At 39.2% G+C, this 128,621-nt stretch overlaps 1 protein-coding gene across 1 annotated transcript; it reads left to right on the top strand.

The window, feature by feature from the left end:
* The first annotated feature begins 13,502 nt into the window (after positions 1-13,502).
* Positions 13,503-84,445, top strand: SLC26A7 (solute carrier family 26 member 7). The gene is made up of 18 exons (XM_054191970.1): positions 13,503-13,695; positions 29,535-29,645; positions 33,912-34,084; positions 42,617-42,781; positions 50,072-50,224; positions 51,594-51,676; positions 54,411-54,558; positions 56,697-56,810; positions 59,851-59,928; positions 61,407-61,502; positions 68,498-68,604; positions 70,826-70,892; positions 75,523-75,639; positions 77,355-77,403; positions 80,043-80,143; positions 81,969-82,023; positions 82,113-82,216; positions 84,410-84,445. The coding sequence occupies exons 1-18, from the start codon at positions 13,503-13,505 to the stop codon at positions 84,443-84,445; spliced, it is 1,950 nt and encodes a 649-aa protein (XP_054047945.1).
* The last annotated feature ends 44,176 nt before the right edge of the window (positions 84,446-128,621 follow it).

Genomic DNA, 128,621 nt, shown 5'->3' with positions numbered 1-128,621 from the left:
CTCCAGCAACAGATAGATCAAGCAGATGTCATTGCTTAAACATTATTCAGGGTTTTATTGGGTAAACCGTAAACAATTGATATATGATTGCTTTTTGAACTGGCTTCTTCCATGTGTAGTAATGTGATATTGTGATTAACATTTTTTCGTTTAGGGACTTTGAGTTCAAATTTTAAAGTTGCAGAGAATGCTTGGATGTGCACAAAGTGTTACTTCTAATATGTTTCAGCATTTTCACTACCAGTCTTACTCCTAAATTTTGAAATTGGCTTTTAAAATTTGGTGTATAGATATCTTGATATAGAAACAGATACATTCTTCACAATGAAGAAAAAATACCAAGTTTTACACAATTGGAGGTTTTTGTATTTTTTTTCTGGAACAACTTTAAACTTAAAGACATTCTTATACCTCATTGAAAACACTGAGAAAGCATGAATTACTTTATCTTTAGAAATTTGTTTTTATTCCTATGGATGATTTCATGTGAAAGCAAGATTATTGTTACTTTCTTTTATGCTAAGAATCTGATTATTTGTGTAATTCTCTCTCCCCTGAAATTAGTTGTTTGTTATTTCTCACCCTTTTGAAATGATCATGATGTTACAAAGACAAAGCTGATTCAGGAAACATATTCCTAAACGTAACTACATGATTAGTCAGTAATTTCAGTGGGATTCTCAGAGTGCTTGAATTTAAAGATGTGCTTAGCAAGCTTCTTCCAGTGCTCCAAAGATACTTCTGAAATAATTCTACTAAATCTACTACTCCTATAGTGGATACTTGTAAGGCTTAAGAATAAGTAAATAAAAGTTGTGTAAAGAGGTGCAGATTTTTTTCTGCGGGTTTTTTGTTTAGGTGCTGTCACAGAGCAAATGCACAAACTTTGTCTACTTGTAGGAAGACATCCACACATACAGGTTTATCGTTTGGAAACCTTGAGAAAATATATATACATAGAGAATTTTGTAGAACTTTTCAATTTCTCTGTAATTTGTATACAAAAAATAATTCCTGTCTGGCACAGGTTGTATTGTTAAATGTAGATATTCTAATTCGCACTGAAACATTTGTCCCATTTTCTTTTTCAAAATCAGCTTCCTTACAGCATCAAGTTTCACAGTGTTTCCTGTATGATGCTATATTGTCATTGTTTTAAGTTGTTGTCTCTAAAAAACACACTTAACAAACAAACATACAAATGCAATCATCAGAATGGTAGATATTAATTATACATGCAGCTATAGTAAGTGTTTGATGGCAGACAGGGCCCTCATTTATCAGACACCGGGGTCTAAGATGGCTCAAGGCAGCAGGAGGTAAAAGAATATTTGGAAAACGAAGTCGTGGTGTGGTGAAGTGGGTACTGGCCCTAACTGCTGCCCAAACCTTCGGTCTCTGAGCGTAGATTCCCTTTGCTTCTTTTTAGTTCCTTCCAGGCTGTGTAAAGGAAGGTCATCAGCCTTCTCGCTGTTTTCCCCTTCTCATAAACTTCTCTGTAACTTTTCCTCCTCCCCTCCATGGGTGGCCAGAGGGCATCGGAAATGTAAGAGAGGAGCATGCACAGAGCTCTTCTGTCCGTGGACACCGAAATGGTAGTTGAATGTGACAAATTGGTGTCAGTACATGTAGGTGAAATTAGTCTTGTTTCTCATTCAAAAAGTATAAGTAAGCACACCAGGTTTCTTTGAAGTTTGAAAAGAGTGCCCGGGTGGCCAAGAAGGCCAACAGCATTCTGGCTTATATCAGCAATAGCGTCGCCAGCAGGAGTAGGGAAGTGATCATGCCTCTGTACTCGGCACTGGTGAGGCCTCACCTCGAGTGCTGTGTTCAGTTCTGGGTCCCTCTGTACAAGAGGGACACTGAAGTGCTGGAACGTGTCCAGAGGAGAGCTACCAGGCTGGTGAGGGGTCTGGAGACCAGGTCATATGAGGAGAGGCTGAGGGAGCTGGGCATGTTTAGCTTGGAGAAGAGGAGGCTGAGGGGAGACCTCATTGCCCTCTACAACTACCTGAAAGGAGGTTGTAGAGAGGTGGGTGTTGGCCTCTTCTCCCAGGTGAATAATGACAGGACCAGAGGAAATGGTCTGAAGTTGCGGCAGGGGAGGTTTAGATTGGATATTAGGAAGAATTACTTTACTGAAAGAGTGGTCGGGCACTGGAACAGCCTGCCCAGGGAGGTGGTGGAGTCACCATCCCTGGAGGTACTTAAGAAACATCTAGATTTGGCACTTTAGGGCATGGTCTAGTGGCAGAGATTGTAGGGGGTTTTTTTGTGTGTGTATGGTTGGACTCGATGATCTCAAAGGTCCTTTCCAACCACAAAGATTCTATGATTTTATGATTCTGGTAGCTAGGTTTTCTGTAGAAATTGTCCCAAGATGTGTTTTAAAGCAAGGTATTTTTTTAAAATTATTGTATCTTGGAGAAAGCTTCCTCTCTCTCTCTAGTGAAATCCTGTTAGAATTTCATCTTTGGCAAAATTAACTCAAAGTAATTACAGTTTGGAACAACAAATCTGTGCTATATATGCCTTATTTTATGCACTGTTCTGCCTAATGTCTAATTTACAAATACTGCAAGTTTATGAATGAGAGATTCATTTGAGGGAAATAATTCTAAACTGGTAAAGTGCAAAACTGATCTGTGATAGAAAAAAACGCAGTTAATAATTGCATCACACATTTGAGCACACGGGACTGGTTTTAACAGAGTGGAAGGGAAATGCCTGTATGGACTATGAAAGTCAGAATGTGGAAATCTTGCATAGGAGGAGGAAAATGAATTGTATATCAGTGGAAGAGAAGGCAAAATCAACACTAGAGCTAAAAAGTCTGCATTTCAAAAGTAGCAATAGAAAAGGAACTATGAGGGGAAAAGGCAAAAAAAAATGGCGTGTCATCTGTGAAAATAAGGAACTACACAAAATCACCAGCTAAGTACCTCAATCAGCAAACTATCCGGCCATATGCTCAAGTGCATTTTTATTTCACAAAGCACTCCACAGGCAATTAACCAGTCACTGGCATCCAGAGACATCTTTCCATAGCTGCTATGAGAGTTAGTTTAATCTCTTAGACATTTATTTTCTTTTTAATATTCAATAAGACATAGGCGTTGTGTTCCCATTGTTATGGGATTACAGAAAATGAGGTGGAGGAAGTGAATAAAAAGAGATTTTTAAAGTTTATATGAAAAATTTTAAATACATATACAATGAAAAGCAGTCTTCCTGATTACAACTGAAGTTCTGCAGCAGTTGTCCAGTAGCAGCAGTGTGTTTCTCTTGCCCTGATGAGCACATTTCAAACAAACTTTTCAAACATCTTACAAGCCTGATTTAATTAAAGTTTGCACAATTCAGTCATGGTAGCAAATTTACCATTTCTCTTTAGTGGACCATGGCCTAAGGTCTTCTCCTTGCTCCCCGTTCCCTCAAGCAGGACAGAACGCTGTACACCACCGCCATGCCAAGGACATCGTGCCATTTTATCAGCTGCTCTCCAATGTCTAGTTGGTGCCATTTTCATATTCCTAGGAAAAATGAGACATACTGTGTTATGCGATATAGCCCATTTCCCTGGAACCCCAGGAAAGGGATCAAGTTTCAAAGCCATAAGGCATTTACAGAGACTACCTAATTTACTACTGATTCTAAATTGTCTAATCTGAGTAACAGATGATACTTAAGAAAGCAGCAAAATGACAGCCTTTTCTTCATCAATGAGGTCTTTAGCAATCACATAAGAAGAGAACAGGAGTATATCTTAATTAGCATGTGAAGCAGAGGTATAAAGACAGAATGCATTGCTCAAGATCACCTAGAACAGATTTTTCTGCAGTAACTATAGACCAGTAACAACTGGGGCAAAAATGTCCAAATGACAGAGTCCAGGCCATGCAAGTCTCATCGTACATGGAATTACCTTTTTACATAATCAGTTGTATAAAATGTACATAGTTGCATAAAATGTGCAAGTAACTGCATTTGGTTGGGTTGTCATCTCAATTATTATGCATTTTTTATGTGGCTTGGGAACGGGGGAATATGCATCTATGCAGTGGGAACTTTGAATAAAATATATGGACATGTCCGGATGGTGTCTTTGACTAAGCAATCTCTTTTTTTATATATATTTTTTCATGGCTTCTTGAGGACCAGGCATGCAGAGTCACTGTGTTCTGAGCTACTGTGCACAGATTGGGCTGTTTTTGTTCCTGACGCTTTGGAAGAAAGCGCTGGAGAAGTAACAACAAGGTTCCTGATTTCAGAGCAGTTGGCAAGTATACCAGGGGATTTAGTCTGACTTTTTTCTAAACTGTTGGACTTTGGAATTATTTAAAAAAAAAAAAAAAGTCTATGCACGTATGGCGTAGTTTAAAATACTTCTTGTGTGTGTCCAGTCCATTCATTTCCAAGCAAGGCTGAGACTTTTTATTGAAGTAAGCAAGATAGTTCAGTACAACTGTTGATTTTGTGACTTTTCTGAGGTTACTATCCTTTATAGTACTAAAGTTGTTTAGAAAAATAATGTTCTTATGCCTCTAAATATCTTTCAGGCTTATTTCTGGAACCAGTAAAAGTTGATGTTACAATTCAGATTATTATTAGCACAGAATTTTTTGTCTTCTCTCTAACGTCTTAGCCACCAGGGTAATATTGTGTACAATACACTGGATTTTCACGCGTACTTGCTGATGATAATTAAGTCAGTTTGGCAAGCAACAATTTTGGGGAGGGAAATCATTTAGGTCTTTTTGGGCTCATGTTTGAAAAGTACCCCTTTTTTTATTTAGTATGCACTGGCCATTCTTCATGTGGAACTTTCTGTGAAGTATGCAGACTACAAGGTAGTAGTCTCATAAAATACTTTTTTCAGATATTTTAAATTAAAATGAGGAAAGAAATCTCTATGTGAATTTGTTAATGCTTTTAGATCAGGTTTTTCAAGAACTGTTTCAGCTGTCCCACAGGCTCCATGGGATTCACTTGGCTGTGGCCATGGGATTCCATTAGTTTGCCGTCTCTGAGAGCAGCAAGATACTAGCTATTTAAATACTAAATTTTAATTATTGCATTTCATAGACCTTTCTTTTTGCATGGCCGTATTTTCTGTCATATGTTGTAAAATCTGTTACCGCTGTGATTTATCCTATGACAGCCTACAGATCTGGATTAATATGCTGCATTATAAATACACTGTTAATTTAGTTTCCTTAGTGAAGTGATTAAGTATCTATTTCAGCTGGCTGAAATTAAGCCAAAGAGTAAAATATAAGGACACTCTAAATTTGCAGGTTATTCTAACACTAGCACTGAATTATATGTCTCTAAAATAGCCAGCAGCAGCACAGTGCATAGTAAGAGTGGGTAGAAACAAGGCATTTAGAGGCTTTCACAGGGGAAAAGGGGTGTGATAAGATTATCATGGGATGCAAAAGAAGGAATTTTATCTGCTGAAGGGTATGGAGGCAAGATGAGGTGTTGCTGATTTTTCTGATAGTGGCATCTTCTCTCTGTAAGTGCAAGGACAAAAACTTACTATTGAAGGAAGGCTACATAAATTGGGATAATCTTCAATTTAGTATCCGCTCCTCTGCCATAAGATAATGTAACACTCGAGAGAGAATGTGAAAAACTTTCTACATTGCCAACAGTGTTTAACGTAGTGTATGCTTTTGGGAAGAAATGGTAACCCAGGAGATGCTACAGGAAAGTGATTCCACATTTCAGCATTCTTTTCTTAGTACTTGAAATTTGTTTTATTGATCTATTATATGACTATTAAACCTATTCTTATTCATGATCCTGATGGTAGCGAAGGTCTTCCCGTTTTCAACATACTCACAGGCAATAGTTACTGTGGCACAGGGGTGCCTTTCTATTTCATCACACATTGCTACTGCTCTACTAAAGTGAAGCTTGTTGCACTTACCTTTAATATACTTTTGTTTCTGAAGGCTTGGAATCAACTTAAGTTGTCTTTTGATAAAAAAGACCGTTATCATTTTGATTAGCTTCGTGTGTGGTCATTTTTCTAGCAAGACTGACTTATTTTTTGAGTCCACTTGAAAATGAAGTGAACCGAAGCAAAGGACTCTTGTGTCTCAGGAAGAAGTAAAGGCAGGTAACAGAGAAAAAAGAACCAGCCTGTTGTCAGAGCCGTATAGCGCAAGGCCGAGAGGCAACGCTCACAAGCAGCAGCAAGGGAAATTCTGATTGAATACATGGGGTGTGGGGGGAAATGCAGCAAGGGGAGGTAAGCACAAGAACAGTTTGTCCCCAGGGTTAGTGGAATCTCCATCCTTGCAGATTTGCAAAATGCTCCTGCGCAAGGTCCTGAGCAACCTCATCTGGCTTTGAAGTTACTGCTTCTTTGAGGAAGTGTTTGGATGACAGGACCTTCAGAGGTCCCTCCCCTCTTAAATTATTCTATGATTCTAATGGTATCTGGAGATAAAATTCTTCAGGAATGCTTGTTTCGTGGTAGCTGTTCCCAAATAATTATCTCATTAGACAAACTGTAATCAGTGAGCACCTGAATGTTCTGTGGTTAACAAGAACATTGTGTTAATTCAGGTAAAAAGTAACTAGATGTATAAATCCTTTGGTGGCTTGGGAACAGGAGGTTGCAGTTTCTGAACAGTTACATTTTAGACCTATCTGCTATTTGTCTGACTTGCAAGGCAGTAGTACCTGAATTCCAGGAAAAACGGAGCCCTGTCATGGGAGTTCAGGTGTGGTCCGCCCAGGTGCATCAGCGCCTCAGTGTCCCACAGCCTTTGGTGGGCCAGATCTCAGCACCATCGGTTACAGATTAGGTCTCAGACGCGATGATGGATACTTCTCCAAGGCGTGTTTAAATGCTCGGTACCCACCGATTTGAAGTGGTGGAGATTTGGAGCCTGAACCTTGTTGTCCAGTGGTCGAGGCTGTAAGTGGAGATATATATATATATAGATAGATATATATATATATATATGTATTTTGGCTATGAAGATCCGTTCTCAAATGTATGAGTTCATATATCTCAGTATCCAGCCCATTCTGTGACACTTATCACTAGTTTAAAGTGAAAAAAATTAACCTTTTCTTTTTTTTTCTGATTTAAAGGTGAGATGACCTTCAAACAGCTGCTAAAAACAACCTTAAAAGAGAATGAAAAATGAGATTTTCTTTACAGAGGTTTTCCCTAAGAGACAGAAAACTGCTACGTTTCTCGTGCTCATTTTAGGTGTGCTAAAATGATTTAATATAATTTCCCAATAATTTTAATTTATTTTTTTTTATTCTTTAGCAACTCTGTGTCTAATTATTGGCAGTCGGCAGCTGTGAGTATCACAAAAAGAATGGACTGTAAGAGGATGGTTGCATTATCAGATTTATTTTTTTTGGCCGTTCTGCACTTGAATTTCTCATTCCTTAGATGAGCCCAGAGCAGACTGTACCTGAGCATTAGGAGCTCCCATGGCTCAGTACCTTGCTAATCTATCAGTCCACCTCCTGTCTTGAATTTCTAACCAGTAAATACATTTGAAATACGGTGAACAAGCATTTTATTGGTGGTACAGGTCATTGATTTTTTAAATACTGTGTTATTAAACTATGTAGTTAACATTATCCGGTTCAAAAAATCCTCATGTCGTAGGGCACCAGCAGATCCAGACAGTGCTCTTGGACCCTGCAATAACCGAAGGAAAATACCAAGCGAAGCCACTGGATGTCAGTGTCGCTTCACACAGTTTTGCGCAGCGCAGCATCATCAAAAGCGCTAAAACCCCCATTTACGGAGATGTTAAAGTCGAGCCCAAGCCATTTGAGTCAGAGTCTGACTTCTGTGTTGCCTGGATTTTCACCTTTATCTGGTGATAATTCTGATCACTCCATGGCAAAGGAGCTGCAAGTGTCAAGCCATAACGGCTCCTAAACGTCCTGTACGATGACGGGATGGAGATTTTGGCTTTGTGAAGGGCAAAAATCATATCTTGTTCAATTAAGGTCCACACTTAAGTATCTGATGATTGAAGTCAGGAGTACTTTTAAAGTTAGGTATTCCTGAAAATAAATGCATTGCATCCAACTTTGTAAGATGTATTGGGAAGCTTCGGAGTTTGAGAGTTATGTTTGGTTTTGATGCACCAGAATTTCAGATGGGGAAGTTCCTTCAGTTTTGGTAGTAAATAATTTGCACACTTAAACATATGCAGTTTATGTGGTCTAGTTTAATATTTTATGTAATATATATGAACAACTTATTTTTTTACAAATTCTTGAAATTCAGGAATGCTTTGTTGAAGATGTGGGGTTTTGTCACTGTTTTGGTGTTGTTCCATTTTTTTTGTCATCCTCTTATCATTCTAGTAGCTTATATAATATTCTCATGTGCTGTGTTCTGTGATGAGCGGACTGCACAGATTGGTCCGATTGTAGTAGTACCTAGTTCAGTCTGACTTTCATTCCCATCCAGCTGTGTTTTGTCAAACATACTTGGAATTTTTCATATGATTTCTCTTGGAATTTTAGACATCTTTCCTGAGAGACACAACCTTTGTGTAACCAAGGTTTTTGCCTGTTTTTTTCTTTTTTTCTCAAGTCTTTAATCTAGTATCCTCTGAATCCTTTAGCCGATTTTATCTGCATCTGGCCGAAAGACAGCAGTACCAAAACTGAGTTCATAGAAATTGTTGGTCAGGATAAAGGACAAGGAAGAATGAAAATTTGTTACACCACTGAAGAAAAGTTGAGGAGAGCTCAATCGTTATATATTCAGTTGGGCAGCGGCCAGACAGCCAGAAAGATGCACGTACCTAATGATAGCATGTACTTTCCCTTGCCCAGTGAGGGTAGATGAGAGAACACGGGCAAGTGACTTGGATGAACTGGATGTTTTTGGGGAACAAATGGTGTGAATCAACCGGAATACAGCAGGATGACACCAAGCTGAGTGGTGTGGTTGATACTCTAGAGGGAAGGGATGCCATCCAGAGGGACCTTGACAGGCTAGAGAGTTGGGCCTGTGAGAACCTCAAGAAGTTCAACGAGGACAAGTGCAAGGTCCTAAACTTGGGTCAGAGGAACAGCCTGTACCAATACAGACTGCAGCATGAAGGGATTGAGAGCAGCCCTGCTGAGAAGGACCTGGGGGTACTGGTGGATGAAAAACTCATGTGAGCTGGCAATGTGTGCTTGCAGCCCAGAAGGCCAACTATATCCTGGTCTGCATCAAAAGAAGTGTGGGGAGCAGGTCAAGGGAGGTGATTCTGCCCCTCTACTCTGCTCTGGTGAGACCCCACCCAGAGTACTGTGTCCAGCTCTGGAGTCCCCAACATAAGAAAGATATGGACCCATTGGAGCAAGTCCAAAGGAGGGCCACAAAGATGATCAGGGGTCTGGAGCACCTCTCGTATGAAGACAGGCTGAGAGAGTTGGAGTTGTTCAGCCTGGAGAAGAGAAGGCTCCAGGGAGACCTTATAGCAGCCTTCCAGTACCTAAAGGGGGCCTACAGGAGAGATGGGGAGGGACTGTTTATGAGGCAGTGTAGAGACAAGATGAGTGGTAACAGTTTTAAACTGAAAGAGGGGAGATTTAGGTTAGATATTAGGAAGAAATTCTTTACTTTGAGGAGGGTGAGGCACTGGAACAGGTTGCCCAGAGAAGTTGTGGATGCCCCATCCCTGGAAGTGTTCAAGGCCAGGCTGGATGGGGCTTTGAGCAGCCTGGTCTAGTGGGAGGTGTCCCTGCCCATGGCAGGGGGGTTGGAACTACGTGATTTTTAGAGGTCTCTTCCAACACGAACTATTCTGTGATTCTGTGATTCTATGAATACACATTTAGTTAGTCCAAATTGGTTTAATATTGTATGTTTGCAGATATTAAATAAATGATCTGTCTTCCTAAGAAAAATTACAAAGAGCAAGTCACATTATTTCCATCATGGCATCTATGTCTGCCTAAGGTATGAATAACTTCATTTAACTGCATCCGAACATATGTAAACTTGATTATTGTTCTTGAACTTTCTGGTCAATTTATGCGAAGATTAAAAGGGGTTCTCATGCAAGGGTCCAGTGATTTTCTGCAAAAGCTGCTTCTATCTGAAGTGGGGATTAGGACTTTTACCTCAGAGTTTCAGAGTTTGACAGAAGCTTTTCTTTTTGAGGTCTAGGTTGGAGTAAAGTGTTGGATTTATTTTTTTTTTTTATCCTTTGCGGCCAGAGCCAGAGAATCAAACCTCCTAACTCCATGTATCTACCATGTGTACAAATATCCAATGTAAGTAAATATTAGAGGAGCTGATGAAAATAGACTGTCCCCGCAGAGGTTACCTCATTTTTCACTGAACCTATTATAAAGCAAGTTTGAAAAGCCCACCAGATCTGATCTATGATGCGATCATTCTTTCCTTTCATGTACTATCTGTGTTCTGAATTTTGACTTACGGTAGATATCTTTTTAGCATTTTACATATGTACACTACTAGAGTCATAGTATTGGATATTTTCCAGAAAAAAATCAAATAGGCTTCACTTATATAAGCTCGTCAAAAGAGCTAATTGTAAATGATCTAACTTTACAGCTCTGTGTATGTGAATACTCTGACTTAAATGCATAAAAGCAGAGGGTCCTCACACTTATCCTTTGTTTTTCCAGAAAGCTAAGTCTTATACACCTGTTTCGGGAAAGCAGAGGTCTGACAGTCCTGGTAGCTCATGTACATCGTGATACAGTTTGAAGTATGACAAACCTGCATGGTTTGGGGGGTTTATAGATTGTAGTTTTATAGGTTAATGAAAGCCACCTGATGGGAAACATTTTAAAAGTCATGTGCATGATAGAGTATGTGTTTCAGTTAGGATACTAATCTGTTTTAGGAAAGTGTTTTCTCACGTTTCTTTAAGATTCAAATGTTAGACTACTGTGTAGTGAGATGTATGTTTGCTGTTGTGCATACCTGTACATCTGTTTTCTTTCAAAAATTTTGATTTCTTCATCTGGGGGGTTGTAAATAATATGTTGCTCTGTGTCACCGTTAACTAAGAGTACTTTATTAATTCCAAAGTTACAACAAGGAACAGTGTTTTTCAAGACTAATGACGTTTATCAACTCCAGATTTAATGATGATGCAGTTTTTTCACCCATCAAAGCAATTGTTGGAGTAAACCAAGATTTCCACACAAATTCCACGTCAGCACGGACATCCCAAAGACTTTGCATGTGCAGCTCTGTCTGTGTCTAACTTGCAGGGCTTATTTTCAAGTATTAGTTGTAAGATACTTGCACTCATGCATGCACACACCCATAGAGAGAAATCATTCCTTGTTATTGGTGATGGACAAAAGTCTGTTGATGTGGCTAATCCTGGGGGATCAGATACTAATCTGGGACTGATGAAAACTGTCCAAATTTACTGACTCTGCAAATATGAGATGGGAAAATCTCAATTACAGACTTTTTCAAACAGCTTCAGCATTTTGATGCTTGAAGTTTGAAGAACAGAGAGTATGTTCTTGTGTGTTTAGTGACAGTTCTTTTGTTTCGTAATGTCTTTTTTTTGACTGTTTCAGAACAGTCGGAGCTTCTAGTGAACAAAGATATTTTTTTAAAACAAATATGAATTAGTCTCTGTTACACAAGTACCCAGATTTGGGTACATTTATATATACATATCTATGTGTAGAAATGTATTTTGATTTTTTCCCCTCCAGTAATTGCTATTAAAGCTAGAGGTACTGAACACTTTATCGAAACTAAGCAGCCCCTGCAGCTGAGTAACTCTCACTGTAGCTCAAAGGATTCCTGTCCACTTCTGATCATCGAAAGTAGGGAAAGGTCTGTGTCATGAAACACTTGGCAGACATAAAAGCCTTGATTATGAAGTCCTTGAACAGCACTTTCAAGCTATAAACAAAGACACACACACACACCACACAAATAAAAAACCCAAACAAAAACAAACTAAAAAAAAAGAAAAAGAAAAGAAAAAAAGAATCAATTCTTAAAGGTTTATTCCAGTGAACAGAAGTAAGGTAAATATCTCTTGTGTGTTTCTTCCATTCTTTAAAAGGTGTAGATGGATAAAGGATGGGCAGGGCAAAGAATAACTATGCCTGGAATAGTTAAAAGTGAAGGTCTGTCTGAAGCAATCTTTTCCTGCTATTTCTTTTATTATTTTTTTTCCCTTTGCACTTCTAAAGGACACAACAGTGGGCATAACCTGAGCGTCACTCACTAGAATGATCAGTGGTCTGTTTGCTCTTGGGCTTTTCTCCCTATTGCATTTGCAAACAAAGTCTTATTTTTCTAAAGTTGTTTTGAGTGGACAATGCTTCAGTTTTGTTCATCTTAATCTAAACAATAATATGTAAATTAATTTATATAAATGAAATTGAATTATTAAAAAAATATAATTTTTACTGCCTACTGCAGAATAGCGACCGGGAAGACACTTTGCCCATGTGATGGATCTTACACTTTAACTTAAATTTCTTTGCCATCCAGAGATACACAAATCTTAGAGGAATGCCACTGTGTCCTTGCTGCGTATCAGACAAGGCGTTTAGATGTCTTGACATTTAAACCTCTTCCATGCTCTTATCACTTTGTATCTGAGCACTTTGTATCATGCACAAAGTGCAAGAAGTTATTACAAGGTCAAAAGTTACTTGGTGAACTGTCTTCATGGAGGCAGCCTTTGCTGGGTGAGCGACTAAGAAAGGGGTAGCTTTGGAAAAGAATGATCGTCACGAGCGTTTTTGGCATTTCCCACGTGGAGCTTATAGCTTGCAGTCCTTCACTGCACTTTGAGCTTGGTACAATTTAGTCTGAGACTTCTGCCTCTGGAGAAAATCTGTATATGTTTTCAGCAGGATTTATTGCTACCTGATGTTCGGAATTTTCTACATAAATAAGCTTTTAACTGTCATTTAGAAGACAAAACAGTGACGGAGTAAAACAAGTTTGCAAGCACCAGGGTTACTGAGGACTTCATGCCCTCCTACCGCGGCCAGACAAGCTCCCCCCAGCAGATCGAAGGCTGCTCTCCTGGGCTTGGCAGGGGCATGCCTGCTCGGCTGGGCACTTCCCGCTCCTATTAGCATAGCCCAGCCTATATCCTACACACACCCAGTAATACCTCATTTTGCCACTGGACTGAGGCCAAAAGCACGAGCATTACAGGGAATATAAAGCAGGAGGTTACTGGGAAGGATCACAAACTAACGTGGGACTCGACCAAATTTTTGCAAAGAGCAGAAAATCTGATCTTTGCTATAAGTCGTTCTTGCATTTCACGTAGCTGTTTATATGACTGAAGTGTTTAATAAGAGTTTTTATTGAGTGTAGTTAGAGAGCAGCTGCAGAAATCTTAAGTGCTTCTGTTAATTTTTTTTTCTCTGTAGTTTTGAAACTGCAAAAATCTCAGAAGAAAACTGGAGACTGACACAGATCAGGGTGATTCCTCAACTGTTCACTCTTCTGGAAGAACTGCTTTTGCGGGGTGGGAATGATGACAGGGGCAAAAAGAAAAAGAAGTGTAGTCTGGAGGAAGATCCAGGCTATTCGCTTTGAAGATATCAAACTCTGGTGCATGAGAAGGCTGCCCATCTTGAGATGGATGCCTGCCTACAATTGGAAGGAAAACTTGATTCCTGATACGGTTTCTGGGGTGATGCTAGCCATCCAGCAGGTGACTCAAGGTACAGTTAACACATTTCAGATTCATATTTTGAAATCTGGTCATGCTGAATTGGTCTCGTCTTCTTTTCTTTTTTTTTTTTTTACTTTAATTTTCTTTCTTTTTAATATTATCTTAAAGCTTCAGTTAAAACAAAAGATGTGCTTATATATCTACTGTTGATTTAATCTGAATAAAAGTATAAGGAAAAACATTATAGTCTTAACTCTTATGTGTGTATAATGGATGTGCAAATGTGGATAGAATTGCCTTGTGTTATTGAAGCTGATTTCTGTGAGCTGAAACTTTACTACATATCCAGTCCCTTTGACAATTTTTTGAAGACTTAGTATAGAAAATCAGAGAGCAATAACTCTGTATTCATACAGTGTATGGTTATATACAATATTTTATCAGTTAAATGACCAGTTGTCCATATTTCAAAAGGTAAGAAAAGTATGTCTATATGATAATTGCATTGTACGACACAGTGTTCTGGAGTAAACATTGGCATTAAACTGTTACCTGTGAAAGCCTGGGGCACAGCAGGAAAACTTAAGAACTTTCTGTGCCTAAAGGGTGCTTCTGTCAGGTATATTCATTACCCACGGAGAGGATCTGCCTGCATCTGCGGCTTGCGTACTTCAGCTCCTGTGTTGATTTAATGCTGTATTACACCTACCACGTCTCTTTTCAAGCAGCAATACAAAGTAGGGGTGGAGCTAGGCTCCATTTGGCAGCTTAAAAAAAAGAAAAAAAAAAAAAAAGGAAAAACTCACCAACCCCAAAGCCTGCACAATGACAAAACCTAAAATCCCAGTAATTTGGGTTTGTAAAGTGATTGCTACTGGGAAATAAATGATTTTGTTGGGTTTTGGTGTGTCTTTGGTAACATCACCTTCTTTTGGCAATATTTTGTATTTGTCTCAAGCAAATCACAGCTGCTTACCTGTCTCAGATGGACTTTAACTCCTTCCCTTGTGTGAACTACATATATTATTTCTTAACAATTTCCTATATTAGCTATACTTAAGTACCATTCATGTTGTTAAATTATAAGCATTCATTTAATTCAATTATGCTGGAGCTGGAACCAACCAGTTTGTGTGAGTATTTGTGCTTTTAAAGTAATTAGGAACATCTGCATTGGCATGATTTAACTTTAGGAACCTTCATACTGTAACACTGTAAAGTATCTAATTTCACTGGTATGTGCGTATACAACAATCATAATTAAAATGCTGCTAATAACAGTATGTTGAAATTCATCAAAAATATTAAGTTAAACAGCAGTGCTGCACTGCTGGTAGTTTTAGCCAGGATTTTCTTGTTTGAGTCTTGTACCAAGAAGTAATTTAATGTAACAGATAAATTGAAGAAGATCCAGTGAAGACAGAAAATATTTATTTTGTGTTTCTAGATTATCTTTATGTGATCTAGAAACCATTTTATGCTTTATTTTATGCTATTTAAAAACAAATGCACTGCAACCCTTCTCTCCTGCTGACCTGTTTTTCCTTTCTCTCTCCTCACTGCTTCTCAAGATTTCAGAATGATTTTAGGGGATGGAAAAGGAGGAGAGTTAGATACCAAAGCATTTTATCATGTTTGTGGTGCTTTAACTCGAACAAACCATATTTTTTTTAGACCCTGCTTGCATTAGCTCTTTTCCTAGTGTTGTAAGCCTTCCAGTTACCTGGACTATCCTTTAATGCTTTTGCAGAGAGTCATGCAAGAAAATTAAATGTCCCATTTGTTATATAGCATGAAGGGAGGAGACCCCAAATTTTTCTGTCTTTTGTGTTTCCTTCCACCCACAAAATAAACCAAGAAGTTTTGTAATAAAATGAAAGGTAGAAATTCTAACAATGGTAGGAAAAAGTTGGTAACCAGTGATAATTGACAGGCAGAGCACAGTGTAATTTGGTGTTCTGGCAACATGTTTAAGTAAATTCAAGTATATGTAAATAAGCTTGAGTTATGGAAGTTATGGAAAAATCTGCAGTTGTATTCATATGCAACAGTTTTCTGAGTGATGAAAGCTGCATACTCCAGGGTACAGAGCAGTCCAGTAGCTTAAGAATAATTAAGAAAGACCTTCCGAGCTGCGTTTTTCACAATTTCCTACTGTGACATTTCTTACTTATCTGGTATTGGCCATGTTCAGATTATTCAGGTTGGCAGCTGGTCTCATCTGGTGGAATGTGTCTGTTTTCCAATATCTAATCTAAATTTTAGATGGCATAGCTGGATTCCCTTTGTAAAGGAAGGAAGGAAAGAGGGAAGTCACTATCCTTAGTGTGTCGTAGTGAATGCAACAAAGATAATGCTCATAACTGCTCCTTACAGAATTTTCAGAAATTGTTTCTGAAGAATTCCTATCTAATAGCAGATTTTGGTGTCTGCCTTATAAGGGAGAAAAACAAAAGAGAAAATTAATAGGAATCCCAGCGATTGATGTATGCGGATAATGTTTGCTCCCAAAAAGTCTTTTATAAAGATATAGGATGGTTCGGAACACCTTTTATTTTGGACAAAGTTTTAAAGAGTTACTACCGTTAATCATCTGATTTTCAGGGTCAAAATTATTAATTTCTAAATGTGACTTGAGCCTTCAAATTCTTGTAAGGTGCCTTCAAGTCAACTACTTGAAAATTAAAACACTTGAGCTCATATGTAAGTTAAGGTTTAAATATCTTCCATCATGACACACGTAAACTAGAAACTTGTCTTGTGGTGACAGTCTAGGAATGGTGTACAAGAAAGTCGTGCTACCTGAGTATTTAATTGTCTTTACTTCCATGAGCGGTGTGGAAGAAATGGATCTTTAGAAGGTAAGGTGTTGCCTTGCCCAACACTGAGCTAAGCTAAAACCGTATGTCTCTGTGCCTAAAGGCATTATCCTTATTCTCTCACAATGTTGTCCAATAAGGAATATAATAATTATCAAAGAATCCATAAGAAATTATGTAATAATTTCTCCAGAGTGAATCTTCTGGCGCTGCTTTTCAAATGCTTTCGAAACTTATTTAAAACATGCCCAAGTCATATTTGACCATTCAGAGGGAATCTAATGATCGACAGCATTCAGTGCAACTAATAGACTCAGTACTGGAGTCGGGGAGAGGAGACTGAGGGGTGCAGGGAGGTGGGAAGGTAAGGCATGGGATTATCCTGTTGCGCTGCTCGCTATTTGTGATGAAAGAGTCATTGCTGAAACCAAGCAGTCATTCTCCCAGTGTTCCTGTAGTTCTTTCATTGTCTGCTAAATATACCAAGTTAATCCTAATTCGTGAGTCTGAAAATTCACTGCTGAATTCTTCTGTCCTATTTACCTAATGAAACAACACTTGCATGGTCTCTGTGTATGTCCTCTAATTTTAGAGTCTTTTAGCTAATTCCACAGAAGATGGACAAAGAAGTGTCAAAGATAATTATGTTTCTACAAATTGCATGAAAATGGCCAGTGGAAACAGATCCTACAAGCTCTAAAAAGGGATAATAGAAACTCGTACCTTCTTAGGCATTAGCTAACCTGTGGAGTGGGGGGAAGTGCCCTTTCAAATGCACCAATTGCTGGAAAGATTCAGTTGTAGCTTGCACTGTCTCAGACTACAAAGTCAGTCCACTGTGAGTCAAAACCAGTAAAAGAAACTAGGCTTCATTAGCTCCAGCACGGAAAACTATCATTTAATAATACTGAGCTCAACACCTTATTTTTCAGACATAGAATCCTTATTTGTACTCTGATATCTAAGGTTGAAAAATAACCTTTGAATCTAAAATGAATTTTGTCATCCAGTCTTGAAGTCTGTTATATACTTTTACAGACAGCTAAAAAAATTGAGTTTTCATGTTTTGGTGTTTGTCTAACACCTGATTTGTCTGTGTTTCTCAAAAATATGTTTTTTATATAGACTAGAGCAAGATATCTCTAAAGTAACAAACAAATCCTTAACTTGGTTCTTGGACTAGCACTTCATTCCTCTCTTCCCTTTTCCTTTAAAATTAATTAATACCCCATCGACAGTCATCACATGAAGATTTTTATTTCTGTTTCATTTTGTGTTCCTCACCCATACACACAAATTCAATTGCTAGATCCATACAGGTATCTCATAAGTGCCTAATCTGTTTTTGCTCTACAAATTGAAATAGTGTTAATAAAGCAAAGGTTCTGCAGCGTAGGTATCTAGTTGTGGGGAAGTTGCTTTTGCATTCCTTACTAGTGAACGGAGATCTGGTTGATAAGGTTTAGTGAAATTTATGGTGTTCAATCTGCTTGTGGGAGGTGGTGAGTGACTGCATTTGCATCTCTTTCTTTTTTTCTTTTTCTTTTGTTCACTTATTAAACTGTCTTTATCTTGACCCATGTTTTCTCGCTTTTGCTTTTCTGATCCTCTCCCCCACCCTTTGAGGGGGGAGAGCGCGAGTGGCTGGGTGGGTGCTTTGCTGCTGGCCGCAATCAGCCCACCACTGTCATCTGACTAAATCTAATCATCTACTTCGTTAAGTGTGACTGGTAAGATTTTCATTGAGTGTAACAGTGGACTGTCTCAGTGTGCAGACACTGATGATATAGACATCCAAATTAAGGTGAGATGTTTCTCAACCATTATATCTGTGGCATTCTGGGTAACAAACAGTTTGTGTTCAACATGGTTAAAGGCAGGTCTTACTGTTTTCTTTCCTGTAACTTGTCTGTTGACCTGTCACAATAATACCAGAAATCTTTTTGTGGCTTTTTCATGTGACCTGGACACTACCTACTTGCCTGAGAAGCATACATTGATCATAGAATCATTTAGGTTGGATAGAACCTTTAAGATCATCGAGCCAAACTGTTAACCTAGCACTGCCAAGTCCATCATTAAAACACGTCCCTCAGCATCACATCTACGTGTCCCCTTCCAGGGATAGTGATTCAACCGCTTCCCTGGGCAGCCTGTTCCAGTGCTTGACAACAGTTTAGGTGAAGAAATTTTTCCTAAAATCCAATCTAAGCCTCCCCTGACACAACTTGAGGGCATTTCCTCTTGCCCTATCATTTGTTACTTGGGAGAAAAGACTGAACCCCACCTCTCTACAACCTCTTTTCAGGTAGTTGTAGAGAGCGATAAGGTCTCCCTTCAGTCTCCTTTTCTCCAGGCTGAACAACCCCAGGTCCCTCAGCTGCTCCTCATAAGACTTGTTCTCCAGATCCTTCACCAGCTCCACGCTGTGTCTCAATTTTTCTCAGTTTCCTTCCATGGTAGTATTAAGATGTGTTATGATGCAGTCTTTCTGTGTAGTTAAATCTCATAAAGCTGTCATCGTGGTTTTTCTGTAGCCTTCTGAACATGTGCTATAACCCGTTCATATCTCTTCAGAATGCAGATGCTTAGCTCATTTTCACAGTTTGTGGTAACTTTTTATTGCACCAAGCAAATTATTCATCTTTACTTTCAAGGACTTTCAGAAGTGATCTTTCCTGGCATCATTTATTCATTACCAAGATGTTGATCCACCCCCGATTAATCCATTTTGCTAGCCTTCTTCATCCAATCTTGTCTTTTCAAGCAAATAGCTTTGTGCCTTCTCTCGGGATTCAAGTTATGCAATGTGTGTTGGTTGGTACATCACATCTGAATATTTGCCTTTGGGTTGTTATTTAGAATGTGTTTATTTGTGGTTTGGGTTTTTTGTTTGTGTGTTTTGGTGTTTTTTTATGGGCAGAACTATGCGTACTGTTCACAAAGACTGGCATCTAGAAGCCATGTAGATAAAGATGCAACCCATCTGTAAGCTTCTCTGACTGTCATGGACTGCAAAAAAAGTAAGTCTGAGTTTGGCTGAAAAAGTTTGTACAAATATAGGCTCTGTTGTGCAACTGAATTCATCACGAGAACTTCATCCCCAAAGCTAGTCTGCTTAAAAATATATGTTAGTGTCCATAATTTATTTATGTAGATCATTTCTCTGTATAGTTAGGGAACACAAATGTATCTGAAGTATTTTGGTTAGGACAGTATATAATATAAAAATTTAGTGCTCTGCTTAACACCTGAAGTTGTCTTACTCTTTATGGATGTAAATTCCTAATGTAGGTACCTAACTTCAGAAAATGTCAACCCTTCCCGCCAAGCTTCTTCCAAGATCTGGCTCGAGGTTTTCATAATTATAATCTTCTTTTGCAAGCCATTAATGACCAGAGAAACTCATAATTAGACAAATACATGACTTAATTTAAATTGTTTTGTCATTCACTGGGTGATCACAATACTTGCAGCCTGCTTTTTTCATTATATCATCTTGGAGCTCTTTACACTGTCCATAAATAAAAAAGTGTATGAGGAGGGAAATTAGAAACACAAAAGTGTTTTTGCTTGAAACATAGAAATGACTTATGCAATACTATATTGATGGTTTATGGTGCAAAGAATAGAGGTTCCAATTGTTTGCTCCAACATCACAACTGAGTTAGACCCTTCCAAAAAAACCCAAAACCACAAATGTTTTTTCAAACTTAGGAGAAAAGAAGACAAATCAAAGCCATGGTACTTTCTGCTTAAGCATTTGGTCTAAACTGAAGCCTCAGCACAAAATTAGTACTTTGTCTCAGTTTTCCTGAAGGATGATGACTTTGCCTATGTGGGAAATGGTCAAGCGCATGGATATTTAACTAGGGGCAAATACAGAAAATGAAACACATTCAGATCAAGGGTTGAGATGGGTAATCATCATCTCATAATTCTGAAAGAATAGATAAGTGACATCACAGGTCCAGCAACCGCTACCTTTGATGATTCTGTCAAATTTGAAATGATATTCCATGATTGGATCACAGTGGGTATAGTGTTGTATCCAAGTTACAAAACTGCATTGCAGATGAGGGTCTGGACCAGATGCAAGCAATAGAGGTGTATTTCCCATTAATGATAATAAAATAGTACCTGCATGTATAGCAATAAAGTGTTTGATTCTGCTACCCAAATCTGAAGCAGGGCTCTAGCACAGCTAGTGGGCTTTGCTTCAGATTTATATATGCATTCTAAAGACAGCTCTGCTGATGATCTCAGTTAGGCATAGTTTTAATAATCTAGTGGAAAATAATTAGCCTATTTTTTAGACAAAAAAAGGTTGTTAGGTGGGTTAGGAGCTGCAAAGAAGCTGTAATGCTGACTGTTGGTCCATTATCTGAAGTATAGTGTATAACTTTGCTTGCCTCTATTCATGGAAGGTGATTCCAAACTTCAGTAGGAGAAGAAAAGGCTAGGAGAAGGTTCAGAAAAATGAAAATTATATTAGGGAGAAGACTGAAATGGCTTGGACAGGTTAACCAAAACGTGAGAAGGTGTTTCGTCATCAGGAAAGGCATTTAAAGTAAAAGACAGTTGCAGCACACAAACAGATGTGTGTAAAGTAGCATGAATATGTTTAGACTTAGAATTAGAAGTAGTTCTAAAAATATTCCATTAAAATATTGGGATAAGAAGACATATCTCCTTATCACATAATGCTATTCATAGGTGTACTAAATTACATGTTTACCTGTCATAAGAGGGAACAGAGCACAGGGCAGGAGGGGCTTCCTTCACAGGTTTATGTTTCCTTTCAATATCTGCTGCTGCTCAAAAAACTGGGAATTTTTGAACTGAGGTGTATCTATAAAAGAGTTTAATAGTTTTCAAACTAAAATACTGTCACTGTATTTCTGGATTCAATCTTTATATTGCTAAGTTCCTGGTATTCTTCTGGATTCATAAACATTATGCTATTAGTTTTGAAATAAACATCTGTCCATGTGCTATATGGCATATACTCAAAAGTTGCCCATGTGAAAGCATGTAGGTATAAGACTTGGATTTTCAGTTTTATCAGATTTGGGACTATGGCAGTGTTTGTAATTTTTTTTTTAATATATATTTTTTGTAGTCAGCTTGCACATGGATATACTTCATATAGAATTTATATGTAGTGTTATATATTTGCTGCCTTTCCTATGACCTATCATGAACAAGAAATACTTTGGCTCAAATGGGTTTTGGTGGGCTGTTTTTGGGGGCGGTGGAGGGCCCTTGAGACATATTTCCTCTAAAAGTGAAATATGCAGATGGCATCTGATGAAATCAGTATTGTTGTTCCTGCCAACTTCTTTTTTCATTCTGCAAGCCCAATAATAACTCACTGAAGATTGGTGTGTTTTGTATGTTTTAATTAAAGCTAATTTAATCTTGGGCTGGATTTATTGCTGAACAACTAATTCCTTAACACTGGCTGGAGACCTTGCCATTAAAAAAATGAACTATACTGCCTTCATGCATTCCAGAACTGGTGCCCAGTGTTTTGGAAGGCACGATGCCAAAAACTTATATATATATTATTTTTTTTTAGCTTTTCATGGAGGAAACCCAGCTGTGTCTTCTCAAGGGTGATGGTTGCCGGGGTTTTTTTCAGGCTCTGACCATAAATGTAGACATAAATATACTCTGAGCAGACTAACTGGAGCTAATAATTTTATTAAAGGGTAGATCTGTCTTGTAAATATACATCTGGCATACAAATAGCATGTGTAGATGAAATTGAATAAGCACATTTGGAAACACAGCCAGAAAAACCTCCTAGAGAATGTGCATTGGAGAATCTATGTAGTTCATAAATGATTTGTGGAAGAAAGTGTCCAGCTGAACTCTGTTATAGTTCTCCCATACAAAGAATAATGATGTAAGCTGATCGTGAAATGTAACATGTTAGTAAGTAAATGCAGGGCAATGTTTCTTATTTATAAAACTCTCCAGCAGAAGAGAAACGCAGTGATGCTGCTGTGCATGCAATATTTCATTTCTAATATCCATTAAAATTCTTCCAAGTTACACATGCGCTAATACAGACCTATCTGACAGACTACTAGAAATGTGAATTCAGCTTCTGAACGACCTCTGAATCCTTTGGAGCCTAATGTCTGGGTACGCTCGCCTCAGTAGGATGCGATGAGCTGCGCGGATGTCCCATCCCTGCGCCTGGGGAGGGGCTGAGCACCATGGACAGAGACTGGCAAACCCGGGAAGCGCTGGTTCCCTGAAGGAAGGAGGAGAAGTGACTTCGCCAGTGATCTTCCAGGTCGGAGAGATCAGGAAAACTCTTAGTGCTGAGATCCTCGGCCACCGATTTGACAAAATGGATGCCCTTTTCACGGATTCCAAAAAGTCCGGTTCATCTTGATTAAGGCCTGTCATCAGCCACCGTTGGTCTTTGTTTCTCTGCAGCGTTGATACTTTTCAAAAGACTACCTTATAGTTACCTGCCTGCCAGACAGCTCTTATGGGTTTCATTCTCTATTTATTCTTATGGAGGTGCAGAGGAATTTCCTCATACTCCACTTTCAAAATGCCTCGTTTTTGGAGATGGCCAAATTCTTCAGCTATTATGGTTGAGCAGTGTACAATAGGTCATAGAATTCTCTATATAATAGTTTATAAAATCTCTGTGGTGTTCAGATATTGTGTTAAATTCATCTTAAAGAGGTTTAAACATTTAATCTCTGATTGTCTGTCAAGAGTCATAGCTTTTTCCAGGAGCTTCATTAAAATAAAATACTATATAATATTTTTCTGTCTGTTTTTAGGTGTATCCAAGCTTATTTATGTACAGTAGGGTCAAGATATCTTGAACAGAGACTTCATAAATGGGTCATGCAGCCCACTTGTTTCTTCTACCATAATACTTGCATATCATTTATTTCGAACATCAAGATACAAGTGTTAGTATCTGGAGATCTGCAATGCGGCAGAGTATAACAGTGCTTTCTCAAATATACCTTTGATGTGGTTGTCAGATTGTACACTGGGAGAGCTGAATTTCAGATACTGTGAAATACTGTGAATTCAGGTACTACGACTAATACAGCTGAGATGCTTAATTCTCACCAGACTGAAGGAGACAGTTGCATGGGAAGGAACTGCATTGAAAAAACCTTCAAAAAAAGAGAGGATGGTTGCTATCTCAACGTTGTGTGGTCTCTGAAATATTCACGGTACATTTTTCAGAATCTGTCCTTACATCTTTCTTTTACATTCTTTATTTGCCTCAGGTTTTGAATGACGAAGAACTAAAGAATGACTTTAAGCTTTTTGTACTTTGTCTTTAAATAAGTGGGACAGAAGGTATAATCCACATGTGTAGCCCCAGCAAATGGTATCATTAGGAAACAGAGATCTTGCAAGCATGAGGTGTATGTGTGCACCATTGAGAGAATGGATAATGAGCATTCCAGTTTTTGGAGGTAAATGACATTATTTCCAACGGATCATTTTGTATTAATAGTTTTTAACAGGCCAGTGTCAAAGAATCTTCCAGAACTGTAGGTTTGTATAGGAAAATCATTATGAAATATAATATTAAAAATGTTTGCTGTGTTTGCTTGGGTTTTTTTTCTTCATTAAAAGTTAGCTATGCTGGAGTTAGAAATTAAAGCCTGCAGTATGAGCCTTTGGGTGTCTGTTTTGTTGATTCTCCAGGAGGGATTGATAGAAGACTCGCTAAATTTATGTTACTTCTACATTTTAGGGGTTCTATGAGAAATATCTTTCTTAATACGTAATTCAGCTTTGTGAACAAAGGGAGAAATTATTTTTTTCTGAAGCATCAGAGAGTGACCACAACTGCAGATAGGATTTTGAGTGGGATAAGATATGTTAGTGTCATTTTGGGTTCCCTAAATTTGGGTCAGACCATCTTAATATAGTCACATTTAAGAATAAAAGGTTACAATAACAAAAACTTATTTGAATATATACACTACCAGAAAAACTTTTACATTTATAGCTTTTCAGAGTAGTTAATGATGCAAATTTTGAAACTCCTCAATTTGATTATAGACTTACTACTTTTCCTGCTTCTTCATTTAAATTTCTGCTTTGAGTATCATATTTCCAAAAGACATAGTACAGCTTTCCTCAGAACATATTTATGTATCACGAGCGTATTTCCAGATGCAGAAAATTGTTAACTAGTTGACCATACTCTGATGATTCATAGCTCTTTCTATGCAAAATATTTTTAATTGCTGTAGTTTTGGCACTGGTCTAATTAGCAGAAACTATCAACTTAACAGAGACCTTTCTCCTGTGGTAGGACATGGCCTTGTTTCTAGTTGTACCAAGCTTGTATTTTTGTAGTTATCTGCATTTGACATTTACCAGCAGTGGTGCAACATCTCCTGTGTTTCAGCGCAGCATGCCAGAGGATTGTTATGTGTCTCGTGCTAGTCAGAGAGCACGGTTTTCAATGAAGCTGTGTCGCACAATGTTATCTTATGATAAGGAGGCAGTTAAAACAAAGAACCAACATATTAATGTACTGTATCCGAACTTACTGTTCATTCTTTGTTTGCATTTCTTTCCATGGAATTTATATTCTTATTTGAAAACCTTAATGTCACTGCCATGGAGGCTTCTCCATATTACCAGTGAAGATTATGTGGGATCCTTATTTTATGATCTATTTCTTTTGAGTATTATTACTGTTTGGAATGAAAAAATTAAAATAATGTTTCCTGTCTTTTGACTTGACTTGAGCATATGGAATGCATTGTAGTGCAGTTTAATATGAAAATTAATGAAGTGAGCTGAAATATACTACTGATTATATCTTTAAAAGTATTTGAACCTTCAGAACATTATATGCCTAATCAGAAAGCCTGAAGTCTTTACTAATTCTGTTTTATAATGCCTCTCTGTTCTTGCACACGATTGACATGCTTCAGTAATGGGAGCAAAAAGGCAACAAACAGAGCCAGGACTAGAGTCAAAGGCCAGTAATTTTAGCCCTGTTCTGACTGCCATGACCTCACTATGAAAAAACACGAGACGCTACTTCTAAAAACTTGATACAAAAAGACTGAAAAGGCAGAAAGGAGGATCCAGAAAGCTATAGGCCTGTCAGTCTGACCTCGGTAGCAGGGAAGGTCATGGAGCAGATCATGTTGAGTGCCATTACAAGTCATAGAATGGACAAGCAGGGGATCAGGCCTAGTCAGCACGGGTTTATGAAAGGCAGGTCCTGTCTGATGAACCTGATCTCCTTCTATGACAAGATGACCCGATAATTGGATGAGGGAAAGGCTGTGGACATTGTCTACCTAGACTTTCGAAAAGCATTTGACACTGTCCCCCATAGAATTCTCATGGAAAAACTGGCGGCTCATGGCCTGGATGAGCATGCAATCTGCTGGATCAAGCACTGGCTGGATGGGCGGTCCCAAAGAGTGGTGGTCAATGGAGTTAAATCCAGCTGGGGCCGGTCACAGGTGGTGTCCCTCAGGGCTCGGTGTTGGGACCATTTATGTTTAACATCTTTATTGATGACCTTGATAAGGCCATAGAGTGTATCATCAGCAATTTTGCAGATGACACCAAGTTAAGCGGGAGTGTTGATCTGCATGAGGATAGGGAGGCTCTACAGAGAGACTTGGATAGATTGGACCGATGGGCCAGTGCTAACGGTATGTGCTTCAACAAGGCCAAGGGCCGGGTCCTGCACTTGGGCCGCAAGAACCCCATGCATCGCTCCAGGCATGGGGAAGTGTGGCTGGAGAGCTGCCTGGCAGAAAAGGACCTGGGGGTTCTAATTGACAAGCGGCTGAACATGAGCCAGCAGTGTGCCCAGGTGGCCAAGAGGGCCAATGGCATCCTGGCTTGTATTAGAGTGTGACCAGCAGAAGTAGGGAGGTGATTGTCCCCCTGTACTTAGCACTAGTGAGGCAACACCTTGAGTATTGTGTCCATTTCTGGGCACCTGAATAAGAGAGAGATATTGAGGTGCTGGAACGAGTGCAGAGGAGGGCAACGAAGCTGGTGAAGGGCCTGGAGAATAAACCTTATGAGGAGCAACTGAAGGAGCTGGGACTGTTTAGTTTGAGGAAGAGGAGGCTGAGGGGAGACCTCATCACTCTCTACAACTACTTGAAAGGCCATTGTAGAGAGGTTGGTGCTTGTCTCTTCTCACAGGTAATTAGCAATAGAACAAGAGGGAATGGGTTCAAGCTGCAGCAGGGTAGGTTTGGGCTGGACATTAGGAAAAAATTCTTCACAGAAAGAGTGGTCAGACACTGGAATAGGCTGCCCAGGGAGGTGGTGGAGTCACCATCCCTGAATGTGTTTAAGAGTCGTTTAGATGTGGTGTTAAGGGATATGGTGTAAGGGAGACCTTTGTAGAGTGGAGTTGATGGTTGGACTCGATGATCCCAAGGGTCTTTTCCAACCTAAATGATTCTATGATTCTATGACTATGAAAGGCTACATGTGAAAGGGAAAAACAGGGGCCAGATTTATGTTTAGGTTATCTGCCTGTAAACAAGAGATATTTCTCAGCAGCAAGTCTGTGAGTAAAGTAGCCCCTTTTCCACAGTTTTACAGGCCAGATTTCTGTCAGCCAGTTCTCCTGGCCATAAGGGTTCATTCAGGTTGTGCCTCTCTGTACCCCTCAGCCCTGTTCAGAGAGCTGAACTGAGATGTTGACACAGTTTCTGTGTGCGTGACCTGGGGCTGGGTTGAGCTCCTTGTGCTCTACCCACAACATGTACAGTTTATGCTGGATCAAACACAGTCCGGCCATAATTGTCAAGTGTTTCAGATTCAGAAAGTCTTAGGAAACACAAAACCAAAGTAAACACATGTAGAGGGGCAAGAATCAGCCAGATGGTGACTGAATATTTTGCGGTAGCTGAACCCTTGTTTTCCATGTAAATGTTGAGAGGAAAGAACAATGTATACTGTTCTTAATCCTGGATTAATTGAAAATATTGAATAGTAAAAGAGCTAGTAGTCCCTCTTCTGGAAATATTTTAGCTTAGCCTGCGGTGTATTACTGTACCCTTCAGTTTTGTTTTGTACAGCTTCTGAGCTGACCTCCTCTTGAACTGAGTGATTAAGTTACTTAGGGTGAAAACCTATTCAAAGTGAACAGTGCAAATTGTATAAGGAAAACTTCAAGATCCAAAATTAACACAATTCAAGCACAAACTTGAGAATAATATGAACACAATCTGTTTTCTGCAAAATGGGCTTGATATTTTAAGAAATACCTTTCAAAATTGTTAACCTTCCCAGCAAAGTGGCAGTTTTTGTACTTCCTTTGTAATAACCGATGGAGTCCAAACATTTGAAAAAAACATGTGAGGAGGAGAGCATGTAAAGGAACTCACCGAGGTGAGTTTTCTATGCATTGTGTAGCTGTTCTGCAGTATGTGAATAGGAATTTTTGGAAATAAGAATATTTTCAAATAAAAATATTTGTAATTTTCTGGTTTAGTGTTAGAGAATTCCTTTCATTTAATGAATGAGTCTCTTAAATATAGAGAATTTTGCAGATCTTCTTAACCAGGATTTATAGACCTCTTCCAATAGTGCTTGTAAAGAACATACCTGACTCAGCATTCAGTACTGAATCTTGTGTATTTCCCTTATGCTTGGCCACACAGAGGTAATTTCATTTCAATTATATTGTTATAATTAATCTGTGGCTGAAGTTATACTGACTTTTCTGGTTCTTTTACTTTCTGGAGAGTAAAATAAATCATCCTTGCAACATGCTTTTTTGCAAGACTGGAATATCTGTGTGAGTAGTAGTCTACTCATGAGTCATGATTTATTTACAAAGTTATTGTTTCTTTTTTGGTTTTGTTCATAAAATGGTTACAATGGAAGAGCTTTCTAGTGTTGAACAAGTCTCAAAAACCTCTATCTCCTTTTCTCTACTTTTTTTCCCCATGCTTACTTTTGCCTGGATAGGGTCATGCAGTTCTCTCCTGTGCTGTTTTTATTCTCCTCAGGCACATCCTTCTGTGTTGCTCTTGGGTCAGTGTCTTCTTTTATATTTATTGATCATGTGAACATGGATGTTTCAAAGAGCTTCCTGGTTCACGATAATGGTGCGCTAAGAGAACAAAGCAGAAGCAATGATCAGTAGATACACTAATTAAAAGGCAAAAGAGCAATGAAGTCCATTTCTGTCTAAAAGAAGGCATCAGAATTTTTGAATAGATGTATTTTAAAATTTCCCCTCCCCCTTCCTCTCCTCCCCTCCTCCCTCTTCTCTCCTCCCTTCCTTTGTCTCTGTTAAAAGACGATTTCTTGGCATATTCCAAGACTTTCTAAGAAAAAGACAGGTGCTGTCCTCTATAGCTAATCAATGAAGGTAACTAGTAGGTCTGTGAAGTTAAATCCTAACCGATTTAGTTCATTCTCCATCTCAACACAGAAGTAAAATACTTTCCGTTTCTGGCCCGACAGCTTTATGTAACAACAAAAAAAGTTAATACCTAAGGGATTAAAAAAACCCAGGCACCTAAAGACAATGAACTCCAGAATTATTTTTTTTTTCTTTAAGAAATTAGAAGAAAGCAGACTGAAGGGGCCCCATCCAAACCAAAATTATAGGTTTTGAACTGTTTGTAAGAAATAACCATCTGACTGCCTGGAGCCTTGGCAGTCTCAAACCCATCTTTGTCAGGGTGAGGGTGAAACAATGGTGCATCCTCCTGTGAGGACTGGCTATTAAAAAAATGTTTGGAACCACTGATGGTGACAACCTGGAAACATGGTAGCTGATGCCATAGATTGTATCTGTGACCCATTTATTTCTGCTGGTGACCAAGACTCAGAAGAAAATGTGAGGATTTTCATGAGACAATAGATGAAAACCCTTCCACAGTTCTTCCTGATACTCAATGTACACTAGTTGGCTTGTGCTCTAGGTTTTTGTAAATGAAGGTGGCTTTTTTCTTGCTCTTAATAAAATTGTAGACTTTTCCTCATAAAAAAAATTGAATGCAGAACAGTTTTATCTTCATATAGTGAAGTAATTCCATTTAACTTTCCATAGGGCTGGCCTTTGCGGTCCTGTCTTCAGTCCATCCGGTTTTTGGTTTATATGGCTCTTTCTTTCCTGTCATTATTTATGCCACATTTGGAATGGGACATCATGTTGCAACAGGTAAGTGTCTATTTGCTAAAAACATTTTCAGAAATAAGGAATTGGAAGCCAAAACTTTTCTTTTTTGTTATAAGATCAATGGAAGGAGAATTATCTAAGACTAAACAGAAATAAGATGTTTTTGTGCTTCTTTTTACAACTATTTTTTGTGAGTTTAAGTACTTTAAAGAGCCTCATTAAGAATATACTAGAGTTTCTCCTGCCATTATAATTTAATATTGCATTGACACTTCCTTTGTAAATGTAGTTTACTAAAGGCTTTTTTATTTTAACTCTACTTTAGAAATCTGCTTCAGGCTAAAATTTTAACAAAGTGTTCAGCCAACAAGATACATGCAAACAGGAATGAAAAAGGCTCGACTGCTGCTTAAACTGTAGAAAACATACATTAGTTCCCACCTGTCTAAAACACAAAAAACCCTGCATTTCTCAGAAAAAAAAGGCTTTCTGTGCCTATTACCTGCTATAGTATTAAAGCTAGAGATTCGCTCAATGGGTTCAGTACAACTCCCGTCCACTTGCAGAGTAATTAGGTAGGCAGTAAAAGCTGCGTCCTGGGTGCTATGCTAGTAGTTATGAGTTACTTGTTTACCCTCAGCAAAGCCAACAGCAGCTGCAAGAGTTGAATGACTTTGACCTCCTAATGGTTTGACGAATGCTCTGACTCCAAAGAACCCAAGTTATAAACCAAAGTTGGAAATAATACTCATGAGATTGAACCACAAATTATTTGTTGTGCAGAAGCGGGCACTCAGTGGCCTCTCAAGTTTGCAGGAAGGATGAGACAGGCCCGGTAGCAAAGCGTGATAGGACCGGGTGAAGGGAAGCAGCCTTTGTGGTCATCAGAAGATTTAAGCAGGGAGGAGGTGTGTTTTCCTTGTGGAGGAGAAAAACTCCTGAAAGGAAGAAAGGTGGTTCTGGGTAATCACACAAAAAATTAACTCTGCAGAATCTGATTGCTCAAGTGTATGCACTGACAAATGTTTTAGTAAGAAGTTAGCCACTATTTTGATCACCTTTTTTGTTCAAAAACATTCAAGGAAATTACTAAAAATTGCTGAACAGCTATAACTTTTCTCACAACAAAAGGAAGGCTGAAAGATTGTTTTTCGTAAAGGCACAGAAACTATTGGAGCCTTTTGATGCTTGTGGATGCTGTTACTGACTTGATGCTGTAATGAGTGATGGAATGTACTCAGCTCATGTAAGAAAGAGAATCATTCCAAAAAAAGCGAAAATTTAGAAACTGGAAAATAATTTTGACACTTGAGTAGAGATATATTAGTATACTTTTTTTTGAACTTTTTTTTCTTAAACATATTAAAACATATTCAATTAAAAATTAATAATGTCTCAGTGCATTGTCAGCAGCTTATTGGTGTAAGATTATTAGGAAGACAAGAATCCATTGCATATGTAGGAAAATAAATAAAGAAATATTTGGCTGACATAAATTCTAGTAATGAAAACAAATGATAAAATGGGTAAGTACAAGCAGCTAAGTCTGATGTTTTGTCCTTGGGAGAGAATATTATTCAGAGAACAATTTGCTGAGAGTCCCATAACTCCACAGCCACAGATTCCTGCACATTCTCTGGTGTGCAAACCTGTTGCTTTCACAGGTGTCTATTAGAGAATTTGATCTTAGGAAAAAAAAGAAACAAAACAGTTCTCTTGCTGTCCTGAAGATTTTTTTAAATAAATGTGTGTGACATATGTTGTTGATCCTCTCAGTAGAAATGCACTGTCTCATGCACTTATTCCACCAGCCTCAGTTAAGGAATTATGGTGCGCAGGCTGAACTGGAGCTATACCACCTGCCTCAGATCCTCAAATGCTCTGAAATTCCTCATGTACATTGGTGACAAATCTCTTCACTTACCAGCATTAGAGAAGAGAAGAGAAGAGAAGAGAAGAGAAGAGAAGAGAAGAGAAGAGAAGAGAAGAGAAGAGAAGAGAAGAGAAGAGAAAGAAGAGAGAAGGGAAAGAATATTTTGGTTGAAAGGGACCTACAACAATCATCTAGTGCCTGACCTAGATGGGATGACCAAAAGTTAAAGCATATTGTTAAGGGCATTGTCTAAATGTCTCTTAAATGCTTGAAAGGCTTGGTGCATCAACCATCTCTCCAGGAAGCCTTTTCCACTGTTAGACCACCCTCTTGGTAAACAAATGCTTCCTAATGTCTAAATTAAACCTCTCCTGGCGCAGCTTTGAATCGCTGCCACACATGCTGTCACTGGAACCCAGGGAGGAGAGATCAGCGTCTCCCTGTCCACTTCCTCTCCTCAGGAAGCTGTAGAGAGGTTGCCCCTCAGCCTCCTTTTCTCCAAACTAGACAAACCCAAAGTCCTTAGCTGCTCCTCATAGGACATTCCTTCCAGCCCTTTCACCAGGTCTGTTTCCCCCCTCTGGAAGCATTCAAGGACCTTCACATCCTTCTTAAATTTTGGACCCAGAACTTTAGGCCCAGGTAGAATGTGTATCATAATTCAAAAAAGAAAATGTGATCAAAAAACTCCTTCACGGCTCAAAGGGGAAATTAAGGTGACTGTCACAGGGTGGCACTTGAAAAATAGAAAGCTTGACCAAATGAGGTGAACAGGAAAGCCATGAAATGTGGTAGGTCAAAAATATACAGGACATTTAGAAGGCTAAAAGGAGGAATGTGAAGGGTGCCATATGATCAAACTGATAGTTAAAAGTTCTTTAAATACATCAAAATAGGACACTGGGAAGGAAACTGGTGGACACCTTTCTGACAAGGGTATAACAAGGCCATAGGACTGTCAATTTACCAGTGCAGTTGCAATGTCAGGAGAGCTCTGTAGGAAATCCTGGGAACTGCAGACCCATCTTTCACCCTTATTATAGTCTATAAGGAAAAATAAGAATACTGGTAAGATATATAAAATCAAAGTCTGTCGGAGAGGAGTTAATGTGACTCCTGTAAAGGAAAATCTTACCTCACTGATCTCCTAGAGTATTGTATAAGTGTTACTAAGCCCATGGAAAAAGGAAATACTTTGAATATCAGATAACATAATGGTCAAACAGCTACTGATAAGGTTCAACACCAAAGGTTACTAAAGAAACTAAGTTGCCCTTGTTACAGAAGAAAAGTCTTTTTGTTAATTGTTAGCCAGTTGAAGGATAACAAGCAAAAGGTAGGACTTAGTGATCATTTTTCATGGTGGAGGTGTCCCTCGTGGGTTCCCAAGGTATTCATGCTGGGAAGTTTACTCTGTGAAGGCCAAGGTGAAGGCAGAACAGTATTCACTACATCCTGCAACATTAGATACAAGGAGAGCTCACTGAAACTGGTGAGAGGTCACTTTAAAAGACCTTCCAAGTATAGATTAAAGAAAATACTACAGCAGATGGTGAACTTCCGGAACCTGCTCCCAGAGGACATTGTGGAGGCAGAAAATGCAAGCAGGTTGAAACAGAGATTCAACAAATTCATGAATGCTAGTCCACAAACAAAATCTAAAAGGACTGCATAGGAAATACTCACTAACATCCCTAATACATCAGCTATGGATGCTGGGGAAGCAGCCTGCAGAAAGTGGCCAGGCTTGTGTGCTTTTCCTGGGTAACACTTCTGATTGCCACAGCTGGATGCAGAGTACTGGGCACAATGGACCATTCGTCTGACATAGTGGGGCATTTCTTATGCTCTTAGAGCTCTGTATGATGTTTGTGCTTTTTAATATTGAATTATCATCCTTCTTTATCTATGTGTCACTAAACTTTCTTTACCCCTCTCAGCAAATAAATGTTTCACTCATATTCTGCCTCCATTTATTAGAGTGCAGATTTTTTGTTGAGTTTTTGAATGTACACATCTTCTAACTATATTGGGCTAGGTACTATGTATACAGTGTGAATTAATTGCCCTAGAAATTTGAGCAGTGAACATTTGGCATCCTCAGACAAAAAGCTGTTTCATCATACCCAGGGTGAGTCAAAAGCATTTGTGATATTTGAAATCATTGTGAATTGTGTTTGAACCTCTTTTGTTAATGTGTCTAAATGAATATGCTCACAAAAAATTTGACATTTAATTCGTATCTACAAATAGTATTTTACATTAAGAAATGTGTGTTACATAAAAAGGTTACCTTAAAAATTGTTCTTAGCATGACAGGCATGAACGAAATGGCACTTTATCTCATAACGGCCAAGTTTTGAAAAAGAGACTGTGAGTGACGAGTACAGACAGATACAGAATTATTGGTGACTAATGTGTGGCTCTTTTTATAGGAACTTTTGCTTTAACTTCCTTAATATCTGCCAACGCAGTTGAGCGTCTTGTTCCTTCAGTCAGGACTAATTTCACTACAAACAATAATTCAGGACCCTTGGGCCTATCGGAGTTTGAAATGCAGCGGATTGGAGTTGCAGCAGCAGTTTCATTTCTGGGAGGAATCATTCAGGTCGGTGGCGAACGCGTATTCTCTGTGTTAACTGATGCATAGCATTTGTGACAGCTGTGACTTTTGTAATACTTTTTTTTTTTTTCACTTATCTGAGAAAACCTGACCATGGGTCTGGTCTGATGCCCATGAATGATGCAATTAATGTGTTTTAAGAATTTGCTGCTCCTTTGTCGAGATGTAGTAATTGTCTGTATACGTGCTCCTAGGGTGTTGCAATACGAAGTAAAACCACATTCAGTCAGCTCTAATATAATATTCAGTTGCTGTTGGTGCTCCCTTTCCTTCTGCAGAAACAAAACATGAATCAGCTCCTGGTAAGCATTTACATATTCCTGAGGTTTGCTATTACTCTTGGCTTGAAGAGAAATACTATACAATATCCAATAATTAAAAACAGTAGGGAAAACATCTTTAAATTCTCTTCAGAGTTCACACACCCATCGTTAAAATGAAATAAATTAGTAAAACAGATGTCTTCAAATGATTCTCTAAAGCTTACTCAAATGATCAGAGGTCTTTTAAATTTTTTCTCTTTTGCTATTCTGACCACAAGACCTGAATTCCTTTATCCATTGCCAATTTCTTAGGTCTTCAAAGAAGGCTTCCCTCCTTTCTTGTAAATATTAAAATGGTAGAAATGTTCCAATGCTGGACTGCAACATCTCCTGGGTACCTGGCCTCCCGAATGAAACTTGGACCCCTGCACTTAGTGCTTTGAATCCTTCTGCCATGCAGGGGATGAGCGAAGGAGCCTAGAATGGGATCTCCAGTGCCCCGCACACTTAGCAGGAACTGGGGCATAGGCTTATGTTAGTCAGTAGGAAATATGAAGAAGCATGGTCATCTCTGTTGCATTTTTTTCCTTCTTTTATTGGTTACAGAATTATGACTTGGGGCAGCAGCATGAGGGAAACCCTACAGACAGCACACGGAGTAGGCCTGATGCTGACTGTGCCTGGCTGCTGCATGTGCTCTCCCATTGCACCAGTGTGCGCAACACAACACTGCACCGTGTGCGGGGTGCTTGTACCAGCAGAATCCTTTGAGCATGCACAGAGCTCTTCACGTGGAAGTGCTGTGCTCACAGACGGACAATTTCATACGTCATCCCCAGAAAAGCCAAAACCTCTCAAGCGGGAAGTTGGTGCCTGCATTTGACCTAACTTCAAAAGCCGATGCAGAAATTTTTTGCTTCGCTGCTGCAGAATCCCATTAAATGTGTAAATCCTCCAGACCTCTTACTCTGTCTTTCTGAAAAGTTCTACCTTTCCATGTGCCTTCAACCACAGCACCTGACTTATCTCAGTCTATGTCCTGTTTGATCCTGGTTGGGATGAGAAGAACTAGAAAATCCTCTGCCTACACCTTCAAAGCAGGTCTGATTGATAGGGAACCATGCCACGTGCATGGGCTCCTCTCCCAGGCCAGTAATGTCACTTGCATTAGAGTCACACTAATACAGCTGGTGGTTGTACTGTTGCCACTAGTGTTTCATGTGAGTTTTGTGGCTAAAGACCAGAAGAAAATACTCATTTCCCATACCCTAGAGGAATGCCTTGAAGCTACTGATTCACGATAGTCAAGTGAAAGTCTGGATCAAGGCTGTGATTAAACTTTGCCATCATCCAAGGTGCTGTTAAGCATGGGAATCTACATTTCTCATCACGATCCCAGTCTCCTGGCTAACAGTTGCTGCAATTCCCAGATAAGGTGACAGGCCACATCTTGCTGGCCATGGAGAACTAAGCCAGTGACTTGCTTCTACCTATCAGACTAAACTAAAAATGAATAGTCTAAACTAGATGAGGTACTCCGGGACAAGAAGGACGTATGTGATGTATTTTTGGGCAATAATTTTTGGTCGAAGACATTCTGAAATACAAAGTAGAATTGTCAACGTAGTTGGGAAGGTACTTCTCTGGGAAGGGAGCAGACCTGCGTTACGGTGTCTGCCCATAAAACTGTTTCTTTATTCTGAAAAAAAAATCAAAATGCAGTTCTCTAATCTAGTTACACAAAAACGACTGATGTTATGACTATTCCATACCTTGGGCAGCTTCCACAGGAGGGATGAAATGTCCTTCTCCAAACAGCTGGAAAAACAGCTTGGAAAGTAGGTAAAGACCTGAACTTCCTTGGCCAGAAAAACAATTTGATAGTATTTCTTCCAGTAGTCTGGCTAAGTACACTAATTAGAAAATAATGTTAAAGAAAAAAAAAGGAAAAAGCTTATAAAATAGTGAGTCATAGAGGGAAGGCAAAGGGAAGAGGTGTGGTTTTGAGCCGAACTGCTGTTGGCTGCTTTGTGTTTTGTGAAGACGGTAAGTGCGCATTTGTGTGCGAGGCAAGCTCTGAGCAGCCTCTGTAAGTCTCAGTGCCGTCAAGACATGAAATAAAGTGGAACTGGTTTCTGACCATCAGGAGCTTAAAAGATTTGAAATTTGGGGCTTAGCTGCCTAAACCTCTTCAAGTCATTAATTTCAGATTCCTGAGCATTCATAAAAGAAAGAAGATACTCAGTTGTCCTAAGAGGCATCCTGATGAAGATAACATAGTATTAAAACAGAAAATAACTAAACATAAAATAAAAACTGTAATTACCAAAAGCATTTAATATAGTGCATTCACAGAGGCTATTTAATTTTTAAAAGCAGAATGGAAAGTATAATGCAGATTTTTTTTTTTTATGTTTATGTAACTGCTACTCTATAAAGATAAACAGGGCATGGAAAGCTAATCAAGTTAATGGAATTATGTCCTGATAATAAATACCTCAGAGGTATTGATGGGGAGAAGAAATGACAGAACATAACAGATGCTTATGGAATGACTTTGTAATTAGAATTGGGTGATGCCTTTACAGCATGCAAAGATCCTCAAAAAATCACTTTGGGATAAGATATTTTTTTCCTATTAGTACATTATATATGCAAGAATGCTTGCATAAATATAAGTGTTTATAAAAATCCCCAACATACTAAACTGAAATTCAACATTAAATTTGCTGAATAAATAGAGGAAAGCTGCTTGCAGTTCAAAGAGAGAAAAAAATAATTTTTATCCTAGAAAAAGGTTGTATTCTCTTAAGAACCACAGTACTACAAACTTCAGTTGTGCTACTCCTCTAGAAATGAGAAATGGCTGGTTATTACACTCCAGTCTTCTACACTTTTGCTGCTAAGCTTTTCAGCTACTGTATTTTAAAACCTTACATATAATTACTTGCTAATTTACAGCATTGGAAAGAAAAAAATGTTTCTGGTTTTCTGGGGAACAAATTTACAGGGTCTATTATCGGTTTGCTTAATAATAAAAGAGTACATTTGAATATGCAGTGCGTTTGAGTAAGGCTAATATTCTTGTCCAAAGCTTTGTTTCCCTGTGGGGAAAACTATCCTGCACTATTCTATGTTATACGTAATTATTCATGAAGTACAAACATGAGTCTTCATTATGTGATAATCAGGAAAATAGTTCATTTTTCTTTCACAGCAGAAATAGCTTCTTGCAGGCTTATATTCTATATCTTGAAAAGGACAGCTAGGCCGGATGGGAGTCCTGGTTCCCACAATTATGGTACAGCATGCTATGTGTTAGTCCAGAAACACCACAGAAAGACATCTTTTTCAGGTCTTGGAGTGAGAAAAGCTCACTCTACACAGCATCAGAAGCTACCAAATAATCTCAAGCCACCCGCAATGAACTTAAGAGCTGTAGTTCGAAAGACCAAAGCCTCCTAATTATAATGTCTATTGAAAAGGGCCAAAAAGAGTTTTAAATTAGTGACTCAGTCAAGATGGACTGTGCGTGTCTGACTGTTGGTCTCCAGACAGTCCATAGGCTTCACTTTTGCAACCTCTGATTTTGAGATACCCAATACAGGGTACAAAATGAGAGGCTCACAGACTGTATTGTTTCCTTCCAAGAGATATTCCCCATTGCTGACCTTATCTTCTTAGCCCATGCAGCAAATGATCAGAAATACCACCACCACTTTTTTTTTTTTTTGATTTAATGGTGAAAAAAAGCTGCATCTTACAGAACATGGAGATTTGAGGGGTTTAAAATTCATTCTCCAAAACTGAATTCATGCAGCAGGTAACATGATATCAGCCTTTCAATTACTGTGGACAGAAAGTTTGTGATTAGTGATTTCCAAAGTTCCCGTTATGTGATAAAATTTTTTACTGGCCTTACAGTTAGATTGACTACACAGTGAGAGTGGAATTTTAACAATAACAAACTGAGCACGTTGTCATGGGAAGAAAGTATTGAAAGTGGACAAGAACCAAAAGGGCTTGAAGTAATGAACACAAGGGCTTTGCTTTTTCCAATTACTCATTTCTCTTCTCCTGGATAAATCTTGGAATTCTCTTCTTCTATTTGTCAGGGTAAAATTATGGAGCAGTAAAGACAGCTGAAATAAAAGGTTGGCTTTGTATTATCTTTCTTCTGTTCAAAACTTTAGTTTTAATTTAATTTTTTTCCTGTATTTTTTTTTAGAAATACCGCCTTCCACCACTTCTGTCTAATCACTTGCTTTTATAATTTGTTTCCATGATCTTTTCTCCTTTACTGTGCATTAACCCAAGGCTGATTCACCTCATTCACCTCTCATTCCTCCTGTGTTTTTTTTTTCCCCTTTCTATGACGGATTCTGATTTCATTCACATGAATTTGATCAACACTGTATACCTGGTAAAAGCAAAATTCATCTGAAGAATATTACTTCTTGATGAGCCTTTTAACATAGTGTGATGTACTGAAAAAGTTGCATAAAGAAACTGTAGCCATGCACCTTTAAAACCATTTTTGTTACTGTGATTGTTCTCTCCCTGAAATATTGCTTCAAACCCTAGGAACTGAATTTTCAAAAATGAAAAATTCTGGAGGCAATCCTAAAATATGTGAATTTTTTTTTCCTTCTACAGTTTAAGACAAGCCCAGTATTGGTACAAATAACAAAACGAGAAACCTATTTGCATTTGGCGTTTTTTTGTACTTTATGTTTTTACCGTTCTGACACTTCACTGTCAATTTGCCCTGTAGTTTTTCTGCATCAAGAAGGAAGAAAAATCATACAATATGTCAGCAAATAAAGTGGGAAGTCTGCATCATGACCACAGCAAGGATAAAGTAGATTATTAGAAATTTCATTAAGAATATTGAACTTTCTACGTTTTGGTTATTGCTTAGTGGGTGAAAGTTTTTATGGCATAACACAAAGTGATGCGATCACGTGCTGTCAGCTCAGCTTAGTTTCAAGCGGTGTTGATGCAGAAAGCAGTGGCAGCCAAGTGAGCTGCATGTCTGTTCCCCAGCATGGGGGGTTATCTGGAGAGTTGATCTGGGCCGGTATAAATGCGAAAAATATTAAGTATATCTGTCAAGAAAACTCACATGCAATGAGATTTGGAAGGCTTGTTTCAAAGCAACTTTTTGCCCCCCCTTCATCTAAGCAGTTTCTGTATATCACTCATGTTGCGAGGGCAGCAGGAGTTTCCTGTATCAGCTTATGCTGAAAATTACACTCTCTTCCGCAGATGTTTTCTCTTCTGGTTGCTTCATTGTTAGATCTTCACCATGTAAGATATGTGGATGCACCTTCTATTTATTTAACTATAATGTCAATGGAGAGTAGGACGTACATGCTGGTGAAGCATTGACGTTGTTTCTGGAAGTCCTGAACTACCTTCTGCAGTAAGAGACGGGGAAACAGTGTAGGCTGCTGCTTGTTTAACTGAGTGGCTACAGAAATTGTCTACCTGAAACCATACTCATGGTTTGGATGTATTTTACATAACCCACAGTTATAAACAAACAATAAAAATTATGTTTGAAGTATGCCTCTTTGGTTACTACCTGTGAAGCAGCGTCACATCCCCGTAAAATGCTGCTGATTTAAAATTAAAAAAAAAATAAAGTAAAAAAAAAAAAGCAAATATGAGAGTGATGCTGAAGTTGCTAAGTTCTGCAATCATGACACCATTTGCCATAATTCGCCATAATTGCTTGGAAATGCTAATATTAACTAATATTTCTCTGTGATATTGTGTACTTCACAGAACTGCCTTCGTGGTTTTGAATCCTCAGGTAAATAAACATCCACCTCATTCTCTGGAAACTCAGCTATTATACAGTTCAAAATTTCACATCCATACAATGCAAATTGATCTTAGAAAACAAATAAAAATTTGCTAGGGAAGGGAGAATTTGTTTCTTATTGAACTTTGCTACTGTGAACATTGTTTTAAATACATGAATAAGCGCACAGTTAGAACAAACATCTAAACAAAATATCTGAAGTTAGTAATTATTGGTTTTAGGCCTGACTAACTAAATTACTACTCACTGAGGCTATAACAGTAATTATCATCGAGTCCAATCTTGAATGGCAATCATTGTTCTGATTGTTCATAGTACAGAGCCATTCACATGCTATTAGTGGGTTACAGAAAAAAAATATCTCAGATTTAATCTCTCAGATGGAAGAGGAAATTGCTCACTAGAGGTTTTTGTGATAAATTAAAAGCCACTCACTTTGGTATTTTTGTTTCTTTTGTGCTATTATACTAGTAGCTCACTGCATACAGGTGAGATTTATCGTTAAAAAATAAATGGTGTTCAAGCATATAGAATGATAACCTTTGGAAATGATTCTTTTAGATTGAGAACAAAAGAAAGTAAAGCAAAGGAGACTGTGATGTATTCCAAAAGGGGGATATTTAGCATAGTGAACACAAAATAATCCTCTTCGAAAGTATTGTAACAAACACCTCAGTGCCAAGAGCATGTAACTTTTCAGGCAGAAAAATAGCAAATGGAAAAGATTATGAAGTAAGAAACCTTTTTTTTAACTAATGAATCTGCAGAACTAATTGTAAGGGGAGATAATTTTGATGTAACTTAATATCTTAATATGGATCAGAAAAGGATGAAGCGTTATGCTAACCACAGTAGCATCTGTAGGTATGTAACAATCCTGTTCAAAGAATTAAGAGCTGTCAAATCTCATTCTTCAGAGGAAAAGAGTGATTGCAGGATGAGATAAGGCGAGAAAGCACAGTAGTACACAATAATACTTTGGGTATTTGTCCTATATTCCTAGGAAGTAGCTACAACAGTTGTAGATTCAGCTGTACTCCAGATTCCTGGATTAGAGAGAAATACTATTCTTTCATTACATGCCGGTACTCTGAAATAATCTTCAAGGTTAAATATAGCAGAGCCAAAGCCTACTTTTTTTTCTAGCAGAGAAATCCAGTTTGTAAATGGGATTGTGTCTATGAAATTGGATGTTGAATTTTTCTTCATGATTTAAATGTTCTGATTGTAGACAGATATTCTACTTTAAGTTAGTTCAAGTATTTTTCAAACACACAGGAAGTAGATTTTAAAGGTCTTTAAAATAGTTTACTTCTACTAAAAGTTTATAAAGTTTGTTCATACAGAACATGTAACTATATAAACATCCTTGTTTCTCTGTAAAGAAGATAATTATTTTTATATCCTCCATCATCTGAAGCAACTTCTGTCCTCCTTTACCTGAATACCTGCAAAATCAAGAACCTCAATGTATGGTTGCCCAGAGAAGCTGTGGATGCCCCATCCCTGGAAGTGTTCAAGACCAAGCTGGATGGGGCTTTGAGCAACCTGGTCTAGTGGGTGGTGTCCCTGCCCATGGCAGGGGGGTTGGAACTAGATGGTCTTTAAGGTCCCTTCCAACCCAAACCATTCTATGATTCTATGAAGCTGATGTAACTAGAGGTAGTGGACTGGGGATACATATTTGATATTATGATATTGTACCATGAGAGCACCAAGTGTCATGGTATATTGAACCCCATGCGCAGGGTCAGTGGGGTATCAGGAGGCTACGGGTCCACTGAGGAGCGAAGCAGTTGTGTGACTGTGTGGGAAGGGAAATCTGATGGCACAGCAGCCTGGGGCAGGGCAGGACTCCGTGGGGTGACAGAGCTCTCACCACTAGACTCATCTCTCTGTAGTTTTAGCACCTAATAAGTTCGGTAGCTGTTGAAATTACTAACGCTGGGACTCCTGATATCATTAAGTTGGCAGTCAGTAAGCTGGACCAAGATTCGGCCCTTTGCCTACTCAAGCTGAATATCAGTGGGGCAAGAATGAGTCAGCACCACCATCACCTTTTGAGTTGCTTTACTTCATGTGGCTGTGTTGAGTTGGTGCTTTTATAGGGTTTATTGTGCTCATGTATTTGAGAGGGAGACAATAATAAGCATTGCATGAAGACAGTTTCTCTGAGCCTACTTTTGTTACTAAACTAATGTTAGAGTCTGGTAAACCAGTGATGCAAATAAGACAATGCAGGTAAACGCACAGAGCTTCTTCAGTGGGTTCCATTTTCAGCTAGATGCATCCCTCATAGGACTTCTACTTTTTATCTTTATCTGATTGATCTTACAGTTTATTAAAAGGACGCTGGCTCATTGTCCTATCACCAGGAAGCTGCATTTTATTATAATTGCTGATATACACTTCTTTGCCATTTAGGTAGCGATGTTTATGCTGCAATTGGGCAGTGCCACTTTCTTGTTAACGGAACCGGTGATAAGCGCGATGACAACAGGAGCAGCTACGCATGTTGTGACTTCACAAGTGAAGTATCTGCTGGGAATGAAAATGCCATATATATCAGGACCACTGGGATTTTTTCATGTGAGTTCGGTTACAGAGATGGTTTATTCCACTAGCTAACATTTTCTTAAATAACTACACTATTTGGCTATATATAAGTGTAAGAAATTTGTTATGTATGTGTGTGAATGCACGGAAGATGTAATACCAAAGCATTCATCTTGCTCAGTCTGTAAGAATAAGGTTAGGAAAACCTGATGAAGAATTAGCAGGAATGGGTCGTATTTTGAAAGGATACAGTAATCAATTTAAAATATGTGTATTACACCATCAGTAATTCCATTCATTAGCCTGAGCAATTACACACTTGTACAGGGAGGGTTAACTCTTTCCGGAGTAGCATGTGGAGAGGATATATCATCATATATTTAACATGTCATTCTAAACATATTTTCTTCATATTTTGCTGAATAAAACCTAACCATCATTGTGGTAAAAGAAACACGACCCATGATTTCTGTATCTCCTATGCAAAAATTACTAGATATATTACTTATTGCTTTATGACATTATGTTACTTTGCCATAAACACAGCAAGTATATAGCTTTAAGGTAATTTTTATAAAATGCATACAGCTTTTCATACAGTATCATGGTTACTCCCTTTGGAAAGCAGATATTGTTGGCTGAAACCTTAAAGTTGTATAATCTTATGGCATAAAAAAATATGAGAACGTATTCTTTCAGGTAACTTATTCCAGCAAACCCTGCATTTAGGTGCTGCAAGAATAAACTCTTGGCAGAAGCATTAGTATTACAACAGTATCTGCCAAAATTATATTTTCCTCATAATAAAACTTTATTTACTTGCTGAGATGTTATTTACATTGCACTGATAGCAATTAATGAGTTGATTACCAGATGAAGTGAGGTTTCATCTAATTAACCACTAAATTCAGACACCTTATTTAAAAGCACTGACTACATTTTCTTGCACTGTTTTACTCTGTATTTTTTCATATTATTTTGGGAAATTTGTTAATGTGAACTTTGTGATAAGATGATGTTGTTTTTTAGAATTTTATTTCATAGTTTTTTATAAATTTGATAATGTTTTGTATGGCTAATCCATTGGTAAATTTTTTACAGGACCAATTTATTAATGAAAATCAGGGGCATGTAATAAACACAAGGAATTTATCTTTTAAGTACATAACAAAAAGTGTCATAGCCATTTTTATGAGTAGTCAGTTGGCCTGTGAGACTACTACAAATGATTCACCATATATTAAAATATTTTTTAATTCTTTAAAAACCTTTTCATAAATGCTACTTAGTATAAAATGTGACTAGCCCCTTTTTCATGGTGTTTCCATGGAGACTATACTTACATATAGGAATATTGTCATCTTGTAGAGATGACTGGTGTTAAGTACCACAGCCAAGACATAATCAAAACATACATTATGAGCAATAATAAGGAGCAGCAGTGATACGAAGAAATATTTCCACGTTGGTGTGCTGATGATATCATAAATGAGGTCATTTAAATGCTTTGAAAGAAATCTATTCCCTTATCCCTTGTATTTTTTAATGTATCTGAAACAAGTTCTTTGCCTTTCACTTCACTTTTGAAATCAAACCCCTTTGAATATTTTCCAAAGAATAATTTTCTTAATTTTGTTAAGGTTCTGATTGCTCTTCGGAATCGTGTGAAAACAAATGAACAAAGAAAAAAACCTCTGTACAATTTGAAAGAATAACAAAAAAAGTCTCCATATTTAGAAGGGACAATTTTACCATACAAATATTTTAAAAGGTTTCTGATATCTGTTCAGATTATGGATTACTTCAAGAAGGTCCAGTATCTTCGTCAGAATCACCAGATTTAAATTTTAGCAAACTTTTTTTTCTCTGGTGGTAGATTTATGTGAAAATTATACTAATTAGATATATGTTAGTGTGCATATGTAAGTAGAGAGTGAAAAGCAAATTTGGCACGTGTCTCTGGACATGTTCTTTCCTCCAAATTCTTGAAACTCAAAGACTGGTATTTTTGCTTACTTTTTTTTTTCTTTCTCCACTCCAAAACACCTCCCACTCACAAAGCTGATTGCTTTGCCTCAGGCAGCCTTTGGGTTGGCAAAGCAAGAATAAGAATGTTTAATAAAGTGTGACAGGAGAGTTGAAAGTAAAGCAAGCCAGTGAAATGGATTCTTTATAGCAAGTGAGATCATGATTAAATATGTAAAAGCGAACTCTGTATATGGAGAACAAATCTACTACACTGGCTTTGAGCCTACGGGACTCTTGTGTTTACACATAGTTCATGTAATTTATTAAATTTCATTTTCCCTGTACTGGGTTTGTAGCACTGCAGTTGGGCTGAACATTGCAGCATCGATTGATATGTTACAAATGGGAAAGGCAAGGTGAAGGTGAAAAAGAAAATCGGTGAGGGAAAACTACGTGAGACATAAGTTTACAAGGGACAAGAAAAGTATCATCAAGTTTTACATAATATCTGAAAACAGAAAAACATACCTATATTTGCCCTTTATCCGTGTGCAGATATATTTATCCTTCCACAAGTTTCTGAGAAAATGCAGCACTGCAAAAGGTACCTCTGCAACGTACAAACCTACTTTGAAAAATGGGGTCTTTTGTGGTTGTATTGGAAGTTTCTTGCAAAATCCTTGTGGTTGTGCTGCAATTAGCTGAAAAAACCTTCTTGTTCCCACTATTGGTCCTTTTTTTCCCTGTCTCTTCCAGTTTGTTCCCTATACAGTTCACAATAGCTGCCTGTACATTTTTCCCACAGCCTGTTGTATTTGTCCAGCAAACATCAGAATGAAACATTTTTGAAAATGCGATGAGGTCAGCTACTGTTAAGCTGTATTAAGTGTTTCAACTAATATGTTCCTTTAACTCTATTGCTTGCTTCAACCTCTAAACTAATTTTAAAAATAATCTTTTGGGTTTTCATTAAGAAAAAAGAATGCAGAAGATTTCCTTATTACATTGGAAGACACATCCTTTCTAGAATATAAACCTTTACAGTGTTCCTTATTATCCTACAAAAATACGTGAAACTATAGTGGAACTCAAAGCCATTAATTTCCCATGAGGATAGGGACATTCCATGTCTGTACATGTATGTGTGCAAAGTTAGGATATTGCTTTTTTCACTTAAGTGAAAATTTATATTGAGTGCCAAAATGTTCACTGGTTCCTCAAAATATTGCCAGATCATTTCAATTAAAAATCTTTACACAAAACTAGCAATAAAAATAAAAAAGCAAGAGGCAAACAGTCCAATTAATATATTATTGCTGTATTTTTAAATTTTTTAAATTATATAATGACACAAAAAATTGCTTTGTACACTGCAATATCAAACTAAATTCTGCTACAGAATTTGTAGATTATTTCAAAACACATAAAATACTGAATTTATAACTATGCTTGTGATGAAAACATTTATGAATATTTCTTTTGAATCAGATGTCAGCGCTACTGCAGGCTTGAGCTTTAGGTCCTTATATTTAGGATTCACACTTTCACCTTGGTTAAGTACAATAACTGACTGGACAGTATAATGTGTGAACTGTATAGTATAGAGAGATAGCTATAGTATATGTTAACCACATTCACGTTAAGAGCCACACGCTCTTTTTTCCTGAAAAGCCCATGAGTGGTTTGTGAAATGGTCTCCTGGCTTTGCCAGTCACACCATGAAATGGGTGGTTTCAGGTTTTCGGAGAATGATTACTCAGGAACAGACTAGTCAGTGAAAGCTCTTTAGTCTGACATAGTGATTGATTTAATATTTATGTATTACTGCCGGAATTGTTTCAGTGTACTACAGACACTTTGGGGGTAGGGCTGTTGGTGCTGCTGAACTCGCACGGGCTATGGAGCATTGGTAGTCCCCTTCTTTTTCATTTATTGGCTGATGTAGCCTACACGCTGAAGGGTACAATTTGAAGAGAAACATCAAAAAATACGCTGAGCAGTTCATATAAATTGTTTGTTGCAAAGTCTGAAACAGCTATGACAAAGGTCTACAAGATTTGGCTATAGAAAGACAGACATTCTAAAAGCTTACACATATTTCTTTATAATCCTTCATTAAAATTATATTTATTCCCACAACCTGATGTCTCACCTTGTCTGGGAAAATTAAATTCAACACCATAAACACAGATAGCTAGTGCTGACGCTTCTACAGACACCATTCATTTAAAAATAAGCCCACATCTCTTCGACTTTGACTGTTAGGAATTAATTCATTTCTTCCCTTTTCCTACCACTTCACCTTAGATCCAGCTCAGCCTTTGGTGAGTTTGTGGGCACAGTTTGCAGTACGGTTTTCCAGATTGCCTCCTTTTGTCCTAATTAATCACAGCTTCTGCTTGGGCACTGCGCCAAGTCCTGTGCTCTCTTGAAAATGCATTCTCGGAAAATTATGGGTACAGAGGCTTGTCCCAAGCCACTCAAGACACAGCCCACGTTGTCCGATTACAGTGGGGCAATATGTGGTTAAAAACTGTGGTTTCATTACCATTCTTCAGATTTATGACATATATAGATTATATTATTTAACAAGTTGATTTAAAAATGTTTTCCTGGGTTCTGAGAAACGTTTGTGCTGGGTTATACTGTATATCCTTAACCAAAAGTCCAAGGGATAAATTTCAAAGGACTGGACTAAATTTTCCTCTTTATGAGGAATTTATGAGAAATTTTGTCTTTTTTTTCTGCAACCATTTTTAGAGCTTTTTTTTTTTTCCCCATACAGATTATGAAAATATTCTTAGAAAGAGTGAGAGAGGAAAAAACTGGAAATTATCAGTAATTTATTAATTCTTCAAAATAAGCATCATCTCTTCAAGGAGTGACAGAATCAGAATACTGGAAAAAATTATATCAACATATTGACCACCTTTCTGCTAGAACAGGATTCTTTCTAAAATAATTTTTCTAGTATTTTTTCCTATCCAATATAAATATATGTACTTAAGCTCCAAACTGTCAAACCTTATTAGCATTATACGTGTATTTGAGAATAGGTTCTCTGGGGCAGAAAATTATTAATCTTTATTTTGATAAAACTACAAGTGTCACTTTTCATTTATTTTAGTGGTCGTCTTAGTTGCTGTCAGAGAAAACACCTTTTTTTTTTAATATTATTTTATTATCCTTAGCGTTGTGGTTTAAAAAGAAGTTACTTGTGATGCAGTCTAAATCTACATCCTAGATTTTAACTTCTGTTCTCTATATGGTTTATATTTCAGGCTACACAGTAATTCCCAGAATAGAAGTGCAGAATTCAAGTGACTTGTTTTTTCCCCTACAGCTTTAGTAAGCATGTGTATTATATCCATTTTCAAGCCTCTTTGTTCCTCCAGGCAATAGACTGTTGCTTTTATTTGTGAGGCCTGAAAACAACTTGTGATAGGGATCGATTATTTCTTTGTTTACTGGGACAGATGTTCCCTCTGACTTTCTTCAGTCCTTCTAACCATGCCAGTAGACTTGTGAATTTTTTCACTACTTTCTGTTAATCTGTTCTGATACTGATTTTTGCCTCATTTTCTGGACCCTCAAATTCAGAGTAGAACTGAAATTACTGTTCACTGATAACTGTGTCATCTGTGCTGGTGTAAAGACAACTGCGTTATTCTGAATCTGTTACTTGCAGCATTGTATTCTTCATCACAGACCCCCGTTACCCATCACTGTTGGTCATTCTATTCCTATTCCATATTTCTATTCCACACGTTCCTTATATTCAGCACTATATATCCTTCCATGATGCTTTCTTCATCGTGGATCCAACTATATTGTTCTAACCATGTTTTACAGCATGTTGCATGACATCTTAATCTTTGAAAAGATGAGGGCCTCCCATTTGCAGCTCCATAGCTCTGCTCCAGCCTCATCTTTCTCTCCTAGCGCTGCAGTCTGCCTCTCACTTGCAGCGAAGTAGCTGTTCCCCAACATCCCAGAGCCTGCTGTGGCAGGACTTTGAGCCTTGTGGTCCTGTGTGCCCCATGCACCTGCAATTCCTGCACCTTGCCAAGGAGAGTTTCCCTTGGAAAGCACTTGCCACTGGTGTGTGAATCACCCCTTCTTCCCCTATTCTCTTTTTACTTCTTGCTTTGCAGCTTTTAACTTATAATTTTATAGAATCATAGAATTGCCTAGGTTGGAAGGGATCTTTCAGATCATTGAGTCCAACCATCAACCTAAGACTGACAAAAACCATCACTAAACCATATCTCTAAGCACTATGTCTACCTGTCTTTTAAATACCTCCAGGAATTGTGCCCCAGCAGCTCCCCTGGGCAGCCTGTTACAATGCTTAATAATCCTTTCAGCGTAAAAAGTTTTCCTAATATCCAATCTAAACCTCCCCTGGCTCAACTTGAGGCCATTTCCTCTTGTTCTATCGCTTGTTGCTTGGGAGAAGAGACCAGACCTCACCTCTCTACAACCTCCTTTTAGGTAGTTGTAGAGAATGAGGGAATGCTAGGGAAAGAAACAGGGCTGAGTAGATAATATTAGTTATTTAACTAGCCAATAGCATACGTACATAAAGCTTGACAGCTAATCAGTGTGTGCAGCATCTGGACCTGACCCAAGTGTACTCCATGGAGCACTGTTTGTGTAATGGGCAAGAGCAACCAACAGGGACATTGAGTGCGCCCTGCTGAAGCTATAGTTACTCTGGAAAAGCATTTGAGTGGATCCCCTTGTGCACTGGAGAGGATGTCCTGAAGAAGACGATCTTCTTGGAAGATTCCTGTTGCTCTCTTTCCATCCTCCCACTACTGCATTTTTCTTTCCCTTTTCATTCTTCCTCTCTCTCCTTCTCTTTCCCTCTCCTTTCTGTCTTTTAAAATTTTTCCTCAGAAATAACTTTTACTATTAGAGTTGTTGGATGCTATGAGCTATGGACGCTGAAAATTAATCTTTGTGTGTGTAGGCTTCTCTCAACTTTTTTGTGCAACACTCATTTATCTTACTGAATTTAATGAGACTGAATAAGAAAAAGCTACACTTCACATTTACTGGAATTTTCTTGCTTGTTTCTACCAATAGGAAGTTGTAAATTCATATATATTAATATTCACTTCGTTTTTGAGTTTTCAAAATTCCATAGTATTTTAGCAATAATAAATTGGTGATTTTCTTCCTATCAAAATCTTAAGTGCAGGCCAGTTTGTCAGATGACTCAGGTCCTGCAGTATTGATCCAGCTCTCATATTATTTGAGATGTCTGAAAGTTGTGTAGAATATACCGTATCATGTGACACAAAACGATACATTTTTTGATCTGTGATTATTATTTGCCATTCATTGTAGATTTATGCCTACATATTTGAGAATATCAGATCAGTTCAGTTGGAGGCTTTACTTCTCTCCTTGCTGAGCATTGTGGTGCTGGTTCTTGTTAAAGAACTGAATGAGAAATTTAAGAGAAACATTAAAGTTGTTCTTCCCATCGACCTAGTTTTGGTAAGTACAAAATCAAACATCAGACTTTTTGCTTTACAAAGCTTTGTTAAACTAATCTGCTGAAGTTCACCGTGTTGTCTGTTGTTACCCACAGCCACACCTGCCACTTATTAAATGGATAGCTAATTTTCATGGCTGTGTGTTAAATATAAGAACAGGAAATAGTTTGGCTAAATAATTAAGAAAGAAGTTACATACGTTCCCAATTTGTGTAATATTTTTCATGTGTTTACTACTTTTTACATAATCACAAGAACATGAAACCTAGAATGCTAAAGTGTAAGAAGTTTGAAATAAAAAATGAAAAGTATCGGGCACGCTGTAACTCCAGGCAAGTCTTGTGCTGGGTGGTTGTGGCTGAGATGTTGCTTGTTATCTGCAATGAAGTTAAATACCTAGGCTATTGCTTTCTGTAATTTTACTTGCAGTTTTCCTCTCACATGGCTTACGCAAAATTGAAATTAGCTATTGCATTGTAAATCCCTACTTTAAAGATTCAGCTATAGTGAAATAATCATCGCCGGGACAGAAGATTTCTATTTTTCTCTAGACTGCTAAAAGAAAATTTAAAAAAATTAAGGGCAGGTGCTTGCCAGAGTGGATCATCACAATTACTCTTGTTTTGCTGGAAAAAGTTGTTTACAAAAGAATAATTTTTCTTGGGCAAAATGCTGGAAAAGAAGGTAATGTGAAGATCTGTTTCTGTGTTACCTTTTAAACAATACTGGATAAAATCTACCAGCAAACTGAGGATCACAGACTGGAACCTGTGCCTGTTCTGTTGGGATTTGTGTTTTCATCTCATAAAAAGTGCAGGAAGTGAGTGTGAAACTCCTCAGGGACGAATTTTCCACTCCCTCAGCAATACTTATACCTGCAGGAAAGCAAATATAAGAGGCAGCCACAACTTCTGCTGTATTATGTGCTGAAGTCGACATTGCCAGTCTGGATTAGATGTACCCAGAGAACATCAGCTGAATCAGACCACTCAGGAGCACCTAAATTATGAATTATTTTAAGCAGCTCACGTGAATGGCAGTGGTCTGGAGCATGCGTTGCATAAAGGCAGTTTGGACACTGATTGGCAAGATTCCTGAGGCTTTACAGAGACTTGTACTGATCCCTTTCATTAATATAGTCCTTCTTCAGCCATCTTTTCTAAATTCATTATTGTGTCCAGATCTTAGTTTCTTTTGACTCTCTTCCACATTTGCAAAAATTTTCATAATAATTTTTCCCTGTCTTACTGGATTGATCTAAGGATAAATGCATGAACACTGTCATGTTCTTGGGTATGGCAATAATGGGGACCATGTGAGAAGCTGAAAGCAATATAAACATAACATCTCTTTCTGTGTTGGATCAATAGATAATTGCTACATCCATTGCCTGCTACTATGCTGATATGGAATACATCTATGGGCTAGAAGTTGTGGGACATATTCCTGAAGGGTAATGTGTTTTTCATTAGCTTCTGACTTTTACATATGTTTACTTCTGAAAACAGTCTCTGAAGAGGTCAAAGTAGTTTTCTGAAATAACAAGTGGCAAAAAATCTATTATGTTCATTTCCAGCCTCCCCAAATACTCTTTCACAATTCAACTCCGTGTTAACAAGGTATATCTGTATAGATATCATCGTAAAAATGCAGACTTTCTTGTACATTTTCATAGCTTTTTCATTACTTTATGGAATAAAAAGTAGGCACTAAGTACCTAATGATGACTGATGGGTGTATGACAGGAAGATAGAGCACTCTCTACAAGAGTATTGCAACCTGCTTTTTGAGGGTTGCCTTGGGTTATTGTAGCAGAAAGGACTTGCAATGAGATAAGGCTTGTAGACTATTACACTTCATTCTTCTCCGCTCACTTAGATAGTAATTTTAGGAAATGGGGTTCTGAGGAAAAGATATGCTTAATCTAGAAAAGAGCATTCTGACTGCAGATAGTGATGCGTTTTTCTCCATAACCTTGAAGAGAAGGAAAAAATATATTCAGTATAATTATCTGGAAAGAGAAATTAGATCAGATGTCAGAGAGAATGTTCAAACTCCAAGGGCTGGTAAGGAATAGCACAGCTGTTGTGTTTCCCTTCCAGAAATTGCAGGGTTTCCTTAAATTTCACAAAGTACAAGTCCAGGACAGCATGAGTGTGGCATGTGTGGCAGCTTGAACTGATAGAAATAAAATAAGAGAAGTGACCGAGAAAGAAAATTGTTTTTAAGTATTTAAGGCATGCTATTACATGTTAAGTATCTGAGATTAAACAGGGGCAAGTTTGCCCTCCCAATATGTGTTATGAACAGCTAAACTGTATTGGTGCAGCTTTAATCAGGAGCTCATTTTCTGTCCAGCCTCATGGGAGAAGATTCTGCAGTGTTGAAAAACACAAGCAGAAGCCTGGATCTTTCCTGTGTATTTTTAGGCACTTACCTGAAATATCTAACCAACTGACTTGTCAGTGGAGAGCATTAGAAACCTTCAGAGTGCAGTTTGGCTCTCAGGTGGTGAGATGTGTGCTCTGGAGAGACTGAAGCCTTTTGTGGAGTACAGAAACAATCTGGGGTGATTCGGTTCTTAATTGAGGTGTTTTATGGCAGTCCTCATTAGAAGGTCTCCATCAGATGGAATAAATGTCCATACTGTCCATACCATACAAGAATACAAAATTACACAGAATCACAGAACCACAGAATGGTTCGGGTTGGAAGGGACCTCAAAGATCTTCTAGTTCCAACCCCCCTGCCATGGGCAGGGACATCTCCTGCTAGACCAGGCTGCTCAAAGCCTCATCCAGCCTGGCCTTGGACATCTCCACCTCCAGGGATGGGGCATTGACAGCTTCCCTGGGCAACCTGTTCCAGTGCCTCACCACCCTTACAGTAAAGAATTTTTTCCTGATATCCAATCTAAATCTCGCCTCTTTCAATTTGAGGCCATTACCCCATGTCCTATCACTACACTCCCTGCTAAAGAGTCCCTCCCCATCCTTCCTGTAGGCCCCCTTTAGGTACTGGAAGGCCGCTATGAGATCTCCTCGGAGCCTTCTCTTCTCCAGGCTGAACAACCCCAGCTCTCTCATAGTAGAGGTACTCCAGCCCTCTGATTATCTTTGTGTCCCTCCTCTGGACCTGTTCCAACAGGTCCATGTCTTTCTTATGTTGGGGACTCCAGAGCTGGACGCAGTACTCCGGGTGGGGTCTCACCAGAGCGGAGTAGAGAGGCAGAATCACCTCCCTTGACCTGCTGGCCACGCTTCTTTTGATGCAGCCCAGGATGCGGTTGGCTTTCTGGGCTGCAAGTACGCATTGCCTCCTCATGTTGAGCTTCTTGTCCACCAGTACCCCCAAGTCCTTCTACTCAGGGCTGCTCTCAAGCCATCCTCCATCCAACCTGTATTTGTGCCTGGGATTGCCATGACCCAAGTTTAGGACCTTGCACTTGGCCTGGTTGAACTTCATGAGGTTTGTACAGGCCCACCTCTCAAGCCTGTCAAGGTCCCTCTGGATGGCATCCCTTCCCTCCAGCATGTTGACCGTGACGCACAGCTTGGTGTCATCAACAAACTTGCTGAGGGTGCACTCTATGCCACTGTCCATGTCACTGACAAAGATGTTAAACAGCACTGGTCCCAGTAATGACCCCTGAGGAACGCCACTCGTCACCGGCTTCCATGTGGACATTGAGCCTTTGACTGCAACCCTTTGAGTGCAGCCATCTAGCCAGTTCCTTATCCACCGACTGGTCCATCCATCAAATCCATGCTTTTCCAATTTAGAGACCAAATTGTTCAAAAGGTTTAAACTTCACAGGAAAACCAACTATAAAAAAGAAAAAAATATACAGTAGAGTTTATTTTATTGTGCATTACAAAATTAGGGAATGGTTGTTGATTTTGTCTGTTGGTGGGGGAGCTAATTCATAAGGATCCCTTCATAATTTCGCAAATTTAAGTTTACAAATGGAATACTCCATCTGAAACTGTTTCCTCTTCCTGTATAAATTCTCTCCTGCAGTTCCCCACAGATCTCATTAATCTAAAATATTGAAAAATGTCACCTTACAAGTATTAAAAAAATTAGGTGTGCATGCAAAGATTGTTTCTCTTGTATTTTCATGAATTGCAGGTGCATTGAGGTTATATTCCAGGCTTTGCAAGAAGGACTGTCTTTGTTTTTTATAGGTTACCATCACCAAAACCACCACCCATGAACGTCCTGCCTGAAGTAGTCACTGAAGCTTTTGGAGTTGCACTGGTTGGTTATGTAGCATCACTAGCTCTTGCCAAAGCCTCTGCTCAAAAGTTTAAATACACTGTGGATGATAACCAGGTAAAGCTCTTTCTGCTTATTGTCAGTAAACCTTGAAATTGCTTCACTATTCTGGAAATGTATTAGAGATGAGTGGCCAGTAGGAAAGGGTGAGCTCCATATGACATCCTGAGGCCCTCCAGTAATCACAGTAAATCACAAATCTAGTCCAAATCAGCTCTGCAGAACACCCTAGCTGGTTGAGCTGCTCCTTTTGGGGAAATGCATTCTCCAGGATAATCTCATAATATCGCATTTGCTGCAGCCAGCAGCCCATTTCGGTGTTAATGCTTTTTTTCAGTTATTTTAACACAAGACAACTTCTCCTCTGCCAGCTGAGCTCTTAAAGACCAGATAAGATGTTAAATCAGCCACTAATTAAAGAAACAAAGCAGTTTTAAAAATAAACCAGGTACTTATAGCCCCAGGATATACCTGATATTATAAAATGAAGCTTATGCAAAGTACAAGTCTCATCTGAAATAAAGGTTTATTTGTATAAAAGAAGAAGAGTGGTTTCAGACAGTGCTGCCAAACTTGCAGCCATGGGATCTTTCTGTGCAGAGTTCCACTTTACAGTGGGCAAGCTTAAATATGAGCAGGATGTTTTCTGTCTCAGCTACCCTGTTTCTGGTCATGGCCGGGGGGTAACTCCAAGCCAACTGGAAATATGCGGAGACTTGAATATTGGAAATATTCAAGCACTGTGGGAAGAAACACTCCATTGTAGATAACTGGCAATAGTGTGATGAAAATGCTGCCTCAACCTTTCTTCTAAGTGGTCTGGGATAAACGACTTAAGGTTGAATGAAGAACGGTTGGTTTTGCAGCTGGAGGTCTATTTGAAAACCCTCTCTAGACGGGTCAGTCTTGCTACATCAGTGCATGTCTTTTGCCGCTCTGTTTCATTGGAAAATATGGTGGGAATGTTTGTGTCTACTCAGGTCTCTCAAAATTTTTTCAGAATGAATATATTGTGCCATGAATTTCTGTTGATGCTTGAGAGCCCTGTCTTGCAGGGGGCAGCGGAAAAATGCTTTGAGCTTAATAAAAGTCGGGCTTCAGGGCAATATACTGTTCTGTCTCAAGAGCACTAAACAGAGCGCAGCAACCTGCACGTCTTTCTGCACCTCTGGAAAACTTGTAGCTTCCACAGCTTAATTACTGAGTTGTTGGAAACTATGTGCATATGTGCATTGAATCATGGAGAAAAAGAGCAAAACCTCCATGAGAACAGAAGCTACAACGGCAGCAGGGTGGTGTAGTTTTATTGAATTCAGGGTCCAGGCATAGGGCTCTGCATGGTGGCATATGGGTGTGCAAGGCTGTCTGGGGAGCTTTGAGATGGTTCTGTCCTGTGCTGTGAAGACAAACTTATGGTCAGGTGTTGTCCTGGCTGGATGCAATACCATTCGTATCCTGAGCACTTCTAGCAGTATTGAGGTCTTTTCTTACACATTGCCCTCAGGAGATGAATGGGCTCCTTATAGTCTGGGGAAGAAGACCGATGCTGGGTAGCCAAGTTGGGCTTGGCTTGGGGTGCTTTCTTAGAACTGTGCAGCTCAGGCTGCAGATACAAGGTGGCTTCCCCACTTCTTCTTCTATAAATCTTTTTTTCAGACATGTCTGCATTTTGACTGTGACTAAACACCAGATATATTTGTAATGAAAGACAGCATGCAGATAGTATTGCTACCATACTTCACTTTCACTAAGGCGTGCTCTAAAAGAATAAAAATCAGTGGCTGCCTTTTTCCAATAGAATCATAAGCCAGAAACAACCTGGACACTGTCCAGATCCCACTACTTGAGAATCTGGCCTGTTAAAAAGCAGATGTGGATCAAGACGTAAATATTTTGGATGAATTTCGTCCTCAGAACTTAGCAATACCATTTATTCTGTGAACAAAAAGCGCCTCCTGCTTTTGATGAACCTGGTTCAGCAGCTCTGTCATTCAAATTAACTCTGAATTGTGAGAAGGTATATTATATTGGGAGATGTTTTATCATGTGCATATGTGATTTTTTCCCCTCAAAAATATGGCCCTCCTTTGTCATTGCTAATATTTACATGCATAATATTTACTCCTTTGTTGGCAAGAAGCATTGAAATGACAAAACAATGGGAAAAAAACATATTCTATTTAATGACTTTGCAGGAATTTTTGGCTCATGGTCTCAGCAACGTGATTCCTTCATTTTTCTTTTGCATACCAAGTGCTGCAGCGATGGGACGGACGGCACTTTTATACAGTACGGGCGCCAAAACACAGGTAATGGGTTGGAGTGAAATATGTAGGAGAATTAAGGCTCTGATACTGCTCACTGGAACTTGTACTGATTTATCCATTGTATTTCCCTATTCTCCCTTTTCCTCTGTCCTGGAAAATGACTCTGCCCTGTCATTTTTAACAATCTTCATGGAATTGCAGATGATCAGCAACTGTCTTACTAGAAAAGATAATGGTTCCACTTATTCATTTTTACCTGATTAGTTCAGTATAGACTCCGAAGTCTATGGCGGTAAGGAGGTTAGGAGTTGTGTTTTCAGACTGCAGGAAACCACACACAAGTCATTTCAGTTTTATGTGAATTTGCCAGCACTGTAACAAAAGTGCCCTCTGATGGTGTTTAATGGATTTAGGTTAAGCTAAAGTTTTAGGAAAAAAAACAGATTTAATTTAGTGCTTCTACCTTATTTGCAAAATAAAGTGAAAGTAACCTTAAGAGCAGGTTTGTTAAAAAAAAACCCACGTAATCTCTAGCTTCTGCCTTGTGACATGATGTACTTGTCCAGTTCCTCAGTATACATTGAGCCCATAGAGATGACAGTTTGGTTTTTGAGGACTTCTTGGGCTATTTCCTACTGTTGGAAATTAAACGCACAAGCTCTTATTGCAGTAGCTCAGAAAAGAGGGAACTGCAATTGATGAAAATGGTAGTTGTGACCCTGTAAGGCTGTCACCTGTCCTAACCATGCCCATGAACAAGAGAAGTGGCAAACTGCTCATCTCTCACCTTTGGGTGTGGGACACTGCAGCCGGGACACCCCTGGGGCAGCCCCCTAAGTGCTGTCTCTCCCTCCTTCCTCTGAAATGCAAGGGTCCCTTGGTGGCATCCTGCCATATAAATGTTATGTCCTTCGGAGTTTGTTGCTGTTGTCTTTTTATAGCTGTTCTTGCCCGTGTAAAGGTCATTAATTACAAAGGGAAGGGTAACGAGGTACAACTGATGAGGTTAACCAACAGTCTGTAGGTGCTGTTTCTTCTTCACCATGTCCTGCAATTATTTCTCATGCAGATACCACAATACTTAGAAACGATACAGGGCTTTATTTCAAAACTCTGGGTGTTAATTACTTGCTAATTAGCCTAGACGGTACTCTGAACTCGATTAATCATATGAATAATTTATCCAATAATAATCTTTGAAAGAATTTATATGCAAATAGTTTAGCTACCACTTTGCTATTAGCTATTTCACATCTTTGGGTTGGATTCAATGTCATACCATGTGCCCACATCCTCACAGACATCCTCTGCTCTTACCTGTTCACATATTGTCTGTAAAATTTGCAGTTGTACTCCATCGTGCCTTTTCCAAGGAAGTTTTAGTTTAACCTGAAAGCATATAGGGTATTTGAGCACTGTGGCTCTGGTACATGTAGGCAAAGGCCCCGATAGAAGTTTATTTGATATAAGAAATGGAAACAGAAACCAACTGAGTTTGATGTCAAGGTAGGAAGCACATGGTAAAAATAACAAGTGTCTGCTTGGTTTTATCCACCACTTTCACAGTATAGCAGAACCTGCATCCAAAAGTTAGAGTGTGGCTATGCATTGGCACTATGAAAATACTTTAATAAACATAAAAATCTCTCTCCTGCCTTCTTTTTGAAAAGCAACATGTCTGCCCAAGCCTCTACTTTTGGGGCTGTATAGGCAGAATGAAGAGATGAGAAGAACATCACTGATAAGTGTTGGTCAGGTCATAGGCAAAAAGAAGAGTGAGGGGTTGCTTTGACTACGTGGAGAGAAGTCAGTTTAATGTGATGTACGTCATGAAAGAAATGTGAAGAGCCTTTCAGGGACTCAGAGCAGCCCTTTTTTTCTCCAACGTCTCTACCTGGGATTCTGGGATGTCTTTTATTCTTCAGTGATACCTTTTCCTGGGAGAAAACAGAAGTGAGGAGGGACTGTATCGTGGGCTAGAAGTGTCCTTCAAATAGAATCAACTTTTTTTTTTTTTTTTGCTTTTTAGGAAGGCGGAAAGAGGGAAAAGTTCCTTGTGACTTTACCAGCAGATTTTGTGTCCCTTTTTCTGTAAACACTCTGTCTATCCTTCTTGACGGTATTTTTAAGTACACCATGGCTTTAATTTTCTAGTGTTTTAACAACTTGTCTGGTTTTGTTTTTAACAACTTGTCTCTTAAAATGAAACCTAATTATTTCAGTAAAGAAACATATTATCAATATAAAAATAAAGTGAGCATCTGTCTACTTATCGTCAAAAACCTTCTGTGAATCTGGGCTGTATCTTAATGAGACCAGAAGTACTCTACTTTGTGAGCAGTCAGAGTGGAGTAAGACACTGCAATTTTACTGTAGTTTTTCATCAGATTAATACCATATAATACTGTGAAGAAACATATCATTCTTGGACTGTATATTTGTCTGGATCCATGTCAACTGTATTCATTATAATTTTTAACATATATTTTAAAATTGTTCCTACAGTTTCTAAAGTAAATTCCACTGATATTAACATGAAATCATTGGTGGTTTCTGACTTGACACAATAGTGATTTAGCGATGATCCCAGTAAAAGAAGTTAAAAATCTTCTCTTGTGCAAAAACCCCAGAATTTTCCATATGTAAGTTTTGCTCAGGGCTATGGCAGTTCTGTGATTTGGTGCAACATAGGGTGCAGGGCCCTAAATATATTACAGAATGACAGTGGGTGCTGTGAAACTTCTGGGGTGAGATACTGCACACACACGCTGCGCTTAATAACCGAGCGTGTAAGTGCTGCTGTGGTCTCTGTCTGTGTGCTGACAACAGGGTCAAGAGCAGATACAGAGATGTCTTACTATGTTTTCACTGTAGTTGGCTGAAGGAAACAAGCCAACGAATTTCAGAGATTAAAATGGAAATTATATGCATCTGCAATCCACAGATACATTAATAGGCAGGATCTTCAACAGCCAATTCTTGACTTTGTCTACAATATTTAATAATTAGTCCTTTTCACACTTTTTGTTGTTGTTGTTGTTGTTAGACTGAATGATCTGCTTTTCTTCTTTGTTTGTTTTAGGTGGCTTGCCTTGTCTCTTGTGTGTTAATTCTTGTGGTGATCTATGCAATTGGACCTATGCTGTACTGGCTGCCTATGGTACAGTACTTACCTTCTTTTTTAAAGATTATGTCAAATGTTTTCTAACAACTTAATTTCTTTCAGGGAAAGACAGCACTACCTCTAAAACAGCTCTATTTAATTTCAGTGGGAGAAAGAATAGTGAGGGCAGAGCAAGTCTAAAAATCATAAAATACAGAGGCGGTAACATAACTCATGTAGACTTTACACATATATAGTTGCGCATATAGACTATCATGTAAGTATATAATAAAGCATTTCTCTTTTACTTACTTTTGGCATGTAGTTTATGAAAAACATACATCCAGATTGCTGTGGACTTGTAAATTGGCAGAGTGGCAGAAATTAATGAAGATCCACGATTTTTCTCCATTTACGTGTATGACGTATGACTTTGCTTTTCAAATAAATTTGACACAAATGATTATGGATATTGATCTAAGCTTAATTACAGAAAGATTATGAGACATTCTTATATCTCTGTCATGGAATACATCTTCTACACTAAGACTCTGTAAAGCAACCTGGTGTGTTTTCACATAAGCTATTTCTATCTTTTGGTATTACAAATTAATAGTTAATTTTTGCCAGAGGCATGCCAAAGATGCAAAGTACAGCTCCCAAATTAACCATAATTCTGCCATCTTTGTATATGAAATTTTAGCTCAACTGTATTTTAAATTTACTTCATGCTATTGTTTACAGTGTCACATGAAGGTTCTCACTTTTCAAACACAGATCCTTTTATAGCTTATTTTAACCATGCAGAGTAAGGACTCTTGAAGGGGGATGCACAATATGTCTTTTTTCTTACTATACTGCTGTCCTCCCTGCATTTTTTTGTATAGGTTATATGTAAATTTTGACTGTTTTCCTCTAGGCTTTTTTCTGCTAGATTTTTAAAAACAGCCCTTTTCATATGTTGCTTTCTTGATATGTTATTTCTTTTCTACTACGCTTTTTCAGCCCTCCCCACCCACGTACTGCAAGTCCATTGCTTTGTACTCCCTCCTTTATGGCTCCAGATGATTTCTCCATCCCTCCCATCCCCCTTTCCGATTTGGAGAAAAATAAATTATTTTGTTTGCCTCAAAGTTAGTAATTTTTTTGCTCTGGAGGCCTTCTCTAGGTAATAAAGAAGGGGAATTAAAATTCTTCACTCACTATGTAGAGGTTGAGTGCTGATTTGCTTCTCAGTCCCCCAGACTATGGAAGAACGTCATTGGCCTGGTGATGTATGGAGAGTCTTGGGACATCCTGAAGTTTCTGTCATTTTCTCACAAGCAAGTGGCCTATAAACTGCCTTCAGAAAAGAAAAATTGGGTTTGACACTGTTACATTTGTGCCACAAGGACACCGGTGCTTATTCCATTTTTTGAAACACTAACTTCAGGTTTTTGATAATTTAATTATCATACTGACTGCTAAATTGAAGAAAGAGCATTTGTTTTAACTATCAATTCTGTAAATGATTTTTGCTTTTTATTTCTTCGCAGTGTGTGCTAGCAAGCATTATCATTGTAGGCTTGAAGGGGATGCTAATGCAGTTCCGTGACTTAAAAAAATATTGGAATATGGATAAAATAGACTGGGTAAGTGAAACAGAATCTAAGGAGGTTTTCCTGAGACCCTTTAACAAATACCTGCTAAATAAACTCAAATAGTTCTGTGGCCCTGGAAAATAAAAGTGCAAGCCATTATTTTTAGGGGTTTTGTGTACTATCAGTTTATTTTTGGTCCCTGAATAACAGCATTTGTAATGTCAATTGTATTAAAAAAAAAAGGAATTTTAGCAAATGATAAAGAATTAAACCTAACTTAATTCTAAATATGTGTATACAGACAGATCAGGTTAATCTGAGCAGCTGCATGGCTGATTCTGTATGCCTTCCCTAGCTGGTCAGCATACTTTTGCCACTGTAGTATTATTGAAGAGATCCTGGTACCTTTGTCCTCTGGGGATGTGGAATGACCATACAGGACAAACAGAACTGGAAACACTAGAGATGCAGAAACATACATGTCCGAGGGTGCTGCAGGTAAACTGCTACAGCACTTTCAGATTTTGCAAACAGAATATATATTGTTTGATCATAATGAAAGATTCTGCAGTACGAGAGGATGAATACATCAGAAAAAGCAGATAGATGGAAGGAGACATAGTACGAAAATCTAGTTTAATACGAAGTCTGAATAGTCTGACATACATTTGCACAGAATTCCTAGCAAATATTAAAGATGATCCATGTTTAGGAAGACTCCTAGATTTCTCTTCTAAGGGAGTTTTTGAATGTATTGGCCACTTAGTGGAACCAAAACCTCTAACCACTTACATAAATACATACTGACATCCCATAAAGCTTTTGCAACTTCTGTTTATGCAGTTTCAGTTAACAAATATTCAGAAAGGTATTTTGGTCATATCCTCCTCCTCATGATGGAAGATATTGATTACTGGAGGTAATACTGGACTTTCTTGAACTCACCAGTGACTTAGTATTCTACAGCAGTAATGGTCTAAACTGAATAAATATATATATATTTTTAATAGAATATTCGTATGGAAAGCAGAGCTGAGTAAACAACATCAAGTTTGGCTATGTGAGATTTTTCACATTTCATCACAGAATACTAGAGTAGTGTTTGGGGTTTGGGTTTGGTTTTTTTTGTATCATCCAGAAGAAAACCTCAATCTTTCATGAAATCTTATGTTCCTCAAGCAGAAAAAATATGAAAATATTTTCTACCACTTGTGCTGTATTTGTTCTTCAGCTTAACCCATATTGCCAGAGACCCAAATGGTGAATGATGTGGATCCAGAATTATTTTGGGGACAGTGGACTTAAGAAAATTGGTAGCTATGAGAGAGAGATATAGCTTCTCTATCAGTGCATTGAGATAATAAGTAGTTAAGTTTTCCAATTGGACATTCTGGAATCTCACTAAACTTGATGTGTCTTCATAGATAGACTAAGCTGATTGATTTTTCCTTTTGTGGTTCTGGCAGAAAAGGATGGGTGAGTAGTTAGCTATTACATCTCTGACATCTGTCATTATTTCTAAGAGAGGTTATAGAGAGGGAGAGTTTGCTGGATTTATCTTTTTGACTGAACATACTTAAACAGTGATTTATCTTCAAATAGTTGCACTATAAGTCCTTAGCCTGACAGGCTAAATCATCTTACTTTAAATAGCATAATCTAAAGCAAGGCTATAAACATTGATCTTACATTGCCGCCTGGTCTGAGGAGCCCCACCAAGCCCAGTGATTTGAGTAACTACACTGGTGTTGATTTTGGCTGGAAAAGATTCACCCCAGCAATTGACAGCACATTGGAAATGAATCAGTTCCATTAACCAGGTTATCCAAAGTTTCTTGAAGATAGAAACTCTAACAAAACATTTGGAAATAATTAGCAGCTGTCCTTTCTGGAACTCATTCTTTGAAGGGCGTGTGTCATGTAACACAGAAGTCAGGTTTGTTATGCTCATAGGTCTGGCAAATGAGATTGCGTGGAAACAGAATATTATGGCTTTTGTTACCTTGTTCTTTTGCACTTCTTTAAGCTTCTTATTGAACACAAAAAGGATAAGTAATATTTATTTGTTGATTGGTTCTTTATAAAATATAATCCCGTTAAATGTAAAAAGTACAGATTGAAAGGTACGGCTCAGGAGTTGAACTTTGCCTAGTTTATGGGTCCCGTCCAACTCAGGATATTCTGTGAGTCTATGAAATCTCTCCTTTCAGCTATGGATTGCTTTTTCTTGCAGATTTAATGTTTAGGAGCAGCTGAGTTCACAGGAACAGATAGGCTGACAGACCTAAGTAGCTAATGCTAAATATTATCAGCTGAATATTATTACATTTTTTTTGCTTCAGTTTCCTTTCAACTTGTTTTTTGTCAACCCTGAGGAATTTCTTGTTTTTACATCCCACCTCTCAAATCACGTTCAATTTCTTTCCAGCTAGAACCCCATTGCCCTTACCTGCCATTCACAGCTCTCACGAACTTCTGACTGACTTCTGTCAGTCCCTACGCCTTCTTGGATGACTTCAATAATTTCAGCTCAATAATTGCCCTATTCCACTGTATATGTTAAATACATAACTCTCTGCGTAGCAGTATTTGTCCTTCCTCTGCTGTCCTCATTTTTTGGCTGTTTACAAGATATTGATTCCTGTGTTTTGTGTGTTTTGTACGTTAACCCAAGAATGATTCATCTTGAATTTTTGCCTATTTCGGGGGAAATGCCAGGAAGTTGATCTGGAATTCTTCTGTAAGTGTATCTCACTTTTCAGGTCCTTAGATCAACAGGATTTCCTATCCTTCCTGCAAGGCTAATTTCTTATCCAGGCCTACTTCTTGACTAACTTCCCTTTCTTATTCTCCAGCTTGACAGCACACTTTCCTAGTATCAACAAAAAGGCCAGTGAAGTTCTTGCTAACTCTTGTTTTTAAGGCTGAGCATTACAGATGAGCTGCAACCATCTATACTAGGCAAAGACTACTGCCTGGTAACGGACTGCTGAAAAAACGTGTTCTTTTTGCTGTTAACAGTTGTACTTGAAAGTGACAATAGATGGGGAAAAAGATTTCAAAAGGTGACCCTCTAAATGAAAAATGACAATAGAATAAGGATTATTTGCATGAGTTAATTATATAACAGGGGTTTGGGGTATTTAACAGAGAAATACTATGGCATTTAAAGAGAAAAAATGTTAAAATTGTACAAATGACTTTGCCAGGAAACGACTATAGCTGAGGCAGAGTTGCATTGTATGCCTGACGAGTAGAGCAGAAAGAATGGCAACAATTTATGGTAAAAATTAGGCATTCCCTGCATGATGTCATGATGGGAGAGGTAGTTATAGATGTTTGACTTGTATGTGTATGCACATATACTAATATATAAGGATTAAGGAATGCTACCAATTCAGCAATTAAAGTAGATCCAACAAGGAGGGTCTCACTTTTGGCAAATGTCCTCCAAGATCTTGCTGGTTGGAGGTTCTAAGACAGGGGCCCACCATCCTGTCAATCTATTTTGTCAAAATAGACTGGAGTAAGGAACCCAGGGAGGGTCTTCCATGGAATTTTGGACCTCACTGGTGCAATTTCACATGTTTTTAGGACTTTTTGACATATCCTCAAGAGGGAGATGAACTTTTAGATTTGGTCAGATATTCGTCACATAGGGGCCCTGATTCAAAGCTGAGGGCTTTGTTATATAAACAGTTTTCCAAAGACTAGGAAGCCATCTCTTCTATGATAATAATTTTACATGAATGCTTCCAGTTTGTGACATCCTAGGGAGATTTTCTATCCTTCTCGTATTAGTGAATATGCTACCCTAAGTTAAATTAGTTTTGCTGTAGTTAGTCTCAGTGGGGTGGGAAGGAATTTGCAAATGCTTAATCCATTGAAAACATGATTGCTATATAAATTCTTTTTTAAGAATAATATTTATATCAGTCCATCTGTCTCCGGGGCAGTCTGTGTGAACAAATACCTTTTCAATCATTGTGTATGGAATGCTTGTGAAAAATTATATTAAAGAACTACCATACCACTTTACTATTAAGCGGTTCTTGTTTTATGGCTGTGGTGGTCTTCACTTCAGCACATGAATTGTAAGTTCTGATGAAGGGTGCCCTGAGGACATGTGCATGCATCAGTCATTTGTCTGCAGAAGGACGTGGGAGCATGGGGAGCAGCCTCCATGGAGCGAGAGCCTCCTCCTGGCCTCCAGCATCTTCTCTGCCAAGGCACCCCCTGAATGATCAGGAGTTTAGTAGGATTCTTCTGGCTGTGTGCTGACAACTGCAGCAAAGACCTCTGTATCTCAACAAGTCGTCACAGCCTCGTGTTATAGGCAGCACAGAGCTGGTCAGTCAAGTCATGTTAGGGTACGATTCTTGTCTTCCTGTAGTAGGCAGCAGCATAATCAAATAGGAGTCAAGTGAAATGCATCCTAAATTCCCCTAAATCCCATAACCAGGTCTCTGTTGATCATGGTGGGAATCTAGACAGCTCATCCAGCTGTAGACACCTGTGCAGTGGACAGCTGATGTCAAGTGAAATGAACCCTCCCCATACAGGCTATAGCTGATCATCTCCTCAGTTTGCAACAAAAAGGGAAGCTTATACTCTGGTTTCAAAGCGGTACAGAAACATTTAGTATCACAGTATCTCTAGCATTGCATTGTTTAGCCATTGGTGCAAAGAGTATTCTCCCACTTCACCTATTTATATGCACTTTTTTTTCCCCCACCAAGTTCACATTTCTCATTCCCCTCAGTGGTAGATGGGTAGGCCTTATGAAATGAAAAGTTCTACGTGGAAACACACTGTCCACAAAGTTTCGGAGGCAGCATATATATATACAGTGATAGCACCTCTCAATGCTTCTAATACTTTCTGATATATGCGGAATTCAACATAAATCCGTATCTCTTACTTGTTTCTTTTCTCCCTCTTTAGATTTTTTTTAATTAATACAATACAAGCATATTTAGAAGTTGGATTTTGTTTTAATTTTTGAGAATAATATGTGCCTATAATACATAATTGCTAAGATTTGAAGAATGGTTAAATTCTATCTGTCCTGGAATCACAGAATCGTAGAACACACAATAACCATCTTGAAGTAAGTTGCCAAAGAAAACTTTGATATTTCTATGACTTCTTTGTTGAACCTTGTGACAACCCATGAATTAAAAAAATGTCTATCAGATCAACATTACTTCTTTCTACAAGTTCGATGCTACTCTACCTAAAAAAATATTGACTCCAGGCCAACACAAAGCACTGAAAGGGTGATTGACAGATGAGAATATGGTTGTTTTGGCTCATCCTCTACAACAATGGCAGTCTCTGGTTACGGTTAAGATGTGAGATACTAAGCTGCTTAGTACTCATCAGTACTTAAACATTTTTGGCTTTGATTCTTCCTATGTAGACTTCGTATTGGGTTTTCGTGCTTTCTGTTTTCTTCCAAGACAGAAAAATTTTGCAGGTCTTGCAGCAGGGATTTAGTTAGATGAGGCTGAGGTCTGCAGCTGAAGTGGATTCCTGATCTCAGGCATTGTCAAGGGTTCAGCCTTATCAGGATGGGCTAATTCTTGATCCCACCTGAATTTCAGGTTTGTATTACTTCTGTTAACACTTTCATGTCCAGCGAACGTCTTCATAAATATATATTGTATTTGTTAATCTTAGAATTGCTTTCTCCCTGATTAATCAGAACTCAATGTTTGTTGCTCTTAAAGGTACTCTTTGCAAGTATGTATTGCACAATTTTTATAGGATGTCATAAAATATAACTGGAGGTTGAGTACTGTGTCAAAGAATGAAGTACCTCTTTACTCAACAGCCAAGCTGTTGAAGAGACTGCAGAACCTTTTGCAGTAGTTTAATTTTGAAGATGAGGGAGGAAAAGGTTTCTCAGTAGAGTCCTGTATCCATCCTCTGTGAAGCACAAATTAGTACAGTATGACTTACATTTTATAATTCATAAAATAACAGTTCTGAAATCTGCTTGAGCAAAATTCCTGTGGTTAGGCTGAAAGTATTCTATTGTCTCTGGCTTTCCTGAGCTAAGTGAAAGCATTAGAAAGGACAATTTTAACACTGATTGTGCCATTGTAATGTGATCTGTTCCTCTGCAAACATTAACAAGAAGCACTATAATTGTTGGAACAGGCACCTGTGGAGATCAATATATCCAGAGGAGTGAAAATACTTTCCATTCTTCTTTAACGCTCTTTATGTAAAGATTAAGCGACATCTTTGCTTAAGGCTCTCTTGAGGAAAGAAATATGTGCTGACATTAGGTTGATATAAGAAATCTCAGTCATTTGTACTTTTCTCCTTTTAATTGTAAAATCTGGATATCTCTCAGCCAAACACATCATTGCAGTATGGAAATATATGTGAACATTTCTGTTTAGAAAATTTTATTTAAATTTTAGAAAAATTTTATTAATCAAATATTGAAAGATGTGGAAGTAATCTGAATTCTCACCATTTCCCTGTGAAGAAATTCATTTCCCAATAATTTTTATTTGTTAGAGAGTTGGTTTAGTCAGCTGTACTCTGATAAATGCCACTTTTAATTAACCTCCTTGCATATTGTAATTCCCACTTATACAATTAGTGGGAGAAGAGCTCTCTGTCTGTGACCTTTAGGGTACTTCATTGTGTAAAAGGAAAGGAAGATTTTAAATGTGTGCAATGAAGAAGGTGACAAAAACTCGCAAAGTGAAACATAAAATATAGGTTTTAGAAAACCACTGAGTTCATTCTGAATTGTACTGTTAGCGCAGCTACATATGCTATTTTAAGAAACTCTGAAAAGAACCTCTGTGAGCATTGGGATGAGTAGTGCTGTGTCATATCTGTTCTCCCATGGGCAGACATTATTTTAATCATTAAATCAGTCTTCGATATTTGCCAGTTCAAAGATTTGAAAGTTCACCTCTGAGAAACTACCTTAATTTTTAAAATCTCTGTTTCTGATTTGTAGAATGTACATTGTTACAAAAATTAAAACTAATCACCCCTTTCTGTTTCCCTCCTTAAAGAGCATATGGATTAGTACCTACGTGTTTACAATATGCTTTGCTGCTAACGTGGGACTGTTGTATGGCGTTGTCTGCACTATAGTAATTGTGATTTTCCGCTTTCCCAGGTGAGAAATAATTTATGGAAATGGTCTAGTACATTGTTATGTCTTCTTTCTGGCACATTGCTTCACTGTCAGAGCAGACATATGGTACGCTATATTTCACAATGAAACTTCAGGTTTTAAGTTGCAGAAGATTACAAGATAAGACAAATCAAAAGGAAAAGTCAAACCTTTGCTTTTATTGGTGGCTAAGGATCTCCAAAACATTTCATACTATTAATTTATTTTGTGATTTCTCTTAGTATTACACATCTCCATGACTCATTAGACGAAGTTAGCACAAGATCAACAGAAAGATCAAATTTTTTATTATTTTTTTTTTCCGTTAGATACTTATTTGCTCCTTAAGGAGAAAGTCCATCTGGCAACCTTTAGTTACTAAGTGCTTTATAAACTCCTAGATACCCTGTTGCACCGGAGCTGATGGTTGCCGTTTGCACTTCTAATATGTATTAATGAAACATAACTGCACAACTATTAAAATATCTAGTGAAAAGTGCATTATAAATTTGATGTATGAATTAAAAAAGCCAGGACAAAGAAACTAGAGCTAATATATTCTTTTTTTCATATGTTACAGTTGCTACTTTGGATCGTAGGTAAAGGAAAATAGCAGTTCAGGTTCTAGATCTTTTTGTGCTACAAAGTTAATCCATAGTTCCCGGCTCCTGCCAATGACTTGCTGCTTACAAGCAAGTTCTGTTTGCACGAACATCGAATCCCACTGAAATTAAGCACGTTATAGACAGCTTGCTTTAATGCTTGATAAAGTTAATGGTGTTGCCCATTTGGGCATAGCTCTGTTCTCATAGAATAAGTTTCAGAACTGGCATAAAAGCAGCTCAAAATTGCAAGGCAATTACAAATTATGGAAGATGGTTTCTGCTTGAATCCGTCAGTACCTTTCTGGTAACCTTCTGCTCCTCAGCAACCTAAACTTCTGGTAAATTCTGCTAGTAAAGGAAAAGATAAATTTTCGTGTTCTTTATACCCTGTGCCTGGATGTCTGAGGTTCTGCCACATCAGAAAGGGAGAGCTATCTGACACAAAATAGTAACATCTTCTGTTGTCTGATCTAAAAGAGGCATCAGTCTGAACCTGCACTAATGAGAGTAAGAAAGACTCTTCCCAGTGATTTCTGTGCTCTCAGTCAGGTTGCACATGGTTGTCCATGCAATCTAAAGGCACTGAACAAGGTAATGGCCTTAACAACTGTACTGTGCAGGTGAGGTTAGCGAGAGAACACGCAGTAAGACATCCAGTCACGGGCAGAAGCGTCAGCAAAAATGAAGCAAGAAAAGCACTGCAGATTATTTATTGTGAAGTTTTGGTTCAGATGCCAGAGTATCGGACATGGTGCACATTATGCATCAGAACATATTACAACCAGCAGCAGCTACAGCTCAATTTATGCAAACAGGGGAGAACAGCTGACTTTTGCAAGCCTCATTTAGCCGGGGCCAGTACTTGCAAATAATCCCTGCACATTGATGCATCTATTAAATGTTTGTATTCTGTGACTATTTCCATTGCCTAGCTTTATGCACAGAGCTCAGCTGATAGCTAGTTTCCCAGTCTTCATGTTCTGCAGTTAACTGCGTTCCTGCAGGTGATGTGTTGAAGCAGAAGGTTGTACCCTGAGCTGCCTTTTCAAGGAAACCTTCTCTTTCCACTGACCCTGTAGAGATACTGGCTTTTCCAGTTAAATTCCCCACTTTGATAGTTAGAGTGGAACATTCTACTTCATCATACAGAGATACATCAAATTTAATGACAAATAAAACATCCTTCGTTTTCATTGACCCATAGCTATTCAATTTTTTTTTTCCTGCAAGGTAAAAAATATTAATTAAACCTCTGTACTTTTGAATTTGACGATTGTATATTACCTACCTTGTCTTGAGAATAGCTGTCTGGCCCTCTATAAAAAAGTAATGACATTTAAAATTAAGATTTTATTTGCCAGAAATTTCCATTATTCATATTTGAATAAAAAATAATTATATCAAATTTTCAAAGTGATATACGATAATTTTAAAATGTGCTTTTTACTCTTTTAACTGGATCATTGTCACAAGAAAAAAAAAGCTTCATATGCACAAAAATACTTATTGATTGCACCATTGTAACTTCTATGCTGTAGCTTTGGGGTGTGTCTCTTCCTGTTTCTGTTCAAGATTGCTGATGATTTGCCTTACAGATTTTCTCTGTGTATTGATTACAGAGCAAAGACGCTGAGTTTGAAAAATGTGAAAGAAGTGGAATATAAATACAAAACAGAAGATAATTGCGTAAGTTAAATTATCTTTTTTTGTGTGTGTGTTCCGCTAGTTCAGATTTGTTTATTTTCTCTAGTTGGTTACCAGATTGCAATCAGTGAGTCAAGGGAACATTTTTATGAAATGACCACTTGAAACCTAAAGCCAGCATGATGTAGTAAATTCAAAACTAGTCTGGCCATCAGAAATTGGAATATTTTCCTGGTTGCGCTGCTGGTCTGCAAAGTTAGGCAAGTCCTCTTAGATCTATCTATCTTTCTTTATTTGTTACTTTTAAATTAGGAGTTGCTGTTTGTAAAAGTTTCCTATTACCTAAGTCCAAGGAAATCTCCTGGCAACAAGGGCAAGGGCCATCTGAGCAGACAATAGCTGTCTCTATATTCTTACCATATTTCCTCATTTCCTGAAAGCCCTTTGATACTCTCATCATCCCCAGACCCCTTTCTGACTCCATTTCTGCCACCAGCCCCTTCTGATCGGACTGTGGCAGAGATCAGACACCATGTGTGGCTGGGGAAGGAGGGAGAGCAGTATGAAGTTGTCACAGGCTGCTTACCCTGTACTCAAACAATGGTACCCTCACGCGAAAAACGGATGGAAGAATCTCTCCGAAAGACTGTGCTTTTGAAATCTGGCTTCTTCCAAACCTAAACCTACCAGTCAGAGACTTTAAATGCTTTCGGTTATGTTCATTGCAATTATCATGAAAGTTGCTCGTGGTCAGGCCTATGGTAAGAAGAGAAGGGTAATGACCCAGAGAGGTGAACTCCCTCCTCTAAGATGAAATGGTAGGTCAGCAGCCAAGAGATAAGTAGAACCATGTGTCCTTTCAGCACAGAGTCCCGTCACTAGGACATCCTGCCTTCTCCACAGTGGCAGTTTCTACTATGTCCTCTTTCCTTTCCTAATGCTTATGAAGGGTCTTATGTATCAGTATGCAACATGCTCAGCAAGTACTACCTCACTACTATGAAGCTCTCCTCAAAAGAATTTATATTTTCTAGCAAATGTTTTCCATCAGAGCTATCTCGGTCTCAAAATCTGAACTTGGCTCAGGGTGGTTTACTGTTTGGGCATGCCGAACAATGCTGGAATGCAAAAGGTACATGAGAATGGGGAGGGCTCTGAAATGTGAGTTAAAAACACTGTTGTTGATGCTGGTCCAGCTGTCAATTATTATATCACTTCTCATTCTTAAGAAAATCGTGGGAATTACTTTGACAAAGATGGGTAACCAAAATTTGTTTTGTCTGCTTTTTGCATACCAGTTCATAAAATATTTTGTGTTAATCCCTATGCATCTTTTTTTTAAGCTAACTGCTCCCCTGCTTTTTTTTTTCCTTAATCATTAACACTAATGCAAGTAACCGAGTAATAACAAACTAGTTTCTGCAGACAGTGAGGAAAACAACATTTTGTTAAGAAAGCAAATTGCTCAAGAGTTTATTACACAAAACAAAGAAGGAAAATATTTTTAAGATTCAGAAAAATGCCTTTAATTGAATTTCGAGTCACTGGGTTGCAGCAGACATTTAGGGCAATTTTTAATGTATGAATGTTAGACTGATCCAAGTTCCCCTGGTAAATAACAGCTTAGACAAAAACAACAGGACTTTTAAACATGAAAATATGCAAGCTTAATGATCTACCCTGCCATTAAGGTCTGTGGATTTATAGAGGTTATTTCATCAATAAGAGAAAAGACACTTTAATGTGGAAAAAATCAGGAGGGTATTTAGAAGCTTATGTGAAACACATTGTATCACGGGCCCTCCCTGGGCTGAATTCTTACCCGAGCGTACAGTACTGTGCAGAGTGCATGGGGCAATTGCTGGTATCCTTCAAAGTGACAGGGGGATAGGCCACCTGGGATAATTTTCTTTCTTTCCGGGCAAGGACACGACAAAGAGGAAGTCCATTTTTCCCAGTACAGTTCTTAGGAAATAGAACCAAAGCAGAACCAGGAATAACTGTACGAAATTTGGCACAGTTGTCCTTGCCCATCCTGGACAAAAGATTGTACCTAAGTCTGCCGTCTCCTTCATTTGGCCTTAACGATTTGAGCCGTTCAAATTTTCCACCTTGTATTTTTGGAAGCTTATTAGCTTGTTGATCATCACAGGCTTTGACCTTTGCACATCAGTCTTCCTTTTTCTTAGTTTTCGTCTTCCACTTTGCTCCTCCTGGTATGGCACCAAAGTGCTCACTTTTCTCCACACCAAGCTGTGTATAGCATCATTTTTAAAGGAATTTGTGGGATATTGGGGTATTTCTCCATTCAAGAGTATATTGCCCTCTGTTTTACCCTTATTTTAGTTTTCTTTCATATAATCGTAGCCATTTTAATTGCTAGTTAGGCTTTGCCACTTGACTGACCGAGGTATGTTCATGATGTGACATTTACCACAATCGCATTCGTAGGTAAATTGCGCAAAGTCCCTATACATAGTCTGGGGTTCATTGCCTCAGTTTTGGACGTTTGAAATGTTTCCTTAGCCTGTATGATGGTCGCTGCGGTGGTGTCTGAGAGGTCATCTGGTTCCCAGAAGTCTGAATAGCAGTCTACAAAAAGGAGGTAGTTTGTGTGGTTTTGTGGTGAAGACTTCCATTCCTGTTCTTCTTGAAGGTCTATTGGGAAAACTGTGTATCTTCAATGCAGTCCCATGCTTTTTTGAGCTACCTAAAAAATTGTCTCTGTGTTTGAGTGTGACCTTGTTACATGTCTCTGACTTCTGTTAGGAAGAACAGAGACTTTCTGAACCTATATTCTCTTGTGGATTCTTGGTTTCCACTTCCTGTCACCCATTGTCACAAGTAATTAATTTTTGAGAGACGATATTCACATAAATCAGTTATTTTATTTCAGTGGTAAATGGATATTTTCTGTATCCGGACCCCTTTTTGCATTTAGTGATAGGATCCTTTATTACATATAGCACTTTTGTGGACTGAAATCCTTTTGGAGATCTTCTCGGAATCAGATCTGTTGATCTGCCCTCATGGTCTGCTGCTGACTGGCTGAGGTGGTGTCAGCTGCAGTGGTTGCCCAGTAAAATCAGCAGAATGGTGTCTCTCATCCTATTTTCATTCTTCCAAAGTGGGAAAAATTTTTTTATGAGGCTGTTGAAACTGACACTTGGCAATACCATGTTTTGCATGTAAAAATACCTAGTGGGAATCTTTGCTGTGCGACGTTCAGGTGGTGCATTCAAAGATCCTCTTTTCCTCTCACCTGGAAGGAGAACGCTCTGAACTTCCACATGTAACCTAGAGATCCCCAGCTTCCATAAAAGACATGCCTGACAGGCAAACTAATCCTACCAGTTTTTTGGCAACTGGTGCTCATGAGCAGTGTTACTGTGGCTGTTTAAGATTCTCTAGTTGCATGTGTCTTTGTCAGGTAGAAAAAGTAGAAAATGCTACTGAAAATGTTGGCAACTTTTACAGGCCACACATGATCCTGCTTATTCCTGTTTACAGCACTAGATGAATAAAAGCTCAATACAGTTATTTGTTGGAATGTACATAAAGAACTTTATAAGTAGATGTAATATCTTTTACTAGGTCAAATAATACAACTGGAAAAAGTAGAAGATCCTAATGGCCAACAGACTTGTTCCCAAGTCTGAAACAGAAGCAGCAGAAATCAAAGCAGCTGTGGTCCACATTGAATTTGGTCTGTCCCAGACCTAATTTTCCTAAGAAAAAGAGAGACATAGTTCACAACCTAAGGAAAATGGAGATATCAGTAGCATTATCTTAATTCTACCTACCTATAAAAAACAATATTTCAACTGAACTTTTGATTGCTGATATACAATATATTTATATATAAATATGAATTTTCTTGGTGGCTTTTGAATGAGAGAAATAGTGCCTGTTTTGTGGGATACATTCCCCACTGGTACCTGGGGGTTTCTGACCTTTATCTGATGTCCCTCAGAAATCGTTCTGCTATGTAACATCTGTGTTGGGGGCTACACAGTTCCATTGAAGGTACCTGGTGAACTGGTTGAAACTTATTCAAATAAGCGCAGACACAGAATCGGGGACAGTTTATAGTTCTAGCATGGATTATTCGTTGTGTTGGTTGTAGATACATGCTGGCAAAATTTTAAATGTGTCACTCAAGCTTGGTCTGAATCCACTAAGTATTTCCATGGAGACATATCCCTGTTGTCCTAACGTCATCTTCAGTTGACCAAGATGAATGTTTTCAGTGTTCCTCAAACCACCTGCAGTGTGTGCCCCTAAAGCTCGTGTACTTTTTCCAGTACGTGTGTTTGTCCAATAAAAGATACTCCCTGTCTGCAAACCTTGTCTTGCCTATGTTTGGGGATCATACCAACTGAAACAGTCACATTATTGTTTTTCAGATAATAGTTCTTAGTATTATGCATTGTAATGAATAATGACTAACTCAAAGGATTAAGGATAATTTTACTTACAGGTTATATCGGTTTTTATTTCAGTTCTGTGTGAAGACTGATCAAGACAGTTATATGTTGAATCACTCTCACAGTCCAAAGCTCCCTCTATGTTGATTCACGGGAATTTTGGGGATTTTTAGAGAAATTAGTTTGGCTTTTAGTCTCCAAACCCAAGATAATCTTTTCAGCATTATGTTTATTTCATTCCACAGGAATCACTAAAACAGGTAAAGATAGTTTCAGTCAACAACCCATTAGTCTTTCTGAACGCCAAGAAATTTCACACTGACCTGATAAAGATAATCCAGAAGGATAGCACAAGCAGCCAGGCGTGTGAAGATGTAAACAAGGTAGGACGTGCTATATGCTTCAGTAATCATGGTGACATTGTCAAAGATCATGATTGCTTTCCTTGCATTTCTTAGAGAATATAATCAGATACGGAAACAGATATAAATTGGTAATATTGCAAATGATTAATTTAGAATAGAATAATGTTAATCCTTATCTTAATCAGATTCAATATGGGTTATTTTCTTATTATTACTCAAAAAGAATATCTCTACTATTTCTTTAAATGATCCTATAAGAGACATTAAAGCACTGATCCAAAACTCTTCAAAATTTCTGGAAGAACTCATATAACCTCAGCTACTAAAAAGCTGTGATTTTAAAAAGACAATGAGTAGCTACAAATCTACTTGAATTAGTTGTGATTTATTTTTTTTTCTGGAGATGAGTCCATCATAGATAGACACCTTCTTTCTGTTTCTAACTATAAATAATTCCAGGATAATTAGGAAGAAGATACAAAATGACTAAAGTTTTTCTCAGTAGCATTTCTTTTTAATTTTCTGCGCTGATTGTACTGGAAAAATAGACAGTATACAAATTACGTGTAAGTCTGTTTTGGAGAAAATCTCCAGAAGTATAGTATTTTTAAAGTTTATCTGCACATAACTAATGCAACTTCCTAAAATGGTCCCTAAAAGGGAAAAAAAAAAATCTTGTTATTTTTCTGTCGTTATAATGAAGACATTCCAATACCATATAATGCTTGCTGTAGGCAATTTCATCCAGTTTGGCAAACTAGGTGGAGAAAATCACAGCCATTTCTTAGATGGATTGTTAAGATAGTGTTCAACAATGTGTGTCTATCACCTCTGCTGTCTCTTGCCAAAGAGCTGTGCTACTCATACCTGCTCTGATGGTTGGCTTCTCCTTGTTCTTCAGAAATTCAGCTTAGAAATTGTGCTGCTTTTTTTTCCTTGGTTCTGCTAGGCTAACCGATAACAAACCCCCAAACAGCGAGAAATTCCTTAGGATTTGCATGGAATTAATTTATGAGTTAATTTAATTAGTGTAATAAGTTAATAAGTTAATTTATAAGTTATTTATGGAGGCATATTTTATCCTTTGTCTCTTCTGTAAGGTACTTGGCAGTACAACTGCCTGAAATACTGTGCATGATTTTTTTTGGTGGAATAAAGGTCTTTCTGTCGCACATAATGGGAGTGAAAAAAATTGCACTTTGGATTTTGTTTCTGTAATTTTCTCAAGATAAATGTAATTCTTTAATAAATTTATATGTCAAAAATGTTCTCACTAAAATATTAGTGTAGCAGGTGACATTACAGCAAGTAGAAAATGAATTAGAACTTAATCTTATAAAATCAATGACTAGAGTTTATCTTTTCAAGATTATCTTTCCCATCTTTTGACCACTTCTTAACCAACCCCTGCTTTTCCAAAAGTGTAGTGTTCATAATCTGCTTTTCTAGAGAATCCAAACACAGCAGAGGCTGAGTCATCTGAAAAGAAAAGCGAGACATTGGTTTGGTATAACTTTAGAAGAATACTGAGAGACATACTCAGCAAATATTAGAGGTCCAATAGGCTGTTGCACGTAACATGATTTTGCAAAGAAGGAGTCAACTTTGATACCGAGAAGCTGAATTCTTATGCATTGCATTGATTTTCTCTGGTTACTATGCGTTGGACTAGTTTTCCTTGGTATGTTAATAGTTTGATACTTTTATTTCAGTGTGAGCAGAACACGTTGCTCTGTTCGTTTCCCAATGGAAGTTGTCATGGTGAGTTTATTATCTATAAATGATATTAAAACCAAGATGGATACAAGTACGCAAAATGGCTCCACACTTTTCTATTTACTACTAGGTGAACTCAAATTGTCTGGAAACTAATGTTTTCAGTTAGACCACGCATTCGTCGAAGCATGAGTGCTAAACAGGGTTAAACTCTGTTAACCTTGGCCTAACAGGTCTTATTTATTTTGCTCTTGACTGACTTTTTAAGAATGAAAACACCTTGTCTGTAGGAGTCCCTGCTTATTTCTCATGAACCACTGAGTGCATAGTGGGGACAGGTACACAGCCAGGGGAACCCCTTCCCACATTCCTGCCTGGATTGGTCTTCAGACAAAGGCCTAAGAGGCTGTTTTGCTAAACTCTGGTCTTGGTTTTTGTGTTCACAGCAGGACTTGAATATTTGTAAGCAAAAGTAAAAATAGAACAAGATCAGAGACATGTTAAATCTTTGTGCTTTTTAAAGCCACTTAGGAGAAAATCTCACAAAACATCAACTGAATTATCAGGGACACAATGGCCACCAATATTGAACGGTATATCAATACGTTGTAGAATAAAGAAAAAAAACCTAAGAGTTTGCTTTCAATTAAGGATTAAGCTGGATAATTCCACTCTTCCCACATATTATAACACTTAAATAAAACCAGAGCACATACGTTCCCATGGGAGAGCTGCAGCAACCTTTTGCAGAAGATACTTTATACAGATGACTTCATAGTGGATGGAATTAAAATATTGTGTTTATTTAAAACGCTTATAAGCATTAAAGCCACAGTGGAGAATCTGATTTGGGGGCTGTTGTCTGAATGTTTGCATTTATTAACTAGACTCAGGACATTTTTATGATACTACAGTGTTTAGTTTACTTGGGGGTGACAGAGTGCTCTGCTGTGACACATGGCAAAGCGATGATAATGGCTACTGAAGATGATACACTGCTATACTGTAAAATACTGAAAGAGTGTAAAGCACTTTATATGTGAGGAGTTTTTTTGGAAGGTCTTGGCAGTACATATTTCAGTCTTCTTTTGGATGAACTGGTTTCTCATGTTACAGAAGTGACAGACAGCACAAAACCTCTTTTCCAATTGCTGAAGTCCTGCCTTGAGGACTTAAATGCTCTGTCGTTCCTTGTACCAACCAGTCTATGGTTAGCCTTCATGTGAGCTTTAAAATAAAAACCAGGGAGTAAAAAGAAAAAAAACCTATAAAAAGGAAACCAAAATGTGGGGCTTAAATTTTTAGGAAGGAGGGGAGCAGGAAGACATAATCCTTAACCCTTACAGGATTAAGCAGCAATGTACATCTTTGTCAAAATCTTTCCTTTCTCCTTCTGGGGAGACACCGATTTGCCATTGGTCTGTATCAGCACCAAATTAAACAGCTGCTGTTGCCCTTGCCCACTGGTTGAGAGGGGGGCAGGTCTGTACCTATCCCCCCATTGAGAAGCCAGGCAGCATCTCCTGCAGTGAAGGATGCCAGCTGGGTGGGAAGGTAGCACGAGTAAGTCATAGGGAGAAAAACTAAGTTTCTTTGTTTCAGAGGCAGAGGAGGTACATAGAAAAGATTCCGGTGAGCAGCCTAGCAGGTCTCATAAATCCTTTCTTGGTTTCCATCACAGTAATGTCAGGCAGGAGGTTTCCTTTGAAATTCTGTATTTTTGTTTGGTACATATCTATTATTGTGCATTGTACAGTACAAAGACGGTAAATCTCTCGAGGTGCAAGTCCAAAAGGCTCTGGCTCTCAGACTACTGTCAGAAAGGAATTAGCACCATTATAAATCTACACCATGGGGAAATTCAAAGTCCCCTCAAGAGGTTAAAATCTTTTCCTCTGCTCTGTCAAAACCATTTAGCTTAACCCATCTTTACATTCAGAATTCTGAATACATTCAGAATTTTTTTTTTTTTTGAGTTTTGTGCATTATGGTAACTAACATTTGTTCACAGAGCAATGTAAATAAGATGTGCATTATGTTCTCATATTCCCTTTATGAAAGCCAGGAATCATATATCTGTGTGCTAGTTCAGGAAGCATTTAGTACAGAGTCTGCTTAGTTTAGCATGAGATGGCCTGAGGTTGAAGAATGAGTATAAGACCTTTTTTTCTCCAGCATCAATACATGCTAGTATATAAAAAATTAACCAAACAAAAACCAGTACAGTAAAAGCTTTTACATATTTTTCTTCCTTATAGGAGGATATTAGTTAAGCCATAGGCAGGCATTTAGGTACTACAGAAAAGAATGTCCTATCAGAACTTAAGAGACAGATATTCTCTGTGTATCCCATGTAAACTCTTCCAAATAAGCCAAGATATTATCCTGACTCATTTAGAAATTCAAATCAGAAGAAGCAATTGTTTAATTCTTGAGAGACTATTCCTGTTTAAAACATCTCACTAATAATATGTTCTGCCAGTCAACACTTCCTCCCATTGCTCTGAAGGTCCTTCATTTGTGCTTCAAGAATGTGCCATTTGCTTGACTGATACTGCAGTACATAACAGTAAAATTTTTATTGTGATAATTTGGGCTTATTTTGTTGAACTACCATTATTTTTATACGCATTTCTTGACTATTCTCCCTTATAATTAAAGTTTTTAATTTATCAAATATGTAGGTGAGTCATTGCAGACATGTCACAGTGAGAGACGTGTTTTGATAGTAGACTGCAGTGGACTGGATTTCTTTGACTACACTGGAGTCTCAGTGCTGCTTCAGGTATTCATGACATCGGACAAATTCTGTACATAGAAATATAATTACATATACAAGTTATTGGAGCCAGCTACTAGTCACCTCACCTATATCAGTGGATAAACATGTCACTTGTAGAAAAGATGAGCACAGTTTTGGTATTAAACTGCACTGTGTTTATATCTAAAATTATATAAAACATAATTCTAAAGATTTCGGGTGACATTCAGTGCAAATGTAAGTATTGGTATGTAATAAAGATGAGTTTTGAACTCCTTTTTTTTTAAATTAAAAGATGTTTTAGGTCATATTTAACCCTGTCATATCAGCTGTGACAGTTGCAGCCGTGTGTGGATTTACCCCTTTAAAATTTTAGCTTTTAATTCTGTGATTTTATCTGTATGTCCTGCTTTCTGCTAAGCCAGAGGTCTTAATGATCTCCATGTTTTCCCCTGTGGGTTACATACCTAGCAGGCTGGGATCCTCAGGCATTGCAGGAGCTCCAAGAAGCTCCCAGAAGACTAAAACCAGTAACCGCATAATGAGCAGTTTGATATAGTGGATGAAAAATTATGTTCAAATGCTATTTCTTATGTTTCCATTGGGTCTGGCGTTTAATAGTTGTGTAGTGGGTACAGATTTAAGTGGGTATGCAAGTCTTGGTTCATATGATTTTTCTGAGTAAGAAGATTAGATTTGAGCTTGGGTCTCAGCCCAGGCCTTTTCTTATCCTAACCATTTTCTCAATTTACTGCAGCGGTTAAGCAGTGAAATAAGTGCTGCCTTAAAAATGTCAAATTAAAACTACATACGTAGGTGGGGACATAGTCAAAAAGAAAACTGGAAAAATAAGGTTAGTGGGAGTTATTACGTCTCCCCTCAAAATACAGGTCATTCAATAAAGCATTAATTGAAAAAAAACTAAATTGTGAAACCGGTTTCCAAAAGGTCTTAGAGACCTCAGAACTACAAATTATATCGAAGAAGTGTTTGACAAATATGTGAGAGGTAGGTCCGTTGTGGGCTGTGAAGTGCACAGGTTGGGAGTGCAGCTGGTCCAAACCTGAGTTACCCAGAAGAGGAACACACCCAACACCGTTACACTCCTTCCCAAAATATCATCAGTGCTGAGAGAGTTGGAGTGGCTTTTAGACTGAGTCAACCTTTTTGTTCATCTTTAAAAATAGGGTATTCTGATGTGGTTCTTATTGAATGTCTTCTCTCAGAATTGTTCCACTTTGCACGGATTATTTAAACATTTTTTGGAGCAGGGACCGCTTTGAATGGTCCTCATCTTCCAGGAAAAAAAAAAAAAGGCCTACTCTGGTTCTAGAGTTATTTTCACATTTTTTTACTTTCTAGCTTACTGACTATTTAGTCTCTGTGAAGTTGAACATTTTCAAAGAAAGAATAAAGAACAACTTAATGCAGAATGTAGCATGACCGTTACGCTGCTTTTCTGATAGACTGCTGGAAGTTTCAATGTTTCCTAGGTCCGATTCATGCCTTTGTGGGCTGGTAGGTAAGTACGTGGTGAGGAGATGGAGAAACTTGCTGAAAAAGGAGAACTGGGGAAAAAAAAAAACCAGCCTAAAAATATAGTAAAAAATGCAAAATTGTTAATCAAACTGAGATTTAATTCTCGGGTACGTTTAGGAGGGGGGAGGAAATTAGTCTGGGTTTGCGGTGTTTGCATTATAGAAGGGCTCGCTCTGGTGGCTGCTGGCAGTATAGCTGCAACAGCAGCGATTCACCCTCTGCCTGCTTTGAATATGTTCTTTTTACGTATTTTATTCTCTGTTGGTATTTTAAACAGTTTTTTTTGAATTTCATGTTTTGGCACGTATAGATTTACATGGACTGTAAAAACAGGCACATCGATGTGTTGCTAGCACACTGCAAAGGCAAGTATCAGCTTACAGCACAATTTTTAACATGAAGGTTTATATATCCTCACTACCTTATCAGTGCTCATATGTTTGTTTTATTGCAGCTTCCCTGATAAAAGCAATGCAGTACGGTGGAAATCTTGAATCTGAAAATCCTGTCTTCTTTGAATCTATTACTTCAGCAATCGATGCCGTTCAGATTCACAGGGTGAGACTTACAGCAGGAGCAGGTGGAGTCTGGAGGGCTTCTTGGATGCTGACAACTTGTTTAAGTCCGGGGAAATCTTAGTTATCCAGTGAACCTTTTGTGCAGAAAGCTTTTAGCTGTCTGTGCTCTACAACCAGTCCTCAGCCTCTGGACTGCAGTTATCAAGTTTTTCTTTCTAGCTCTCTCTTCTCATCACCTTCTCTCCTTCAGCAACAACTTCCTGGTCTTCTACGCTAGACCCAGAGGCAATGTGTTATAGTGCATTAATCTGGGTGCATTCTCCACTGGAAAGCATAACATCATCTAGAAACACCTAATGTAGCTTCTCAGTGAGGGGCTTTGAGCAACCTGCTCTAGTGGGAGGTCTAGTGCCCATGGCAGAGAGGTTGATCTTAAAGATGATCTTTAAGGTCCCTTCCAACCAAAACCTTTCTATGATTCTATGAAATTAACTCTCACCCAATTCCGCATTACTGAAACTGCGCTCCGTTCCTCAGCCTGGGCTGCTTAAAGCTACTTCACACAGCACTGTGCTGCTCTGACCGAAATGCTTCTGCATCCTTAGCACATTTTTTTCTAGCTAATAAGCTTGTCTCTACCCTGCACTGGAGTGTGCTGTGTTGACTCACCAGTGGAAAGAGGGGAGAGGAATTGCACGAGGTGGAGGAGAGAGACAGAGGGAGAAGGAAGACTTGGCTCAGAAACTGAGGCTTGAACATGCATTTGCTTGAACATGTATTTACTCGCTCAATAATAATCTTTGCATTCCCTGTTAAAAGGCTGTAAACCTAGGTCTTCCTCATAAACCATGGGAGCCTTTTCCATTGCAATCCCAGCATAACTGAGCATGCATTACAAGTAGTATGCTTTCCCATGGTTTTAGTTAGGATTCCAAACATGCCTAGAGCTTGGCTCAGAGCCTTCTCCAAGAGACATTAAACTCATCATGGTCTGTGGTTTTGGTTGTTTTTTTTTTCTCCACTTTATATTTTACTAATTAGATTACAGTTGTCTATGGACAAAGTCACTTTCCATTGATTTATCCAGATAAGGTGAGTTGGCACAGTTGGTCTAGTGGGTTGACCAGAAAAACATGTTCTCTTCAGAGCTTTTCAACATTTTTCATTTTGTTGCCCTGAAATAAAAAAAAATAATAAAAAAAAAATTACTAAATGTGGATGACTATTGTATATTTTGCCTGGGTCTGATTAGATGAATTAGGATGATTGTTGTGCTATAAAATGGCTGCATTCTTTATAGACATTAATTAACCTTCCTAACATTCTTATAAGATAGTTAGGTACTAGCATTCCCATTTTATGGAAATGGGACATGGGAAAACCAGGACAAATATTCAAAGTGAGAAGGCGGACTTAAAGGTCAGATGCCCACTTTTCTGGGAACTGATCCCATGTTTCTACCAGAGCTGCTAAGCAAACCAAACCTCTGAAGAGTGGCTTAGCAGATTAGTCCAGAAGGCTTGCACACAGCCTCAAATTTTAAACGTAATTATGAACAGTGTATATATGCTGCTGATGCCTCTTCAGAGCATTCAAAGTATGTGATTTGGGTTTTTTTATGTGTTCCTTGTGTTTAACACCTGAAGATAAGAGAAGATGGATGGGAGCATGATAGCAATAACAGCACCACACCGTAACCAACACAGTCTGTCTGTGTGTTCTTCCTTATGCCTTTTTAAAATGCCGAGCTCAGCAGGAATTTTGTGTTTACAGGAAGTAAAAATGGCAGGAGAGGATAGGTCTGAATAGGGTGGGATGGGATGGAACAGGATAGAAAAGAACAGAAGGAAGGAGTTGGAGATTTATGGAAAGTAATTAATTCCAATTTACATTTCAGCTTCCCCCCACAGCAGGAAATAGTCTTTGACTGGCAGAAAGGTAGAGGCATGAGGGCTTCGTGGTTCCTTTTAATTTCTGCTGTTGTTTGGAAATGTAAAGGTGCTCTTATCCACATTCTCCAAGGATGATGTCATGTAATTCTAATTTTTATGCTAATAAGTTGATAAGAGACTCATCTGTTGCTTTCTGCAGTTCATCCTCATCATAAATAACTTGCTGATTTATAGTCTCTATTATGGTGTCGTTTTCAAAATATCACTGCTTCCTCTGCTAATTTTACGTGACATTCTAGGAAAACTTTATAATGCATTTTTTTCTGTTTCTCCCAATTTAGAGTTACAGCAAGTTCAGTGAACAGAGTGAAGTGTGATGTCAACCCATTGAATAGGACAAGTTTGATCTGCTCATATTCAGAATGAACTACACCACGGATTCTCCTTAGTTTTTTTCTCCGGGGGATCTCTTTTGTATGCCATATATATTTACTACATTCAGTAATGACAGATCTGCCATTCAGAAAAAAAATGTTTCAGCTGCCACCACTCAGAGAATGTTCATACAATTGTTCTATAGTGGTTTCATATAATATTTTTATATACATTTAGGTACAAATTATTAGGAAGCAGACATGAGGTACTGACTGTGTTTACCACTGAGGTATATTCTTTTAGATATCTGCTATTGTAACATTAGTTGTAATACGCATCTGTAGTTTTGTGCATGGAATAATGAGACATTATGGATTCTTAAAAACAGTGTATTATAATTGATACAATATATTCAGGAAGCCATATACCGGTGCATACTGTTTCTAATGGCTTTACTTATCCTTTTTTTCTGTTCAAGACAGCCATTTGCAATAACAGCATCATATCAGAGCCATCATATTCTTCCATTTTTCGTACTTTGTTTTGTATGCCTTTTAATGCCTGCCAAGGTCAGTGGGAGCACTGTATATTCTGAGGAGGCAGATGTATGTTGGCTAAATGCACTGGATTGTCTCCCTCTCTAGTAGTTGTCTTGAGTTATTATTATGGTTTGCTCATTTTCAAAGCCACAGGTATCCTTTAGCTCAGATCGAAGAGGAAAAAATGGTAATATTTTTCCAAAACTTGTTCTTGTTTCCAGCATAGAGCAGTCTGCATTTCTAGTTTGGGCTGTGATTTCTTTGGTGTTGAAATCTTCCTCTGTGACAGCTGGGTGATGACAGTGGAGAGACGCACAAGGCGTGTGCCACATTTCAGCCCCAATTCTGGTGTGCAGTACTGTGTGCGAGCACACAAATGGGGTGGAGGAATTAATGGGTTGAGTATTTGGCTTGTAACTATATATTGACATCAGTCAGATTAGATTATGCTATGATATCAGTATCATGTTACGTGGCAAGGCGTATGACTTTTTTCCTTTTATCTTTGCTGCCGTACATGAACGCTATCAGTAACATGTAAGACTTGAGCAAAAAACAATCAAAAATGAGAAAGGATGAGGAGTAGGATTTTTCCTTATTGACTTAACAAAACTACAGAAGCTAAAAGGTAAACGAATATGGCACAGCCATAACGGCCATCTTAGCACTACAGCGAAGCGAGAACTATAAGGGTGCTTTGTGCAGCTGGAGCGTATAGGCAAAATCTGGCTAAGCATCCTGTTTTCAGCAGCACTTACATACATATGTTTGTCTGGACTCTCCTTGCTCTCTCTGCTCAAAGCAGATGCCTGCAGTAGATGAGGTGGCTCGTGGAGTGATTTTTATGTCTCTGCATACTTGTGCTAAGACGTCAATAGGATTTTCTTCTGGTCTTGGTCATTCCACACTACTAGAAGATAATGGGAGAGAGACACAGGGGTTTTTACCCTTTCAGTTATGGGTGACACCTGGAGTTATTCCCTACTTTGTCCCACAGATGATTGGAAGTGCTCTGTACATGTTCTGCTGAGACCGATTTCATAAATACTATGTAAAGGGTTGATTAGTAACTGAGAAGCTTGTTATACATAGGAGAAATAAGTTCTGTACATCGTCCCAAGCGCGTTCATTTCAGATGGTGTAGTTGATTGCCAATTGCTCATTACATCCTCGGACTCGGTAACAGGCTGTAACGTTTGATTAATAAATTCTTCAGACAGTTTTAGTAATTTATTAACACTTTAGAAAACTATTTACATTGTACTTTAATTGTAGAGGCATCAATTGTATGTCACAGCTGAATGGAGATCTCTACTTAACTGCAAACTGAATAAATGAAAAAATGGTATCTTTTCTACCAAGTTCACTATTTATTCTTTGGTGGCTAAATGTTTTTTCCGAACATTTGCAGATAAGTTGGTTAATGAAATTGTTAAAAATAGGGTCTTCAGCAAAGATAGCATCTACCAGGAGACTTTCGGTTTTGTTCCGAATGATCTTGTAAATGGAATAACACGGACGCTTTTTAAATTCTTTGTAGTGTTAGCCCTTGATGAAATCCTCTGCATCTCTGCATCAAATTAACAGTTTTGTAGTGCTAATCAAAATGGCTTCCACTTTCCACTGCTTTCAAAAGGAATCACTTTTCCACAACTAAATGGCTGGTGTGAGATGGACATTTATGTCCCATTATCTGAAAGACCTTCAGCATCATTTAAAAAAGTGTTTCGTGAACGTAAGACTTCAAATTCAAAATGTCTTAATGCTGTGATTACTGCTCGATTGTCTCTCGGGGCAGAATCAGGGATGAAATACATTTCTTCCCTTAAAACATTTTATCATAACTCTAAATTTCCTAACCTTGCAACACTGGGCTTTGGGATACAGCTAATATTCCTGTAATGTGTTTTACCTTATATAATTAGCCTAAATTTCTTTCTATTTCTGAGAATATACACTGTTAATTAGATTCCTTTTCTGGCAAGTGGCACCGCTTAAGATAGTTGTTTCTCAGCAGAACAGAGCATTCAAAAGACCTGTGAACATCTCTGCCCTTTCAATTATTTCTAAAACACCTGTACTGAGCTTAAGCGGTCTGTCAGAGCAGAACTGCTTTACTGAACCACGGTTAGTGGGTCGGGGAGGGTCATTTCTCTTTTACCATTGGCCTAGGAGGACAAATTACTTCACTACTGATGCAGTTTCTGCTTCTCCACCACCACTCCTCTGAGCTATTGGCATTTACTAAAGCTGGTGATCGCACGTTGTCTCTCTTCAAGTGACCACGATGACACGTCATCAGATCTCATGCACCGGTGACCGACTGCCAGGAGATCACCAGTCACCCTGCTGGTGCGTTTGCTTCACTTGCAGCGTCAACTGACAACCAACTGCTCAATTCTTTGATGAAGACTTAAGGAAACACCCTAAACCTTCTAGGTTAAGTTTTGGGGGTTGCTATCAATTTCAACTCTTTCCTCAATGCTTCTTTGTATAGGCTGTCCACTGGCTTCCCTATGGCTCTGAGGAAGAATTACTATGTAAATATATAGGAGCTTAACTCAAAACATCCCAGTTAACTTCACTAGAATAGAATGGAATGGAATGGAATGGAATGGAATGGAATGGAATAGAATAGAATAGAATAGAATAGAATAGAATAGAATAGCATAGCATAGTTCAGTTGAAAGGGACATGCAATGATCATCTAGTCCAACTACCATTATTATAAAATAATATAATATAGAATAGAAAAAACCATATTTATTCTTCCGATTTAGAAGGGCAAAGTGAGCCAAACTCACTCTGTAGCAAAGAGACTGCACAAAGCCTGTGTCTCCTCACAGCGGTGTGTGTCCTGGTCTCATGATCCACATGGAGGTGAATTGCAGCCACTAAGAGAGAGACTGCACCCTCCAGCAGAGGCTCAAGGAAGCATCTCATTTACTAATGGCTTTCGACTACTGGAGCCAACAAGTTTACTACTCTTAGTAAGCAATTTTGAAAACCAAGCCATTCACTTTGATTGCTATACGTACACTTAGATGCTCAGATTTTACATTCCTAAATTTAAAATGTATGAATCATCTAGCTTATGAAAAACAATGCTTCAACTTTGCGTGCTTTGGTGTTCTCTGCATTTCATGGGAAAATATCAATATAAGATTGTTTTCAAGAGATGGCCCTATATTTCAGAGATGTTGTATTTGCTTTGATGTGTTTAGGAATTTTTAGCTATTTTTAGGAATTAATTCAAAATGTTAGACAGTACATTATGTGAATGAAGAATTTTCCACAAAATTTAAGATGTGCTAATCAGAGTATGGGGATCTGATCATATGCTTCTTACAGAATTTGTGTTTCACACGTTCCAAAACAAAGTGAGCAATAAGGAAAAAAAAACAGAGTGCAAACTGATGTTAAGAAATGAATATAGTGACAGTTATAAATTAGGCATAAAATATGTAATAAGGAAAAGACTGTTAACATTACATTTATGCAAATTAAATGTTCCTAATTCTCATCATATATCTTTCATTTTAAAGGTTATCTGCCCTGATTCTATGATTCAAGTGTCACAAGGTCTGACTTTAGCTGTTTTGACATAATTTATTTGACAGCTGTGTGTGTCATAAATATATAATGTAACAAGGAAAGGTATCTTCACTGTTGAATGAAAACATTAATGCATCAATACTGTGTATGAATACTGTTTGACATTTACTAGTTACAAAAATAAAATATACAGTATGCCTTGAAAATATGGCACTCCTATTTTTGGAAGATACTTTCTTTGTCTACGGAAAGTAGAGTCTCATAAATAAATGAACGAGTGCAGTTCTAGAGCGGATGCTAAATGGTGCTTTCATCATTAAGATGGATTTTTAGTAAAGATCACATAATCTGTATGTTTCCATATGTTTTACAATGCATTTAATTATTTTTTTCTTGTTTCAATCCTGTGTATTAGCATATGCAACAATAAATTTATACAGAAATAAATTGGAATATGAGGCAAATTACATGTGGAAGGAGGAAAACGCCCTCATTATTTCAATGCTTAGCAGATTTCTTTTTTTTACATTCTGTACTAACCAGTCTGTAATGAGATATGTTGCCTTCTCCAACCTCAAAATGTATTAAATCTTAATCATGGAAGAGAAGAAATTGCATTACATTCAGAAGTTTGGCTTCCTCATAGTTCTTAGGGGAGTATGGTATTGAACAGACGTTTTTACCTCTGTAAGAGATACAGAAATCTTGGGCCAATTTTTACAATATTGCCTCTATGTATGCACAGTCGTTTGAATACGTCTTTTATAAGTGTCATTTGCATCTACAGGTGGTGCACCTCATATCCAATTTGTGTGTACTGGTGGTATTGCTTACGTATAGTCAGTGGTTTACCCCAGTAGAGGGGAAATCATGGGTAAACCCTCCCACACACCCACCACCGATAACTGTGAAGACATTAATGGAAAATAGATTGGCATCCCTTTAAAATTTGGTCTTGAATTTTTTGAAGCCTGGTAATTTATGAAAGCATTTGCCTCTACCAAAATTAATGCAACCTCTACATTTTTGTTTTTACAGTGATTTGCAAAGGTATAAACAATTTGTAGTGCCATAAATACCTAGTTGCTATACAGCTGAATATTCTTAATAATATTCTTAATGATAAAGGTTATTTTCTGGAGCTATGCTTCTCAATTACACTCTCACAATGGCAAGGAAACCGCTTTGGAGTGAGATGGCTGAGCAACCTCATTCTTTTTGTTACCAGATCTGGAACATAGAAGTCCAAGATCAGCTCTCACCAGGGACTTGAAAAGTGGCTTGGAGACCAGCTCCGTCCCTAAGGGCAATCTTCTGGCTCCACGGCATTTCAGGAGAACATGACATGAAAAAGCAGAGAAATGGCTGTTTGGTTATTTTTTTTTTCTAATGTGTTTTCCAGTAATGAAGAGACCTTTTGGTCTGGATACATTCAGGTGATTAAGGATTGAGGAAAACCAAGGGAATGGCTCATAGTGATGCACAGGTTGTCATGAAAGTCCACGCTATCGCTTTGACTGACATGGTAATGGTAAATACTTTTTATCCCCATTGTGCTTTGACTGTGATGCTGTCACAGTTTAAAAATGCAGCCAAATTTACAGAATTCTTAAAAACTCCACAATGCTGAATTAAGCTGCACCCTGTACATTCATTTAAATCCCACAAAGTATGTCCCACTAATTGTCTTATATTCCATCTGAGAGACAAAATTATTTGATCCCTTAATTGTTACTTACAATTAATAGCTATAAGATTTTGGTGAAGGTACTTTTTGCACCTTTTTTGCTTTGTTGAGCAAATCACAGACTTTATATAAACAAAGCCATCAGCAAATATGAAACTTAGGCTGTCATTAGAGTATTTTGCCACAGTGTCTATAGCTGATTTTCTGTTCTGCCTCTGTGGACCTGTTGTGTTTACATCTCTATTAGTAAAGCCCTTCTAAAACATGTTTTAAAATAATATCATGATATTTCCTGTCCAAAAGAGTTTAGTAGTCACAGTATTGGAATTGTTAGTTGATATTCCAGTGCAGTTAGTTTATACCCCAGTATAAACTAATAATTTCAAACATTCAATTTCAAAGACATTTTCCTTCCTTTTTCTCTTTGCACTCTCTGCAACTGTTTTTAAATCCCTGGAACTTACTCCTTTCTGTTTTAGCTTTGTTCCTATAGCCAAATTCTTAATTCAGAATACCTCCATAAAGGAAGGCATGTTTTGAAAGAATGAGAGCAATCCTAGCTGATAAGAAAAAAAAGTGCACTTTTTTTGGTCCTGGAGTATTTCCAGATTTGAAACAGGTTTTGGAATATTACATTTGCAATCTGCAATTTGTGATCATTGCCATTTTATTTTCAGGAGGAAAATTGTGTTTAAATCTGCCAATCATAACTCAGGTTCGGCGCTGGCCTGGCTCCACTGTTGCCCTCATTTCACACCTCTCCTGTATTCCTCTACTCTTCAGTTCTCAATCCCATGAAAGAGAGATGGTGACCTGTAGGAGACCAGTGATGCTCTGCAGAGCAGGGGATTGCTTCTTGGCGCCTTTCTCTTTCTTATCTCTCCTATCAGGACACACTCTGCTCTAAGACTGGGTAGCACAAGTGTTGGTTGGTGCAGTACTGACCGAACTACACATGAAGGTGCGGATGTGGAGTTGGAGACCAGGGCTAAGATCCTTGTGGGCTGTGAGGCTGCGGTGCAGCAGGAGGAAGGCACTGGGGTGGACAGCAGGGTGTGGGAAGAGGGGATACAGGGGAAGAAATCTCAGGGGAATGAGACTGTGTGATTATTGTGCATGGATGAAAAAGCTGAAGAGCACGTGGTGCAGCTGGGATGTCAGGCTGCATTGGGGATGCTGGAGAAAGGAGAGGCAGGCCATGAAAATTTGAACCAATTGCTATTGAATCATAGCATCATAGAATAAAACATTCTATTCCAACATTCTGGGTTGGAAGGGACCTTTAAAGGTCATCTAGTCCGACCCCCCTGCAGTAAGCAGGGACATCTTCAACTAGACCAGATTGCTCAGAGCCTCATCAAGCCTGGCCTTGAATGTCTCCAGGGATGGGGCCTCCACCACCTCTCTGGGCAACCTGTTCCAGTGACTCACCACCCTCATTGTAAAGAACTTCATCCCAATGTCTAACCTAAACCCACCCTGCTCTAGTTTAAAACCATTGCCTCTCGTCCTATGGCTACATGCCCTTGCAAACAGACCCTCCCCAGCTTTCCTGTAGGCCCCCTTCAGGTACTGGAAGGCCGCTATGAGGTCTCCCCGGAGCCTTCTCTTCTCCAGGCTGAACAACCCCAGGTCTCTCAGCCTGTCCTCATAGGAGAGGTACTCCAGCCCTATGATTATCTTTGTGGCCCTCCTCCGGACCTGCTCCAACAGGTCCATGTCCTTCCTGTGCTGAGGACTCCAGAGCTGGACGCAGTACTCCAGGTGGGGTCTCACCAGAGCAGAATAGAGGGGCAGAATCACCTCTCTGGATCTGCTGGTCACGCTTCTGTTGATGCAGCCCAGGATGCAATTGGCCTTCTGGGCTGCAAGTGCACGTTGCTGGCTCATGTCCAGCTTTTCACCCACCAGTACCCCCAAGTCTTTTTCCACAGGGCTGCTCTCTATCACATCATCCCCCAGCCTGTATTGATAACGAGGATTGTCCCGAACCAAGTGTAGGACCTTGCCCTTGGCCTTGTTGAACTTTATAAGGTTTGCTCGGGCCTACCTCTCTAGCTCGTCCAGGTCCCTCTGGATGACATTCTGTCCCTCTGGCACGTCGATCACACCACTCTGCTTGGTGTCGTCGGCAAACTTGCTGAGGGTGCACTTGATGCCACTGTCTATGTCATTGATGAAGATGTTGAACAGCACTGGTCCCAGAACAGACCCTGAGGGACACTGCTTGTCACCCCTCTCTGTCTGGACATCGAGCCATTGGCAGGCCCTCGATCAGCATGTGAGGTCATTTTCTTCAGAAGTGCTGTTTGCCTCACACAAGGTTAGTTCCCCCACACTGCCATTGATCCTGCTAATGGGGTTTTAACAGCATTTCAATTACTTCATATCAATAAAATAAGAAAGTTATTTGGTTTTTTTAGAGTAAGATTTATTTTTCAGACAAAATGCAGTATTTATAGGTATTCCATACATACAAGTAGGAAGTCCATGTATAAGCAAGCTCACATCTGCCTCTTTTCAGCCTCAGAGACTACACCTTTTCAGAGAGACAGGTGGTCCATAAGGAGGAACAGGTGTATACTGAGCATTACCACCTTCATATTATGGACAGTCATTGCAAACACTGCACTCAAAGCACTTCAATCATTTCTCCATCAATGTAGCCACTCAGATACTTCATCAGGAAACCAGCAGGGATGGTGGCAGCTCCATTCATGGCATGCATCCAAGAAAATTTGGGATAGGATCAGAAGTGTGTTAACCAAAAGAGAGAATGGTAAAGGGGGAAATACTTTCCGTCAAAAGATTAATTCGAAGCTAGGACCTTAGTTTTAGAATAACCAGTCAGTTAGGACTAGTCAACAGTTAGCTATGAATGATGTTGATAGAGTTTCATGGGGACATGACACACTGTGCCTTGGTGTGTGCCCCCACTCTGCCCGTGCATGGGAGTGCCAAACCATGCGATGCAGTAGAGAGGCATCTTCAGTAGCCTCTGTACACCCTCACGGCCATACTGGGGTACCCCTGGAGATGTGCGGGCACTACACAGAGGACTACTGTGACCCATTTAGCACAAGGCAATCAGGCATTAGTGTAGCCAAGGGCATTATTGCACCGTTTATCAAGAGAGAGACATCCGTGTGGGTTTGGACAGCAGCTAAATCTGTCTTCTACATGGTCCTTAGTTTAAAAAGGCAGCATTCTGCCTGCCTGGGCTGTGTGCACCAAGGTGTGGTCTGAGAGATTAAACTGGGTGTTGTCAGATCACCAAAATCTACTGTGCCTAGTTCTGGGCTTCCCAGTAGAAGATATGGCCGCATTGAAGTGTGTCCAGCAAAAGCCATGAAACCTGACATAGGAGGAGAGGCTGATGGAGCTGGGGCTGTTCAGGCTGGAGAACACAAGGGTCAGGGAGATCTTATCCATATGTATGAATACTTGATGGGGGAGTAAAGAAGACAGAGTCACGCTCTTCTCAATGGTGCCCAGCAACAGGACAAAAGTCAATAAGAACAAACTGAAGTACAGGAAATTCCATTCAAACATACTTTTACTGTGAGGGTGGTGAAACACTGGAGCAGGTTACTCGGAGAGGCTGTGGAGTGTCCATCCTTGGAGATATTCAAAGTCCAACTGAACATGGCCCTGAGCAACCTGAGCTGTAGCTGAACCTGCTCTGAGCACAGAGGTTGGACAAGAGACATCCAGAGGAACTTTCCAACCTCAGCAACTCTCTGAGTCGTGTGCCTGGGGGACCACAACAACTTTGGTGAATTAAAGTGTGCCTTTCTGCTACACGTGCTGGCTGCCACCCTGGCTCTCACCAGCTCTTGTACAGGGAGCTGCGTGGCAACACTCTTCCCTCACCAGACAGGCAGCAAAGGCTGAAGCAGATGATACCATGGTCTTAAACACTGGCTATCAGCTAGCATGGAAACAAGCACGCAGGCAAGTGTGTGAGGTTATGTGAATATTGCTTAAATATAAAACACATCCTGGGTTGTGGAAGCCATGGTGCAATAACCCCCATTTCCCAGCCCCGACTTCACGCAGGTAGGTACTGAGGACTTTTCTGCTAACAGAGTAAAAAGGGCTCACTCTTTTCTTTTCAAAACACAGCTGGAGAAGGGCTTGGGCTATCTGTGCCCTTTTGCATGTTGCAGTTCAAACAACCTCCCGAGAGCTGAGATGTCCAGATTTAATCAGTTTCTGGCTGGATATTTTTACCTGCGCATTTTCTGTTCCTCCCTCGGGAGGGTGCCTTAACTCTTCTATGATTTCTCCTTCCTATGGACGTCACCCTCCTGCGTAGAAAAGAAGGCAACAAGATTCACTGGGGCCAAGCGTAAAGGCAACAGAGGGCATGAACTGGCATTCTAAGGTGAAGTTCCTGGGATCTGGTCTTCGTAATGGTGGTTTAACATTAAATATACAAATTGTCCTGGGAAGACTGATAGTTGCCCAACAGCTCCCCATTCGTATGACTTCCCCAGGAACTAAAACAGAGTCTCTCCTTTTCCCAAACTGCCCAACTTAGGCCTAAACTCTTGATATAGCTTTGGTGGAAGGTATCCTCACACTAGTGGGAAGGTAAAATGGTAGATTTGAATCTTACCAGCCTGAGAAGGAGGTTGTTCCTGGATTTCTCATTTTATATGGCAAAAACTGGGCTATTGTTTTGAACGAGCTGCCCTAATTTATGCCTGAAATGAGGGCCACCACTACGTTTTCTTAGCTCTCTGCTGTCAAAACAGTGCAAACACTGAAAGATTTATGGGGAGCATATTTATATTTCTGCAAGGAGTAAGAGAAATGCCTTGCTTCTCGGCCTGGTCATTGGTGGGACTACTCTGGTGCCACCACAGCCACGAGTCTGGGCACCAGGTAAAAGCAAATAAAGTGTTCTAGTACTGCAGCACAACTCAAAGTCAGGAACAACTGCCAAAACCTTTACCAGGCATTGGAAGTGCTGCCTCTGTCTGTGCAGTTGTCAAAAAGAATCTTTCCACAGAAATACTATTTCCTTTAGCAAGTACCAGCATTAGAAAAGAAGTGATGTTTAATTTTGTGGTATGTAAACTTAGTCTGCATCGGTGGTTTTTTCCCCATGGAAAACAGCAGGTAAGCTTTGGTGACAGTCAAGCTTAGGCTTTTTTTCCCCCCGCTCTAATTTCCTAGCATTCGTAAATTTAAGATAGGCCCTTAATGTTATATTAACATAGATTTTTATGTGTCAATTAACAGATAAATTCATTATGAAAACTCATTTAGGAAAGGGCTGACACCAGACAAAGCCTTGAGGCAGCTGTGGAGTGCTGGGATGCAACATCTGCTCCATCAAATTGCACTCAGATGCTCCCATTCCTCGGCTGTTTGCTGCTGCTCCGCGGCGTCTCAAGCAGCTACTTACCTCCCCGGGACATACAAGTTCGGACACAGACTCACAAAGGCCAAATGTCTCTGTTGATTCTCCCAGGCATAACCAACTAAAGAGAGTTGTCAAGATACACGTCATGAAAGAAAAAAATCTGAGCAAACTACGTGCCATGTTGATTTACCATGTGAGATTTGCTTTCGTTGATTTATTTACTAAGTATTGAATTTGACATCCATCTGAAATATTGAATTTACCTTTGGAGCCCACCTATTTTCTGTGTTAAGAACCTCATTTGATAATTTAGCTAATGCAAAAATGCCTTCCATTACTAGTGGTGGTGCTTCTCATGACATAACAGAAACTGACTCAGAAAGTAGCATATGCTGTTATCACCCATAATAGATCAGCCACATCTCAAAGATTGGAAGCCAAAATTACCATTTGGCATGTCTGTAAATTCAAATATACCGTCTGTCCCAAGTTGAAAATTAATGGAATTTTATCTATTTTATATATATATCAAAGGCTTTGCTTTCACTACTGCCATAAAAGATTTTTCATTTAGTATTTGTATTATGGTAACTCTCCACGGGTGTTTAATGTTGTTGCAGAGCTCATCAGGCTGCAATTTGTAAAACACATCCCCTTCTGCCTCTCTGCAGATTGCTTCCTCCACATTGAGGTTCGGCGCTTCCAGAAACACAGGGAAGGACTCGGAGAGGCTGTTGCACTGTCTCCCTGTCCCAACACAGGACCCACTAAACCATTCCCAACAGGTATTTGTTAACAAAATGAAAGGCGATACTAAAATACTATACATATATACACATACACATCTCTACATATATATGTAGTGTATGTCAAAAGTTGCTCCCTATGGCCTGGCATTATATTATTTACTTTTAGTTTTAAAGGGCCTATAATTCAGAAAAGGGCAATTACTGAGGAGGAATCTTATCTGCACCCTTTCTAAAAAGAAAACTCCCCGACAGCAGGCAGATTTCCATGCATACGCATGGCAGGATCAGACCTTTCCCAGGTAGCTCATTTCTATACCTGTAGTTGTGGTGCATTTTCAGCCAGCACACAAACTCCTTTTTGAGGGTATGTGGTGGGGTTTTTTGCCCAATTGAATTCACAGACTTTTTTTCAGGCAGCCTCTGCCACTCAAGTGTTTTTGATGAAGGCTTCTTTTCGACAGCTACAGTTTCTAAAAGGGACAAATTATGCGTCCAGTCCTCTGCAAGCCAGCCTGCAATGAACGCCTTTAGAAATCAGTGGAGCTTTCACATGGCAGATGGCTCCCTAGGATTGAGCTCTACATAATTTTGCGATATTTTAGCTGGGGATATTTTAGTGGCTTTTTCCCTATGCATGACAGCATGATTTGCTGGCTGCTAGAAAATGTCATCAGACCCTTTCTCATTCTGCAGTGAAAGCTTTGGATTTTTTTTTTGAACGAGCAAAAATGTTTTCTTTCCCTGTTATACAGGACACTCCTATCTGACGAAAAATATTTACAGATAAAACCAGTGACAGCAGAAGGGCAGGAGGGCAAAATAGCCATGTTATGTTTCAAAATAGACCTAAAGCCAAGGTAAGGTGGGAGAGGTTTTTCTAAAAGCCTTTAAACAAATGTCCTACTATTGAAAATATTTCTGTCCCTTAAAACCCTTGTGGAGGACTCACTCATGATTTCATTTGTGGTGTCACCTGATTTCTCCTACAATGCAATAAATGCAAAAAATGTGAGAAATTCACCAGGTTGGGCTTTTTTGCATTCTTTCAAAAAGGGTAATTGCTTAAGTTTAAATTCAGTGGTTACTGCAGATCGGTCCACAGACAGATTGCCTCCTACAAAAGCACAGCAAAAGAAAAAAAAATCAGTGCAAACCTCTCTTTACTTTGCCAGCATTTGTCTCAGTCCCAGAGAGAATTAATTCATTATCCCTGGCCAGGCCTATATCTGTATGCAGAGATTGCAGTGAATTACTTTGCACTCGTTTTGTCGATAGACTTTGCGGCATAGATACTTCCCCTAGAAGCTGGTCACACAACCAGTTAGTGGTAACAAGACATATCCTGACCAGTTTAAAACGGACTTGCACATCCAATAGATGTTTAATGTCAAGGTACCAGTTAGTGGGTGAAGCAAAGGTTGTCCGACTCCCCGGGCAGTCTATAGAATGACATAGGAGCCATATTCAGACAGTTTACATTTCCCAGCGTGTCATTGCCATTGAATGTATATGTAGCTATGGCTTATTGGCTCTGGCTAGTAAGATTGATGCTGTCATCATTTTTTTTGAAAGTAGGTGTAGTTCTAAGCAGCTATGTCTGCATTATTGACCAAAAGAGGTAGTCTGAATGCATCTCACTCCTCCCTAGACTCAGTATTCTGTAACATCATTTACAGCACACAAAAATACCAACCTCTTTTGCAGTTTTTTTCATTCTGATCTTTGTGAATAATTATTCCCTTCCAATGTTTCCACTTGTTTTCATTATGCATTCATTTTTCTTTGACCCTTCACTATGATGAGTATTCAACAAAATTAAAATCAATGCGTCTTCCTCATTTCCTTCTTTATACAACAGCATAATCAATGCCATCAACTGATCTCTGGAGACAGGAACTGCTAGTTAACCTCCCTGGCCACTCTCGGCTGAACAGTTGCCTGGCTTTGCAGGGTGTAAGACACTGTAAGTTACAGAAAAATAGTGTCTATCCTTAAAAATTTGGCAATACAACAGTCATATTAACAGCAGGATGTTTTGATTCATTCTTCACATTAATTGTTCACATAATAAACATTTCAGGACTTGAGTCTGGGCTATTTAAGAGGGGTTTTCTGTTCAAAATAATTCTTAACCATTGGACCAACAATACTCTGAGCCAGACACCAGATCAGCAAGGTCTGGAGGCTTGGGGGGAGTATTCAGAATCCCACCTGAGTTCTCCATGTGAATTTCATGTGCTGCCTTACCTGACCCTGGAAATACAAATGGGTGAAAACTTCATCAAAAATACAGTCCTAGGCATGATATGGGATCAGTCTTTCCTTTGGAGGATGATACTATATCGAATGGATAAGAGAAAGTTATAAGAAAGGAGAAAGGATAACAAGACATTTGCCTTGGCAGTTGAGAATCATGATTTTTTTTTTGCATCTGGGAATGAGCACAGCCAGGGAGGAAGACGGCTTGTTACTGCACCAGTGAGAACGAGTCAGTACGTGAAGAGTTAATAGCCCCATGTTTAGAAAATTAGGGAAATGGGACCTTGAGGAAGCACTCTAAGGCATAACATGCAAAGCCATTTTTGCTAATCAAAGAAGCATTGCAAACTTGGCTGACATTTACTTTAATGAAAGACTTTCATTGTTGTCCAGCTCCTCCACAGAGTTCAAAAACTGTGTAGCTGAACTCCAAATTGTCTAATATTTTGTGTTGAAGGACTGAACTTCTTTTGCCAACAGAGGAATCAATGGATTATGAATTCCCATTTTCCAAACTCTGTCCAGCCAGCTTGGGTGACCTCTTTGCTTATGTCCCTGGACTTGTAGATCTAACCTAGCTCATAAGGATAAAAAGAGAATTCATTTTGTTATAGGACGAACACATCAGAATTGTCATTCTTTGCACAAACTTACTAAACCAGACGAGTAAAATCCTTTGTACATGTCACCTCAAATTGCTCATCATTTCCTAAATACGCAAACACTTATCTCCATATTTTGGAGGAGTCTATGGTTTATGAGAGCTTAACATAACACCTTCTTAGTAGTAACTTTCATGTACACATGTGCTAAGCAATACTCGAGAAAAGTGGCAGTTGCTTAATCTCCTTTTATATTCCAAAACGTAAATTACATACTGGATTATAACCTTGAAACTGATATATCCATTAATGACCCTCTCCACCAGGAGCTCTTGAAAAGTTTTGTTAGTGTAAGTTACATCAAAATTCAGTCACGAAGAAAAGAAATTAGAGAATATTGATTATCCAGGGTAACATTTTTTGGAATTGTAAGAATTTTTCAAAGTGGTTTTGTGGAGTTAGATCTGGAATAAATGCAATGGTGTTGCCTTCACCAATCTGCGATTTGAAGGGACCTAGTCCTTGCAGTGGCAGAAAAGGCAAAGCATCCCTGAGACATCAGGGTCTCAGGGTCATGAAAAAATATCATCGAAGAAGTGCTGGATTCATGGATTGACCCTGAAGAAGAGTTGATGTGCCTGAGATACTGACCTGCCTAGAAGGTGAATTCTGACACTACCCAGCAGCATCATAAAATATAGATGGTTAAAAAGAGGATAAGTATGTCAGAACAAATTAGTTCTTACATTTTATTCTGAAAAAAAAAAAAAATCTTTATTTTCATTCTTTTAGGATGGATTGGGGAAGGGAAAGAAGTTGTTTTGATGAAAAAAAAATCCTGTTCCACCAGTTATATTGATTTGGTGCCTCAAATGTGAAAGTAAAGTGCTTTTTCTCTGCCAATGACAGAAAGTATATTTAGATTTTCCTTTTGAATTTTTGTACCATTAATTAAAACGATCGACATTCTTGAATTCTTTTAGTAAAACTTTCATGTTAATTGCAAAATCATTTTTCACCGGGGGAAAACATTTTGATAGAAAATTGTCAATTTAGCCTGATGTAAATGAGAATTAAATCCTTCCATGTTGGTGGAAAATAACAATGATGCAAATGAAATTATAATCTACTGGGGAAAAGCAAGTTTAATTTATGGGAGGCAAGAGCCTCAGTGGCTGTTCGGCTGAAAATACTTAACATCCTTCCAAAGGCTCAATCTGAGCTGCATCTGATGTTTTAGCTGCTTACAAGATCCAGATTTTAATTCAGAAGATGGAGCTGTCTTGACCAAAACTTCTGTGGTGCTACGTTTCCAAGTTGTTACCCATTCCAACAGATGCTAACATAGGCAGATTGTGAAGGGCTGACACCTTCCAGTACTTTGATGCTGTTCCACGAACATTAACTGAGCTGAGATGATTTTATTTTTTCATCTTACAACCATGATAAACCCAGCTAATTAATCCATGTGTTTTATGGACGGTCCATATTGAAAAAATATGAGTTTTGGTCAATATTTTGCATCTAATTCTTACTAAAATTTAAACAACAGACCTGTACAGATGCTCTACTTCATTGTCAGTGAGTTCAAAGTATGCACAGCTATCTATGCCTGGGCACTATTTCCAAGAATTAAATCAAAAATAAAAATACTCTTAATCCAAGAAAATTGCTGAAATAGATTGTTTCAATGAACATGTACTAAAATTTTCTGGAATTTTTATTCCATGAGAAATTTTGGAAATTCAGCTCACCATTTCAGGTAACTCAGAGCAGAAAAAAAGGAAAATATTACTCAAAAATGGATGGCATTAACATTAAACAGAACTAAAAACTATGAAAGAATAAGATATAAAATCTCGGTCTGTGAGGTTGCACTTTCATGTATAAGGACTGACATTACTTATTATTTTTATCTGCATATCTGCATATGTTAAATGAAATCAAGGGGGTTTGACATGACAGTTAAAATATACAGAGGTTTATCCTTTGTCTTGCCTTACCTTGTAGTATGTATTTATCACTTTTATGAGGACACATAATTTATAGCTACTCTTCACTTGACCCGAGCCACTAAAGCAAACGGATTACCATCAGTTCAAGTCAGTTTATACAAAGACCCTTTTCACTGACAATGCACTGCTCCAGCACAATAACCTAACAAAGGCCCCACATAAAAGACTTTGTAGTGTATTTTTAGGATACTTCGTATAATGTTGATCTACTTCAGTATACTTTGCATTACCTTCTCTGAGTTGATATTATTTGAGTTCTAACTACAATGGACTTTGTATAAACCTACAGAGAACCAAACAGGGAATTGAAGGGAAAAAAAAAAAAAAAAAAAAAAAGAAGAATCCCTTCTATGCTTTCATTTGTGGTCAGTCACCACTGTACTCCCTTTCATTTCTTTTGAGATTTGTAGCCAAGAGCAGATCTATGGCCATCTGTTTTTAATCTGCTATTCAGGGTGATAGTCTGTGGATCAATGAACTCTAGCCATAGTCTATAGAGAAACTGCAAATCTTTTTGGGATAATTTCCAGAGGATAATAATATTCACAAGAGACTTCTTTTGCCTTCCTTATCTCAAACTACAGTTTTTCATAAAAGAATGGTATCATAGCTGCCTGTTCCAACAATTACTTCTGTCATGATGCATTATTGCCAGCGAGCTAAACAATTGAAGTCATAAATCTTTGAGCCTTTAACTATGCTACCACTGCCCAAAGGAGATTTTGTGAGACAGCAGTGAGCTAAAGAGAGTCAAGCGACTAAATGTAAGAGGGTAAAATGGGACATACGAGCTTTCCTTCTAAAATATAGTTTGGATTTTCTTGCAAGAAGAATACAGTATGAAATAAAGTTCTTTGGCAAGTCTGAAATGAAACAGGGTGCACTTGCTTCAGTTAATGCCCAATAGACACTAACCATACTGACACAAATGACTAATTCTACTGACTGTACATTATGCTGAGAAAAACATTTCAGCAGGAAATAAAAACAACTGCTTGCTGTCCTGGTGCCCATTGACTTGGCAGCTGCTGAGAATAAAATGCACAAATGCATACGCTAAAAAGTGCTAATCTCCCTGGCTTTCGTACAGCTCACCCGATTAGCACTCCCCTACACACACGCTTCTGTGCATGACCTGCAGCCATCCTGCCAAAGCTGAAAAAATACCTGGCTTAGCAAACCCTTGAGAGGGGTCTGCAAGGCTGCTGATTCTTTTCCCTTCCCAGTCCTGGAAAAATTAGTGGAGAGAGTATTTTGAACTGAAGGACTTGCAGGTTCTTCATTCCCTAACTGAATTCAATACAATACTGCTGGACAACACAGTACTCTCCCCAGAGCTGGCTCAAATCCCTCAACCCTTAAGGATGCTCATTACCACACATGCATTGCCATTCCTTGCAGAGGGGCATGAAGGCAGGACAAGTCAGCCTAACAAGCCGCTCCAAATAAATATAAAAATGGAGGAATCCTTAACTATTAACTCTCCCAACGTGCTTTGTTATTTCTTTCAGAAATCTGTCCAAAATAAAACCAGCGTAAACTCAAGAACACTTTCTGATCTGAAATGCAGGCCTCCTATCCGAAGCGCACGGCCGCGCTGAAAAATCCTTGTTGATGTGAACACCCGTCTTTTAAAATTATTGTTATATACCCCATGTAAGCTGCAGCATCCTCATGTCTCTTGAGAAAAACCTAAGCTGACCGTTCTTCCAGATTCTCGCAACATTATTTAAGTATGTTGAGATTCTGCTTTTTAAATATGAACAGCTGAATTCTCCCCTTAGATACATAAATGCAATTCCCACTGAAATCAATTAAAGCTGTCTTGAAATCTCCCAGAGTACCCTAAGCTTTATATCCATTTATATCTTGGAAGTAATTGGAGATATATCATGTGAATTGTCTAATGGAATGATGAATCGCCCCCATTTCACTATCTGGAAGGAGAGTTCGGATACTTGATCCACAGCTTTTCGCTTGCTGTAAATTTTCAGAACTGCAGCTTCTCTGTACACCTCCATTTGTATAAATTATTTCAATTTCATGGTGCTAATGCTTTTTTTTTTTTGTGAGCCTTATATGGATTTCCTGCCAAGAAAGAAAGAAGAATGGGGAAAAAATTGTATTTTAAGTTTTAACTGAGACTACTTGTATATGAAATATTTCTACTCTATAATATCATTGAGAACATTTTACAGCAAAACAGATTTCATAAGAAAACAGAAAGGCTATGGTATTAACCTGGGAACTATTTGCCAGGGAAATGACTACAGTGATGGAAATTCAAATTGTTAGACAGTAGTGCTTGCCCCACCCAGTTAATAGGGGTTTTGCCACTGATTTTTGTGCTGGGCAGGATTTCACTCTACTCGAGGGGTGGGATTTCTGTCTTGCCAGCAGAATCTTTAGAGAATTTGAGAAAAAAATGGAAAGGAAATTTCTTCCAAAATATTATTTCAAGAATGCCTAGAAACACTGATAAGCATGTTGCTGATTCTAAAATGACTTGTTACTTCCAAGTTGTCTCTTTTTTCCATTAAACATAGTAAGGGTTCTAATCTCTTACAAAATATTCCTAATTAATTACAAAATATTTTATCTGGAGTAATTTCTGAGATATTATTTTCATTGTTTTAATAAAAATATTTTCTTGTTTTTTTACAGTTTTAATTTAGATTGAAGAAAAGTTAGGTTGGGGTGGAAAATCCCTTTTTAAAGACGTATCTGGCTGGGAGATATAAGTACAGGTACGAATCTATAGATATACATATATCAGATATAGATATAGATATACAGCCCCAATCTAGAAGGGCTAGTGTGAAGCCAGTGTGAGACATCGTTGTTGAGAACAGGAGCGTAAGGAGTGGTATAACCAGGAGGTAGCACCTAGAGCCAAGGACAGGGGAAAGCATCTTTTTTGTCTTCCTTTGATTTCTACCACAGAGCTAGTTAGCTTCAGCTTTACATAAGAAATTGCCGTCCTGACGATACCTTTAATAGAACAGCCATAAACCTTTAATTAAGAGACAATCTGAGTGAAACAGAATATTTTCGCAGAGTAATAGTCTCCTGCTGTCAGGAAGGCAAAGCGTTTACTGAAATGAGATTTATCTTCAAAGCAGAAGATATCGATCGTGTGCTATTAGGATAATATTTTTTCTTTTACCAGGTGATTGATGGTGACACAATGATTTTGATTGATGGTTGTCAGTACACAGGAGAGACAGTGGTTTAATGCAAAGTTACTCAATAGAAAATTTCTGAATGGTTCAAATCATAATTGCACCTTCTAGGGGTCAGAAAACTAGGAAATTTTTAGAAAACAGCGGATATTTCTTCTACAGAACAGATTTTCTATTTAAAATACTATATGATTAGAATACTTTTTAATCAATGGGCTCATAAGTATTTAATTACAATAATTTTAAATTCTTTCAATAAATGTTTCCTAGCAATAAAACAATTTTACTAATAAAGTATAATAAAGAATATTGTTTTACATTCATCCTCAGAGTTTCATCCAAGATTCATTAACACAGAATGTACCTGTTGCAGTCACCCAGTTGTGTATTTTTGGGTGTGACTTTATTTGCCCACAGATTTCCTACTGGGGTTTCTGGTACCCCTCTGCCAAGGGTGCGAGAATCTGAATTTTCCCGTAAGACCGGTGAGGAATTGCATGTGTATGTGTGTGTGTTTGTGTGTGAGGTGCAGGAGACATTATCCTTCCTGGTCATCGCTCAGGGCACAGCCCTGCCTAATCTTACCAATGTGATCCATTTTCCCCTTAAAAACCTCTACAGTTAATTCATCCTTTCTCAACATATACAGAAAGTACATGAAAATCTATTCCTTTATAGACAGGTGGGAAAAAACAGTTTTCTTTTCTACTGGCCATTTTGTGCTGAAAGCTGTAGGCAGGACATCCTTTCCAAGAAAAATGGTAAGAACTCTATCTGTGGTTTCCCCTTCTTTTTTCAATTTATTTTATGTATTGTTCACGAGGACTTGGCGTATCTCACAAGCCACTAAATCTGACCTAAATATTGTGGTTTATTAGTTTTCCAAAGTTTTGGGCCTTGCTGACCAGAACAAAACAGTACAATGATACCGGGTAAAATTGCTTAAGCATTTTTATCTTTATTTCTGCCTCATCAATTCATTTACTGGTTTGAGCAGCTGTGGAAAAATGTTTTTTTCCTCTGGCCTGTTAGATATTTTGGTGGGTTGGGAGCCTTACAGAAAAAATGAGAAATGGTGCTCATCTCTATTTTCATAAGTTTGTTTGGTTGACTCCAAGTCCTCTGTGCTTTCAAAGAAAAATGGATATAAATAGGAATAAAGCATTTTTAAAAGACTGAAAACAGTATTTTGCAAAAGACGGAGCTTAATAGGTCTGGCGCTGCCTGCCAAATGTAGATCTGTGCTGTGGGTTCCTAATGAAAGAGTCCTGCTAAACTCAGTGCTTGTATTGCCTAAACTGCTGACCAAGAGAGGTAAGGGACTGAAGATCTCCAGAGGCGGATTTTTCTGGCGAGTTGGGGCAGCAAATGAGCAACAGCCTCCCCCTATGGGGGCCTTAAAAGGAATCTAGTGTTTCCTATTGATTATATGAGATATTGCCTTAGCCAGACAGACTGTGACAAAGTTCAGGTGCCCATCTTTGGTGACCCTTTTGACCAAATATTGCATCCCTCCTGCTCCAGCTGCACGGAGGGAAGGACAGAGACAGGGTGCGTGAACTGGTGTTTTGTCTTTCACCATGCGTTTTCGTGGCACACATCATGCTCTCTGTGGCTACTCTGGTATCAGCCCCAGCAAGGGTGGGCTTGTGTTGTCACATAATAACTGTGCTGTAGTGAGATATAGGGATGTACTGAAGTTTGGGCATGAAACGAAGAGCTAGGATACAAGCGAGGATAAATGCAGGACTTCCCTTGTATTTTTAAACCTATCTTTGGTCTCTTGATAGGTAGGTCTGAGCAACCTTGGTGCTTCAGAGCCTCAGAGAGATGCATGTTTTACCTCCCCCCTTTCTCGGCTCACGGGTCTCTCCCCCGCAACATCGCTAAGGACACTGCTCACCTGCCATGGGGCTTGGGCAGCCGCCTCTCTCCTGAAATCCCACAGCCATCAACCCTGTCCTGCTCCTTCCATTCATGGCAGAAAGGCAAAGCTGACAGCTCCATGTCCTCGGGAAGGTGGGGTGAAGGTGAGCCCCCTCCCTGCTCCTTGGCTCCTGCCTGGCCAGGGGCCCTGGCTGCTCCAGCTGCCCCCCGTGCTTCCCTGGCAGCTACCCCGGCTCTGGGGGGCCGTCGGGCTCTGCATGGGGACACAAATCCTTCCCAGCGCCCTGGTGTTCCCATCTCCATCAGTGCTGCTGCTGCCAGGGAGGCTGCCTCTCCCCCCCCGGCCCCTCCGCTCGCACTGCAGGCGCAGCTTGTCCTTCATTTGAATAAAACCATCATCAAAACCATTCGGTTGAGTCAGCTATTAAACCACTTAATTCCAAAATCCATACCATGGGTGATTTAGAAAGAACAATTAAAAAGCCAGAGAATGGTCTCTATGGTTTTTTTTATTGTGAACTTCATCAGCCCAGAGTGCCGCCTGACATCCGCTTTGCTAATAAAAGTCTTGATACACAAATTGAAATAGTGTTTTATAGGTGCCTGCTCTGCTTCCCCTCCTCTACCCCAGTCTGTCAGAAAATGCTTTCTTGGATGTAAATCACTCTTCTATTTTATTTTATTTTGTTCTGACTGCAGATTTAGGGCTAGATTAAGAATGGCCATGACATAACCAACAGAGAGAGAAAAGCAATGAAACAATCACCCAGTGGGAGCTGTGTGGCTCTTCACAGCTGGGTGCAAGACCAGCCCTGGCTGTGTTGCGAGCTTAACACCCTTCTGGCCAAAGCAAAGGAGCAGCAGGGCTTGGGAATGAGCCAGCTCCATCACAGCTCTGCTACTGCCACCGCAACCCCTGAGCACAACCCCTCCGCAGGACCGGCACCACGGGTTCGATCGCACCCTTGCCAGCCAAAGACAAACAAGATAGGACTTATATCTGCAATTAAATGGGGCAAAATTCTGCTTTAGTATCTATTAATTCCAGAGTAACAAAGCTGAGAGCACGGTGATTAAAACAGGAGTCACAGCAGGATTAATCTGAAGTTAATTTTTTGTTCTGATGTCCTCCTGGGTGCTCAAAAACAAAGCTAATATCATGCTAATGTTCCTTTTCATAGACACTGCATGAACCTTGCCTATTCTCATCCTGCAGTGTCTGAAGGAGAACCTGGCCCAGATTGTACGTTCTGCATCTCCATCTGTGCTGGTGGGTCAAACTGCTCTGTGAAAAGAGCTCTCCCATAGCTCCTCGTATTCAGTTAAACCGTCGAGAATCTGAAGTGCCAGGAACCTGGGTTGAACTCAGTTTTCCGTTTGATTAAAAAACACACGATTGAAAACCTTCGCCTCTTTCCCCAGGTGAGAAGGAGGGTGGGATGGAGCAGTGGGAAGAGCTTTGCCCTCGCTGCCGGAGGGGAGCGGGGGGACGGTGCCAGAGCAGCGGGAGATGCCTCTCATGCCTGGAGTGAAACTTGGCAGACAGAAGTCCCCAAAAAGAGTTAATCTAGTCCAAGACAGAGATCCCTGACTGTGCTGTGTCCCGTGTGTGGGCCTTTGTGAAGACACTTTCTCTCATGTTCTTCTGTTTGACAATTTGCCATCCCAGACAATTGACAAGGCAGCGCTCCTCTCCGGGTAGCATTAATGAAGGTGCGCTTCCTTCCAGTTTCTACAACCGTCTGGTTTTCTACTTCTCTCCCCCTTTCCGTTTCCTGTTGGCAACTGCATCCTAAACTTCTAACCTCTTACACACATGCACTTTTTTTTTTTTCCTTTTTCACTTGCTGGGGGAGGTGCTGCACAATGAGATCCGTGTAGTGAGAGTTCAGTTGCTGTATGTTGGAGCACCGCATATGCTAGCCAGTTTTCTCACCCACACCCCTCTCCGTGGGATTTCTCAGCACACTTGCTTCCCAGCTCCTGCGCTCAACATGTGGTGCAAAGTGTAGTGGAATATCCGGGTCTGAGGCCCTGCAGTGTACAGGAGGGCTCTTCCTGACTTGTATTAATTTTGCTGCCAGTGAAATCTGTGGCATTTTGATTGCTTTGGAGCTCCAGTGCCGAAACGCTTTTCTCTCTGCTAACCCATATGACTTTCCTTTCAGCTTTTTGTCTTCACATGAAAGAGAGGGCAAAAAAATTCTTTTGATGTTTTTGAGAATATTGCAAGATATTCTCAAGAAAACACCATTTCATTTGCTCAGTCTCTTGTTCATACAGGCTTTCATGACTTCCAGGATTGACTATTTTAATTTGTTCCTGGTGGTGTTCCAGATTGTTTGCTAAACTGGCTGCAGATGGTTTTGAATGTTGCTGCTGCCAGAATTGTTACTAGGACTTGATCTACAGATCATATTTCTCCAGTCTCACGTTCCCTCTACCCTGGTGCCTGTTAAGCAGCATATGGCTTTAAAGTTCTTTTACTGACTTATAAAGCTTGCACTGGCCCTGATTCTCTTTACCTTCCTGACCTTTCAACTCTTTAGACTTTGGCTTAGGCTCATGGCTTATCTGATGTAATGTCCACTGACAGTTCAGAGCCAGCATCCAGAAACCAGGGTTGAGTATGGCTTTGGATTTTGCTCCTTGTCGTGCTTTTCTGTGCTTCAGTGAAGTGAAGGAAGTGGGCTGGGTTTTTTTGCTTCTATTGCCTGATATCCAAATGATTATCCCAAGCTTTACACCAAGCTTTTCCTAACAGATTTACACACAGACAGAGGCACACACAAAGTCAGCATATAAACAATATGTTGCTCCTTTAAAATTAAAAAGTGCAAGGAAAAGCAGTTTGATTCCCAGCTGACGTACAAGAGAACTGGTCTAATAAATACTGGAGAGCCACTTGTGACTACCCGTCATGAAGAGGGAGAGCTCCTTGTATGTGCATGGCGTGAAAAAATTGGGAACGCCACCTTCTTTTATTTGCATGCCTTTCAAGTACTCTGATTACTGGAATCTCAGGAGTGTCACTCAGCTTTCTGTCAACTTTGTGTCGCCTCAGCTGAAAAGCAGATATGCAAAACCACTACCTGCCCTGGGTATATTTCGTCAACGGTATTTGGTTCCCCCCTAATTAGCTAGACCCTGCTGCTGGTTTTCATCCCTGTCAGATGCAGAACCAAGGACAAGAGAAGGAAACGGGGTTCTTTTCACCTTCCACTGGATGTGCTTGTAGAGCTTTTATTAACAGTGGTACAGCACAAATGCACAGCGGGTGAAGTTTTGGATTTCTGAAATCTGTGGGAATTTTGTTGGTGGCTTTGTTACAGCCAAGGCTTTAAGGAGTGAGGTTTAGAAGCAGCTTGAATTTCTAAAGTTGGCAAGTTCATGGAAAGAGTTCTTGCTTCAGTAACCTAAGTCAGGGTTGCCCTGGGGGCCACAGAGATGTAATCACGGGGCGTCATAGTTTTTGAGGCCCCCCCCCCCCCCAACGAGACGACCCACTCTGCAAGTCTAACCACTGGTATTTATTCTTCAAGGGTTAGTTCAGAGTGGATCCCTGTCCTCTTGCTAGCCTTTGGCCCCTCTGGAGCACTGAGATGTTTGTCTCCATCTGGAAGGAATTCAAAGTGCTCCCTTCTGCTCCCATCCCAATCTGCAAGACCAGACCAGGGCCCCAGTGCATTCCACTCCTCTGCCTTCACTATTACTTCTGAGAAGATACATAATAGTTTCTTTCATTTGAGCAGCTCTGACTTTACAGATCTCTTTTTCTTGTTAGTCTCTCCAATCTGATTCTCTTGGTGAGCTCCTATATCTTTTGTACTTATTCCTTTTTATTCTGTCTTTCTACACAGTATAAAGTAGAACAGAAGTTCTACTTTCCCTATGGAAAACCATCCCAGCCTTTTTTTTTCTTTTGCTTCTTCCAGAGTTGATTGTAGTTGCATATTATATTATTCTGTAGAAATGGAAAAAAAAAAGAAGAAAAAAAAAGAGGAAAAATTGGACTAGGAAACAAAAAGGGAAAAAAAAAAAAAAGGAAAAAATTGAAGAATTCAAGAAGTTATCTCCACTGCCCATTAATCTGACCATATTCTGGCTGTTTTGCTTTTGTATTGTTCTGTTAAAAAAAAAAATGGGGAGGAGACGGAAGAAAAAATGGACACATCAGCACTTCTTCATAAAAATCCTTCTCTCAAGAGAATTGTATATTTTATGGAAAAAGAAGTCAAAGTTCAGATTACTTTTTGGAGCATAGAATATATTAAGTTTATTCCTGTATGGTAAATTCGTCAAGGGAGAATTGTAGTACTCTATAAAAAGTCAGAGTGCCCTAGTAGAGTTTATGGAGTATATGAAAAGGAACTGTAGCTATAAGGCGGGGAACATAAGACATAGGACATGGAAACTCATTAAAGTTCATGACAATTTACTGCCATGATGTTGAGGCCAGACGACTTATGAAGTCCCCAGTTATACAAGCAGGTCAGCGATAAGTAGGAATTAGGAGTCACTTTTCTCCTGTGTGTGCACTCTAAGACTAATATGAGAACATGGCACGTGGGTCTACAGTCAGCTTTTTAAACATGTTGAGCAATTGCAAAAAAAAAAAGTAAAGGAAAATGAGGAAAAAGAGTAAATAAAATTATCTGAGAGCTAGAGAAGTTACTTTGCCTTCACAAACTTGAAGCTCAGTGTGTTTATTAGAGTGAAAAGATTGATGTTGAAGTAATTTTTAATTAAACAGATACGTCCACAACAAGAGTTATGGCTGGAAGCTCTGTCCAGATGAAGTCAGAAGAAAACATGAAACATATTCTGAGCAGCAAGGGCAAGTAACTGCTGCAACACAATACCAAAAAAACAGTGACATTGCCTAAACAAGTCTGAATGCTCTTCTGGAAGACCTGTGTTTACTCAACACAAGTTTTGCTTTAGTCACACATATTACTGAGCTCACTCAGTATGTGAAGACCGGATAAAACATTGTACCCTGGGGTGTGCAGGAGAACAGACTAAAAGAGGTGTTGCTCCATCCTGACCTTAAACTTTAGCAACCTGGGAGATGACTTTCTGAGTCAGGCTAGGTTTCTATCACCCCTTGCTTCACACATAAAGGTGGAACAACGACCCCAAGAGATTATTTGTCTTTGCTTTTAAAAGGAGGAAAACAATTAATATCAATCTTTTTTACAGAACTAGTTAAAATGCATTTCATCGGATCCTTTAAATTCATTTGACTGAAGTTAAATGCCTTAACATTTCCAAATAAAAGTGTCTAATTTTGGTTTGTTGACTTGAACATTTTAGTTCAGGAGTGAGAAGGTCTCCGATTCCTCATGGGGACTGTAGTTCAAATGAAGCATTCCCATTTTTCCACTGTGGTTTGGGGTCCCCAGCTCAACTGGATCTTGTCTGATGTTTCAGCTTCAGGAATGTCCATGGTGTAGCCAGGCAAGGAAACTTTTGCAAAAAGAACTGGGCCATGTATTATCTGAACTAAATTCCTGTGAGGCATTGCTATGACTTTTGTGACCATGAGGTAAAGTCTAACTGATCTGGTCTGAAGTGTTTTAACTAACCAAAATCTTCCCCTTGGAGTCAGTGTTACCTGGTGAAGATTCAGAAACTTCAAGGAATATTATTAATATTTCCTCACAGAAAAGTTCAGTTTTGCAGAAAATGCATTTTCTATGAGAAAGCGTTCATGGAAATTTCCTGACTAGTTTTATTTAAGAACTAGAGAACCAGCTCTTAATTGAAAGCGGGAGAGTGCCAAATATTAACACCCCCAGGGACAGCAAAACTGATTAAATACGTGTCTAATGTTCTGTTTTTAATCCAAGGGAAACTGCATCGACGGCATACAAGTTGTTTTAAGTTTTTTTCATTTTCCTGAAAAAGTGTCTAAGTAAAACAGCATGTTCTTTATGCTGGGGTCCCATTCCCTCGGGTTACTCTCGTCGTGCTCATGGTGCATAAGCACTGCTCTTTTCTCTGAGTGAGCAGACGTGCCAGCAACATGAGGGCTAGAAGCAACAATGAAGAAAACACTGAAGTGGTCCTTGTGTGTGCCTGACTAACTGCTAGGTTGTGAGCTGCAGTGATCTAGAGACCTGAGCTTTCTTACAAAGCACAGTTATAGTTTCCATTGACTTCCCACGCTGTGCTCACTGTTACCCTCTTAAAGTGCTGGCTGTGGCAGTGAAACAACGATGCCATGGTGAGGCCACAAAAAGACAATCGTCCTCCATCAACGTGTCCCTTCCAGAAGCTACAGCTGTTATGAACAGCCCCACTTGATGACTAAAATCAATCAAGTGGGATATTAAAAAGGGCAGGGTTTTGCTGCTGAAAAACACAACTCTTTTCAGAATCACAGGTTGGCTGAGGTTGTCAGGGAGGTCATCTAGAGGTCAACTGGTCCACTTTCCCCCTGCTTAAGCAGGGCCTCCTAGAGCCAGTTGCCCATGACCATGTCTAGTCAGCTTTTGAATATCTCCAAAGATGGAGACTCCACAGCCTCTCTGGGCAATCTGTGCCAGTGCTTGGTCACCATCACAGTAAAAAAGTGTTTCCTGATGTTCAGAGGGAACCTCCCGTGTTTCACTTTGTGCCTATTGACTCTGGTCTGGTCATTAGACACCACTGAAAAAGCCTCTCTCCATGCTCTTTGCACTCATCTTGCAGGTATTTGTACACATTGATGAGGTCCCCCCTGAGCCTTCTCTTCTCCAGGCTAAACAGTCATGGTTCTCTCAGCCTTTCCTCATGGGAGAGATGCTCCAGTCCCTTCATCATCTTCATGGCCCTTTGTTGACCTCTATCCAGTGTGTCCATTTCTCTTGTACTGGGGAGCCCAGAAATGGACACAGGACTCCAGGTATGGCCCCATCAGTGCTGAGTAGAGGAGAAGGATCACGTCCCTTGACCTGCCGGTAGTGGTTTGCCTAATACAGTCCAGGACACTATTAGCCTTCTTTGTTACAAGGGCACACTGTTGGATCATGTTCAACTTGGTGTCCACCAGGACTCCAGGTCCCTTTCTGAAACACTGTTTTCTAGCTGGGTGGCTCCTGGTATATACCTGTGTATGGAGTTCTTCTTCCCCAGGTGCAGGACTTTGCACTTGCCCTTGCTGAACTTCCTGAGGACTTCCTTATAAAATTAGGTGTTAGCAGATAATAATATCTGCTGGACAGACACAAATTACATTAAAATATAGTAGATAATTTGAAGAAAATCATTCTGATCTTCTATCAACACTTACTGCTTATGTATCCACCAATAACACTATCAGAGTCATTAAAATACCTTACCTTCTGCTATGCCAGATCTGCCTCTTCCAGAAAATGTGCATGTCGTTGATCAATGTACTCTACCAATGATGAAAATCTAAAGATGTGGAGCTATTGAGACTGCCCTTAACACTGAAATAACATTACCAAAACTTTCAAATCTCTGCTGCCAAGAAAGCAAACACCTTGGGTTTTATCCCTTCGTTTACCACCATGCTGCACGTGCTGAGAGGCCCAGTGTGCCACCTCTGAAAGCAAATCCACATCTCTGTAGCACAGACCTTTAACTAACTGACAGTGATCAGATGGTCTATTGCAATACAGCCAGGTGACTTAAGAAGACATGGATCAGAGTCAAGATTGCCTTGGTAGCTCTAGCTTCTCAATGGTTTTAAATTTGTGGGATGAGTTATAGCAATGTTATTGTAATAGCTGTAATATGAGCTGTCTTATATCTCATTAAGCTACATCAAACTGCATGATTTTTCATGAAATATGTTGCATATTTATATGTGTGTGTGTATACAGTTTTTTAAAATTAAATTCATAAAATGGCCAGCTGACATAAATCTAGGTACAGTGCCACACTCTTCACTGGTACTTATTTCCTGGAAAGGCTGATGGATAATTTTAACTGTGGCACAGATATTTGCTTAGGTGAATCTAAGGCTGAAAGCCATCTTTGTAATCTGAAGTGTTAAATAACTTTTAAGAAAAAAATGTCCCATCCAAAATCACATGTAAGTGTAGGCAAAGGTTAAATCAAATCTGAATCTTTTTTACAGTACAGAAATGCAGAGCTGAGGTCACATTAAAACCACAATCCGGTTCTGTAGCCAACATGCTGAGAAAAAGCAGAAATTCTGAGAAAAGTTCACCCATCCATAACAAGCAGGTTCTTCTCATCAGTGAGCACAAAACCAGAGAAGCAGAAAAGACCGGCAAAGCATTAGTTTACTTTTACCACTAATTTGCGGATGACTAATTGGAGAGCACTGTGTGACATCAAGCAACAAATGCTCAGTGTTTATATCAAGTAATGCAGTGAAATGGTCCGAGACAAGCCAAATCATTTGCAGGAGGCTTTCAGTGTGGCAAAGGGTTTCAGAGTGGCTTTGCCAATGCACAGCCAAGCTCTGTTGGAGACATTGCGTGTAACTGATTCTTAGTGACTGATCCTGGCCTCTGCATACAGGAATAGTGACCATGTCTGTCTGCATAAAAGCATTAGGCTTCTGGCTGCTGCTATCTATCTCTCAAACCGTTAGGAACACGGAGTTGGAACCCCCTCCGGGAACGCCACATACAGTCTCTAGCATCAAGTATTTCCTTTCATAAATACACCGTTAAAATAAGATACAGAGCTAATAAATCTTGAAGTCACTATAAATTAAAAATGGGAAAGGGAGGGAAACCTCTTGAACAGCAACATTAGAAGAAAGGTAAACATAACAGTTCAGTGTGATGTGAACAGGTAGTAGATCTCTGATCTGCAGTGCCAAAGACATGCCTAAGGGAGGAAGCGGAAGAGCTGCAGTGATTGGCACTTGTTTCCAGATCTGCTCCTGGATTAGATTAGGGCTGCCGTATTTGTGACAGGGGTTTCCTGGCCAGAAATATGTGTGCATGCACCAGGCAGATGGCCTACACATGGACTGGAAGTTCATCCCAACCTCAGCATGTCTGATATACTGTGCATGTGCTATGCAGCTGTGCGCACATAGTCGGTCAGATGGGTCCCGTACACATCGCATTTACACTGTCATCTGTACAGTCTATAAACTACCGGAGGAATCAAGCATATGGCACATGTACACAATGTAGGATTTCTGGTTGCTTTTGGACTTCCCACATCCTAAGATTCATCATGGGGGTAAAAAGAGGACATGCCTGGGACAACCCAGACAAATGGGGAACATTTCTCCTTACCTATGATTTACCCAAAAGGTGATTTTGTAGAAGTTGCAAGATACCTGTTGTGCATTTACGGCCTGGGACACAGGCAGTATGAGCAAAACCAACGCTTTGTTCATCCAGTGAAAGAACGTAAGCGTTTAATACATGACTCCTGGACCAAGCTGAGAATGAAATCATATCAAAGCAAAAATGCGCCGTTCAAGCAATGCAACATAGCTCCCAGATGCATAAACCTTTGGAGTAAAATAAAACCACATGATCCCCATTCATAAAAGCAGCCTTTGGTGGCATTTGCTCTGCCTTTGACTTGCAAACATTCAACTGTGAAAGCTTTTGTTCATGAGGATATCTGCAGGGCTGTGAATACTCCTACATGTACACTGCTGGTATTATAAAGCATATATGTATACAAACCTCTGAGTAAATAGGCATCTCCTATAGTGATTATCTTGAATGCTTCTCTTCATTTTGGGGGTCAGGAAGCAAACAGTATATGAGTTGGATGAGCAAATGCAGAGTTGGAAGAACAGAACAGATAAGCAGGTCATATAAATTATACAGAACTATTTGAAGAAATGTGTGAAGATCGATTCTGTACTTTGGTAAAGCACTGCCTAGGAAAGAGAACACAATGGAGATGATACATTGCTCATAGTGATAGGTGTGCACGGTTTTCAGCTGCGTGTAAGTTAAAATTTTATTGTGCACAGGGAGAGAGGCTTGAAAGATTTACAGAAAGGAAATTCACAATAAAAATGCAGTGAGCATTTTTGCCAATAACAGAACCTCTTGCAGAACACTTCTTTCCCTTGTCATTTCAATTCAAGACCTAAATGTTATTCACTGACACGCAAACTAACAATGACATTTTAAAGCTTGCACAGTGCACATGCATCCAGCTCCCCCAGGAAAAGTCAGGCAAACACCTGACGCCTGCTGGGAATTTTGCTGTGGGTGCCAGACAGCTGCTGCCCATCAGTGTTTCCAGGTGTGCTTATTCGGTTGGGAGGTCGCTCCAGCTGCAGACACAATCATAGCAGGGACCCAGGCAGGCTGGAGAGACAGAGGACATGCTCAGATTTTGCTGCTTGGGCTGCCTTGGTTTTGCCCTGATTTAGAGCACCTGGTTTGTTGCAGGATGCAGATGTTTGCTCTGTTGCCCAAGAACCAGCACTTCATTCCCTTTATAATGAGCACTGTGACCTGGGGGAGTTATTAAATCTCTGGTTCAAAAGAGTCTAGTTTTCCTCTCTTTTTGTTTCTCAGCTGACAGTCTAAAGTTCACAAACAGATTAGCGGAAGGAGTATATAGAAATTAAAAACTTAATTTTCAAACTCCTCTGAGTCAAATCTAATTGACAATTTGAATTATAGCCTGCGCTGTTCTTTGTTTCATTTTTCTTTGGGGAAATCCCTGGTTATAGTTTTGCTTTGTCCTTTACTATAATTTTACAAGCCCATATTTAAAAATTATTCTGAAGCAACTTCTAGAGTCTGAGGCAATTTTAGGACTACTGCAGTGCTGGTGTAAGACCAGGCAATATTCAAAATTGAAGAGATTATATATACCTTACTCGGGAGACTAGGTACCTTTTTTAAGACCATCAATTTAATTAAAAAACACAGGCACTATATTAGCAGCAAGCTTATGGATCACCATATGCCAGTCAAACATAATGAAATACATGCAAATGTTAGATGGCATATTCTTTTGTCTCTGAAATTAGCAATCTTGGTGAACACTCTCCATGCTGTGTGTGGGGATTTACTGATTTATTTGGCTTTATATTAAAAAAAAAAAGTGCCTATCCAAGTGTGTACCTTTTGAAGGATAAGAAAGGTTATAAATAATCCACTGGCAACAATGCTTTCTTTAGAGCTTATGGTTTGGCATTCTCACCTTCCATCAAGGGATGTCTGCATCCTGCATGGCATTGACATCCAGTCGAGGTGCCCCCTTTTCTATAAACACGCTTTTGCCTTTGGAGTATATTTGCATTGGAGGGGAAAAAAGTCATGAAATTGAAGCCCTGGAGAAAATCACTTATGCTCAAGAAACACATTTCAGCCTTTCTGTCTGAACAGGTTTGTTTTCCAACTTCATTCTTCATCATTGTCACCCATCCACTTGGCCATTTGTATTTGGGAAGTCAGGGGACAGGAGAACATTTGCTCTTTGTATTGCTGCCATTGTCAAGAGCTGTAGCAGAAACAGTAGAGCCACGATGTAACAGTTCCAGTGACTATGAGTCTCTGAGAATCTTAATAAAAACAAACTAAATTTAGGTAAGGGACAACCTCACAATTGATAAATTCGCAACTAGTACAACATATATCGGGAAAAAAATCTGGAGTGTGAATCCGATATGAGGAAAACCGCAGAAATAATATTTCTGATTTATACATCTGAAAAGAAAATAGAGTCTTAAGACAAGTTCTTAAGGATATCACCAGTATATGACATTAAGTGCATGCCAAGGGGAAGGAATTCTGCAGTTCTTTTCTCCTAGAGAAATGTGATTTTGATACTATTGCAAGGTCTGTGTGGAGTTCTGTTCATATCATTTTTGGTACATTATTTTAAATTGTTACAGCTCTGTCTAAAGATACTATTTCTATCAGTACAGGATCATCAGAAGTTCCATAATGACCAAAGTAATATAGTTTAAAAGGGTCTTATGAGGAAATTACCTTTTAAATCAATATACCACAATTATTTCATTTTAATTTTTTTTTCTTCAGGAATATGACCATACTTCACTAAATTATTACATTTGGTAGTGCTCTCAGCTTACCCTGGAGATATGCCATCATATTCTGATTAAGGTCTATTCCTTCAAATACGTTCTGGTAACAGTGGTAATCAAAGTATTTCCAAAGATGGTAAATCCTAAAGGTGTTTATGAAATAAAGGGCTAGATCCTAGGCCTGATATGACTTTTTTTTTTTTCAAAAGCCACTTGTCACATCTATTTTAAAATTATTGTGATCTAAATTACTTTCTATTATTATTATCTATTTTAAAGTAGCCCTAATCTATTTTGGTTAGCATGAAACCAAAAATAAAATGTCACATGTATTAAATGTCTTCACTTTCCTGACACCTGTAATCCTACATATACAGAAAGATAATTGCACTTATAAAGTGCTATTTGGGACTAGCTAGTCAATAATTTTTTTCATAGCCAAAATTTGGATTGTTCTTGTTAAGTTATACAGAAAAAGAGAAATTGCATTTGAGAAAAGGGTAATGACGAAATATGTACTTTTCCTACAGCTGAACCACAGGATGTCACTGTTTCTCTTCCACAAGAAACAAGCTTCAGATGTGAAAGTAGACCAGATTCTTCTTAAAATGACAGAAATGCACAGAAATGACATAAAAAGCACAGAAATTAAGTCAGACGTTTCCTTTTGTATGTGTGAGTCAACCTAGGCAATGTGTTGCCTATGTAGAATAACAATTTAATATTCAATTCAGTCTCATAATGTACCAAGATTGATATATTTTTGGTACATCCCTCCAGACAGAACTGACACATATCAATATGTCCCATATTGCATACAGAGTCAGGCAGAGCTGAATAGAGTTCAAGAGAAAGTTAATGTAAGACATTAAAACTTCTTGTAGCCTTCCCGATTTAGCACTGAATTTCTAAAATTTAGCACCCTTCGCTACCACAAAGCTGGATCTTGACAAACACATGCTGCTTCTTGAGATTTATTATGATCCCTCTACAAGATCCTTGGTTGCCTTCATGCCTAGGATTGCCCCACCTTAGATGCCCCAGTGGGATGCTGGAAACTAACTTAGAGAGGCTTAAAAGGTTGGAGTGCTTCAGGCAGTATTTTTCAGGAGTCTCCGTGGGTTTTGCAGAATAAAGTTCTTTTCACACGGTCATCTTGATGCTTCCTTTCACACATGGAAGTCTTTCCTCATTGCAGTACATGAGGGAACTCCCCCACTCTGTCCAAATCTCCTTCCAAAGTACCTTGTCCAGAACTTCAATAATATCGATCTACCAGTTCACACAAGCAAAAATGATGTTTATTTTCTTGCTGTTGGCTGGTGATTCCACTTTTAGCTTTCTTAGGTTATCCTGAGGAGCGGTCTTGTTCTTTCTGAATTTTTTCTCTATCCTGAGCACACTGCTTGCACACGATAAATAATGAAGACATTGTATTAGTGTCATAGATTTTTCTCATACACTAGAGGTCTAGTGACATAGGTTTTAAGAAATATTTTGTGGGGGAGACAACTGCTCCCTGGTTTTTCTGGAATGGCTTGTATAAAATGGAGGCCTTCTGGCACACTTTACTCACCTCTCTGATTTCTACCCTCTTCTCACAGCTTCGGTAAAAGGGACTCTTCTATTTTCATTTCTTTTGTGGGATGACATGTGAAATATATGGAAAACGTGTAGGACGATTTTTCACAATCGCCAATTTCATCCCTGCAGCCCACTGAGATCTCGAACTGAATCACACCCTCTTCCACATGTCTGAAATAATTCCCATGCTATTCTTTAAAATGGCAGCCAGGAGTCAGTGAGAGGCGGATGCAGTGACATGAAACAGAAGAGAGTGCTGTACCTGCAGAAATCTTTTTTCTGAAGTCAAGGACTAGATCATCTGGCATCTCTCGCCGAAGACTAAAATTTCCTATCACTGAGGAGCTCCTAAAAATAATTATGCTTTTAATCTTCGTTATAAACAATGAAGGTACTTTGCATGAATCAGTCTCACTAGTTCTCCTTCCAAAAAAGAGAGGAGCTAGCAGTTTGGGGTGAGGGATTGTGTGGTGGTTAGCGAGACATATGGCATGCAGCAGAAGGACCATACTGGATGCAATTGAAGGCAGTAGCAAAATTCCCACCCACATCAACAGATCTGAACCTGGCCCACAAATACTTTGACAAACCATAGTATAGATGACTGTCTATTTTATAAATGGACTTTAAAGAGGAATTATAAATGCCATTGAGCTCTCCCATGCCAATGGCATCCTCGTTGCCATAGGAACTAAAGTACTTGAAAGGTGGGGCAAACGTATGGAGATTACGAAAGGTTTGTAGGACAGGTACCTAAACCAAATATGTGGTGACAAGCATTTCCTAGAAAAAATTCAACTGTTTTGGAGATTATTTAGCTGAATTAGGCAGAGGTGTCGATAGGCTGGAGGATAGGCCTGTGGTATTTTATCTGTTGGTACGAGTTGGCTGGATGACACATTTGTTCCTTGAGTTTCCTGTTTCCACAAGCTGCAATGAAAACTGCCTCCAACCACTAAATCTGTGCTCCTCTTGCAGAGTAACTGGTGGTCTGACAGCAGCGTGGTCAGACACATCGTCAACAGCCTCAGCAAGGCTAAAACATGAAGGAGAAGAAAGGAAGATGCAGCAGCATGGATAACTGCATAGGCTACCAGCTGAACACTCTTCCCAAAATGTAACCCATGGTCTTCACTGCAGTATTACAGGGGCTGGTTAAAACACAGCATCTTTGCTGTGGTCATACCTTCAGGTACACTGGTAAGTTGGTCTGTGACAGCACTTTCATTGGCGCTTCTTTCCATATACACTGTTGGCAGAATATGCAAGCAAACACACCAACAGCCCTAATTCACACGAGGCAGTGGAGTTATGGCAATAATATTTTCTGCCTTTTCCAGACCATGTGTCAAATTTTACTTTGCTCTGAATGAAAGGAGAATTTTGTCCAGAATAAAAGACAGGGGAGATCCTATTAGACAGAAGACAGAACACCACAGGGAGAGTTGAGTGGGTTACAAAGCTCTCCAGTGTCTTTTTTTTAGCTGTATTGATTTTTTTTCCTAATTTCTATTTCATTTTAAATGAATAAAAATAATTTGTATGCCTTAGGACCCTCAGGGATACTGCAGCCTGCAGCAAATTTAAGCATACTTACCACTTCAAAGTGAACTGGGCTTTCTCTTAGAGCAAACTAGTTAGCTTTTCAGGGGGAAAAAATCCAGGGTATTTCTCACCGGAGATGAGTGTGAAGGAAATGTATTTGGCTTCCAGCAGAAATAAGGTGGTTTTGAAACGTTACCTTTTTTATACAGGGCTGTTCCCTTTAATATCTTCTCAATCCTCTGTTGTGCAGACAGTCACAGCTTCGGTCAATACTGAGCTGCAACATTCGAAATCTGTAGAAACTTGGGGAGATGGACACTCTGAGGACTTTCAGATCTGATGAATTCTGGTTTGGGTAATCTTAGGGATCTATGGAAAGCTGTTCTGATTTGAAGGGACAATTATTATAGGGTTTTTTGATGTGTTATGGCTGCACTAGCAGATCACAGCAGAGATCTGTGCCCAGCTGTGCCATGTATCTCTCTGCAGGGTCAGATGATAGTAGATGTGAGGTCTTCATCACTAAGGGACTACCTGAAGCCCTGTACTTAGTGCTTTCTGCATCGTTTACATATTGTAATGATGGTGGAGCAAATTAAGAGCTTGGATGGAAAATCCTAAATTTAACTCCTAGTCTAGCTGAGAGTGATGACTGGAAAAAAGATTTCATGGGGGTTTAAGTGGCAGAAATTGGAGGGCCAAACCCCCTTTTGTGCAGCTGGAGCAGTGGTAGCGACCCATGGAGGCCACAGGTGCTCGATTGCTGCCTCCTTGAGGAGTTCTGCCAGAAATTCAGAGACAGAAAATTGGTTTGGCATTGACGGCATGTCATCAATTCCCCGTGTCAGACACTTGGTAGCCTCAGTACCTCCAGCATCTCCGGGATGAAGCAGCAAATGAGGGGAGTAAGTCTAAAGGAGTAGAGATAGGTGTCAAGTCCCTTCATGACTCTATCTATAACTGAAAACTTCACAAGTAAATTTTCCCAGCTCCCCTCTCTCCAATATCAAGACTACATTGGATGAGTAAGTGATGTCCTAAAAAAACCTGATTCCCATTTAAAGCTGTCTGAACAGCTGAAAAATGCCATTTCTATTGTACTGAATGAGATCAGTTCTAAACTAGAGACAATTAGGAACGAGAACACAGTGAACACCTTGGTTCAGTTCAAAACCCATGGTGAAGCCACAACAACAGTTTCTCCTATTTCTCTCCACAGGCTGCATTTTTGAAGATCAGAATTTCACAGGCTTCCTGAAATAAGCAGAGTGCAGAAGTGAAGGGGGGAAAACGGGTGGCTGGAGACTAATGTCCTTCTTGCTTAAACTAGCAGGTCTCATTATGATTTTGCATAACTTTCAGCTAACTCTGAACAAAGTCCAACACTCAGTGATATTGTGCTCATTTATTTTATGGGCTAGATCTCTATGGGCTCATAAAACAAGGACTGGATAATGCTTATTCTTAGATTTATTATATTTCATTTTCTAGTACAAACGTACAAGAAAATACATCTAGTAGTCCAGGCTTCTTTGTCATAAATCTAAAATAAAATCAACCTAAAACCCAACTAATTTCAACTATTAGCAAAAAATATCTTTCATGGCCTTCCTTGCAACAACCACCAAGTCTTTAAAGGCAAGCACTGCACTGGGAAGTTCATTAAATTCTTTTTTTTTTTTTCTTTGACTAAGTGGAAGAAGCAGGTTCAAAGGAGAAGGCTTCCCATGGAGAAGGAATTATTCTGTGAACATCTGAACTACCAGAGACAAAGTTTCTACTAAGCTGTGTCTTGAGATTGACTTTGGTGTCTGAGAAGGTGCTATTTCGATTGACATTTGGAGGAAAATGATTTCTGGTTTGTTGGGGTTTTTTCCCCTTTTTTCCCCTGTAGCAAGAGAATCATGAAGTCTTTCTCCAGAGTAGATTCTTTGGTTGCTTTTGCGTGAGTGTCTTGTAGGGTGTCCTTAACTGCTTATATTCTTTGAAGACATTAACTATCTTTGAAACCTCTGCATCTCTGTCAAATTTGATTGAATTGGTCCACAAGGGTCAAAAACCTTTGTGTCTGTCTGGCAAGCTGCACTTGCCAAACATCTGCAGACTCTAATGTGGGAACCCTGATTCTTTAATAATCCCCTTTTCTAAGTGATAAAGGCTGACCAATCTCTGCCGATCGTGGCTATGGCAGTATCCCACAGGTGTGGCTTGCCCCTGTACAAGTGTGGTATGACTGTGTCACAGCTTGTTGAGCTATCCAGGTACAGAATGAGTGGTAACTTGCAAGCAGGATCGTTTTCAGAGGAAGCCAAGCTGACTTCAAAGGTAGCTCTGTCAGAGATCCCATCACCAGTGCTTCCCTGGACTAACTGGTTTCCTTTCCCATGGGACAGTTTCCTGAGTGACTGGGCAGACTGTGCAAGATCCTTTCGTGTCACCTACAGATGTTGCCTTCCCTCCACGCTTGTCTCAACACCACCTTTTCGAAAAAAAAAAACCTTACTGACTTCCCAAACAGCCAAGCAGAAGTCTTCTTTCCAACCTCCTCTTGCAAAAGGTCCCTTCCAACTCAACAGATTCTATGATTCTATGAAATCTAGAAGCAAGGTTGGCACAGAGAAAGGTACCACTACCACCTGGCTTCCCTCATGGTGTAGCACCAGCTTATGACTGGTGACTAGAATTTGGCAACACCTTGTGAGATCCAGCCATTTATTTTTGTGTGGAAAACAGAAAAAAATGGAAAAGTGTCAAATGGGCAAATAGAAGGAGAAGGTGAACTCCAGGGACCACCTCAGGGCTGAGCATATCAATTCCCTGCCCTTAAAACCGCATCCAGCCCAGAGTGACTTGTTTTGAAGCACTTAAAGATGCAACTGAGTGGAAGTTGCTGAACAAAACATGTTATAATGAGCGTGGGTGTTTCACTGAAGTGCGAGACACGTTGCACTTTGTTTTGTCTACTGACTAATGCCACAGTCTAAGGGACAGGCATCACATCAAACAGATGAGAACAGGAAAACTCAGTGGCAACCCCCACTCACCCCAGCTGTGCTCTCTTGGCTCTATACTGAACATGGTGATCATAGGCTGGCAGAGCTGTTGTAGAAAATGAGATCTGGAACATTTAAAAACATTTTTGAGTGAATTCTGTTTATTAAACACCACTGAGACCTTTTATATTAATTTTCACTCCTTTCAATAACTTGTTTTCCAACAGCACTAAATCACCCACCTCTTCTTCAGATCTTAATTAGGCCGCCAATTAGGTAAATCACATCTGCTTGTCCTTTTCACCATGGTTCCCCATGTACAGTAGCTCTGGATATTTTAGAGTATACATCCACGTTGGCAAGGCAAGATTGGCATTGCTCCCACTGCTGTTGCCACCCACCCTCTGTTTTCGCAAGGGTGCACACAGATGCAGCAAGGATGAGGATCACTTCTGCTGCAAATGAGTTGGATTTGAACAAGGGAGTTACTCTTGGATGAAAACCCCTTAGTACACGCAAGTATAAACAAAATCAGCAATAAACGTGAGCAGTTTGCATGACTGTGTATTTAGACTAACGATGAAATAGTTGCCTGGGCTTAAACGGCTGCCAACTGCTGTCACTCTGCATATTCCATGTTGTGTACAACTTTTCCATAGCATGGAGAAGCGGGCGCTGTTTCAAAGAGGGTGCAGGTGTGGACTCACACCTGGCATTTACCTCCTTCGCCCTGCAGGCCCTCCATGATGCCGGCAGATGGAGTGTCATGAAAAACTCCCTCTGGCTTCTCAGTCACACGTACCATGCCCAGGGTGCTGGGGACATCCCTTCAGAGCAGGCACATGGTCCTGCCTGCAGCCCCGCTGCAACTCCCCCCCCAACCATTTACCTCCCTTGCTTGCAATGGGGCTGAGCCCACCCAGGGCCCTCCATCAGTGTATTAGTCTGGAGCAGCCTTACGCTGTGCATCTTAAACTCTTGTTGGTGTAGACGGTATCAAGGGAGCCTGAATCCTCCTGTGCTGAATCTCTCTCACTCATCAGATGGCTTTCACTTCAGTACCTCACAAATTCAGGTTTCTTATGTTATTGGACACAACCGAGGAAAGAACATTTCAGTGCGTGGAGGCTGCAAAATCTGGCTTTGAGATTGTAGGTCCTGACTGTTCTCTTCTGAGCTCCTTACAGAGTCATTGCCACTGAGAAAATACATGTACGGAGTGGATGTAAAACACTAGTACTCAAAACTCCCCCCTCAGAAAGAAATGTACTTATTACACTTCCCACACTTGGAAATTACTCACCTAGCATGAAAGGCAGTATATAATTGGTCCTTCATAGTTAATTTGCTTGTGGAACGTAATAATAGTGTGCATATTACTGAAGAAGGCAGATTTTACAAGTATTCCTTTAACAACTTAAAACAGTTGGATGAGACATTTGAAATTATACTACACTTTTCAAAATCCAAAAAATAGGTTTCAAATTTTAGCCTTCAGCAGTTAAAAAATTACTATATTAAGATTGCATCTAAGAGTATTTTGCTGCTATGTGTGTGCACTTTGAAGCAGACTAATCTTATGAACTCACAACTTCTCCGCTAGATCCATCTCATTTGATGAACAGGATCAGATGCTCTGGTGTAGAGTTATGATGCTGTCAAGAAGGACGGCTACCTGGAGGATCCTTCTTAAAGAATTTGGGAATCTGATTCAGAGAATTGCAGGCAAAGAAATTATTTCATCATTAGTTTAATGAAATGCAAGTTTAGAGACCTGGATCCTAAATCTATGGCACAGGATTCCGCTGTGATGTTAGGCAAGTCACGTAAAACCTTATTTTCCTCTGAGACTCACTAACCTGTCTGTTCCTTGTTTTCTGGACTCTCAGCGCAAGTTCTAAAGGCCAGGTTAAATAATGCCAGGAATCAGGAAAGTAGGACTGGTAGATTGGCACCATGAGAGATCATGCTATGGGTTAAAAATTGCTGAGTCATCTGAAATATCAGGACCTCATCAGCTCCAACGTTCATCCAAAGGAAGGAGCTTGGACTTGTCTGTGATTCAGTTTCCTGGGGGTTAAATACTTGGTGTGTCAGGAATGCCATATAGCTGAGATTGGTAACGTCTGTGGAAAAAACAGAAAGGAGAGCTCCGTGAGAATGAAAATGGTATACAATACCTAATTTGAATGACGTCTGGTAAAATAGTCCTGAGAGTGCCTGGCTGTGTGTTGAATGGGGAATGCTGAAGGTACTGAACTGGATCCTCCAGAGCGAAAACCATGTGGCTGCTTCGTTAGAGTGTTAACACCTGTGCAGTGGGTGTGCAGAGGGGAACGTCACACCTTCGCCCGCAAGATCCACACTCCGAGCTCATCTGGCCCTGAGTAAATTAGGGATTATCTAAGGCATTACCCAATTTCTCTTTCTCAGGTAAAAGAATGTCACACATACGACATATGCCAATCACATCACTCCATCATCTTTTGGAAAGCAGCAGGAGATACTGTGATAACAGAATGAGCTCCACTGGGAACTGCAGTACACGAATGGTCCCAGGGCTCATGGAAGCACAACTGTGGCAATTAATTAATCTCTCATTTTCTTCCATGTTTTCTGTCTTATTGATATACCACCCTTCAATCTTCCCACTCTTCTTTTGAGAGGGAATGGATCACAGGAACAAAAATCACATACAACGGGAAGTTACTAGGAGGTGATATGGCAGCAAAATTGCTTTTCCTTCCTCTCCTTTTAGCAAAAGAAACACATTCCCAGCAATTGTTACCTGTCTCATGAGGGGGCTGTGAGGAACTCTAGGAGCATCCCTGTTGGGGAGATCTGGCTGCCAGCTCAGGGCTGGCTCAGAGACAGGGCAGCTTCATGTGGTCCATTCCTTTGGTGACATGGGGAGATGTTTCCAGACCTCCTGCCCCAGCCTTGACCCATCCCTGTACCCAGGGAGGTGTCCAATGCCCAGGGCTGGGGATGCCCTGGCTGCCCCATGTCCTTCCCTGCTCCTGCTGGGGCGGTGGGACAGGGTGGGATGTGAGGGATCCCCCAGCCTGTGCAGTGTCCTGACAGGAGGAGAGAAACATTTCATCAAAAATATCTTGCTCATCGTTTCTTTGTGTTTTTTAAAAATTAGATTTCCATTTTAAAATCCCAGCAAGAAAATGTTCTGAGAGGGTTCTACTGATATATGTAACATATAGTTTGGAGTTAAATGTGAGAGAGAACATAATTTGCAATAGCATTGCCTCAGCCTCGTTTTCTGCACCCATATATAAAACCAGTGCACAAACATTGACCTTTTCTGAAAAAATTAAGTCTTTTTTACACTCTGAATCAATTCATCATGCTCTCCTGACCGCATCTGAGTCTGGCTGAGCTCCTGTTTGCAAGGCTGGACACCATGAGACCATTTATTCTTCTGGTGAGGACAGCGTTCCCCAAATCTTTGGATTGCCACATATGTTCCTGGTTGTGCAACAAGGATCAGTCAAGCCACAGCCTTTCCAAGTTAAGCCTAGACCTCTGCACTTTTCTTGGAGGGGGCTGCAGAATTCTCCTTGTCCCCAGTGCCATTTAACACAGCATTTTTAGGGAACCACAACTAGTTTTAAAGGTTTCCACCTTCTTCCCAGCAGCCTCTCATCCACATCTGTTTGCTCCCTTGCCCTTACTCTGCTGGTGCAATGGGCTATGGGAGAATGATGTCAAACAAATCAGATGAAGGATTCAGGACAAAACACACACACACACACACACACAACTTCCCTAAAAGATTTTTTACTTTTTTTAAACTCAAATTCCTCCTGTGGGCCCCAAGCTGGGAGCACTGGCTTCAGCATAATCAGTGTCACAACCATGGAGATGTTGCCTTTTGTATTGCCACAAACCAGGCTCTGCTGTCCTCAACCGTTAATTGCATTCTTCTGGTCATGTATGTTACAAGATCCTCCAAGAATTATCACTTCTGTCTAGTATTAAAAAACTCTATAGTAATAATGGCAAAAATCAGGGCTATACATAATATTCACAGAAGGGCCACAGTCTGTTGTAATACCTTTCCTTTGCTAACTAGTTATATGCCTAAATCTTTTTCATCCCTTGTCTCAGTATTTACTGTACTTTCCAAATGTTAGAAGTTATGAGTTGAACAAAACCAAAACGTTTCTCCAGCCCAGCTGCTTGAATCCTCCAGAGGTTTTTTCCTGGCCTTTCTCAGCTGCGGAA

Source organism: Rissa tridactyla, chromosome 2 (genome assembly GCF_028500815.1).
Source record: "Rissa tridactyla isolate bRisTri1 chromosome 2, bRisTri1.patW.cur.20221130, whole genome shotgun sequence".
In the NCBI taxonomy this organism is placed as follows: Eukaryota; Metazoa; Chordata; class Aves; order Charadriiformes; family Laridae; genus Rissa; species Rissa tridactyla.
Note: the sequence above shows the minus strand (reverse complement) of the source record. Positions and strands in the feature narration are given on the sequence as shown.

Bases quoted from the DNA above. Each gene is read 5' to 3' on its own strand.
- SLC26A7 (XM_054191970.1), top strand. From the start codon at position 13,503: ATGATGACAGGGGCAAAAAGAAAAAGAAGTGTAGTCTGGAGGAAGATC. The intron at 70,893-75,522 runs GTAAGTTAAATT...TTCATTCCACAG, and splicing joins ACAAAACAGAAGATAATTGC to GAATCACTAAAACAGGTAAA. The intron at 82,217-84,409 runs GTGAGACTTACA...CTCCCAATTTAG, and splicing joins ATGCCGTTCAGATTCACAGG to AGTTACAGCAAGTTCAGTGA.